This window comes from Dromiciops gliroides, chromosome 6 (genome assembly GCF_019393635.1).
Source record: "Dromiciops gliroides isolate mDroGli1 chromosome 6, mDroGli1.pri, whole genome shotgun sequence".
In the NCBI taxonomy this organism is placed as follows: Eukaryota; Metazoa; Chordata; class Mammalia; order Microbiotheria; family Microbiotheriidae; genus Dromiciops; species Dromiciops gliroides.
Genome location: NC_057866.1, coordinates 167,613,817 through 167,757,995, shown reverse-complemented (window position 1 = coordinate 167,757,995; position 144,179 = coordinate 167,613,817). Strand labels below are relative to the sequence as shown.

Sequence of the window (144,179 nt, the reverse complement as noted above, 5' to 3'; positions counted from 1 at the left end):
TTGATGTTCAAAGGATGTGTGAATAGGCAGTTCCCAAGGGGATAAAACTAAAGTGTCAATAGCCATATTAGAAAATACTTAAAACAGCTAAGAATGAGAGGGATGCAAATTAAAGCAGCCAAGAGAGTCTCCCTCATGCCCCCAAATTGGCAAAGTTGACACAAAAGGGAAAATGACAAATGTTGGAGGGGCTGTTGGAAGACAGTCACAGTAATTCACAGTGGAGCTGTGAATTGGTCCAGCCATTCTGCAAACCAATTTGAAACCATGTCCCCAAATTTGCCAAATTGTACATAATCTCTGGCACAGAAATACCAGTTCCTGAAGATATTAAAACAAAGGGAAAAGGACTAACATGGAAAAAAATTTTTAGTAGCTCTTTTTTGTGGTGGCAAAGAACTGAAAACTAAGGATTGTCCATCAACTGAGTAATTGATGAACAGTTTATGAAATAGGAATATAATGGAATAGTGCTGTGCTATAAGACATTGTGAGAGCAATCATTTTGGAAAAGTCTGGGAAGACTTGTATCAACTGATGGGGAGTGAAGTGAGCAAATCCAGGAGAACAATTTATGTAATATAATAATATTCTAAAGACAAACAACTTTGAAAGACTTGAGAGCTGATGAGCTCAGTTATCAACCAGGATTCCAGAAAACTGATGATAGAGTATGCTACCCACCTCCCAACAAAGAGATGTTGGACTCAGGGGTATAAAAGGACATGATCAATGAGGGGATTTGTTTTGCGTCCCTATGATGATTATTTGTAATAAAGGTTTTTCCTTTTTATTACTTTCTTGCTTTTCTTTCTCCCTCCCACCACTGTCAGGTGGGAGGGAGAGAAAAAAAAATTTTAATTGAAGAAAAAGAAATTAAAAAAAAAAAAGAGTTTGTAGGCCCAGTGCCCTCTGGTGGGTAGTGGAAATACTGCAACCTGAAACCTGAAATGTTCTAGACCTGCTTGGAGGAAACCACTTGGCTGATGACTTGAATATAATGCTATTTGGCAGACAAATTATGCCTTATTCTCACTTGCTAGTTAATTAATTAATAGCAAGAAATGCTGTTCTCTGTAGACTTGCAGAAAACAGGATGAGTTGTGTGTGCACACTGCCATTGCTTAGGCAGAACCTCACGTCATTTGGGACATCCACCAAGTACACATACAGCCTGCCCGGCTGTCACAGCAGTACATCGGTGAGGTGGGAAGCAAGACAACGCAAGGGAAGGTGTCCAGGGCACTGGCAAAGAGACTATGGAACTGCAAGAGGGAGCATTTGTAGTGGCTGGCACATGGTAAGTGATTAATAAGTTCTCTCCTTCCCTCCTTTCTCCTCTTCCCCTTCTCTCTGTCTCTCTGTCTCTGTCTCTTTGTCTCTCTGTGTCTCTTTGTCAGTCTCTGTGTCTCTGCCTCTGTGTCTCTTTCTGTGTCTCTCTCTGTGTGTGTGTCTCTCTCTCTTTGTGTCTGTCTCTGTGTCTCTCTTTCTCCATCTCTCTCTATCTTCTCCTCCCCCTGCCCCTCATTCCTGGATCAAACATGGCCAATGATAGCTTACTGATCAGTCTCCAAAATGGGACAGAGATTGGTTAGGGCTGGTCATGGACACTAAGATCCATTTCAACATTGACATTTTTTCATTCTTTACCTTCCTGGAGAGGGGCAGTCAGTGTATCATTGTAGATGAGATGCTGAGGCCTGGAGGCCCTGGGTTCAAGTCCCACCTCTGACGTATACTGGCAGCGTGCCCCTGTGCCAGACTCTTATCTCTCTGTTCTCTATGCAACTCTAAGACTTTTGAGTCACAGAAATGTTGCTGCCCCTGGTAGGAGGCTCCTATGCTGCTGACTCTCAGATTCAGTCATTGTTGTTACTCTTTTTTTCTTTTCTCAGATTACCTTGAATTTGCTTCTTTGTACCACCTGAAAAGCAGGCAAGCTTCTTGAGGAAGGAGACTTGCATTTTGTTTTTTTAATCGACTCTGAGGGAATGTACACATTTCGATCTTTTAGGAAGCATTTAATTCTATGTTGTTGTTATTGAGCCATTTTTCAGTTGTATCCGACACTTTGTGGCCCCATTTGGGATTCTCTTGGCAGAGATATGGGAGTGGTTTGCCATTTCCTTTTGCAGCTCATTTGACAGATGAGGAAACTGAGGCAAATGGGGTTAAGTGTCTTACCCAAGGTCACACAGTTAATAAGTGTCTGAGGCTGAGTTCGAACTCACAAAGAGGAGTCTGAGTCCGTGTGTGTGTGTGTGTGTGTGTGTGTGTGTGTGTGAATAAGATTCCTTCTGAATATTCGGAAGGAATTTCCTACCTGTTTCCCTCTCATCTTTTCTCTTCCCATCCCTTACTCTATTGCCCAAAGCGAGGGGCTTTGTGGTCTGCTCCCATTTGGTAGCAAGTGGGGCTGGAGGGCTCCTGAATTCTCTGAAGTTCCTCCTCATCACTAGGGACTCTGTTGGGGGCTCAAGTGAATTAAGGGGGAAGAATCTGGCGATAGCACCTCTAGGAGAAGAAAGTGGGCTGGCCTTTGGACCCATAGTGACTTGAGCAGTGGGAGTGTTGTGTGAAAGGGCTGTTTTTTCCTCAGTGCGTTTGTCTTTTTTTTTTTTTTGTGAGGCAATTGGGGTTAAGTGACTTGCCCAGGGTCACACAGCTAGTAAGTGTTAAGTGTCTGAGGCTGGATTTGAACTCAGGTCCTCCTGAATCCAGGGCTGGTGCTCTATCCACTGTGCCACCTAGCAGCCCCTGTGCTTTTGTCTTTTACTAGACACAGGTGGTCAGTCCATAAGCATTTATTAAGTGCCTACTATGTGCAAGGCTAAACTCTGGGAATACAAAGAAAGACAAACGACTATGTTTAACCTCAAGCAGCTCATAGTCTAATAGGGGAGACAATGTGCAAACAGCTATGTGCAAACAAGATGTGTAGTGGATAAATTGGAAATAATCAATAGAAAAAAGACACTAGAATGAAAGGAGAGCATGAAAGATTTCTTGTAAAAGACAGCTGGGACTTAAGGAAACCATGAAAGCAGGTGGTGGAGATAAAGAAGGTAAGAGTTCAAGGCATGGGAGGTAGGGCAGCAGTGAAAAACGCTCTGAGTCAGGAGGGGCAGCATCTTGTGTGAGGAAGAGCAAGGAGGCCAGTGTTTTGTTTGTTTTGTTTGTTTTTGCGGGGCAATGGGGTTAAGTGACTTGCCCAGGGCCACACAGCTAGTAAGTGTTAAGTGTCTGAGGCTGGATTTGAACTCAGGTCCTCCTGAATCCAGGGCCAGCGCTTTAACCACTGTGCCATCTAGCTGCCCCCTAGGAGGCCAGTGTTACTGGAATTGCTAAGTGGCATGGTAGGGAGTTAAGGTATAAGAAAACTGGAAAGGTAGGAAGAGGCTAGGTAGTAAAGCACTTTAAATCCAATTAGAATCTATATTTGATCCTGAGATGATAGGTAGTGAGTAGATTGGATATGAGAATGGGGACATGGCGGTCACATGGTCAGACCTCTGTAATGGTTAGTCATCATGACATGGATGAAGATCCAAAAAAGGAGACTGAGAAGGAGCTGTTAGATACACAGGACAAAGACCAGGATAAAGTAGGGTCATGGAAACCTAGAAAGAAGAGAATATCAAAGAGGAGAGTGGGATCAATAATGTCAAAGGCTGCAGAAAGGTATAGAAAGATGAGAATTGAAAAAAAGGGCATTAGATTTGGAAATTAAGAGATCACTAGTGACTTTGGAAACTGCAGTTTTGATGGAGCAATGAGACTGGATTGTAGAGAGTTAAGGAAAGAGTGAGAGGAAAGAAAGTAGAAAACATTGATTGTAGATGGTCTTCTTAAGGAATTTAGTCTAGAAAAGGAAGAGTGATATAGGACAACAGCCAGTAGGAATGGGTGTATCAAGGGAGGGTGTTTTGAGGATGGGGGAGACGTGGGCATGTTTTTAGAGTAGAGAAGCAGCCATAGGCAGAGAGAGCTTGAAAATGAGTAAGAGAAGTGACAGAAAATGTTATCCACATCCGGAGAAAGAACTGATGAAGTCTGGATGCAGATCAGATCATACTTTTTTCACTCTTTTTCTTTTGTAGTTTTCCCGTTTTGATTTCTTTCTTTCACAACATGACTAATATGGAAATACTTTACACAATTGTACATATATAACCTATACCAAATTGCTTACAGTTTTAGGGAGTTGGGGGGGAGGGAGAGGAAGGAGAAAATTTGGAACTCAAAAGTTTTAAAAAATTAATGTTAAAAATTGTCTTTATGGGGGCAGCTAGGTGGCGCAGTGGATAGAGCACCGACCCTGGAGTCAGGAGTACCTGAGTTCAAATCTGGCCTCAGACATTTAACACTTTCTAGCTGTGTGACCCTGGGCAAGTCACTTAACCCTCATTGCCCTGCCCCCTCCCCCCAAAAAAAGAAAAGAAAAAGAAAAAAACTGTCTTTACATGTAATTTGAAAAAATAAAATACTATTTAAAAAAAGAATACAAATGAGATAGTGGGGAAGATAAAGGGGGCAAACAGCTGGAGAAGGTGGGTTGCAATGGGGCCTTAGAATCGCAGTCTCAAAGATGGGGTCTACCCAAATGATTAAAAACAATGCCCTTTAGTGACCTCTGCCCCAGTAACCTGATCAACTCTAGACTTGCTCCTGATTTGCATCCTAGCACAAACCCATCAGGACCAGCAGGCCCCTACCACTTTATCCTGAAGATGTGGTGGATAAGGCTCCTCTTCTCTGCCCACTAGCTGTAAGAGTGGAGCTCCATGGCAGAATAACTATAGCATGGGCAGCCTAGCTCTGTGTCATTCAGAGGTGCTGCTCTGCTAAGGATTTCCCAGCAAAGTAAATCTGGAGAACGGCCACATCAAGATAAGCTGCCCTGGGAATTTCAGCATTGGGCTTTCCAGTCTCTGTGGCATAATTCCCCTGTGGGTGAGGCTGCAGCTGCAGGGTGTGGGAAGTCATTCACAAGTACCAGGGCTGTGCCCTGGGATATGCTGGTCTCTTTTTACAGCTAAATGGAGCCTATTGAATCAGGATGTGGCTATTCTCAATTGCTGTCCTTGGGGAATGTTTGGGTTAGTTGTTTGGTCTGAGTCTGGTATGAGGTTTGGGTTTCACGGTCTACCATACCCAATCACATGAAATGTAATTAATCAACATGCAGTCCCATCACCAAGACTTGGAAATATGGGGAGGCTGTCTTCTCCACAGAGCTCATATCTTGGAGAAACTTCCTCCCTAGGGCACCACTCTCCTGATGGGTAACTGCCTCACTAGGACCATTATTTCAGAGGAATATGCGTCTGCTTCACTCCTTCTTCTTTGGTCCTCTTTCTCCACAGCCTTCCTCACTACTTTAATACCAGTGTATACCCTTTCCTCTCTCCTCTTCCACTTCTGGAGCCATGAACTGGGATCAAGTCAGCTCTGCCACTGTTCCTGGGAGGAATGTGTCAATCTACCCTCTATTGCCCTGCACCCATTCACCTTACCTTCTTGGACCAAAGTGCCCCTGCTGGGCCGACAGCTGGCCATGAATCCCCCATTACAGTATAGATTCCTAGAAGGCAGGGATTGTCTTTGCTTTCCTGTTTGTTCCACCAATGTTTAACCCTGTACTTGGAACATACTAAGCGCTTAATAAATGCTTTTTTATCTAATTGGTTCAGTTTTCTGGGTGGGAAGAGGAAGATGTAGGTTCACAACAGAATGGAAATTTAATAAAGCACAGTGTAAGGGACTAGCAACTGGGTTAAAAAGGGGGTAGAATAAAGATAGGGAGGCCAGGTTAGTCATAGATTTCATGAGGGGGTGAGGGAGGAGAGGAGCAGAAAGGTTGGGTAGGCTTCATTTTCTTACTGGATGAATTTATAGAACAAAAACTTTTGGTCAAGAATGTTAAGCCCTACAGGTAGTATCTCCTATTAGGCCCAGGAGCTGGTGAAAGGAAGAGGTGCCCCAAAATTTTATTTATAAAGTTCATGTATGGGTATGTCACCTATGGTATCCCAGCTCCTTCCCTCTACCTACCCCTCCCAGTGCTAGATTAAAGTGGCTAGTGTCTATTCAAAAGACCAAAGAGAAGACCTCCTGTGGCCAAGTTTTAGTGATGTTAGGGAGGCAAACAGGTTTTTCCCTTTTCTTTCAGCCAGACATTGAGTAAGTAAAAGGGTGTGCCTGAATGTCTGAATCACTGTCAAGCTTCCTACAATCTTCCATGGGCTTTGCTCTTCTGCTTTCTTCTTCTTCTTCTTCTTCTTCTTCTTCTTCTTCTTCTTCTTCTTCTTCTGCAAGACAATCTGAGATAAGTGATATATCCAGGGTCATACAGATAGTGTGTGCCAAGTGTCTGAGGCCATATTTGAACACAGGTCTTCCTGATTCCAGGGTCAGTGCTCTATCCACTATACCACCTAGCTGCTCCTATTTTTGATGAAGATGAACTTCATAGACTGAGAGCTCCTTAATCATTTCTATCACCTTCCCCTCTGTCATCCTCCCCTCTGTTCCAAAATTTCTTTATATTTCTATTTGTTCTCCCTTCTTTCCTCCTCTCTAAGGCTAACTCCTCTTTCTGTACTCTTGCTCTAATTTTCTCACGTTCTTTACCAATAATTCCCATCTTTCCAGTATCTTCCGTTTTCCCATCTCCACTAGCTTCTTCCTATTTGCCTACAAACCTGCAGGGGTTTTTCCACCCCAAAGCAAGCACACAAACATGCAAAAACCCTTTCCTTCAGTCCTTCTGACCTGCTGAGGGTTTTCATTATCTTCTTCCTTTCCTTGCAAGACTGTATATCTATCTTACTACTTCTTTTTCCCATACAGATGTGAGGAGGCACAAAATATAGTACTAAAATTACAAGAAATATGAAGTTCTTTCTTTAAGATCAGCTAAGCCACAATTGAAGTATTTGACACCAGGGCCAGAAATGTCCCCTCCTTCCCCTGCCCCAGAAAAGGGTCACTGGCACCAGCAGGTCCTTGCTGGGGTTAGGGGTCAGTGAAAGGTACTTAGTCCCCAGACCTGGGCTATTTCCTAGAATAGTGAGCTAGAAGGGGGACCCTTTAGAAGAGCCAGACTGAAAACCTACTGAGATTGCCTTAGATTTCTGAGAAATGAGTCCCAGAAGTCTCACAACCAGTTCAAAGTTGGTGGTGCGCAAAATCACGAAGTATGCCATTTTTGACGCCCTATCAGCATCCTTCTTTTTCTCTTTAAAACATAAAATGGGGGCAGCTAGTTGGTGCAGTGGATTAACCACTAGCCTTGGATTCAGGAGGACCTGAGTTCAAATCTGGCCTCATACACTTGACACTTACTAGCTGTGTGACCTGGGCAAGTCACTTAACCCTCATTGTCCTGCCCCCCCCCAAAAAGCAAAAAACAAAACCTTAAAAGTTTTATTGATGATGTTTAATTATATAAATTTATGGATTAATCCTATTCAGTAAAACAAATAACATAGTGACTTCATCTGAAAGAGCATACACCATTTCATCTCTGTAGCAATGCTCTCTACCTCTCTATTTAACAAAAAATACAAAAATCTATTTTCTCTCCCTTCCACCCCTCCTCCATCCCATTGGAGAAAAAAAGAGGAAAAACATTCTTATAACAAATATGCAGTCAAAATGTGGAAATAAGTTTTACATGACTGTACATATATAACCAATATCAAATTACTTGGTATCTTAGGGAGGTGGAAGAGAAGGAGGAGAGAGAGAAAAATTTGGAACTCAAAATCTTACTAAAATGAATGGTGAAAACTATCTTTACATGTAATTGGAAAGAAATAAAATACTATTAAGAAAAAAAATGCAGTCAAGGAAGATCAAGTCCCTCATTGGTGGTATACAAAAGTATTTGTGTTTCATTCTGCACCCTAAATCTGTCACATATTTGTAATGCATGGTATGTTTCCTAACTGTCCCTCTGTAAAAATGAATGGTCATTGCAATGATCATAGTTCTTTCAGCTTTCAAAGTTTTTGTTTGTTTTTGGAGTATTGTTATTGTACATACTGCTCTCTTGGTTCTGCTCATTTCATTCTTTATCAGTTTATAATATAAAGTCCTCAACATGATTCATTTTTATAATATTGATGCTATCATATAAATTGTTCTTCTGATTCTGTTTATTTCACTCTGCATCAGTTCATAGAAGTCTTCCCATATCTTGAAGCAGTCTATTTCTTCCTTTCTCACAGCACAATGGAATGACATCACAGCCATATGATACAATGTATTTAGTTATTCCTCCATTGTTGGACATCCTTTTAGTTTCTGGTTGTTGTTGTTTTTTTTTTTTTAAACCAACACAAAGGAGCTGCTGGAAATACTTTTGTACAGAAAACACTTCATCCTCTTTCTTTGATCTTTATTGGGTATCAGGGTATCAGCAATGGGATAACTGGGCCAAAGGGTATGTTTACTGTTTGCTACCTTTTTTAAAAATACCAGAGTGTTTTACAGAATGATCATGTTCATTCATAGCTCCAACAACAAGACAGCCATGTGCTTGTTTTTCTGACATCCCTTCCAACATTTACCTTTTTCTTTACTACTCTTATGGGTATTGTAACGATTGGAATGACGCCACCTGCTGGAGACTTACTGTAGAAGAGTTCCACCCATGAAGTGAAGGTCTTTGAGGGCAAGACCAGGAGTCTTTTCTTTGGGCGTCAGGAAGTGACGCGGCTAGTGGGAGGAGGAAGGAAGAGACTGGCGCTCACTCTGGGGCTCTTTCCTCTGGACTCTGGTGGAGAAGGGAGCTAGAAATGTGCTCTCCCTTTAATAGATAGGAATCTAGGCCTTTCTCTCTCTCTTTACCAAATTCTTATTCTCCTTAATAAATGCTTAAAAGTCTAACTCTTGCTAAAGCTTATAATTTATTGGCGACCACTCATTGGATATTTGAGACAGACTAGCTAGAATTTTAACCCTTAACAGTATGAGGTAAAACCTCAGAATTACTTTAATCTCTACTTCTCTAATTAGTAATGATTGGGAGCATTTCTTCATGTGGCTAAATGACTTTTTCTTATCAATTTGAAATGGTTCCTTATTTATGTTAATGATAAGAACTTTACCAGACCCTATCCATATATTGTTCTGCTTCACATTCCTATAGGCTCTTACTCTCAGAAGACTGTCAAATCAAGTATTACTCATAGGGAATACTAGGAGTGGATAGAGCACTGGCTCTGAGGTCAGCAAGACCTGAGTTCAAATCTGACCTCGGACACAATAGCTGTGTGACTTGGGGAAAATCACTTAACCCTTAGCCTCAGTTCCTCATCTGTAAAATTAGTTGGAGAAGGAAAAGGCAAACCACTCCAGTATCTTTGCCAAGAAAACCCCAAATGGGCTCACAAAGAGTTGGACACAAACAACTGTACAACAATTAGTTGTGGTTCAATACCTCTCTGGGACCACTAGGTGGCTCAGTGGATAGAGAGCTGGGCCCAGGGTCAACAATAATCCAAATGTGGTCTCAGATATTAGCTATGTGACCTTGAGCCAGTAACCTCTATTTGCTTCAGTTTTCTCAACTGTAAAATGGGGATAATAATAATACTTACCTTCTAGGGTCATTATGAAGGTCCAATGAAATAATATATTTGTAAAGGACTTAGCACAGTGCCTGGTACATACCAGGTACTTAATGCTTCCTTGCTTCCTTCCTTCCTTTCTTCCTCCATCCCTCCATCTCTTCCTCCATCCCTACTTCCCTTCTTCCCTTCTACCCTTCTTCTTTCCTCTGTCCATCCTTTCCTCCCTCCTCCCATCCCTTCCTTCCTTCCTTCTTTCCTTCCTTCCTTCCTTCCTTCCTTCCTTCCTTCCTTCCTTCCTTCCTTCCTTCCTTCCTAGCATTTGTATTTTAATAAGGAATTTTGAAAACTAGAAAAACTTCAAGGCTTAAGGATATAAGTGTGAATCTTTTCACTGAGTCAAAACAGTTGTTAAAAGCTCAGTCCAGGTCAGCTAGGTGGCGTAGTGGATAAAGCACCAGCCCTGGATTCAGGAAGACCTGAATTCAAATCCGGCCTCAGACACTTGACACTTACCTAGCTGTGTGACCCTGGGCAAGTCACTTAACCCTCACTGCCCTGAAAAACAAAAGCTCAGTCCAACCATGGGTAGAGTGATACTGACAGAATTGGTCTAGCCTTCACTTATATGGCAGTTGTGGGGAGGAGGGGCATCCAGGTGAAGGGCACCAAGGTGATGGGACTGGGGGTGATAGCAGGACTAGTGGAGGACCACAACACTAGGTGTGGGGATGGTAGTTGTCAAAGGGAGGAAGTCATTCTTCCTCCTTCCCCCCATTGCGGCACCCTAGGGCAAAATCCCATTCACCTTTTCCTAGTTATACTCTGTCAAGATCCAAAGGAACTGAGTTATATTGGTAGAATGACAAATGGTAGGGTTAATTTGAAGGGGCAAGAGGCCTTGCTGACTGAAACATAAGATCAGGTTGTGGCCTCCTCATGAGGTAACCTTAGTGTCTCATGCTCAATTAAATAAAGATGTTCAAAAGGCAAACCAAGTTCACTCCAAATTGCTTCAAGGGGAATTAGTTAGATTCTATGAGTTACACAGGATTTTATGAGACTTTATAGGTGATAATTTAGCATTTGTTAATGAGCAATGAGTAGACTAATAAACCCCTGAGATAGCCTGTGTACAGATGAGATTTTCTAAGTCCTCATTCTGATTTTTCATTTCCAAGAAACTTAGAAACCAGAACTGGAGAGGCCATTGACCAGCCGCCATCTTGCAGAGACTTCTCTTCTTCTACACAGAAGTAGTAATGGTGGGTAGAGCATGAATGGGATATGGATGGAACTAGTCTATTGGCTAGCACCTCCTCCATTGTTATTTTGGTCTCCAAATTAATTACTGTCCTGTTGGCTTCAGTGCAGGGACAGCAGAGGGTTTAAGAAGCCATCAGGCATGGCAGGCATCCATCCCATCCATTCCTCCCCAACTCCCTGACAGCTCTGATTGAATATCCAGGTAGCTGTGGTGTATTGGGAAAGGACAACGGCTGCTCCTGAGGCACAATGGAACCATCCCAGACTGACCTCGAGAGGAACTGTTTCTACTCTTCTGATGGGGGCCCAGGCCAGCAAAGTAAAGCCCATGGGCCATTACATGGGCTAAGGGTTTTATGGTGGTACTGTGGAAAGAGTGCTCACAAGTATCCCCTATATCAAATTGCTTACCCTCTCAGAAGAGGAGGAGGGAGGAAGTAGGGAGGGAGGAAGAAAATCTGGAACTCAATATTTTTAAATTTGGGGGGCCAGGGCAATGAGGATAAACATTTATTTTTTAAAATTTGAGTTCCAGGGGCAGCTAGATGGTGCAGTGGTTAAAGCACCGGCCCTGGATTCAGGAGTACCTGAGTTCAAATCTGTACTCAGACACTTGACACTTACTAGCTGTGTGACCGTGGGCAAGTCACTTTACCCCCATTGCCTAAAAAAAAAAAAATTGAGTTCCAGGGGCTGCTAGGTGGCACAGTGGATAAAGGACCAGCCCTGGAGTCAGGAGTACCTGAGTTCAAATCCAGCTGAAGACACTTAACACTTACTAGCTGTATGACCCTGGGCAAGTCACTTAACCCCAATTGCCTCACTAAAAAAGAAAATAATAATAATAATAATAATAATAATAAAAATAAAAATAAATAATAAATAAATGTTTAAAATTGTCTTTCCATTAATTGGGAACAAACATTATTGTTTGTTTGAACAAACATTTTTTTTAAAAAGTGCTCAACTTTGAATCAGAAGACTTAACTTGTACACAGTGCAACTTTGAATGAAGTTGTTTAACCTTCCTGGGCCTCAGTTTTCTTACCTGTTAAAAAGGGGGTTGGGGGGGTGAATGGGGCTTGAACTTGGCACAGTGAAAAGAGGCACTAGAATCAGAGGTGGTTGTTATTGTTCAATCATTTTCCATCATGTCCTACTCTTTGTGACCCCAGCTGGAATTTTCATGACAAAGATACTGGAGTGGGTTTTCCATTTCCTTCTCCAGCTCATTTTATAGATGAAGAAACTGAGGCAAAGGGACTTAAGTGACTTGCCCAGAGTCACACAGGTAGTAAGTGTTTAAGGCAGGATTTGAACTCAGGAAGATGAACTCTACCCATTACACCATCTAGCCACCCACCTAAGTTCAAATCCCATAGCTGGGGCAGCTAGATGGAGCAGTGGATAGAGCCCCAGCCCTGGAGTCAGGAGGACCTGAGTTCAAATCCGGTCTCAGACACTCAACACTTACTAGCTGTGTGACCCTGGGCAAGTCACTCAACCCCAATTGCCTCCCCCCCTCCCCCCCCAAAAAATCTAGTTAGAAATCCCATAGCCATTTGTTACCGGGTCCTTGAACAACTACTTAATTTCCCATGGCCTCAGTTTTCTTATCTGTCAAATGGAGGGCCTGGATGTTCTTGATCTATACTCCTGTGATCCTAATGACCCTGTGATCTCCACAATCTTGCCGGGTTCTAAAATTCAGTGTTCCTTGGCAGAACACTCAGCATGTGGGAATCTCGGAGGGTATCTGGGATCCTCTAAAATGGAAAGCTTGGGTTGGGACAGAGGGATCTGTGGTTGTGAGATACTTACGGGAGCTGCTGGCAGCCATACAGAACTTATCCAGGTGCCTGTGCCAGTGGGGGTGGCCTCTGGCACTACCAGGCATCAGTTTGAAGGAAAAACTGCCAGGACCTGTAGAGAGTTTATCTCCATTAAGAGAGAGACAGGAGAGAACAAAGGCAGGAGGTGCTGAAAATCAGCCCGAGGCTGGGGTGAGGAGAAAGCATGCAGGTGTGGTAAGGAAGACAGACCATGGGAGCCACCCGCCCTGACCTGGCAACTTTCATGGAGCCTGTTCTAGCTAATCAGGGGACCTCGTTTCACTGAGACCTGGTGTGGAGAGGAACAGTTGGGGCTGAACCCCAGGCATCTTGGGCCTGGAGGCTTCATTCTGGAACTGAAGGATCTGGAGTCTGATTCATGGGTCCAGCCCTGGTTCGAAGCCAACTTTCTCTTGGTCCAACTTTTTCTTGGTAGATGACACTCCCCCCACTAATCCACCAGTCAGCACCTCACTATGGCACACACTGGCAACTGTTTTACCAACTACAACCTCAGAGAATTCCTTGGGGAACCGAGATTGTCCACAATCACACAGACTATGTGTGAGACAGGACTTGACCCTGACACCAGGGCTGCCTGTTTACTATGGTTAAATTCCCCAATGATCTTTATATTTGGCTTGGACATAACAGGTACTTCTACCGAAGTGAACCACTTCAGGCCCACGCGGACAGGGAAAGCAGGCCGCCTCTGGGGAAGACAGAAATCCTAGTTACAAGGAAGTTTGTCCTGTGGTTTTTTTAGCCTCTGCCAAAGTTGCAGAACCTATGCTCACTCTCCTGTTTGCAGGGTTATAGGCACATAAGATATCAGATTTAGAGTGTGGAGGAAGGAAAATCCTTCATTTAAAGATGAAGAAATAGAGGCTGGAAGAGTTTGAGTGACTTGTCCAGGATCACACAGCTAGTAAGTATCTCAGGTAGGATTTGAACCAGGGTCTTCTTCTTTATTACAAGTCCTGTTCCCTTTCCACTAGAGGAGAATAAGAATTTGGTAAAGAGAGAGAGAAAGGCCTACATTCTAGCTCCCCTCTTCCTCCTCCCACAAGCCAACTCACTTCCTGGTGCCACATGCTGGAGACTTACTGTAGAAGAGCTCCGCCCATGAGGTGAAGGTCTTTGAGGGCAAGACCACGCGTCTTTTCTTTGGCATCAGGAAGTGACATTGGCTTGTGGGAGGAAGAAGGGGGAGCCTGGCACTCTGACTTTGGCTCGGTTGTGTGGACTCTGGCAGAGAGCGGAGCTAGAAATGTGCTCTCCCTTTAATAGATAGATGAATGTAGGCCTTTCTCTCTTTACCAAATTCTTATTGTCCTTAATAAATGCTTAGAAGTCTCATTCTTGCTAAAGCTTATAATTTATTGGTGACCACTCATAGACTAGTGAGAATTTTAGCCCTTAACAGTAGGATGCTTCATATGCAACAAGAAGAAAATATTGTTCAGATGTCTTTCATACCTAAGCATGATTTGTGTTCTAGTTATAATTTTCATTGGCTGAAAACTAGGGAAGGAAAGAAGCAAGCATTTATTAAGGACCTATTATATTCCAGGCACTATGCTAAGTGCTTTATAAATATTATCACATTTGATCCTCACATCAATTGTAGGAGGTAGGTACTATTATTATACCCACTTAACAGTTGAGGAAATTAAGACAGACAGAAGTTAAGTGATTTACCCATGGCCACACAGCCACTTCATGTTTGAAGATGGATTTGAACTCAGGTCTTCCTGACTAGGTCCAGCATGTATCCACTTTACTACCTACCCAAGGCAGAGGAAAATGGAAAGAGTGCTGGATTTGGAGTCAGAAGACCTGGCTCCAAATTCTGGCTCTGCCCGTCATTACCCCCGTGACCATGAGTAAGTCAAGCAATTCCTAAAAGACCCTATTTCCTCATCTATAAAAATGAGCACCTTGGAATAGATGACCTCTGTGATCCCTTTGAGCTCTAAACATATGGTATAGTTTGAGGCATCAGAAGTTAAAAAAACAAAAACCAAACCCAACCTATCCAACCAATAGCGATTAAAAACCCTTTCTAGGGGCAGCTGGATGGCGCAGTGGATAGAGCACCGGCCCTGGAGTCAGGAGGACCTGAGTTCAAATCCAGCCTCAGACACTTAACATTTACTAGCTGTGTGACCCTGGGCAAGTCACTTAACCCCAACTGCCTCACTAAAAAAACAAAACAAACAAACAAACAAAAACCCTTTTCTAACCAAAACTGAATCAGTGAACCAAAGAATACACACAGGCACATTCTCCATTCACTGACACCAATTCAACCAGCTTAGCAATAAAAACAATCTTTTGCGCCTTTAATAAATAATAACAAGCGGGGGCAGCCTAGGTGGCACAGTGGATAAAGCACTGGCCCTGGGTTCAGGAGGACCTGAGTTCAAATCCAGCCTCAGACACTTGACATTTACTAGCTGTGTGACCCTGGGTAAATAATTAACCCTCATTGCCCCACAAAAAATAAGTATATAACAAAATGGCAAAACAAACAAACAAATAAATGAACAAATAAACAAGCAAGCTTATAAAGTCGAATGAATAAACAAACAAATAAATAAATGAGTGGATAAATAAATAAATAAATGGATGGATGGATGAGTAAATGAATGAATAAATAAATTATGACATGTTAATTTAGTGCCTTAAGGTTTATAAAGCTCTATAAATAGAAGGAGAAAGGAATAATGTCCCAGCCTCTCAGGGAATTCTGCTCACTTACAAGACATTATGGGAATCTCCCCAGCATGCTTTTTTTTGAGATTGACCAGTCCTGAATTTTTTTTTAATAACTAAGGGTGAAGTCTTCTCACATGGGCTGTTTCTCTTGTAGCTGCCTGTGTAAGCTGTGGCTGAGAAGAAAATTGAGTAAAATGATGCATGTTGAAAAACAGTTTGCCCAGGCTATCAAGTGGTGGAGAGATTGATCCAAGTGTGATGCCTCCACTTGGATCCTTGAGGAGGTTCATAAAGACAAGAAAAAGAAGAGGCTAAAAATATGGTTTAAACTATTTCATTAATTCAAACCCTCCATGATTTCAATAGGATCTGTACTCATTTCTCCCCATAGGAGACAATCTTCAAGATTTGATGTAGCCCTCAAATATTACCTGGTGGCTGAGCTTCTGGTGCTGAGTTCCTCTGAATTGAGCTAAATTAGGCCTTGGATGGCAGATACCTCATCCATCTCCAGGTTCCAGCTTGGGCAGACCTGGTGATGTTTGTATTCAGCACAGCATCAAAAAACTCAGGGTCACCTTGAGGGCCCTGATGAGGCATCAGAGGAGTCTAGTTGTAGAACCTGTTTGATTGTCACGGGAGAGGCAAAGCAACCTCTGGGGATGAGTCCTTCCACGTGGGCTAGAAGCCCAGGAAGTGTTCTGTTTTGTGATTTCTTCAAAATCTGATTTATTTAGCATTATGAAAACTAGAGAGATCTTGGGGGGCAGCTAGGTGGCACAGTGGATAAAGCACCAGCCCTGGATTCAGGAGGACCTGAGTTCAAATCTGGCCTCAGACACTTGATACTTACTAGCCATGTGACCCTGGGCAAGTCACTTAACCCTCATCGCCCCACAAAACAAAACAAAAAAAAAACATAGAGAGAGATCTTGACTGACTCAAGTGGTCCCTTGGAAAGAACTTGTCTTCCAGGAAAAGGCTGGGGAGGCAAGATACATAAAAGTACATATTTTCACATTATGCAAATGTGAAAAGTAGAAATATGCAAAAATGCTATTTTTCCACTTTCCCCCTCCCTCCCTTTCCCCCATCTGAATTGGGTGACTTCTGCACCTGGTGTATGGGGGAGGTGTGGGTGGTAGGGAGGACAAAGAACTGATTAAGAAACTGCTTTAGTGGGCAGAGAAAATAAAAGGAAGGAACTGGCCTTCTCTTAGTTCCCCATATGCCATGTTCCAGCTCTCATATCCCATCTCCATACCTTTGCACATGTTGTTAAAAATTCCTGGAATACACTTCCTGCTCCTCAGTTCTGTCTCTTAGGATCCTTCTCTTTGGTCAAGATTTAGCTCCAGGACTACCTTCTACACAGACTTCCCAAATTTCCCTAAATGCTAGTGCCCTCTCTCCCTAACTGCTTTGAATTTAACTACTTTGTTTTTTTTTTTTAATTTTGAAAATAATAGCTAGCATTTACATAGCACTTTAAGGTATGCATATGCTTCACATATGTTTTCTCATTCGATCCTCATAACAACTCTGGGAGGGAGGAATTATTGTTATCTCCATTTTACGGATGAGAAAACTGAAACATCTCATGGAAGAGGTTCTTCAATGTTTTGAGACTTGATATAATCAGTCAGTCAGTCAATAAACATTTGTTAAGCACCTATTACATGCCAGGCATTGTGCCAACCGCTGGGGATATAAAGAAAGTCAGAAGTGTCTGCCTGTTCTTTTTGTGGTGGCTAAGAATTGGGAATCAAAGGAATGCCCATCAATTGGGGAATGGCTAAACAAGCTGCAGTATATGATGGTGATGGAATATTATTGTGCTATAAGAAATGACAAGCAGGATGACTTCAGAAAGGGCTGGAAAGACTTGTATGAACTGATGCATAGTGAAGTGAGCAGAACCAAGAGAACATTGTGCACAGAAACAGCAATTTTGTTTGATTAAGAAGTGTGAATGACTTAACCATTCTCAGCAATACAATGACCCAAGACAATCCCTAAGGACTAATGATGAAGCATACTATCCACATCCAGAGAAAGAACTGATATTGATGGAACACAGACTGAAGCATGATATTTTTCACTTTCTTTTATTTTTTCTTGTACAAAATGACTAATATGGTAATGTTTTACATAATTGCACATGTATAACCTATATCTAATTGCTTACCGCCTCAGGGAGGGGGGAAGGAAGGAGGGATCAACTTTGGAACTCAAAACTTTAAATAAAAATGTTTATTTTTTTTAAAGTGCCTGACCTTGAGGAGTTCATAATCTAATGGAGAAGACAACATGCAAATAACAGACAAACCAGCTAGAGACAGGATAGGTAGGAAATAACCAATAGAGGGAAGGAACTAGAATGAAGAGGGATTGAGAAAGTCTTCTTGTAGGAAGTGGGATTTTAGCTAGGATTTGAAAGAAGCCAGGGAAGGTAGGAGGAAGGGATGAGGAAAAAGGGCATTCTGGGCATGGAGAACATCAGAGTCAGTGCAATGTTACTTTTTTTTTTTTAATGTATAAGGTATTTTATTTTTTCCGTTACATGTAAAGATAGTTCTCAACTTTTGTTTATACAAGCTTTACAATTTCAGATTTTTCTCCCTCCCTCCCCTCCCTCCCCCCTCCCCTAGACAGCAGGTAATCTGATATAGGTTATGTCTATATATCTCTATACATATAGATATAGATATAGATATATACACACATATATATATACACATAATAACATTAATCCTATTTCTGCATTAATCCTGTTACAAGAGAAAAAATCAGAGCAGTGATGCAAAACCTCAAAATAGAAAAAAAAAACAACAGCACCCAAAACAAAAGAAATAATATGGTTCAATCAGCATCTATACTCCACAGTTCTTTCTTTCTTTTTTTCTCTTGGATTTGGAGATCCTCTTCTATCATGAGTTCCCTGGAACTCTTCTGTACCATTGCATTGGTGAGAAGAATATAGTCCATCACAGTAGGTCAACACTCAATGTTGATGATACTGTGTACAATGTTCTTCTGGTTCTGCTCATCTCACTCATCATCAGCTCACGTAAGACCCTCCAGGTTTCTCTGAACTCTTCCTGCTCATCATTTCTTATAGCACAATAGTATTCCATTGTATTCATATACCACAACTTGTCCAGCCATTCCCCAATTGATGGGCACCCCCTCAACTTCCAATTCCTTGCTACCACGTAAAGAGCAGCTATAAATATTTTTGTACATGTGGGTCCCTTTCCCCCTTCCATGATTTCTTTGGGCAAAAGACCTAAAAGTGGAATTGCTGGGTCAAAGGGTATGCACAGCTTTATTGCCCTTTGGGAATAATTCCAAATTGCTCTCCAGAATGGTTGGATCAGCTCACAGCTCCACCAACAATGCATTAGTGTTCCAATTTTCCCACAGCCTCTCCAACATTTAGCAATGTTACTTTAAAACAGAAATATCCAGAGGACTTCACCATCTATAGCAGGGGTTCTTAACCTGGCAACCATTCCTAACCATCCATAAACCAAGGAGTATTTGTATAGTTTTCATGAATTTGGGGTGGTGGTGGTAATATTTCAATAACTTTATTTCAATAGAATTGGTTTTAATGTGGGGGAAATGGGGTAGGGGGTTTGGGATAGGGGTTAGGGGTTTGGGGTCCTTAGGAATTCCTCTTTAAAGAATTACACCCTCTTGCACACAAATCCAATAGAATAAGATAGTAGTTTATTTAGGGGCTGGGGAAGGGAAACCAAGAGAGAAATCCTTGGACTTCTCATGGGGAAAAAGGCATAGCACAGAGCATGGCTCTCAGATAACAATCTCTTCAAGCAGGAGACAGGAAGATACTTTTATAGAGATCTGATGGTGGTCCAATGAGGTGATCGTCTGACTGTGGAAAGTTCCCCTATTGAGGGAGGACCAACCCCCTCTGGTGGTGGCTGGGGGAGTTGGGTGAGGGGTGGCTGCAGATCTCTTAAGCCATCTCTCTACTCCTCAGGCCACAAAGGCAGCAGCCACACCTAATCTTATCTCCCCAGGGGTGAGGGAGACTAGAATGAAGGGTGGGGGTCCCAGAGCTAGCTCAGTCCTGATCAGGTTCCACTTATCCTTTGGATTAGTTTCTCAAGGAGAAGGTTCTTTGATGTACCCCAGAGAATTTCCGGGGTGCTATCACCCCATAACAGTTTCCTTGGATAAAGCACTGGCTCTGGATTCAGAAGGACCTGAGTTAAAATCTGGCCTCAGACACTTGACACTAGCTGTGTGACCCTGGACAAGTCACTTAACCCTCATTGCCCTGCCCCCCCCAAATTGATTTCCTTTCTAATACTATGCATTTTACTTTGTATATTTAAAACTATTATTCTGTAAAGGGATCCTTAGGCTTCACCAGACTACCAGAGGAGTCAATGACTCACAAAAAGGTTAGAAATCCTGACCTTTAGGGAATCTTTCTTCCATACAGAATTTGCATCAAGTATTTTCTATACAGTAGCAAAAACATTGTTGATATAGATGCACCTATTTCCCTATTTTATTCCCTGTTTAGTATAATAAACAGAAGGTCATTGAGCAAAGCTATTTCTGAGAGAAATGAGTATTTCTCTCTTGTATTAATAATTTATTGTATTGAGACCAAAGTTTTCCCCCTTTTCTACTTCCTCCTCCAAAAATCAACCTGTATGAGAAACATCTCTCAAAGACTTACCCACACTAAAGATCTAATCAAAGTCAGTAAAAGAAATGCTAAGTTTAGGCTAATGGGTGCATTCTTGCTCATTGTGTTTGCTCAGACAGGTCTGGGAAAATGAACATCCTCTCTTTTGTCAGACAAATGATAGGGAAATTGATAAGTCTCTTTAACCAAGACTTGGGTGATTCAAGTTAATATAGCTCAGTCCCTCATTGTAATATTCATTATCTCATTAATTGTTAGCCAATCAGAGTTTATTGCCACCCTCAGGAACATGAACTCTTCCAAGAACATACAAACTGTGAGCCCACTGCCATGAAAGGTCTGTGGTCTAAGAGAGATGACCAAATTACCTTTTCAGGACGACTGGAGATGGCCCCAGATGTTTAAGGTAATTGGGATTGAGTGACTTGCTCAGGGTCACACAGCTAGTAAATATCTGAGGTGAGATTTGAACTCAGGTCCTCCTGACTTCAAGGCCAGTGCTCTGTCCACCGAGCCACCTAGCTGCCCCCATGACCTTTTATTAATAATCATGCTAGCCTTATTAATAAAATGATTAAATTGTCAAGAAACTATGTCTCTCGAACTTTTTAAACACCACATCTCTATTGTTATAGCTGTCAAAGAGTCGGGTATGATCTCAAAATACGAATGAACCTTGTGGGAAGATTGTCTTTAAAGCACCATTTATTCTACCAAATAAAAATACATCATATCCACCAGTGAGCTAGGCACAGTGGGATCCTATATTCTCTGTACTTTTCCTTCAGTTGTGTAACTGCAAAGCTGTGATCCAAGGTAGAATATCACCTGCCTATTTCCTTTTCATATTTTCATCAAGGATTTCCTTAGTACACATTGACAAAGGGATGAATGAAGGGTGCTAGCATGTTGCATATTTTAGCACTTTCTATGTGCAAGACACTGTACCAGGTGCCGTAGGGGATGCACTGGTGAGTAAGATGTAGTTCCTGCCCTCAAGCTTACAATTAAAAAAAAGAAGTTTACAATTTTGTTGAGGGGTTAATACAAATTCATAAGTAACTCTAATACTGCATTTGATTGTGATAAGCCCCAAAGCAATTTGAGATAGTCTTAAAGTACCAGTAGAGAAAGATGCAAGGGGAGGGCATTTTGGGTAAAAGGAGCAACATGAGCAAATACCCAGAGATGAGGAAATTAAGAAGCATATTAGGTCAAATGTGGGAAGATCTTAAATGTTAGTATAAAGAGGATATTGGATCCATATACAGTGATTAAGATGTACTCTCATGGGATAAGGGAGTTTATCTCTTTTTTTTCTTTTGCTGAGGCAATTGGGGTTAAGTGACTTGCCCAGGGTCACACAGCTAGTAAATGTCAAGGGTCTGAGGTTGGATTTGAACTCAGATCCTCCTGAATCCAGGGCCGGTGCTCTATCCACTGCGCCACCTAGCTGCCCCCCCCATCTCATTTCTAAAGGTAGTAGAGAGTTTGTTCTCCTTTGTCTAGGAAAGTTAGGAAGCTATCCTAACTGTAACAAACACTTGCTGTAAGGAATTGGTTGTGATTTGGGGTTTCTGTTACCCCAAATCACAACCAATTCCTTACATTGCCCCAAATTTTCCTTGGCCCAAGTTATTCTAGGTTCAAAATTTCTTAACCTAGTGTCTATGAGCTAGTTTTAAAAAATTGATGACTGTTTTATTATAATTGGTTTTATTTATGGTGTCATTTCATGACATGCCACGTGGCAGTTAGTTCTTGCTGCCTTTTGCCAGTTCTGTGCCCCTTTCCCTAGCCCAGAACATCTTCAGCAGCCTTATGGTGAGTGGTCCATTCTGTCTATAAAAGTGCCCCATTTGCTGCAACATTTTATGACATCCTGCCATTTTTTTTCTGCTGGGAACTTCCTCTCAACTCTCTGGGTTGTCTCTTAGGGTCTGGGAAGAAGTCAGAAAAATGCAAAGCAATATTTTACCAATGAGGGAGGGTAATCAATAGGCAAATGTATAGCCTTAGAGGAGATTATTAGAAGGTTTTCGAGAAGGGAAGTAACCTTGTCTTTTAGGAAGATTAATTTGGCAGCATGTTTGGCCACCTTTTTTGGCTAATCACAGATCTAGGGCAACAATTTAACTAAAGACACAGTTTAAAAGCTTTCCTTTTTACTGAATGTACCTTTTCTCTCAACTAAGTCAGCATAAATCAGGTGACAACAGAGCAAAAAAAAAAAGGACATTTACTTAAAATAGAATGTTAGATAAATAACTAGGGGTGAAATCAGGAAGCAAGCATTCACACTGCCTTTTTCCAAGATTACCACTTCCCAAACCTCCAGTGACAAGAGACTGTGAGACCACAAGTTTTCACTCCCCATGACACTTTTTAGCAAAGTATTTCTGGCTAGATATTTATACAGTGCTTTGCAAATCTTAAAGTGATATTTAAATTTTACTACTATAACAGTTAGCTCAGAGAGCCAGTTGTATGGGATTCTTTCTCTTTACTGGTACAGACTAATTACTTAATGCCCTGTGCCTGTGTGAGCAATAGGGCAGAGGGTTGGAGAGGAGAGATCCGGGTGATTCTGGCTTCCAGCTTCAGGAGAGATGTATGTGATTCCAACCTCTCTTCAGGTCACTGAAAGGAGAGAAAGACTCCAGAAAGAAGCTAACATATAGAGGAACTGGTAATCTCTGTCATGTCCCTATTATCAGTTTGCTGTTCTAAAGACTTTGGGGAGATTCTCCTTGAGTGAAATATGGCGCTCTCTGTCTTTCTCTCTGTGTCTCTGCCTCTGTCTCTCTCTTGTTTCTCTGTCTCTGTCTCTCTCGATTGCTCACTCTTTCCTCCCTCTCTCTCGATCAGTTATCTTATTCCCAAAGATTGTCTCATATATTTTCCTATGTATACTTTCTCTGATTTCTGTCTTTCTATTGAATTGAATAAATAGGCTTCTTTGCTATGTGTATTCATTGTGTTTGGGTAGGAAGTGACTCAAACCTTGGATATATAGTTTGGGCCCTCCTTTCCCATTAAGGAATAGTGATGAGTGTAGCTGTACTCTTAAATGGCTTTCCCCTAGACTAACAATATTTAAGGGTGCAGATAGATATAATTCTATCCCATCCCCCAACCACCCACCCATTTCTCTTTGATGAAAGTAGAGTGGCCAGCTTTAGGCTTCAACTTCCTGTGTTCCAAGAATTAAAGTGTTCCTTGGAACAGAGTGGAAGGAGAAAATGCTAAAAATATCTATTCTTGCCTCCTTGTGGGCCACATCTAGACAGACTCTTGTGGGTAGACATAATCTACATGGGCAAAAACAAAAAAACATTCCTCTCTACCCCATCTTACCCACACCATCCCTCAAATAATTATTGCTGTTATTATTGTGCTATAAGAAATGACTAAAAGGATTATTTCAGAAAAAAACTGTAAAAAATTATATGAACTGATGCAGAGTGAAGTAAGCAGAACCAGGAGAACATTGCACATAGTGACAGTACTATTATACTATGAATAATGGTGAATGACTTAACTATTCTTAACAATACAATGATCCAAGATAATTCCAAAGGATTCATGATGAAAAATGTTTTCTACCTCCAGAGAAAGAACTGATGGTATCTGAATACAGACTAGACCATACTACTTTTCATTTTCTTTCCTTCTCTCCTTTTTTGTTTGAATTTTCTTGTACAAAATGACTAATTTTGAAATAAGTTTTACCTGATTATTCATGTATGACTTATGCCATATCGTTTACCATTTCAGGGAGGGGGGAAGGAAGGGAGGAAAGGAGAGAATTTGGAAAAACTTTTAAAAAGGAGTGTTAAAATTGTTTTTACTTGTAATTGGGGGGAAATAAAATATTTTTTTAAAAAATTATTGCTAAATAAAAAAAAATTGTTGCTGCTGTTATTGTCGTTAGAAGGCTTGTTAGAACCTGACTATCAAAGGAACATGAAGCCTCAATGTCTGAAAAGCAGTCTTTCCTTGTGACACTGATGTACTGCAGAGACTCTCTGTACCCTGGCAAAGTAGGGAAATCCCTCTTGCCACCCCTTCTATGGAGAGTATTGGCACAATTTAGGGTAGATAGAGCTTGCAACTTTCCTTCTCTTTCTCCATGGACATAGAGGGACAACCCTGAAGACACAATGATATTTTCTAGTGATATTATCATGATGCTTCCTTTGACCTGCTGTTTATAGGTCTTGAAGTCACCATGGGAAAAGTCTCCCAGCTTCCACTGGATGCTGCTCAGCCAGCCATAAGATCTCCACAGATTACTACTGTACGCTGGTCTCCTGTGGCTACTGCTCCATCAAATTCTACTGTTAGATCCTGCTTCCCTGGGTACTGCTCTCCTGGACTGGAAGGCTGATGTTTTTGACTCAGCTGATATCCTGGGTTATTTCTTCAAGGATAGAAGGGTTGCCGCCAAACTCTTTCAGCTTAGAAAGCTTAGTTTGTTCTTAGCACTTTTAGACGAGGCAGAAACTCTAGCTCTAATCTGCCTAGCACGAGATTCTCAGACCTAAGCACCAATCTCTTTAGAATAAAAAAGCAAGGGACTCCCAACACAGTCTTCTCTTTGGTCAGCTCTTGCTGCTCCAGTGATTTGGGTCCCTCTTTCATACATCTCACTCTAGCTCATTGTGGTCATTCCATATACTTCTCAATTTTAAGTTCTGAAGGATTCTATAGCCCCCTGGAAAAGTCTGTCCACATGTTTAATAACCTTCAGGTCATTCTCCCTTCTGTAAAACCTAAATCCTTTTGGTTAGGATTTAAGACTTCTAGGATTGTTGTAAAGGATAAAGGGGGATTACGCACTTGAAAGGACTCATAGGAAGCATTACCTAAATGCAAGGCAATGTGGTTAGTTCTTTTTTTCCAGTTCTCCATAAAGATGGAGAACAGCTGGTCACCACCCTATGTATGTGAACCCTTCATCTATTTGAAGACTGTTATTAAGTTGTCTCTCTTGCCTTCTTTTTTCAAGATTGAATAACCCTACTTTCTTTCACCTTTCCTCAAAGGTCTTATTGTCAAGCCCTTTAGTCATCTCTGTGTTTCTCCTCTGAACCCTTTCCAAATTTGCAGCACAGTCATTGGGTGAATGATGCTCCTTTTAAATGCTGATTCCCAGAATTGGAAATAGTAGCCTAAAAAGGATCCAGCCGGCAATGGGCCTTGGGAAGATTACTTCATTGTGCATTACAGTGTATATCACCATATATCCTAGTTTGCTAGTTCCTTTTTAAGAAAAAGCAATAGATTGTTGACTTAAGGCTGGGCCACTCTGAGACTTGAAAATCTCCCTCTCTCTCTCTCTCTCTCCTACCCTCCTCTCCTCTCTCTTTCTTCTTCTTCTTCTCCTTTCTTCCTTTCTTTCTTCCTTTCCTTGTTTCCTTCTTCCCTCCCTCCTTCCTCCTTTCTCCATTCCTCCCTCCTCTCTCCTCTTTCCCTCCCTCCCTTCCTTCTTCCCTTTTTTCCTTCTTATCATTTTAAAACATTTTTATGTTTTTAAATTTTGAGTTCCAAATTCTCTCCCTCCTACCTATTGAAAAGGCAAGTAGGGGCAGCTAGGTGGTGCAGTGGATAGAGCACCGGCCCTGGAGTCAGGAGGACCTGAGTTCAAATCCGGCCTCAGACATTTAATACTTACTAGCTGTGTGACCCTGGGCAAGTCACTTAACCCCAATTGCCTCGCTAAAAAAAAAAAGGCAAGTAAAATTATATCAATTATATATGTGAAGCCATGCAAAACATATTTCCATATTAGCCATATTGCAAAGAAAAGGGGCAAAAAAAATAAAGCAACAAAGTTTTACTTCAATTTACGCTTAAAGTTAATTAGTTCTCTCTTTGGAGATAGATAGCATTTTTTTCATCATGAGTCCTTTGGAATTGTCTTGGATCATTATATTGATTAGAATAGCCAAAGTCTCTCACAGCTGATCATCATTATATTGCTGTTAGTGTGCACAATGATCTCCTGGTTTATCTCACTTCACTTTGTATCAGTTCATATAGGTCTTACCTGTTTTTTTTTTTTCTGAAACTACCCTCTCTTCATTTTTATAGCACAATAATCCTTCACCACAACCACATGCCACAACTTGTTTAGCCATTCCCCAATTAATGAGCATCCCCTCAATTTCTAATTCTTTACAAGTGCAAAAAGAGCCACTATAATATCTTTGTGCATATAGGTCCTTTTCCTTTTTCTTTGATCTCTTTGGGATACAGCCGGTATTGCTGGGTAAAAGAGTGTACACAGTTTTATAGCCCTTTAGGCAAAGTTCCAAATTGTTCTACAGAATTATTGAACTAGTCCATAACTCTACCAATAGTTTATTAGTATACTTATTTTCCCTCAACCCTTCTAACATTTGAAATTTCTGATGGGTGTGAGTTGTTTTAATTTCCATTTCTATAATTAATAGTGATTTAGAGCATTTTTTCCTATGACGATAGATAGCTTTGAATCCTTTTTCTGAGAGCTGCCAATTCATATCCTTTGATCATTTATCAATTGGGGAATGGCTTTTATTTTGTTTATAAATTTGACTCAGTTTTCTATTTATTTGAGAAAGGAGGTCTTTATCAGAGAAATTTGCAATAATTTAAAAAATGTTATTTCCTTGTCTATGGTACCCTTTTTAATTTGGCTCTGGTCTTTTCATCAGGAATGCTTGAAAGCTATTTATTTCATTGAACATCCCTTTTTTTTTTGTGAGACAATTGGGGTTAAGTGACTTGCCCAGGGTCACACAGATAGTAAGTGTTAAGTGTCTGAGGCCAGATTTGAACTCAGGTCCTCCTGAATCCAGGGCCAGTGCACCACCTAGTTGCCCCTGAACATCCATTTTTTGATTGAAGGATTATGCTCAGTTTTTCTGGGTAGGTTATTCTTGGTTGTAATCCTAGCTCCTTCACCTTCTAGAATATCTCTTTCCAAGCTCCCTGATACTTTAATGTAGAAGCTGCTAAGTTTTGTGTTATCCTAACTTTGTCTCTACAATATTTGAATTGCTTCCTTCTGGCTGCTTGAAATATATTCTTCTTGAACCTGGAACTCTGGAATTTGGCTATAATATTCTTAGGAGTTTTAGTTTGGAATTTCTTTCAGGAGGTGATCAGTGGATTCTTTCAATTTCTACTTTACCCAATGGATCTAATATATTGGAGCAATTTTTCCTTATAATTTCTTGAAAAATGATATCGAGGCTCTTTTAAAATAAATTTATTTTATTTTTTTGTTGGGCAATGAGGGTTAAGTGAATTTCCCAAGATCACACAGCTAGTAAGTATCAAGTGTCTGAGGCTGGATTTGAACTCAGGTACTCCTGAATCCAGGGCCAGTGCTCTATCCACTGTGCCACCTAGCTGTCCTTCTATCTAGGCTCTTTTAAAAAAATAATAGCTTTTCAGTAGTCCAATCATTCTAAAATTATCTCTCCTTGATCTATTTTCTATGTCCATTGTTTTTCTTATGAGATATTTCATATTTTCTTCTATTTTATCTTCTTTTGACTTTGTTATATTGTTCCTTGATATCTCATGGAGTCATTAGCTTCCACTTTCCCAATTCTAGTGTTTAAGAAATTGGGGCAGCTAGGTGGCGCAGTGGATAAAGCATTGGCCCTGAATTCAGGAGGACCCGGGTTCAAAGCCAGCCTCAGACACTTAACACTTACTAGCTGTGTGACCCTGGGCAAGTCACTTGGCCCCCATTGCCTCTCAAAAAAAAAAAAGAAATTGCTTGTATCTTTCTTTCTTCAAACATAGTCACAGCTCCTCTTGTAGTTTTCTTTGCTTACTTCCCTTGATATACTAGCTTACATTTTCCCTTAATTATCATTCTGTTCATTTCTGAGGTCTCAGTGAGTACTTATGAAGCATTTACTTCTGGGAATACAAATATAATCTGGACAAATGATAGTTTCTCCTTTAGGAGCTTACATTTGAAGAAGAGGAAGACAACATAGAAAAGGAAGCTGAAAAGCTAGGGGTGTGTGAAAAGGGGTGTAGGGGGTGGACTGGAGGTTTGTGCACTGGGTGAGGGAAGGATGATAGAGAAAGTCTGGAGAGGAAAGAAGATATGGCTGAACTAGGAGTCCTCCTTAATGTGTAGGTTCTGAGAGGACCCACCCAATTGGAGGAAATAGTTACTACCAGTGAGAAAAGTACAGGAGTAAAGTGAATTTCCAGGGTGAAGAGGTTTCAGTAGCATGATATAGGAGATCTGGAAAGGAGGTAGCACATGAAATAAGTACCATTCTACAGAGATTTTTGTAAACCACTTGGATTTGTCCAAAAGAAGGGAAAGTCAGAAAACTAAACTACTATTTTCCAAAGAGGCTTCCTTTATCTCACAGTAAATTAAAGTAAATAATGAAATGCCACTTTTAAGTGGTGACTTTTAATATGTTAGAATTTTTTCCCATTAAACTTTTATATTCAAGGATAATCAGCTAAAAAGTATTTCTTTAATTTCCTTTATAGTATATACCTAGTGTTCTTTTCTACCTTTATAGTCTACTGGGGTGGAGGGTGTGGGGAAGGATATACAACATATAAATAGACATGTAGATCAGATCAGAAAAATATTATATTTTTGGGAGGAAGATAGTATTAACAAGTTGGAGGTGGAGTAAGTAAAGTTTCCATGTCTGACATGACACAAGCTGTACATTAAAGGAAGTGGTAGATGTTAATAGGCAGAGGTAAAAAGAGTATGCATTCTGGTCACATGGGAATACAAAAAGCTATGAGGTATGCAAAAGCATGGAGACTAGATTTGGAATACCAAGTTCAAGGCAGAGTAATTGGGCCAATTTGGCTGGAACAGAGATTATGCGAAGGGTAGCAATATGCAATAAGATTAGAAAAAAATGTTGTGGAGGACTTTACAAATACCAAGTGGAGAAATTTTCATTTTTATCTTTGAAGCACCATTGAAGCTTCTTAAGACTGTCAGAATTGTCTTTTAGGTAGCACAGGAATACATCTAAGTTATTATGTACTTTGAAGAGGTGATGATACTGATTTAAGCATAACCCAAAGTAGCTGCAACTAGACACATAAATAAAAGTTGTTGTTTTCTATTTCTGTTACTGTGAATGTGAAATTGTAGTGATGAACACATTAGGGTTTGTGGCAGAGCATGACTACTTATATGCACTTAAATAGGCATTGAAGAGAATAGTTTGTCTCAGTCACTATTTGCAATTGATTTACACTTTCCTTTTCCTAAATATATAAAAGTAGTCAGGTCTCCCAGAAGATCCCACAAAGGCAAAATCAGCATGTTCAAGACCCATAATAAAAACAATGAAGTTCCATGTTAGGGCATTCCCTTGATGCTTGTGTTCTCTCTTTTAAGAAAAACTTTGTCCTTTTACTTAGAGCTTGATCAGACATAGAAGACACCAAGGTGATCCACTTTATCCTGGGCCATCACCAGTTGTCTTGACTTTTGTCCTGCTACTGGATTTTGATGACTCTGGAAGAGAGAGTGAAGCTGATGACTTTATACAACTCTGCCTCACTTGAATCCATTTCACTTGCAAGTCAAGATATCACCTGTGCTGTCATTGGTCTTCTTTGAAAATGAAAGATGAACAACAACAACATTTCTTCCCCAAAGTGGAATGACCAAATAGGATTTTACTCAAATTCTAAAAATATTCTTGTTTGATTGTGGATAAGTGATGAAAGGTGGCCAAAGAACCATCTCCAAAGAGAAACTCCTCCCTCATTGGAGGTTTCCTGCATCAATTTTTTTGTTTGTTTATTATTTTACTATCATGAACTTGACAAATATCGATGAACATGAACATTTTCATATACAAAGAAAAAAAGAGAAAGGGAATTATACATAAAAGAACTTTTATATTTGTGACCTATTATCAAGAGCTTGGTTTTTTAAGTATATATTTAATGTAGTAATTTCAATACTGCCTTGTTTCTTTGTCCCTTTCTGAATTTATGCCTTCTATACATTTAAAATGAAGTTTCATTGAAACTTTTCTTTCTTTTTCTTTTTTTGTATCACTATCCTTCTATCTCCCCCATAATTCTCTCTACCTTTAAGAAAAGCACCACCACCTTCCTTGGAACAATAAGCATGTCAAGAAAAATAAATCTATACAGGGGCCATGTTTAGAAATATAGGTCTTGAGGCACAGTGGATAAAGCACCAGCCCTGGATTCAGGAGTACCTGAGTTCAAATCTGACCTCAGACACTTTACACTTACTAGCTGTGTGACCCTGGGTAAGTCACTTAACCCCCATTGCCCCACAGCAGCAAAAAGGAAAGAAAGAAATATAGGTCTTATTCTACACTTCTAGTCTATCCTGCCAAGAGGTGGGAAGCATATCTCATTATCAGTGTGATTGGTCACTGTACTGATCAGTTAGTTTTTCATGGTTTTTTCCCTTTACAATATTGCACTCACTTTATAAACTGTTCTCCTGTTTCTGCTCACTTCACTCTGCATCAGTTCATACAAGTCTTCCTTGGATAGCCTTCTCCTTCTACCAGCCAAGGGATCAATCAATCAATGTGAGAAAATAATGGGTTTGGGGGGGCCCAGAGGCCCCCCGACTTGAGGGCCTAACCAGGGAGCCTTGCCTGACCTCTTTTAAGGCCAGCTGAGTCAGTAGAATTGCAAAAGAAATGTAGATTGATCTTCCTGACTACCTAAAGGAAGTTAACTCACCTAGGCGACCCCGAGTCATATCACTCAATGGACTGGCCAATTAGCTTGGATCAATGTACAGTGACTCACCTCTACCTGAAAGAGGATAAAGATCCTTGAGGAGAGGGGGGTTGCTCTCTCTTTTGTGCTCTCTTCTCTCCCCTGCTCTTCTCCTTGTGCCTCTCCCCATCCTGGGATTTTATGCTGGGCCTGGGATGCTGGAGGAGGCAGTCACACAGTGTCCCCTCTCTGTCTTTTCTATCTAGGTATCTAGGACTTCTGAACTCAAATTCTGAGCAATGTGCTCTCTCTCTTTACTAACATTTAATATGCTTTAATAAATGCTTAATGCCAAAGACTTGTGCTATAGCCTCTAATTTCTAAATAACAATATATTAGAAACCCCAGCTAAGTTCCCTAAAACAGGACAGGGATAGGCACCCACATATATTTTCAAATGACACATCAACAAGCATTCCATTGTCTGCCAGTCCCTACACCTGACTTCTTCCTAACTGATTCAGGGGAATGGAGGGAGACTCCATTCAATTCTGCTCTCTTCTCCAATCTCACAGCCTGCTTTGGTCTGCCTGTCTGTCAGGAGAGAAATGTCACTCCATTGGTGCTCTCTCTCCCCTGGTCTCCTGGCCTGGCCTAGGCTTGGCCTGACTCAAGGGAAGGAGAAAAATGCCCCCCCTCCCACCCTGCATCCCACACTGGTCCCCTTACCTGGGCTGCTTAACACTCTCAGAGGTCATCCTGAAGGCATATCTCTAGGGTTGCTGATAGGGATAAGAACTAATTCTTCAGTCCCACCTGGTCATACCCTCCCCATTCCAGTGATCCAGCTGTCATTACTCTATCTCTGATTGCCCATCTCCTTATTCCCATCCCTCTTTACCCATCACATCCCCATCTTGACACATCCCATTCTAAAGCTACCCATTCCTTTTATTGTGTTTTCTAGAATGTTTCCTTTATGCAACTGCAATTTTTTTCTTTCCCTTGCCATCTTAACCCCTTTTTCATAGTCAGAGGAATCCCTTGATTCTTTCTTAGGCCATCAGCCCTGTACTAGCTATATTCCCCTTCCTTACTCGTTGTGATCCCTTAGTGACCAGATTAATTCCACATTATCTTCTTGAATCCCTTATCCCCTTTTCCTATCACTCATCTTGTCCTGTCAAGCTTCAGCCTTGGATGACTCCCATTATTCATTGCCATCATTCCTACACAGATGCTGCTGAATGAAGCTGGAAATCATGAAACCGTGCTGATTGGATCCACTCCAAATTTATACTCTCAACTGGACTTCACTGTAGCAAGGTAATGCTTTCACATCTCTCTAATTGACTCATGATCTTACCTATCACTGCAACTTCCTCAAACCTCTTTTCCCTCCTCAAACCTCTCATAGCTAACCTTCCCTTCACCTTCTCAGATGTGAGCCTCGCCTCATATTTCACTGGAAAATAAGGTTATTCACCTAGAACTCACTCTTCTTCCTCCTCATTCATATTATTTAGATGCCTTCCCTCCCTGTCTTCTCCTTCACCCCTGTCTCACATGAAGAAGTGACCCTTCTACACTCAAAGGGAGCCCCTTCCATCCTGTCTTCTCTGGAAACTTGTCTCCTGTCTATCATCCCCACTCTCTTACTTACCTTCATTCTTTCCCTGTCTACTGGCTGCTTCCCTACTCTCTATAAACATATTTGCAGTATTTGCACGGTGCACAAAATACTGCAAATATGTTTTCAGACAAAAAAAATCAAAGCTATCTTGTAGTCATATGAAAAATGCTCTACATCACTATTGATCAGAGAAATGAAAATTAAAACAACTCTGAGGTATCACTTCACACCTATCAGAGTGGAAAATATAACAAAAAAGGAAAATATTGAATATTGGAGGGAATGTGGGAAAACTGGGACACTAATCCACTGTTGGTGGAGTTATGAACTGATCCAACCCCTCTGGACAGTAATTTGTACCTATGTCCAAAAGGCTATAAAACTGTGCATACCCTTTAATCCAGCAATATCACTGCTAGGTATATATCCCAAAGATTCCCCCAAAAGAGAAAAAGACCTATTTGTACAAAAATATTTATGGCAGCTCTTTTTGTAGTGGCTAAGAATTGGAAATTAAAGGAAAGCCCATCAATTGGGGAATGGCTAGACAAACTGATATATGATGGTGATGGAATATTATTGTGATATGAGAAATGACAAGCAGGATGACTTCAGAAATGCCTGGAAAGACTTACATGAACTGATATATAGTGAAATGAGCAGAACCAAGAGAACATTGTACACAGAGACAGCAATATTATTTGATGAAGAACTGTGAATGACTTGACTATTCTCAACAATACAATGATCTAAGACAATCCCAAAGGACTATTAATGAAACATACTATCCACCTTCAAAGAAAGAACTGATATTGATGGAACAGACTAAAGCATGCTATTTTTCACTTTCTTTCATTTTTTCTCTTAATCAAGTTTTCTTGTACAAAATGACAAATATTGTAATGTTTTACATAATCATCCATGTGTAACCCATATGTGATTGTTTGCTGCCTCAGGGGGAGGGGAGGGAGGGAAAGAGTGATAAAACTGGAAACAAAAACTATAAATAAAAAAGTTTATTATAAAAAAAAGAATGACAAGCAGGATGATTTCAGAAAGGACTGAAAGACTTGTATGAACTGATGTATAGTGAAGTGAGTAGAACCAGAACATAGTGTACAGTGACAACACAGACACAGTTTGATGAAGAACTGTGAATGACTTAACTATTCTCAGCAATACAATGATCCAAGACAATCCCAAGGGACTAATGCTGAAGCATACTATCCACCTCCAGAGAAAGAACTATTATTGATTGAATGCAGACTGAAGCATGCTATTTTTCACTTTCTTTAATTGTTTTCTTTTATTAAGTTTTCTTTTTTCCCCTAGTACCCTTTATTTTTTCTCAGTAAATACTCCTTTGTTTAAATTTTTGAGTTCAACTTTTATCTCTCCTTCTCTCCCTCCCTTCCCTGAGGTAAGTAAGCAATCAATGTAGGTTATACATATGCAATTATGTAAAACTTTACCATAGTAGTAATTTTGTACAAGAAAACTTGATAAAAGAAAAAATGAAAGAAAGTGAAAAATAGCATGCTTCTGTCTGTGTTCAATCAATATCAGTTCTTTCTTTGGAGGTAGATAATGTGCTTCATCATTAGTTCTTTGGGATTATCTTATTCAAGTTTTTTATACAAAATGACTAATATGGTATGTTTTACATAATTACACATGTATAACCTATATCTGATTGCTTACTGCCTCAGGGAGGGGGATGGGGAGAAAAGAAGGGAGGGAGAGATAGAATTTGGAATTCGAAGCTTTAAATAAAAAAGTTTAGTTTTTACTGAGAATACAATATAAAAGAATGGAACAATCCCTACTCTCAAGGACTTTAGATGCCAACAGGGGAGACAATTCCATTTTATAGACTATATGAGAAATGTTCTGAGGTTGCATGAACAAGAGTTGTCAACTGATTGTCTATGTGGAGTTGAAAAGAGAATGAGAAGAATCTGGGGATAATTCTGAGGTCACTAAACTGGAAGAATAAGGACACTTGGAATAGGAGTAGGTTGGGGGAAAAGGGAAGACAATGAGTTCTGTTTTGAAAATGTTGGATTTGAGATATCTCCAGGATGTCCAGTTTGAAAAGGCCTTAGTGGGGGCAGCTAGGTGGTGCAGTAGATAGAGTACTGCCCCGGAGTCAGGAGTACCTGAGTTCAAATCCGGCCTCAGATGCTTAAACACTTACTATCTGGTGACCCTGGGCAAGTCACTTAACCCAATTGCCTCACCACAAAAAAAAAAAAAAACAAAACAAAAAAACACAAAAATAAGAAAGAAAGAAAAAGAAAAGGCCTTAGAAAAACCCTATAGAATTAGACAAATATCACAGCCTGTTGCTGGGACTAAGGATGACTTTCTTGGAATGGCTAACCAATGTTGAAAGCAACGGGGCCCATTCATTCAGCATTTTTTTGAGGAAAGTGAAGACTATATTAATTTAAGTGGAGACACTCAAGGAAGTGAGAGAGAGGGACAACAAGGAAAGGAGATTGGGACTATCCAATAAACCTTTCAAAGTGGAGCCAGGAGTGATACTTCCAAATTAGGGGAGCCCTTGAACTCTCAGAAAAGGGTTTGGAACTAATATCTTTAAAGTAAATCAGGACTGAGAAGGGACAAGGAAGCAATATTATTAGGGATATTGGCCAGGAGCCTTAGACTAAATGGCCTTCAGGGCAGGGAAGAAAGAAAAAGGTCCTGATGGTTTGGGATGGAGGTTATGAGGATCTGTCATAAAGCTCTATGCTTTAGGGTAGATGAAGCAAGTCCATCAACAGGATGGAGCTTACAGCTCACAGCTGCTCCTGGATTTTTATAGGGCTTTGCTCAGGTGGATCTGATTAGTTTCCTACCTTTGAGGTCATGGGCAGGGAGCCTCCAATCAGTTGGAAAATAAGTTTCTAGCTTAGAATGTTCCATATGTAGAAGTTTCCAGATATAAGGGAGCAGGGAAGGGACAAGAAGGGAACCGTTACTGGGAAGGAATATGATATGACTACAGAATAGTCTGTTGAAGAAAGATTAGGTCAGAAAAACTGGAGATTATTTTCGACTGCCAAGACAAGACAGAATTATCATTCCCCCTTTTATAGATGAGGACAGAGCCTTACAGGGGCTAAATTGTTAGCTCCGCCTGGATTGTAATAGCACCTACCTCCCAGGTGTGAGGAGCAAATGAGATAATATCTGTAAAGGGCTTAGCAAAGTCCCTGGTACATAGTAGGTGCTCTGTAAATATTGTTATTGTTATTGTTGTTGCTGTTATTGTCATCATTGCCATCATCATCATCATTGGCTACAATTTCTCTAGTCCTAGATTCTATGTCTCTCTTAATGTAGCCAAGATCACATGAACATTCTTGGTTGCCATATCAGACAATAGATATATACTGGATTTTCAGCCTCTTAAAATCCAGGGACATTTCTCAAATGAACTGCCATCAGGCTGTTCCTTTTTTTTACTTGATAAGTTATTTTTAAACCCAAGTGTAACCATTTCCTTTGACCTTATTTATCTTGCAAGATTTAGGTCCCAAATTCTAACCTGTGGGGACCCTTTAGATTCAGCTTCTATCACTCACCATGATATTCATTCCTCCTACTTTTGTGTTATTGGCAAAAGCTAGACTCCTCATAATCTCACTCAAAAATGTCCCATTTTTTGCAGGGCATAAGGGTTAAGTGACTTGCACAGGGGTCACACAGCTAGTAAGTGTCAGTGTCTGAGGCCGGATTTGAACTCAGGTTCTCCTGAATCCAGGGCTGGTGCTTTATCCACTGTGCTACCTAGCTGCCCCCAGAATGACTATTTTTGCAAAGACTAAAAAGAAGAAAAATTGCTTGAATTTTACAAGAAAGTCCAAACTTATCTCAAAAGACAAGAAAACTGAAAAAAATTCCAATACAAGGGGGTGGCTAGTGCACAGTGGGATAAAGCACCAACCCTGGATTCAGGAGTACCTGAGTTCAAATCCGCCTTCAGACACTTGACACTTACTAGCTGTGTGACCCTGAGCAACTCACTTAACCCCCTGCGTCTGTCTCCCCCACTCTCCTCTCTCTCCCTCTCTCCTTCCCTTTCTGTCTTTGTCTCTGTCTCTCTTTCTCTCTTCCTCTCTCTCAATCAGCTTCCATAAATTAGATGGTCACCTCTCTGAAGATGAGTCCCAGATTTACACATCCAGGCCTAGTCTCTCTCTTCAACTTTACTCCCACATCAGACACTGCCTATGGTAGCTATGGCTACACCCAAATGTCCCAGAGACATCTCAGACTCAATCAGAAATCATGAGATCATAGTTCAAAAGATGGGAGTTCCTCAAAGACCATTTCGTCCAAAATGCTCATTTTACAAATTATGAGATTGCTGGCTAAGCAGGGTGGAGCTAAGGAGAAAGGCCTAAATGTTTCCATCTTAAAAGGCAGCAAAAGCAGTTTAGAAGCTATCAGAATGCTTTCCCTGCTGTCCCTGGCTGTCATGGATCACAGGGCTGGGAGAACGCTGATGTATTCATCCTTCCGTCCTAGTCTCTGATGTGGTTTTTAGACTTCCTGGAACATGGCTTTGGTCACTTGGAACAGGCACTCGCCCAATTACTTGGTTTCCCATTACTGTTCTATTCTGCCATAGGTTGCCATTGCTTTGGCCACATCTTTAACCCTTTGTGACCTTGAGGCAATGTAACCCTCAGCCCATGACACTATTTATTCATCGCAAAACAAAAGTTAATTAGGAGGGGGTAGCTAGGTGGTGCAGTGGATAAAACCTCTGCCCTGGATTCAGGAAGACCTGAGTTCAAATCTGGCCTCAGACACTTGACACTAGCTGTGCGACCCTGGGCAAGTCACTTAACCCTCATTGCCCTTAAAAAAAAAGAAAGAAAACAAAAAACAAAAACAAAAAAAATTACTTAGGAAAAGTATGGCAAAATTAAGTAACCACAGACATATATAGCACAGACTACATAAAGACACCATCTCCTCCCTGAGGTTAATGGTGTCTTAGGAGGAGGAGAAAAGCAGATAGCTCAGTTTCCTTTTTATGCATTTCTCTCTCCCCTCACTTTTAGATTTTTATCATTTAAGTGCAATTTTTATCTGTTTTTTTTTTCAGTGAATGAGGATTTATTCATCTTCCTCCTCCCTCTCCCTCTGGAAAAGACAAAAAGAAAAGAAAAAGAAACCTCTTATAACATATAGAGTTAGTTAAGCAAAGCAAATTCTGTTGTGGCTATGGTTCTATTACATCCAACTCTTTGCGACCCCATGGACTTGTCCCATGGGATTTTCTTGGCAAGGATACTGTAGCGATTTGCCATTTCCTTCTCCAGTGTGTCCCCATTTTACTGATGAGGAACTGAAGCAAATAAGGGTTAAGTGACTTGACCAGGGTCACACAGCTAATAAGTGTCTGAGGCCAAATTTGAACTCAGCTCTTTCTGACTCTAGGCCTGGTGCTTTATCCATTGTACCACCTAGCTGCCTCCAATTCCAGTGTACATGTCCACAAATGTATGATTTATTCTGAGACTTCCACCACTTGGAACCCCTGACACTTGTCTAGCTGATCCTGACACAGTAGCAGTATCATTTAGGCAATAGGAAGAAGCAGCAAAGCCAGAGAATAGGGCCTTTATGGGGAGTGTCTCTTTTGATGTCTGCAGCTATTCTCTTCAGAGGGCCTCCCTTGCTTTGGCCCAAACCACTGTGGGGTTTTTTGTTTTTGTTTTTTAGAAAAAGAGTGGAGAGGATTTACACACTCACAGGATTGCAGCCTGGGCATTGCCACCCATCATTTTGAGAACAGTCATGATCATTCCTTATTGGACTTTCTTCTTGAAGATGAAAATAGCCTCTTCAAAAGCTCCCCACATTTCCTAAGCATTCTTCCTGTTGTGAGAAAGCCTGGGTAGGCAGCTTGAAACTTTGTGACCAGAATGCCATTAATCCTGAGGGCTTTCTCATTCTCTGGGGTTTTGGAGGAGGCCCTGACTTCTTCCCATGAGCAGATCAGGATTGAATCTGAGAACAGGGGGTCATTTCATGAAATTAATGGCTAGGGAAAGTGGAACAAACAGCCCAGAACAGCACTTCACCTAAAGCTCAGTCTCCCTGTGAGTTTCGCTGCAGCTGAGAGATCACAGAGGTGCTATAATTTTCTGATCAATAGTAGTCATTTTCTTCACTTTAAGATAAGCTTAATCACACTAAGGGCCTTCCAGTGCATGGGATGGGGGGGGGGAGAAGACTGGGGGGGGGGGTCAAAAGAAAATGACTTTGCTGCGTAGGATTTCCCAGCTGACTCAGTTCATTTTGTAGAGTTCTAATTGATTTATTGTTGCTGTGTCCTGAAGCATTTGATACCAGCGGTCATCATACACACTACCCATGGCTCATGGTTGGAATTGTCTGCCTAGTGCCCAGCTGTGCCGATAATGGAGAAACAGAAGGAATCCCAAATCCATGTTCTAGCCTTCTGGGTAAGAAACTTCACTGAGGGCAGAGGGGGTGTGAAACTTGGTTTTTCCATTTGAGAAAGTGGGAACATAGTGCTCATTTATTTGGAAAAATACAGAAAGATCATAAGATGTTTGGCTTTTTCCCTTGCATAAAAAGTTCTCCATTGTGGAAATGTAGAAAAGGATAGGAATAATTGGAAAATAAATACAAGGCTGATGGGTGTTTGAGCAAGAGGTCTAATATGTCTGTAAGCCCTCTGCTTGGGGAGGGCTTGCCGGATAGTTCTTGCATTAGATATCTTTTTTTCCAAATGGCCATTCTGTTATTTCTTGTCCATTTCTTTTTGCTGTTTTTTAAAAACTGCCACATGATGCCAATGAGTATTTTATCAGGGAACAGTGTTGGATTTGACTGTCAGATCAAAACATTAACATGCATGTTGTAAACCCATTAACAAACTGTTCATTCCGTGACTCACCAACCTGTTTCTTGGGGATGAGCTTTATGATAAACAGTGACTAATGCAGTAGTGAGCTAAGAAAAATGACTAGATGTGACTAGGACAGAAGAATAACAGACCAGGCTCTGATCTACACCAAGGAGAAGTCTGGAAAATGTTGGTTATCAACATATAATCTAGAATGAATTTAATGAACCTTTATTCATCACCTACTATTTGCTGGGCATTGTGTTAAGGGCTGGGATACAAAGAAAATTTACTTGCCCTTGGGTAGTTTATATTCTTGGGAGCGGGGTTAGGAGGAGAGGGAACCAATGTATACATAAGAAATTCAATACAAAATAAATGTGAAGTAATTTCAGGTGGAGGTTGGGGGAGTTTGGAGAGCCAGGACTGAGAAATCAGGGAGGACTCCTTATAAAAGGTGACACCTGAGCTGAACTTTGGGGGAAGGTCGGAATTCTAAGAGGTGGGTAGGAGGGAGAACACAGCTGGAGGGAAAATGTTATTTATGGGGAAGACTAAGTCAGTCACGTTGACAGATTTGTAGTTGGAATGTAAAGTAAAAAGGATTGAGGGTTAAGATGGTACATGTGAATTCCAGTCAGTCTTTTTCTTCTTTCTCTGTCTACCTGTCTTTCACAATAATCGTTTGTAAGCAAATGCATTGATAGATCTTAAAACTGAAGGATCTTTAGGAAGAATGAAGACACTGAACACTGTACTTTCATTTTCCCATCCCTTGCTTCTACCTCCTGCCCCAAACCCAAATAGGTTCCTATGGAATATAACTCCTATCTCAAAGCCCATTACTATGGGACTCTTTCCTTATTGGTAGAGATCGATGCCCCTCACCTGTGTGTGGGCAGGGCAGAGTTGGTGAGTCCCTTCCATATATTCTTTGAGTCCTTTTGGGGGCTTCTATCTTCCAGCTTTGAGAGAGAAGGTGGAGGATGCCAACGACACTTGGGTTGCTGAAGGAAGAAACTCTAGGAAGAAGCCAAGATGTGAAGAGCTCACAGCCTCCCTCACATCTGTCCTTATCCCCAGCTTGCTTCACTAGAGACCTTTGGGAAATTCGCTTTGCTCCCAATGGGAGGACTGTATTGTCTGGTATATATTCTCCTGTACATTCTTTTACTGGTTTCTGTTTTGCTATTGAATTGGATAAATTGGTTTCTTTGATATTTGTGTTCATTGTGGAACTGGTATTTGGTGGGAAAGGGTCAAGCCTTGGATAGAAATCTTCCTCCTTCCCCCTAAACTAATGAAACAGTGATCAGAAATTAGCTTGAACTTGAAACTCACATCCTCTAGATTGATAATATATAAGGCATCAGATAGATATAATTCTATTCAGAGAGCAGAAAGGCCAGCCTCTGACCTCATTTTACTTTGTTCAAGTAATTTTCCAGCCAGGTCTGACTCTTCATGACCCCATTTGGGATTTTCTTAGGAGAGATGCTGGAATGGTTTGCTAATTCCTTTCCTAGCCCATTTTACAGATGAAGAAATCAAGGCAAGCAGGATTAAATGACTTGCCCAGGCTCAAGCAGCTACTAAGTGTTTGAGGCCAGATTTGGACTCAGGAAGATGAGTGTTCCTGACTTCAGACTGGATACTCTACTGTGCCAGCTAGCTGTCCCCCCACATTTACTACTTAATTCCTATTAAAGTCTGCAAAGTCTCCTTTGGAGAAGAGTGAGGGAGAAGGGGCTAGAGAAGTCTCTTCTACCTCCCTTTGAGCCACACAATGACATACCCATGCTACATATGGGGGACAACCCTCGCCCCATAGGATAAATTGACTAGGGTTTACAAGCCAGTCCCATTTGAGGGTTGACAGGGTTTGAGAAATACACTCTCAGCTAGAATGGAAGAAAGCAGAACTCTGAATTCCTCCCCTTCCTTTCTCCCCATCGTCCCAATGGATTTTTTGTTTTGGGGGGTTTTTGTGAGACAATGAGGGTTAAATGACTTGCCCTGGGTCACACAGCTAGTAAGTGTCAAGTGTCTGAAGTCAGATTTGAACTCAGGTCCTCCTGAATTCAGAGCCAGTGCTTTATCCACTGTGCCACCCAGCTGCCCCCTCCCCAATGGATTTTTGAGGTATTGTTTTCCTCTCAGGGAAAAAAAATGTCAGTGTAAGTCACTAGGATCTCCTGTGTGATATACTCTCTTGAGAGGTACCCAAGAGTCACCAACTTACATGATCCTCATAAGATTATACAGAACTGGGAGGGACTTTAGAGTCTGTCTAGTCCAATCTCTTCATTTTACAGATGGAGAAACTGAGGCTGAGGGCTGTTAGTTGACTTGTCCAAGGTCACACAGGCTAATGTAGTGGATAGAGTAAAGGGCCTGGAGTCAAGGATACTCAACTTCCTGAGTTCCAATCTGACCTCAGACACTTACTAGCTGTATGACCCTGGGCAAGTTACTTCACCCTGTTTGCCTCAGTTTCCTTAACTGTAAAATGAGCTGGAGAAAGAAATGGAAAACCTTTTCAGTACCTCTGCCAAGAAAACCCCTCAAATAAGGTCACAAAACATCAGACACCACTAAAACGACTGAACAGCAACTCGCTTCACCGGAGATAAGCAACGTTGCAAATGCTTAACTTTGTTGGTTCAAGATGTTGCCTATGCCTTTGGTGAAGGGTGGGTGCAGGAATCCTAGGCCAACAGCCCTGGGGATGGTTGAGGTCAAGAAGGTAGCAAGGGCTCGGTTTAGGGTGCTCGGGCCTACCCTCTGTCACTCTGACCCTAAAGCCCAAGGAGAAGTGTAGAGTGTAGGGGAGAGCTAGGCTGCCCCAGTCCCTGCTGCGTGGATGGCAAGTCTGTATTTTGCAATCCTTTGCTGGTCTGACAGGCTCCTACAGAATTACATCACTTCCTAAAAACCCTCAAACACATCTCCTTCAGAAAGTGAGCACTGACAAAAAGCAGCAGGAAACAGGAAACGTTCAGGCTCCGGTGAGGTTGGAGCCCCGCGCAGCATCATGCCTGAGAGGGGCCGAAGTAACTTGAGGACTCCCGGCTTCCTGCTCATCTTCTCCCTGCTTCTTGGAAAGCACTGGGGTAAGTTCCCCAGTGCCCGTGAGTGCCGGCGTTTGCCAGGCGAGGCGGGCAAGCCGGGCGCCTGAGGCTGCAGAACTGGGGAGGGCGGGAGGGAGGGCGGACAACACCTAGCGCCAACCTGAGCCTCTCCTCTCGGTGGACACCGGAGGGAGGAGGCTAGGGCGGACTCGAGCCGCCTTGTCTTGGGGGCAGCCTCTTCCTCCTCCGCTGCCTTCTGCCGTCTGATCGTGTTCTTCCCTGGCAAGGGTAGCTGACCCTCCTGGCACACTTTCTACCCCTGAAATGGCCGGGCCCCTATAATTTACCCAGACTTAATGGGCACATTAGGAAGCCCGTAAACCCTGGTGAAACTCGGGGAAGGGAGTGGGGCAGCAGGCTGAAACAGACCGGGAGCAAGCTGGAGTTTAGAGTGAAGTGGGGTGAGACCCCACAGTGGAAAAGATGTGGTTTGGAAGATGCTGTCTGCGAAGTGAACCAAGGAAAAGACTGGAGCTTGTGTTGACTTATGGTGGGGGGGAGGTGATTTATGTGGGAAGAGGGGATGGGATCGCACTAAAGGAAGATGCTTTGTATTTGCTAGCCTTGGAACTTTTGAGAGGGGCCCAATTGCACGCACACACACACGCACACACACACCCTTAATGAATATTTGTTGGATTGGTTTTTATTTTTTAATAGTGGTAGGAATTGTATTTACATCGAAGAGTTTCTCACAAAAGTTACAATACATGGATAATTTAGGCTAGCATTTTCTCTCTCTCTGTCTCTCTGTGTCTCTCTCTCCTGTATTCTCTGTCTCTGTCTCTCCCTTTGCATTCTCTCTCTCCCTCTGAATTCTCTCTCTCTCTCTCTCTCTCTCTCTCTCTCTCTCTCTCTCTCTCTCTCCCCCCTGCATTCTTTCTCTTTCTCTCTTCCTCTCTGCAGTCTCTCTCTCACTCTCTACCTTTCTCTCTGTCTCTCTCCCCCTGTGCATTCTCTCTCTCACTTTCTCACTCTATCTCAGTCTCTCTGTGTCTCTGTCTCTGTCTTTTTCTCTGTCTGTCTCTCTCTGTGTCTCTGTTTCTCTCACACACAAATAGATATATAATATATACATATATGGATGTATTTGTGCATTATGTATATATGTGTGGTCCCTAAAAGTTTCCATCTACTATTTATGAATGTTTGTAAAAAACAAACAAACAAAAAAAGCTCTTTGTGGCTAAAAGGTTTTAGGAAGGCCTGATGATCACATTTCAACATTCCATTCAAGGAGCAGCAATTGATTGTGCTCTTGACGGTTACCATGGGAAGCAGGATTGATCACAATTGCCTTCCCTGCAGACTGTATTTGCTGCACCTGCCCTTGGGTAAATAAAAACAAATCTCTTCCTGGTTACTGACTGTGAATATTGCCATCATCTGACCCAGAGCAGTCTATGTGTGGAAAGAAGTGGTTTTATCCTGTAGGGATCCCAGGATTTTGCACTTGGAAGGTATGCTGGAGCTCCTGTAATGAGGCAGTTTTTTGTTTTGTTTTCTTTTGGTTTGGGGGTTTTTTGTGTTTCTTTTTTTTGGTGAGGCAATGGGGTTAAGTGACTTGCCCAGGGTCACACAGCTAGTAAGTATCAAATGTCTGAGGCTGGATTTGAACTCAGGTCCTCCTGACTCGAGAGCCAGCACTCTATATCCACTGTGCCACCTAGCTGCCCCCATGAGGCAGTTTGTTGCTGGGAAAGAGTGCTGGGTCTGGAGTCAGAGAATCTGAATTCACCTTCTGCTCTGCCAGTTACTAGCTGTGTGACCTTGTATAAATTGCTTAACTTCTCTGGCCTCATTTTACCCACCTGTAAAATAAAAGGGGTTGGCCGAGATGATCTCTGAGTTCCCTTGGAGCTCTAAATCTCTGACCTCATTCAAATTTCACATTTTACAGATGAAGGAACAGTGAGAGGAATTGATTTGTACAGGTAGGAAGAGTCTTGATTCTCCCTGGGCTCATGCCATGACCCACTCACCACATGTCTTATTTAGATACCCGGGGTCCTGAAGCACTGCCTTGAGGATTGTTATGGAAAATTCTAAATTATGACAGGTGGGGATGACTTATTAGTCCATTTGTAGAGATCCCTGTGTCTCTTCCTTCCATTGGCTGCCATGCTTTGGGGCATGTCCCACCTCATTAGCAACTCTACCAGAGGGTGGTCAAAGGAAGGAGAAGAAGTGGAACTTAGATCAGTCATCCCATTGGTTCCTCTATAGCAATGCTGTGAGTATAAAGGTTTGGTAAGGAGTTGAGGCTTGTAAGTAAAATGAGTTTAAGGGAATCATCTCTGCGTTTTATTCCTTGAATCAAAGAGTTGTGGAAGGGAAGTTACAAATTATCTTTTTAATTTTGCAGATGGGGAAAGTGATACCCCAAGGGATCTGGTGACTTGCCCAAGGTTACGGCTTAGTATGGGGTCTAGAGAGAGGTCCCCAGGGTCCAAAAGGCCAAGGTCTACCACTGCTTCTGGGGCCATCTCCAGTCATCCTGATGTACATCTTGCCACTGGACCCAGATGTCTCTGGAGAATAGAGTGAGGCTGGTGACTGCACAGCCCTGCCTCTCTTAAATCCAATTCACTTCAAATCATGACATAACCACCCTGATGTCATGGCCCTCTTCAAGAATGAAGGGCAAACAACGGTCTTTCTCTATATTCTCAGTAGTATTTGGACACAAAAGCTTCTACTAAGATTTCTCTTACTCATTGGCTTCCTGAACCAAGGACTGATGCCTTTCTGAATCAGATCTTCTTACAGAGAAGTAGGAAGTATAGAATGCTGGGCCTCATGGAGTGTGATACTTAGAATCAGGAAGTCTTGGGTTCAGATCCCACCTCTGACGCTTCCTAACTGTGTAACCATGGGCAATTCACCTAACTTCTCTCAGCCTCAGGCTACATTGATATCTCCCAAGTTATGGAGGGATATGACCTGCATCATATATTCTTTTTTTACTATTTATTTTTTCCAATTATGTGTAAAAATAATTGTTAACATTCATTTACAAATTATTCTGAGATCAAAATTCTCTCCCTCTTTTCCTCTCCTCCCCCTCCCTGAGATGGCAAGCAATTTGATATAGGCTATACATGTGCAGTCATGCAAAACATTTCCATATTAGTCATATTGTGAAAGAAAAAAAACAGACCAAAAAAAACCTCCCAAGAAAAATTAAGAAAGCAAAAAAAGTATGCTTTGATCTACATTCAGACTCCATCGGTTCATTCTCAGGAAGTGGATAGCATTTTTCATCATTAAGTCCTTTGGAACTGTCTTGGATTTCTGAGAATAGCTAAGTCAATCATGGTTGATCATTGTTAGAATATTGCTGTTACCATGTACAATGTTCTCCTGGTTCTGCTCACTTCACTTTGTGTCAGTTCATGTAATCAGGTTTTTCTGAAAGCATCCTGCTTGTCATTTCTTAGAGCACAATAATACTCCATCATAATCCTATACTATAATTTGTTAGCCATTCCCCAACTGATGGGCAGTTCTTTGCCAGCACAAAAAAGAGCTGCTACAAATATCTTTGTACATATAGGTATTTTCCCTTTTCATTTTAAAATTTTTTTAACTCTTTTTTTTTTTGCGGGGCAATGAAGGTTAAGTGATTTGCCCAGGGTCACACAGCTAGTAAGTGTCAAGTGTCTGAGGCTGGACTTGAACTCAGGTCCTCCTGAATCTAGGGCTGGTGCTTTATGCACTGTACCACCTAGCTGCCCTCTATTTTACCTTTTTATAAAACAACTCTTTGGGGTACAGACTGAGTAGTGTATTTCTGTGTCAAAGAATATGCACAGTCTTTATATCCCTTTGGGCATAGTTCCAAATTGCTCTCCAGAATGGTTGGATCAGTTCACAACTCCATCAACAATGCATTAGTGTCCCAGTTTTCTCACATGCCTTCCAACATTTGTCATTTTCCTTTATTGTTATATTAGCCACTCTGATAGGTATGAGGTGGTACCTCAGAGTTGTTTTAATCGGCATTTCTCCGATCATGAATGATTTAGAGCATTTTATCATATGAACATAGATAACTTGGATTTCCTCTTCTGAAAACTGCCTGTTCATATCCTCTGACTATTTATCAGCTAGGGAATGATTCTTATTTTTATAAATTTGACTCAGTTCTCTATGTATTTCAAAAATGAGGCCTTTATCAGAGAAACAATGAAAAATCCCACCCCACTCTCCCCTCCCCTAGTTTTTGTAGGATTTTGGTTTTTAATTCACTCTGCTATTTGCTTCTGTTTTATGGGTGAGCTCATCCCATTCACATTCACAGTTATGATTACTGTGTTTCCCTCCAGCCAATTTTCCCCTAATTTATTCTTCTCTCTCCTTTCACATTGTCCCTTCTCAAAAGTATTTTGCTTCTGACCCCTGCTTACCCAAATCTGCCCTCTCTTCTATCATTCCCCCTGCTTCACTTATCTCCTTCCCTGCCTACTTTCCTGTAAGACAGATTTCTATACTCAGCTGAATGTGTGTCATTACCTCTGAGCCAGTTCTGATGAGAGTAGGTTCAAACATTGCCCACCAGCCTCCATCTTTCCCTCCGCTGCCAAAGCTCTTTCATATCTCTTTCATATGGGATATTTTACCCCATCCTACCTCTCCCTTCCTCCTTCTCCCAGTGCATTCCTATTTCTTACCCCTTAATATTTTTTTAGGTATTATCCCATCATAGTCAACTCACACCCATGCCTTCTGCCTATGTGTACTCCTACTAACTGCCCTAATAATAATAAGATTCAATGGAGTTATGAGTATCATCGTCCCATGTAGTTAGATTTTTTATTCTTCTCTAGTCTTTTCATCAGAGATGCTTAAAAGTCCTCTGCTTCACTGAATGCCCATTCCCCCCCCCCAAGGATTATATTCAGCTTTGTTGGGCAGGTGACTCTTGGTTGTAATCCTAGCTCCTTTGCCTTCCAGAATATCATATTCCAAGCCCTCTGATCCTTTAATGAAGAAGCTGCTAAATCCTATGTAATCCTGACTGTGGCTCAATGATATTTGAATTGTTTCTGGCAGCTTCACCTGGGAGCTCTGGAATTTGGCTATAATATTCCTGGGAGTTTTAATTTTGGGATCTCTTTCAGGCAGTGATTGGTGAATTCTTTCAATTTTTAATTTACCCTCTAGGATGTAAATGCAGTTTTCCTTGATAATTTTCTGTAATATTATGTCTAGGCTCTTTTTTTTTTTGTCATAGCTTACAGGTAGTCCAATGATTCTTAAAATATTTCTCCTGGATCTATTTTCCAGGTCAATTGTTTTTCCATGAGATATTTAACACTTTGTTACTTTATCATCCTTTTGATTTTGTTTTACTGTTTCTTGCTATCTCATGGAGTCATTAACTTTCACTGGCCCAATTCTAATTAAGGAATTATTTTCTTTAGTGAGCTTTTGCAACTCCTTTTCCATTTGGCCAATTCTACTTTTTACAAAGTTCTTTTCTCCAGTGAATTTTTGTTCATCTCTTTCCATTTGTCCAATTCTCATTTTTAAGGTATTCGCTTCACTAGATTTTTATGCCTGTTTTACCATTTGGCCTATTTAGTAATTTTTTGTGCCACCTTTCCCAAGCTGTCAACTCTTCTTTCATGATTTTCTAGCATCACTCTAATTTCTTTTCCTAATTTTACATTTCTCCCTCTTATTTGAGTTTTAAAATCTTTTTTGAGTTCTACCCGTTCTTTTTGGACCCAAAACCAATTTGTGTTTTTCTTTGAGGCTTTGCAGGTATCCATTTTTATATTGTTGTCTTCAGCTGAGTTTGTGTTTTGATCTTACCTGACACTATATTAACTTTTTATGATCAAGGATTTTAGTTGTTGTTTGTTCAATTTTCCTGCCTATTTCTTTTCTTTTAACTCTATGCTAAAATTAGACTCTGTTCCCAGAAGAAGGAACTGTCCTAAGCTTCAGAGTTTTTTTGTACTGTTATTTTCAGAGCTAGTTCTGGGGGTTTGTAAGTTTTCAATTCTTTCAAGGTGGTATGATCTAAGGAGATGTGTGGTTACTGCTTTCCTTGCCTGTGTGCTGATCTGTAAGTGACCACAAGCACATTTTCTGTCCTGGAATTGTAAGCCAGGTCTGCACTTCTGCTAGTGCCCCTCCTTTCCTGGGGACTGAGACCTGGAATCTCTCATGGGCAATGCAAGAGAGTCTTGCACTCAGTGCCAGCAAAGGGTCCCCTATAATCTCCTTCTGGCAAATTATCCAACCCCCTGAATATCTGTGGGCTGAGAATTCCAGCAGCCACCATCACTGCCACTATAGATTCAGTCACCCCCATGGCCTGCTTCTGGCTTGCCAGGGTGCAGCCTGCATTAGACTGCACTTTGCTCTCACCCTAGTGAAACAGACCTTTCTGCCAACCTTCTAAGTGGTCTTGGGCTGGGGAATTGTTTCATTCCATCCAATGGTTGGTTCTGCCACTGCAGAATTCATTTCGAAGCATTATTTTAAAGTTATTTGGAGGGGAATTTAGGAGACCTCAGGCAACCCCCTGCTTTTACTCCCCCCATCTTGGCTTTGCCACTCATGCATTACCTATTTTTGACATATGGACTGTTTTGGATTACTGTCCTGGTCTCTGTAAATGAACCTCAAACCTTTATATTTGCCAGTACTTGATTTATTTTCTTGATCCTCTGAAACATTTAAGAGACACCCACTCTGCTTACTTAGATGGTCTTCTAACTGTAGGTTAATGTCAGAATCATCACCCTTTGGGACATGAGCCTGGTCACCAAAGGTCTTGTGAGTATTCTGAAAACTCTGGAGTTTTGCTGTCCCACTTCAGTTCATTTGACCCTTCTGGACCTGGATGCTGCCACCAGCCTCTAAACCAGGGTGTTCTTAATTTAGAGTCCATGGAATTGTTAAAATATGTTGTAATAACAAATCCTTTGTGATTCTGTGTATTTTCTTTTATGAATTTAAAAAATATTATTCAGAAAAGAGATCCATAGGCTTTACTGGGTTATGACCCAAATGAGGTTAAAAAGAGAGATTTATAAGCCAGTGTTTCTCTCTCAGTGACTTTTAGCTGGCTTTATTGCATCTGAGATAGAGCTGAATCTTTTTCTGCTACTTATTGGGAAATGGCAAATTCCACCCAAAGCTCCCAACTCTCCACTCACAAGCCATGAGTAGACTTTATAAATCTGACTGGGCATTAGTAGCTCAACAATTCAGGGATTTCCTCCTATAGGTGAACCACACCCTATCTCTCTGTTTTTCTCTTTCCTTCTTAAAGCCAGAGCCAGGCTAGACCTAGAGGGCCCATTCATTCTAGTGACAGAACTAGACAGAAACTCCCAAGGAGGAGCCAAGACCAGACTGGCCTCTCACGATGGGGAGTGTGGCTGCTGCTAGGCCCAGTCATGCTCCTATCTGTCAGTTCATGTCAGCTCCTGGCAACAGACCCTGGCTTAAAGAGAGCTCCCAGGTACCACCGACATTGCTGACATAGGAATATGATGGCCTTATTGGTAATACAAGGACTGGGGGGATGGCAATGTTGTGGTACTTGCTGGGTGAGAGTGCCACACAGCAATGGAGATTTACCAGGTTTAGAGGTGGAAGTCGAAGAATATAAAGCTAAGTTCCCTCCTTTGTAAAATATGGGGTTTGAGCTAGATAATCATTGAAGTCTTTTCCACTCCAAATCCTATAATTTTATGATGCTGAGAATAGAAGTAGGACACCACTCAAAGACAAACCCATCCCTTCAGGCCTTAGGTTCCTCCCATGTTAAGGTTAGATGTTGATTACTTATAAATAGATGTTGATTTACTTATAAATATTCTACATCTAGCATTTGCACAATGCTCACCCATAATGGGCATTTAATAAATGCGTTTTGTCTAATTCAGAGTTTTCTAATGAAAATTTAGAAATTTTGCCTCCCAGATTGTCATTGCATCTCTCTGTAACCTTCCCAATCTAAGCCCATTAACCTTTCCAGGCTTTCTAAACATTGTTTCCCTGCATTCTGGTGTTTTTGTTTTGTTTTGTTTTGTTTTGGGGGGCAGGGCAATGAGGGTTAAGTGACTTACCCAAGGTCACACGGCTAGGAAGTGTCAAGTGTCTGAGGCTGGATTTGAACTCAGGTCCTCCTGACTGGAGAGCCAGCACTCTATATCCACTATGCCACCTAGCTACCCCTCACTTATATTTATTACAGAGAAGATTCAAGTTCTAGGAGAGCATGATGAAGGGTGATGTAATATCCATGGCACCCTAGCCTTTCATGTGATTGTGGATATTTCCAGGTCATTTCCAGATCTGGCATGAGAGTATAGGAGAAAAAGCACAGCACTTGGAAACAGAATATCTGAGTCAGAGCCCTGTGTGATCTTGATAAGTCATTTTACTTCTTGGAACAACAATTCCACAAATGTTGAGTAAAGAGAGGCAAGTTCAGACTATAGGCACTATGACTCCTGGGCTCATGAGAGATAATACAGAAATCTAGCTATGACTCAATCCCTGCTCTTATGATATAGAGGGAGAATAAAGATGTCAATACAGATATAAAGGCAGTATGAGATAATGGAGAGAGAGCTGGTCCGGGAATCAGGAACATTTGCATTCAAGTGTATCAAGGCAGTGAACTTCTCATTGCCCCCCTCCCCAGAAACCCTCTAAGACTATAAGCTGTAGAACAAGTGTTGATCTTCATTAATAAAAGGGAATTTCTTTACACTGAGTTTCCCACACAACATGATAATTGCTCCTCTCAAAAGAAAAATGTAAGATAACCATGATATACAGTATTACATCATAAATCTATTAGAGAATTGCAAAGCAATGTAATTTGAGGGAATTTTCTTAGCCATAATTCCCCCCACAAAAAATAACAGCCTGCCCCTCCCCCCTAAAGAAAATGGTAGATAACTATGATATTCAGTATTATATGATAAATATATTGGAGAGTTGTAAAGCAATGTGCTGTGTAAGGTCTGAGGAGGGCAAGGCTGGTAGCCACCAAGAGGACTAAGGAAGCCTTTCTGGAAGAGGTATGTTCTATTTCAGTTGGACTTTAAAGGAGAGATAGGAATTCATAGACTGCTTCTAGTACGAGATCTGCTAATTAATCATTCTTTCAGCAAACTACTTGTTATCAGAAACTGGACTTTCTAGACATCTACCTCCTTAACTACGTGAGAATCAGAGCACTACCAACCTGCTGAGAAAGATATCGAAGGGAAGCTCCACCATGAGGAGAAAGCATGAGGTGACCTCTGGAGGTTTCAAAGGTCAGATTGGCATCAGGAAGTGATGCCTGCCACCTGTGGGTCGTGTCAATCAAAGCTACCAGCCAATTAGCTTGGAGGTGTGTGTGTGTGTGTGTGTGTGTGTGTGTGTGGGTGGGTGGGTGGGTGGGTGGACAGCCCTGTTTCCTGTTTCACAGAAGGCTTCTAGGAGAAGCCGGGGAGAAGCAGGGGTCTTTTGGTTCTGGACTTGGGTCTTGGTGGGAGGACAGATGCTGGCTCTTTTCAATAACTTCTTTTTTTGCGGGGCAATTGGGGTTAAGTCTGAGGTCATATTTCAACTTAGGTCCTCCTGAATCCAGGGCTGGTGCTTTATCCACTGCGCCACCTAGCTGCCCCTCAATAGCTTCTAATACACTTTAATAAATACTTAAAAGGCTAAACTCTTGCTAAAGCTTCTAATTTAAAGTGACCACTCATTAGATTTTAGACATCACCAATAGAATTTTGGACCTTACAACTAGAAAACTATTTTGATTGGAGGGTCACTTTCCATAGCCACCACATAAAAATAATCATGATTTAATTGTTCCTAAGTGCTTTAGGGGATTCCCTGGATGAGTTGGGCAGGAGGATTTGGTTATTGAAATGGATGTTTCAGCCCACCATCAGTCTACAGCAAGGGTTCTTTTTTTAAAAAATAAAAGTACTTTATTATTTTCCAGTTACATATAAGAATAGTTTTCAACATTTATTTGTTTGTTTGTTTTGTGGGGCAATGAGAGTTAAATGACTTGCCCAGGGTCACACAGCTAGTAAGTGTCAAGTGTCTGAGGTGGGATTTGAACTCAGGTTCTCCTGAATCCAGGGCCAGTGCTTTATCTACTGTGCCATCTAGCTGCCCCTAACATTTGTTTTCATAGGATTTTTAGTTCCAAATTTTTCTCCCACCTTCCCTTCCCTCCCTCCTCCCCAAGACAGAAAGAAATCTGATATAGGTTATATATGTGCAATCACATTAAACATATTTCTGCATTAGTCATATTGTGAAAGAAGAATCAGAGCATAAGAGAAAGACCTCAAAAAAGAAGGGAAAAAACAGCCTAAAAGTAAAAACAGTATGGTTCAATCTGCATTCATAATACACAGTTCTTTTTTTTTATGTTGAGAACTTTTTCTATCATGAAAGTCTTTGAAATTGTTTTGAATTGTTGCACTGCGGAAAAGAGCCAAGTCTATCACCATTGTTCATTACACAATGTTGCTGTTACTGTGTACAGTGTTCTCCTGGTTCTGCTCCTCTCATTCATAATCAGTTCATAGAAGTCCTTCCAGATTTCTCTGAACTCGTCCTGCTCATCATTTCTTACAGCACAATAGTATTCCATTACATTCATATACCACAACTTGTTTAGCCATTACCCTATTGATGGGCATTCCCTCGATTTCCAATTCTTTGCCACCACAAAGAGAGCTGCTATAAATATTTTTGTACATGTGGGTCCTTTTCCCTCTGCTATGATCTTTTTGTGGTACAGACCTAGCAATGGTACCACTAGGTCAAAGGATATGAACAGTCCAATAGCCCTTTGGGCATAGTTCTGAATTGCTCTCCAGAATGGTTGGATCAGTTCACGGCTCCACCAACAATGCATTAATGTTCCAATTTTTCCACAACTTCTCCAACATTTATTATTTTCCTTTTCTGTCACATTACCCACTCTGATAGATGTGAGGTAGTACCTCAGAGTTGTTTTCATTTTACAGCAAGGGTTCTTAACCTGGAATCCAGTGACTCCAAGGGGGAACATGAATTTGAGTGAGAAATATTCCATTTTTATTTTGAGTAACCTCTACCTAAAATTTAACATTTCTTTTAATTATGAATTTTTAAAGACCATTTTCCTGAGAAGGGGTCCATAGATTTCCCCAGATTGCAAAAGGGATTGGATATGACATACCCTAAAAGGTTAAGAAACCCTGATCTAGAGTTTTTTTGCTTCTAATAACACCTGCTTATCAACTGCAACCATCAATTTATTTTTGACATTCAAAGGAAGTTCAGTCACATGAAGAGCTGATATTTCAGTATCTCAGAACATTGTGCCTCAGTGCTTTGCATGTCTGTTTTTGTCTCTCAAAACATCCTGTGCAGTAGGAAGTACAAGTGTTATCGATCTCCCTCTAACAGTTAAGCCAATCTAGATGCCAAAGGGCTAACTGAATTGCCAAGTCCGAATCACTAGTATCTGAGCCAGCTAAAAGGCTGGAACTTCTGATGGCCCAAGTTCAATGGTCTTCCTACTGTAACCTCTGCCTCATGTTGCACTGTAATAGCTTGTATGGGAGGGAACAAGGAACGAGTAGAGAATAAAAGATAAAAGAATAATGTACCTTAAGTCCCCTGATCAAAATGATCAAATTTCAGATGCCTTTCGGGCTAACAAAAAGTACAACCAAGGAAAGCAATGAAAATTTAAATCTTAGATTTTTTTCCAAGGAAGCCACAAAATCTTTAATGGTAATTTTCTCATAGAAAAAATAGTAACGATAAATATTTAATATGTTTCTACAATGATTTTAAAATTTTTTTGTTTTTTTTTGTTCTGAATAGAATTTTATTTTCTAAAATATATATAAAAAACAAAATTTTAACATTAATTTTTTAAAAAAACTTTGTGTTCCAACTTCTCTTTCCCCCTTCATTCCTACCCCCCCCACCCACAAGAATTCAATCAATTCAAAATAAGTTATACATGAGTAGTCATGGAAAAATTCCCATATTAGCTGGTTGTGAGAGAAAACAGTCAAAAAAACCCAAAACTTCAGATTAAGGAATTGTCAAAGAAGAAATGAAAAAAAAATTTTTTAATGTGTTTCCATCTGTTTTCAGATACTATCAGTTCTTTCTCTGCAGATGGGCTGCAATCTTCATACGTCCCTCAGGGTTACATTGGATCATTGCCTTGGTGAAAACAACCATATGCTTCCCAGCAGATCATCCCCCACTATTGCTGTTATTTTGTATACAGTACATTTCACTCTGCTTCAACTCATGTAGGTCTCTCCAGGTTTTCCCGATAGCATCCTGTTCATCATAACCTCTACATAGTATCTTAAGCTTGACAGAGAATCTTCTTCACAAAAGCCCAGCAAAGTAGGTACCATACATTTTGCCATTATAATCAATCATCAAAACTATTTCCCTCCATCCCACTCCCTTCCCATGACATTTACTCTATCTTCTTTTTACCTGTTCCTCCTCAGAGGTGCCTTACTTCTGACTATCCTCTCCCTCTCTCTGCACTCCCTTTTTTCCACCCTTCCTTCCTTGTCCTTTTCCCTCTCCTATTTTCCTGCAGGGTTAAATAGATTGCTCCTCCCAATTGGGTATGAAAACTATTCCCTCCATGAGCCCACTCCAATGAGATCAGGGTCCCTGAGCTAATTCTGTGTTCTAATTTTTTTTTCCCTCCCTCTCTCCTCAACCCTCCCTATGAGATCAAGCAATTCAATATGTCATACTGGTCATACTGCATCACCCAGCTGCCCCTGAATTTCTTACTGAGATAGTTCTTATGATTTCAAAGTATTATCTTCCCATGTAGGAATGTAAACAGTTTGATCTTTTAATATCCCTCATGAAGTCTTTTTCCTGTTTACCTTTTTATGCTTTTCCAGGATCTTGTATTTGAAAGTCAAATTTTCTATTCAGTTCACGTCTTTTCATCACATGCAGAACATCTTCATCTTCCTTGAAAGCGTTTTGCTTTTTACTGCTCTCTCCCCCAATCTGCCCTTTCCTCCTTCCCTTCTCCCTACCCCCCCCTTTTCTCCCTCCCCCCCAGGGCAAAAGTATATTACTATACCTACTTGAGTATGTATGTTAGTCCTTCTTTGAGTCAATTCTGATGATATTAAGGTTCACTCACTCCCCAACTCCTTCCCCCTCTTCTACTCTCCTCCATAAGCTTCCTTCGTTTCCTTAATGTGAAATACCTTTCCCCAGACCATCTCTCCCCTTCTCCCTACCCCAGTTTATTCCTCCTACACCTCAACCCTATTTTAATGATGTCATCATGGATTAGCTAGATAGCACAGTGGACAAAGCACCAGCCCTGGACCCAGGAGGCCCCTCAAGCCCAAATCCAGCCCCAGACACAAGACACCTCTCCCCATCTGCCCTACAAAGAACAAAACATAAATGCTTTACAGATACCATCCTTTCATATTCAGTTCAACCCTGTCTTCTGTGAATTTCTTGTGAAGACTTTTTGTTTTGTTTTGTTTTTTGGTGAGGCAACCAGAACCAAGCAACGTGCCCAGGGTCACACAGTCATCAATTGTCAAGTCACACCTGAACCCAGGTTCTCCTGAGTCCAGGGCCAGTGCTCCATCCACTGCATCACCCAGCTGCCCCTGAATTTCTTACTGAGATAGTTCTTATGATTTCAAAGTATTATCTTCCCATGTAGGAATGTAAACAGTTTGATCTTTTAATATCCCTCATGAAGTCTTTTTCCTGTTTACCTTTTTATGCTTTTCCAGGATCTTGTATTTGAAAGTCAAATTTTCTATTCAGTTCAGGTCTTTTCATCACAAATGCTTGAAATACCTCTTTCTCATTGAAATCCCATTTTTGCTTCTGAAAAATTATATCAGTTTTGCCGGGTACGTGATTTTTGGCTGAAGTCCCAATTCCTTTGCCCTCTGGAATATCATATTCCATGCCCTTCAGTCCTTTAATGTAGAAGCTGCTAGATCTTGCTTTATCCTTATTGGAGCTCCACAGTATTTAAATTCCTTTTTTCTAGCTGCTTGCAGTATTTTCTCCTTGACCTGGGAGTTCTGGAATTTGGCTATAATATTTCTGGAGGTTTTCATTTTGGGATCTCTTTCAGGAGGTGATCGGTGGATTCTTTCAATTTCTATTTTAGCTTTTGCTTCTAGAATATCAGGGCAATTTTCCCTCACAATCTCTTGGAGGATGGTGTCTAAGCTCTTGTTTTGGTCATGGTTTTCAGGCAGTCCAATGATTTTCAAATTATCTCTCCTAGATTTATTTTCTAGGTCAGCTGTTTTTCCAAGGAGATATTTCACACTGCCCTCTATTTTTTCATTCAATTGGATTTGCTTTACTGTGTCTTGGTTTCTCATAAAGTCACTAGCTTCCATTTGTTCAATCCTAATTCTTAGGCAGTTATTTTCATCAGACAGTTTTTTTAATCTCCTTTTCCATTTGGCTTTTCAAACTGTTGACTTTTTTCTCATGACTCTCCTGCATCGCTCTCATTTCCCTTTCCATTCTTTCCTCCTTTTCTCTACATCTTCTTTCTATTTCTCCTACTTTCTCTTCAAAGTCCCTTTTGAGAGCTTCCATGGCCTGAGACCAGTTCATATTTTTCTTGGAAGCTTTGGATGTTGGAGCTTTGACCCTATTATTATCTTCTTCTTCTGAGGTTGTATTGTGGTCTACCTTACCCCCAAAGAAGTTTTCAATGGTTTTCTGCTTTCTCTGCCTGCTCATCCTGGCTTACTATTTCTTGTCTTTTAACTCCTTCTTTAAGTGTGGCGCTGCTTCCAGGACACACTGTTCAAGCTACAGCGTGGCCTGGGGGATGGTTGGGCTTCTTCTCAGCCTGCCTGGCCTTGCTTTCATTTGATTTTAAACTCTCCAGTGTGTGTGGGGGGGGGGGGGGGGCGGGAAGGGGAGGAGGCTGCTTCTGGGCTCCACTCCTGTTTTCAGCTTCAGAGGGTCCCAGGTGTTTTGGGTTGGGGGTGGGGGGCAGGTTTTAATCTCACCTGGCCTGTTCTCAGGTCCGGAGATAACTTCAGGCCTATTTACTAAGAAACCAACCAGCAAAGCTTTCTGTGGTGTGGTTCTCAGCTTCCAATGAGACTGCTCCCTTGCTCCCCTCCCCAACCTGGGTCTCCCGAAGCTCAGGATTTCTTCCTGGTTGCTCACTGGGGTAGGACAGTCGAATCCTTCCTCCCAATCCACTGGTTCCACTTACCCCCGCCCCAGGCCAGCTGTTCAGTCGGACCGGGCGCTCAGTTCCAGAAGACACCTGTGCTGCAGCCAATTCCGAGGCACTGGGGCAAATTCCTCTGGCGGGTGTCTGGTGTGTCGGCCCGATTGCAGGGTTAGGCTTTATTCGTGGCCCGGCACGGCCCCCTGAAATCTATCTATAGCTGGAGAAAACTCTCAGCCCGAATTTTTGTGTGTTTTTCTGCCCCAAGGGTTCTTTTATTGCTATTTTGAGGGTTATTGTATCAGGAGCCCTCTGAGCTTAATGTCTTTCCTCCACCATCTTGGCTCTAAAGATCTACAATGATTTTTTTAAAAGGAGGAACCTTCTGTATAAGGGCCCAGGATTGTATTTGCCATTAAAAAACAACAAATAGGGGGGCGGCTAGGTGGCACAATGGAAAAAGCACCGGCCCTTGATTCAGGAGTACCTGAGTTCAAATCCAGCCTCAGACACTTGACACTTACTAGCTGTGTGACCCTGGGCAAGTCACTTAACCCCCATTGCCCCGAAACCCCCCCAAACCCCCCCAAAACAACAACAAACAAGCAGTTTATGATAAGTAAATATAATGGAATACTATCATGCTATTGTTGTTGTTGTTTGTCCTTCATTCTTTTTTTTTTTTTTAGTGAGGCAATTGGGGTTAAGTGACTTGCCCAGGGTCACACAGCTAGTAAGTCTTAAATGTCTGAGGCCGGATTTGAACTCAGGTACTCCTGACTCCAGGGCTGGTACTCTATCCACTGCGCCACCTAGCTGCCCCCTGTCCTTCATTCTTGAAGAGGACCATGACATCGGGGTGATGCCATGACTTGCACTGAAATGGATTTAAGTGAGGGAGGGCTGTGCAAGGTCACCAACCTCATTCTTTCCTCTAGGGCCATCTGAGTCCAGTGGCAAGATATACATCAAAACAACTGGACATCCAGATGACTAGCGATGGCCCCAGATGTTTAAGGTGATTAGAGTTAAGTGACTTGCCCAAGGTCACACAGCTAGTAAGTGTCTGAGGTGAAATTTGAACTCAGGTCCTCCCAACTTCAGGGCCAGTGCTTTATCTACTATTCTACCTAGCTGTCCCTATTGTGCTGTAAGAAATGATGAAAGTAAAAAAAGAAAAAGAAAATTTAAAAAAGAAATGATGAAAGCGATGGTTTCAGAGCAACCTAGAAAGACTTGTATAAACTGATACAAGAGTGAAGGGAGCAGAACCAGGAGAACTATTTATGCAATGAGAATAGCATTGTAAAAACAAGCAATGACTAATCATGAGTCTGAGAGGGCCAATCCCAACCAGAGCCTGCTACCCACCTCCTGAAAGAGAGGTGATAGACTCAAGGCATATGGACAGTACAGTGGTTGTTACTGAGGTTTGGGGTTTTTTTTGTGATGGGGTAGGGGCAGGGGACATTGGGTTTTTGTTCATTAAAAAAAAAGAAATTTAATTTTTAAAAAGCTTAAATTTATTTTTGATGTTTTCTGGTATCCCTCCACTAACACTGTCTTCCAAAGCCCCACTGTGGTATGGCTGTGGCCCTAGGTTCTTCAAGGTTGTGCCAGAGGAGAGGAAGTTCTGTTGGGTCCTGTTGGGTCCCATCTAATCCGAAAAGGCCTCAAGCACAAGCCTGGATGTATGGACTATATGCTTGATATTCAAGGCCCAGCCCAACTAAGCATTAAGTTTCATCAACAGATAGGCTGCAGGTTGAGGAGTTTCTAGAAATCATTCGTAGTTTACCTATTGAGAGAGAATCTTTTCAGATTCTACTTTTTCCCCAAATTTGGTTTACATCTTGCCCAAAATTTACTAAAAATATATTATGCAAGCATGAATGGAAAGGGTAAAGAAGTGGGGGAAATTAACAAGATTTTTAAATTGGTGATAATTTGTTTAATTTTCAACTCATCAAAATTTGGAAGAAAAAAGAGACATCTAGCTGGGAGATTCCTCCCTTTTGGACTAAGTAGTACATTCATAACAGAAATAAGGTTGGTACAATAATAATAGTGACTGACACTTATAATGTGTTTTAAAGTTTGTAATATGTGTTAGATAAATGATATCAGTTCTTCACTGACACCCCTGTGAGGTAGATACATTTGATTTTTTTTAATTAAAATTTTTTCAATGAACAAAAATCAGAGGTGTTTTCTTCTTTCTCTCACCACACCAAACAAACAAAATCCCTGTAACAACCACAATATTGGCTATGCGCCTTCAATCTTTCACTCTTACACATGCTTTAATATGGGAAGCTAGGTAGCACAGTGGATAGAGTACTGGCCTTGGAATCAGGAGAACCTGAGTTCAAATCCTGTCTCAGACACTTGACACTAGCTGTGTGACCCTGGGCAAGTCACTTAGCCCCAATTTCCTTAAATATACAGGGCCATCTCCAGTCGTCTTAATATATATCTTGTCATTGGACCCAGATGGCTCTGGAGGAGAGAGTGAGGCTGGTGACCGTGCACAGCCCTGCCTCACTTAAATCCAATTCACTGGAAGTCATGACATCACTTCCTGATGTCTTAGTCGTCTTTGAGAATGAAGAACAAACAACAACATGCTTTAATAGTGATCAGACTCAGGGGCAGCTAAGTGGTGCAGTGGATAAAGCACCAGCCCTGGATTCAGGAGTACCTGAGTTCAAATCTGGCTTCAGACACTTAACACTTACTAGCTGTGTGACCCTGGGCAAGTCACTTAACCCTCATTGCCCTGCAAACAAAAAATAGTTATCAGACTCATGGCTGATCATTGTATTGAACAAAGTTCTTAAAGCCTTCAGGTGTTTGCTTTTACAATGTTGTTGTTATTATTTAAATTTCTATAACTCTTGGACAGATGAGGAAACAGATCCAGAGGTTAAATGACTTACCTAGGGTCACGCAATTATTAAGTGTGTAAGGATTTGAACTCCAATTTACCCAATCCCTAATTCAGGAAACTATACATTATATCCCACTGCCTGCCTACCATCATATAATCTAGTTACAACATTGCATTGTCTGTTGTTTTCCTGAGCCAGATCATCATCATTTTAACAGTGGAATGAAGCCAGAGATTTTTTTTTTTTAGTTTCATTTATGTTACAGTCAACTCATTCTTTTTCTTCTGGAGGGGTTTCAGTTTATTCCTTCCCTTCTCCTTTCCTTTAGGACGTTATCTGCAGGCACTGGCTTGTGTCAACAGTCATCAGTCACTTGTCTAGAATAGCATGTTTCCCCCTTTCACTTTAGAGAAATCCCTTGACTTTTTCTTCTTGGCTCTCCTTTCCTAAAATTGAGAAGAATCTCTCACCTGGGGAGAGCAGGAAAGTGTGTTTCACATCTGCCCGTAGCCCGTGGCTTTCAGTCGCTTTCTGTCTGCCTGTTTTAGGCAAGTATTGATTAGAAGAAATTCTGCTGAAGCTGGACCAGAGACCTTAATCTTGGTCCCAGCTTGGCCGCTAACTTTGTGACCTGGGGCACGTGCTTATTTTCACTTGTGAAGCCAGGAAAGGCAATTCCTCACCAGCATGTAAAGGTGGAAAATCCACGCGGTGGTAGGCACAGAAACCCCAAACAGGAGCTGACTAGGGATAGATCCATGTCTACTTAATTTGGGGAGCAGTTTTAAAAGCAGATATTTGTAATGGGAGGGAAGGGACAACTTAATATAGTTTAAATGGCTGGTATCATGGAGGATCAGGAAGTTAACGAGCTGTGTACAAGTCATTTCATTTCTCAGGACCTGTGTTATCTCATCTATGAAATGGAGATAGTAATAATGAAACTTCCTGAAGTCAAGGACCTTGAACCACATGATACTATTTGAGGTCCCTGGTTGTATTCTTCTTTTAGCAAGGAACCAGAGCACGTGTTGTCCACGAGAAGGAGCCAGGGGGCAGGCTCATCCCGCTATATGCTCCATGGGACAGCCCCTGTTACAGACAGAAGTTGGTAAAGGTTTTAAGAGAGGCCACAAAGAGTAGTGGAGGGGGGACAGACCTTGGAGTAAGGAAGACTTGACAAAGGCTGGTTCAGTGACTTAACCTCTCTAAGGCAGTAAGTTATTGAATAGTTTCAGTTCTGCCTGGGTAGAAGGAATTTCCCCATAGGGAGTTCTTTATATGTATGAAATCACAGATCTCAACCAAAAAAAGAGAATATTTTAAGACTTTTTACGCATTTCCATATTTGGTGGGAGGAGGAAGAATTGTTTAAAAGAGCCCAGAGGCTTAGATTAGGATGGTGCACTCACAGGTACCCCTGAAAGAGTGAATCCACATTTCCAAACAAAAACCCAGAGACAACCTTAACAACTAAAAGAGTGAATGACAGAGCTGGCAGAAACCTTAGGGACCGTGTGAGGTTTTTACAACTGCATTTTATAGAGGAAGAAGCTGAGTGAGGCCCAGAGAGGCTCCGTTATTTGGCTAAGGTCTTGTGGCTGTTTAGTTGGCAAGGCAGCGTCTGATTCCCAACCCAATCCCCCAGTTCCCAGGAGGATGCCCTGGCTAGACACATGCACCAGTCTTTTTATGAAATGTGTGTTCCGAGCCTCATTGGCCATTGTGAGCTTGGGTTCCTACATCTCTGCTGCTGTGCACAAACCTTCATCGCTCACTCTGAATTCAAAATGATGGCCTCTTAATGGGATACAAGAGTGACAGACCACAGTACAGAGCAGCTTCATCCAAAATCTCACAGCTAATTGTCCCTTCAGACTGCTCACCTGGTCCATCATCAGTCCCCACGGTGGAATGCAGAGAGTAAAACAGACCATCATTGGCCTTTCTGTCTGTGATTCCTCCAGCATCAGCCAGGATGCTCTCTGGTTGTGGCAAGGCTGATGATCATATCTAAAATATGTTCTCTGTTTAATTTCCTTATTAATACTTGTAGGGGTGAGTAATGCCTTCGTAGAGCTCCAAATATAGCTACTGGTATTGGGGGCGGTTAGAACACCTCTGTTATTAGAAAGTTGGCATTAGCCTTCCTCACAGCTGTGTGATCACCTCGATTTTTTCCTAGCATAATTCCTCAAATCAACATGAATAAAGTGAATTTAGGCTGAAGGGCTGGAGTACTTTCTAGGCTTGATATTAAGCCACAATAATTAATGATCATGTTTGATTGACTGGAAGATTAAAAACACCGGATTTCAGGGACATAAGGAAGAACCATTCCTTCTACTAGGAGAAAAACAACCCCACACAATGCCTGAAATTCCACCATTAGTGTGTCAAATGGTCCTTTATGCTTCTGAATTTTTTTTAAAATTCAAATATTCCCCCAGGATAGGAAATGGATGAAATAAACAAATGTTCATTGAGGCCTACCAGGTGCAAAGGACTATGCTATCTGCTGATCTGGCAGAAATACTAGGACCATATATTTATAGCTGCAAGGCCCTCCATTTTACATAAAGTAAAGCCAATCCCAGAAAATTTGAGTGACTTGCCCAAAGTCACACAGGCAGTAAGTGACAAAAGTGGGATTTGAACTCAGGTTTCTGACTTCAGAGCTAGCTCTTTTTCCACTCTGCCAACACTCCCTCTGGTACATAGGACAGGGTTTTGATTCTCATGTAATTTATAATTAGAGGAGCTAAGACATGACAACATATAACTATAATAATACATGAAAGGCTCCAGCAACTTGCTATGAGAATTCCAAGAAAGGAGAGATTACTTACAATAAGAAAGGAGGGAAGAGGATGGATCAGTGGAGGCTTCACAGAAAAGATGGCTTTTGTCCTAGGCCTTGAAGGATGAGCAGTAGACCCACAGAGATTAGGAAAAAGAGCAAGCATCGGGAGGAGCAAGTCTAAAGATGTGGAAATGGGCAAACAGAAGCAGTATAGTTTGACTGGATAGTAGCACAGGAAAGTGAGTAGTACAAGTTTTGGGCCCGGTTGTGGGAAGCCTTGAGGACTTGAGACCAGACTACTTACAGAATCTCAGAGGTGGAAGAAATTTTAAGGCCTTCCAACCCATTAGTCAGCCAACCCATGCCTGAACAAGAATCTCAGACCCATCATCTCCAACTTCCCCAAGTCTTTGCTTGAAGAGGGACCCCAGCCCCTCCTGAGGCAACTCATTTCAATTTGGGGCAGCTATGGTCTATAGGTGTTTTTTTCTTTTGGTAGAGCCTAAATCTGCCATTTTGAAACTTGTACTCATGGCTCCTGGGTATGGATTTCAGGCCTCTTCTAAATGAAAATCCAGGGGGGCAGCTAGGTGGCACAGTAGATAAAGCACCAGCCCTGGATTCAGGAGGACCTGAGTTCAAATCTGGCCTCAGACACTTGACACCCACTAGCTGTGTGACCCTGGGCAAGTCACTTAACCCTCATTGCCCCCCCGCAAAAAATATAGCACACTAAATGAAAATCCATTAGATATTTGAAGGCAGCTCTACAATCTTTTAGGAAGATTAATTTGACACTAGAATGAAAGATAGCCTGGAATGGCGATAGACTGCTGGCAGAAAGGACATTTCCTAAGCTATAGTCCAGGCAGACCTAAAGAGGGCCTGGTAATGATAACAACAACAGACCTTTACATAGCATTTTTTTTTTTAGTGAGGCAATTGGGGTTAAGTGACTTGCCCAGGGTCACACAGTTAGTAAGTGTTAAGTGTCTGAGGTCGGATTTGAACTCAGGTACTCCTGACTCCAAGGCCGGTGCTCTATCCACTGTGCCACCTAGCTGCCCCTACATAGCATTTAAAATATACAACATGTCCCCAAATTCCTAGCCCTGCTTTTATCTTTAATAGCTTATTATCTATAATAATATAATAGCTGTATTATCTCATTTGACCAAGTTATTGCCTTTCTTTGTATCTCCAGTGCCTGAAACATAGTAAGCACTTAATAAATGCTTATTGTTGACAGATGTGGCTCAGTAGAATGAGAGACAGTCTTTGAACCCAGGTATCTCCAAGTCCGGCTGGTGCTTGTGCCATATTACCTCACTAAGTTGAAACCTAAAATGTGGTGCTGGGGAGAGGCTGCTACGTTTGGAGGCCAGGATCTTAGTTGGACCCCGGGTCCTGTCATTTCCTGCCTGGGTGACCTTGCTTGAGTCCCTCTGAGCCTCAGTTCTCCCAGCTGTTCTCTCATCAGGAGACTGGATTAGATGCCCTCTGAGGTCATTTTCCTCTCTGAGTCTGTAATCTTACATTCTGAGCACCATATTGTAGAGAGGTTTAGGAAGCTGCTTTCCTCAGTGATGGGAGAGACAGAGCAGTCTTTCCTGTGATTTGTAGTTATTAGTATTATCTCCCTTTAATTAGCGGGACAGTCACTGGACCTGTTATAGAGACCTTCCAGGTATGGAAACTCCCTCCACCAAAGCTGGTCAACACTTTTCTCTGTACCTTGTCACTTTAGAGAGTTACCTAGAACACTGAAACATCAAGCAAGATGTCCATGGGAGGGCAGTTATATGGCTCAGTGCATAGAGTGTTAGGCCTGGGGTCAGGAAAACTCATTTTACTGACTTCAAATCTAGCCTCAGTTGTGTGACCCTGAACAAATCGCTTAATTCTGTTTACCTCAGTTTCCTTACCTGTAAAATAAGCTGGAGAAGGAAATGATGAACCTCTCTAATATCCTTGCCAAGAAAATCACAAATAGGGTCATGAAGAGTCGGACATGACTGAAACAAGCGAACATCACCAACACCCAGGGTCATACAGATAATGTGAGTTTGATATGAACCCCAGTCTCACTTGTTCTGAGGCTGGCTTTCAATCTAATATTCTATGCTGCCTGAAACTGGACTGTATTTATTGCAAATCATCCCCTCCCAAACCCTAGGAAAATGCAAGCTCTGGAGGCAGCTTTGGCTTTGGTATTTCCAGCACCAAGTACAGTACTTTTAACACAGCAGGAATGTAATCAATACTTACTACATAGCCTCGGCTCACAGGCACCCTGGGCACTGGGTGTTGAGCAGGGCAAAAGAGGGAAGAAAAGACTTGGGAGGGTGATGTCTTGCTTTGCCTAGGGCTGACCCTGTCTGTTACTCACTTCCTTTTTCCCACCACTTCTGCTTTGAGATCAAGTGGGCTATAGAGATAGAGTTTCACTGCTCTTGATTAAGATCAGATTTGCCTCTTGGCCTAGGAGAGAACTTTCTTCTCTCTGCCTTAGTCACTTGTTACGGTCAGCATCCATTTGCTTTGTAGCCTAACTCTTGGTATACACCCAGGAGTATGCTGGAGTCAGCTCCCAATGGGTTCAAGAAAGCTCATGTGGAAGCATGTCAGTGTAAACATTTACCCCATGGAAATCAGCAACGGCTACAAAACAGGGCTTAATTTATTGTTTTGTTGACTGTATAGACTTAAGAAAGTGATGGGAAAATGTTAATAATGCAGATTGAACTTAAAAGCATGTTCCCTGCATGGTGGTGGTGGTGGTGATAGTAGCAGTAGCAGTAGCAGTTGTTTTGGATAGCTGGTTGTTAAACATCTACCAGCACACCCTTGTCACATTCATCCACCAGAAACAACTGGGATGTGGCCTGAAAGAAATGCTAAGCAGTACGGACAGGTGCAAAGAGCAGCTGAGTTGAGGGCAGAAGATGCTCATCTTAATAAATAATTCTGGTCTTACTTAACTATAGTCCTCTTGAATTTTGTCTTTTTCAAAAAGGCAGGATTCTCAAACTCCTGTGTGTGACTCTGTGTGTGTGTGTGTGTGTGTGTGTGTGCGCGCGCGCGCGCACACTCATGCACGCCTGTGTACTCAGTCTTTCTTTCTGTGACTATCTTCACTTTGTTGGCTATTGCTGGAAAACAACTCCTGCAAGGCTTGAGAAGGTGTTTTTTGGGAGTGAAGGGTCTTAGCCTCCAACTACTTTTACTTCCTAATTTCTGGTTTCACCTGTATTCATCAAGAAGGTTCAAGGAGGGGGCAGCTAGGTGGCACAGTGGATAAAGCACCGGCCCTGGATTCAGGAGGGCCTGAGTTCAAATGTGGCCTCAGACACTTGATTGACACTTACTAGCTGGATGACCCTGCGCAAGTCATTTAACCCTCATTGCCCCGCAAAAAACTAAAACAAAACAAAACAAAAGAAGGTTCAGGGAACAAAAGGAGGGGGAGATGATCTTGCATGGCTTGATTTGGCAGTTGAGAGGGACAAAGGCTGAGTATCTATCTGGAACAGATTGGTAGTGGATTTCCATTTTTGATTACACGATAGGAAACCACCCAATCTCTGGCTTCATGGTACAGCAGAAGATTTGTTCAAAAAGGGAAAATAAACCCTATTCCTGTGTTGTTCCTACACCATGGTTCTTGAAAAATGGAAGGTAGGTGGTGTCTGGGCTGGGAGTAAGAAAGATCAGAGTTAAAATCCAGCCTCAGATACTTATTAGCTGTGTGATCTTGAGCAAGTGACTTAAGTTCTTTCTGCCTCAGTTTCCTCAATTGTAAAATGTGGATCATAATAGCACCTACCTCCCGGGGTTGTTGTGAGGATCAAATGAAATGATATTTGTAAAAAGAGCTTGGCACAGTGCCTGGCCCATAGTAAATGCTATATAAATGCCAGCCATAACGATGATGAAATTTGTGCCCCTTCTATCACTCTGAGGGTGTCTTAGAGGAACGGTCATTATTATTAGCCAGGATTTGAAATCAGCTTTACTGATTTAGAGGGAAGGACCTAACAGTCCTTCTGGTCAAACCCCTTTTGATGAATGAAGAAATTGAAAGCCATAGAAGGGAAGAGTCTCGTCCAACATCACACAGCTAGAAAGTGGCTGCGTAGGGATTTGAACCTGAATCCTTCTGTTCTAATGCCAGTCTGTCTTCCTTTTGATCGCTGGCTTAATGGCCCTCCTCTCTCACTTGCCAACCACTTAAAAGAGTTAAGAAAATCTTATCAGCTCATAAATACCTGAGACAATAGGAACTTCTTGACTGAAACCTGTTCAGCAAATGCATGTGAAGCCAGAGCTTAACATTATCCTTCAGAGATGGGATTTAGAGCTATGACTTTCATTAATGATTGTCTAGTCTAGCTCCCTCATTTTATTTTTAATTTAATTTTTATTGACATCCTTGGTTTTTACCTTTATTTCCTAATATATCCCTCTCTCTTCCCCTATCCAGAGAGTCATCCTTTATTATAACAAATAATAAAAAAAGGTGGGGGGAAGGAGTTCAGCAAATAATTTTCTACTTCTACAATCCCCTCCATCTCCCTGCAGAGGAGGAAATGGGGGGAGGGGGGGAGGGATGCTGGAGCCAGCTCATGTCTATTTTCAAAAGCTAATTGTTAAATGCTCCATGTGAGCATTGACACTTTGGAAATTGGCAGTTTGATGTATTGTTTTTTGGATTGTCTAGATTTAAGAAAGTAATGGAGAAGATAAAAATAATCCAGATTAGATTTAAAAGTGTGTTTTGTAGTTGATTTTTCCTCTTGGATATCTGGTTGTTAAACATTTACCAGCACATGCTTAGAAATGCGGTACATGTTCATATGTCCTCTCAGGGTCAACCTTGTTCATTATAATTACATTACGTTTAGTTTTTGTTTTTGTTCTCATTTTCAGTTCCACTGTTAAACTCAAGTGTCTATTACTATGTCTGTTGTTCAGTCATTTAAGTAATACTGGACTCATGGGGGTCAGCTAGGTGGCACAGTGGATAAAGCACTGGCCCTGGATTGAGGAGTACCTGAGTTCAAATCCAGCCGAAGACACTTGACACTTACTAGCTGTGTGACCCTGGGCAAGTCACTTAACCCTCATTGCCCTGCAAAAAAAAAAAAGTCTCGTGTTGAATTTATTGTAGACATTAAAAGTAATACTGGACTCTTCCTGAACCCATTTGGGGTTTTCTTGGCAAAGATACTGGAGTGGTTTACCATTTCCTTCTCTACCTCATTTTATAGATGAGGAAACAGGGTGAAGTGACTTGCCCAGGATCACAGAGCTAGGAAGTGTCTGAGGTTGGATTGGAATTCAAGAAGATGAGTCTTCCTGATTTCAGGTCCTGCATTCTATCCACTGTACCACCTAGCTGCCCAAGTCTATATTGTTATATCTATGGTTAAACCATATGTATGTTCTTTTCCTCATTCTCCTTCCTCCACATAGCCTGTTTATTTATTTTGTTCAGTCCCATTATTTGACCTGTGAGCAAACACAGAGGCAAAGAAAACAAGGCAGGAAGCAGCAGAGTCAGGATTCAAACTCAAGTCCTCTAGTTTGAAAGTCAGTCTGCTTCTTGGGGCAAGCAGGCTTCCTCTGGCTGGTGGTCAATCTCTGGGGACAACAACATCAGATCTTTTATCCTTTAGTCCTTGCAAACTGGTCATCTGCTCCCTAAGAAGAGACATTTATTAACTCATTTACTTCATTAAGAAGCCAAGTCACTTCCACTTCTGTGATAACACTCCAGACCACTCTTGTTCCTAAAGCCTCCTTCCAATGTTTCAGAAACCACCCGGAGGGGTTGGGGGCCAGAGGAAGCTTGGCTAGAATTTCCCCAGGATCATATCCAGATGTATTCAGTAGTTAGGGAGGGCATGTGTATCTGCATAAACATTTTTTGACAAACATCTATCCACACTGACTCCAGTGGATTTCACAGTTTATTCTCTTGTAATTGGGATGGAGACTAGGTGTAGGCTTTTAAGTGAGGTACGAGCCACAATTCTTGTCCCCTTTTCCACCAGAAATTGAGGGAATTAGGCCAACAAGTGGTTAATTGTGAGAATTGAAATGAATAACACTGACTTCATCTTTTGACTCAATTCTGAGCTCAGTTCCCTTTCTATTCAATTATGGATGTAGTTCAAATTCTGTCATATTTATTTTATATTATATATCTATTCTATAGATAGAAATCTATTTCCATAGATATACGAATATATTTATATCTGTAGAAATATATACATATATGTAATATATATTACATCTATGTGTGTGTAATGTGGACAGCTTGGGGGTATAGTGGATGGTGCACTAGGCCTGCGGTCAGAAAGACCAGAGTTCAAATTTGACCTCAGACATTTACTAGCTATGTGACCCTGGGCAAATCATTTAATATCTGTTTGCCTTAATCTACTGGAGAAGGAAATGGCAAAGCACTCCAGTATCTTTGCCAAGAAAATCCCACGGATGGTATTAAAATGATATAAGATGACATTGGAAGATGAGCCCTTCACATCAGAAGGAGCCGATATGCGATGGTCCATGGGGTCATGTAGAGTCGGACATGACAACAACAATATAGACTATAGATGACTCAGTGGATAGAGTGCTGAGCTTGGAGCCAGGAAGAACTGGGTTCAAATCTGACCTCAGACATTTACTAGCCATGTGACCTGGGCAAATCACTTAACCTTTGTTTGCTTTAATCGACTGGAGAAGGAAATGTTGAACTCCTCCGGTATCTTTGCCAAGCCATGGATAGCATTGGTGTGCCATGGTCCATGGAGTCACGAAGAGTCAGACATGCTTGAACAACATAGAGTAGATATTTCTATGTGTCTGTATTTGTATTTCCTTGTATTATTATATTGTATCATTCCTTTGTATTCCCAGTGTTTTGGTACAGTGCCTGGAATAATAGGCATTTTATAAATGTTTATTGACTGACTATATAAAATATAATAAAAATAAAATTATTATCACAATAATTTTTTTGGTGGGGCAATGAGGGTTAAGTGACTTGCCCAGGGTCACACAGCTAGTAAGTATCAAGTGTCTGAGGCTGGATTTGAACTCAGGTCCTCCTGAATTCAGGGCTGGTGCTTTATCCACTGTGCCAACTAGCTGCCCCTTATCCCAATATTTTAAAAACAATTTCATAGCTCCCACTCCCCACCTCAGGTTTAGTACTCCTCTTCTAGGGCCACCTGGTCAAATGGAGGTTCTGGGTTGAAACCCTTCTCTCCAGGATCCTTCTTCATTAAATCGTGGTAATTGAACAACACTTTGCTGCTTCTGTGGTTCATTTGGCTCACAGCCCACCTCTGGGGTAAAGAGCTTTGCAGAAGTAGATTGAAAATGTTACAGCCGGGGCTGAGGTTCTTACGGAGTGCCTGGGGCAATGCAGTTGCTGGGGGTGAGATTTTAGGACACTAACCCAAGGTGGGGCAGACAGATCTGAGGACTTGAAGAAGTTGGGTGATGAGAGCGTCCAGATTTCCTCTACCATTAAAAAAACCTACTTCTGACTCTACCATTCCCTCAAACTGCTGTCTTATCTCCCCTCTTGGGCAGCTAGATGGTGCAGTGAATAAAGCACCAGCCCTGGATTCAGGAGGACCTGAGTTCAAATCCGACCTCAGACACTTGACACTTACTGGCTGTGTGACCCTGGGCAAGTCACTAAACCCTCATTGCCCTGCAAAATAACATACGAATGAATGAATGAATATCTCCCCTCTCTTTTGTGGCCAAACTCACCTTTATACTCATTTCCTTCACTTTCTCAGCTCACATACTCTTCTCAATCCCTTGCATGCTAGTTTCTAAGCCAACTTATAACCATTCTCTCCAAAGCTACCAATGATATTTTAACCACTAATATTGCTCAGTCATGTCTTACTCTTCATGACCCCATGGACCATAGCACAGCAGGCCCTTCTATTCTCCACTACCTCTGAAAGTCTGTCCAAGTTCATGTTCACTCTTTCTGAGACACTATCTGTCCATCTCATGTTCTGCCATCCTTTTTACCTTCAATCTTTCCCAACATAAGGGTCTTTTCCAAAGAGTCTTGTCTCATTATGTGGCCAAAGTATTAAAGCTTTAGCTCAATATTTGACCTCCCATTGAGTAGCCTGAATTAATTTCTTTAAGTACTGACTGATTCGATCTTCTTGCTGTCCAAGGGATTCTCAAAAGTCTTCTCCAGCACCACAATTGGAAAGTGTCAATTCTGTAGCACTGAGTTTTCCTTATAGTCCAAGTCTCCCAGTCATACATTGCCACTGGAGAAACCATAGCTTCGACTATATGGACCTTTGTCGGCAACGTAATGTCTGCTTTTTAGCATGCTGTCCAAATTGGCCATAGCTTTCTTTCCAAGGAGCATCTTTTTGTTTCATGACTGTAGTCTCCATCTACAGTGATCTTTGAGCCCAAGAACATAAAAGCTGACACTGCTCCCATTTTTTTCTCCCTTTATTTGCCAGGAGGTGATGGGACCAGTTGTTAAGATTTTAGTTGTAGGGGAAGCTAGGTGGTGCAGTGGATAGAGCACCAGCTCTGGATTCAGGAGGACCTGAGTTCAAATCCGGCCTCAGACCCTTGATACTTACTAGCTGTGTGACCCTGGGCAAGTCACTTAACCCCAATTGCCTCACACACGCAAAAAAGGATCTTAGTTGTTTTTGATGTTAAGTTTCAAGCAGCTTTTACACTCTCCTCTTTCACCCTCATCAAGAGGCTTCTTCATTTCTCTGTACTTTCTGCCATTAGACTTAGCTACTAAATCCAGTGCCTTTTCCTTAGTCCTCCTCCTTCTTGACCTCTCCGCACTTTGTAATAATAGACCCTTCCCCTCTCCCAGATATCTTCTTCCTCTTGGGCTTCTCTGATACTGCTGTCTCTTGGTTCTCCTCCTACCTGTCTGACCACTCCTCAATATACTTTGCAAGCTAATCATTCATGTCCCACTCTCTAACCACAGGTGTCCTCCAGGTCTCTGTCTTGGCCCCCTTCTTTTTTGACATCCTCTCTTGGATTCTTTTAGCATTTCTTTCTAGATGACTCCCAGATCCCCTGAGGGGCAGTATCTGAGGCTAGATTGAATTCAAGTTTTCCCTGACTCCAGGCTCAGAACTCTAACCACTTTTCCATCCAGCTGGTCATCGATATCTCAAACTCAGCAAGTACAAAATAGAATTCATTCTCTTTCCTCCTAAACATGCCTTTTACTACTGAGGTGCCCTCCAGTGCTTCCAGTCACACAGTTTTGTAAACTCAAAATCATTCCCAACTCTTTTCTGTCCCTTGCCATCCTATATCCAATCAGTTGTCAAATCTTGTCAATTTTGCCTCTAGGGGCAGCTAGGTAGCACAGTGGAGAAAGCATTGGCCATGGATTCAGGAGTATCTGAGTTCAAATATGACCTCAGACGCTTGACACTTACTAGCTGTGTGACCCTGGGCAAGTCACTTAACACCAATTGCCTCACCAAAAAAAAAAAAATTGCCTCTACCCCATCTCTAGCATTCACCACCTTCTTTACACTGACACCCTAATTTAATCTCTCTTGTCTGGACTATTGAAGTAACTTCCTAATTGGAATCCCAGTTTCCAGTCTTTCCCTTCCTCAATCCCTCTTCCAAGCTGCCAAAATAATCTTCCAAAAGCACAAATCTGACCATGCTCAAGAGTCTTCAATGGTTCCTTCTGGCTTTTAGGATAAAATTCAAAGCATTTAAAGTCCTCCTTACCCTGACTCCAGCTTATTTTCCAAATACTTCATATTACCCCTAATCATAAACTACATTCCAGCTAAACTGTCCTATTTGCTATCTCCCAAACTCAATATTCCATCTCTTACCTCTGTACCTCTCACAGATTGTTTTCCATGCCTAAGATGCACTCCTTCCCCATCTTCACCTGTTAGAATTCCTAGTTTCTTTCAAAGCTGAGCTCCTGCAGCAAGTCTTTTCTTAACCCCTTATGTCAGTACTATCTTCTTCTTCAAATGATCTTATCTTTATTTGTTTAGATGTTATCACCCCACCCCCATCAAGAATGCAAGCTTCTCAAGGACAGGAACTATTTTTCATTCTGCATGTGTATTTCCAGCTTGTAGAATAGTACTTTGTACTTGGTTGTTGTTGTTTGTCCTTCGTTCTCTAAGAGGACCATGACATCAGGAGGTGATGTTATGACTTGCAGTGAACTGGCTTTAAGTGAGGCAGGGCTGTGCAAAGTCACCAGCCTCACCCTCTCCTCCGGAGGCAGCTGGGTCCAGAGACAAGATACATACATACATGTGTGTGTGTATATATATATACACACATACATACACATGTATGTATGCATGTATATACATATACATATATATACATGTGTGTATATGTATATTTTTTCTCATATATATATATATGAGAACTACTGGAGATGGCCCCAGATGTTTGAGACCATTAGGGTTAAGTGACTTGCCCAGGGTCACACAGCTAGTAAGTGTCAAGTGGATGAGGTGGGTCTTTCTGACTCCAGGGCCAGTGCTCTACCCATTGCTGCCTATTTTGTACATGCTAGATGTTTAATAAATGCTCAGATAATTGAATTAAAAATGAGAAAACTGAGGGCAAGAAAAGTTAATAACCTGCCCATCATCACATAGGGAGTAAGTGGCACAGTCAAGATTCGAACCTAAATCTTTGGCTCTTTCCATCAGACCATACAATTTCACTGAATTGAATGACTATAGGCTGCAGCAGTAGGAGAGAGAGGAGAAGCTCAGTGAGAATAGCAGTTTGTCCCGAATGTGTGGATTTCATGCCCTGGTCCTGGGAAATAAATATAAGCAGATTTCATTGCTGGCCATCAATCAATAAAGGAAGAACAGACCTATAAATAACAGCATTATTGCTCCTTAAAATACACCCAGTGCATCACAAAGGATTTTATGTGGAAATACATGAGACATGGCACAATGAAATTACCTTTAGTCAAAGTGACTTGTAAGCATGTCATGGAGTCATGAAATCACCTAGCTCCTTAGCCTGAGATCAGAGCTCTAGAAAAGACAAAGGTATTAGGCAAAACACATTCTTGTATTATAAAAAGGAGGGGACACCAGTGGGCTGCAAATGCAGATGTGTTATTGAATAAATCTGTGTTGAATATTCTTCTCTGTAGGGACAGATCACACAACTTCTTTCACCGTGAACATAGTAGGCACTTAATAAGTACTTTTTGAATTGAACCGAATTAGTAAATGGTTTTCAAGAGTTGCTGTAGTAGCAAAGGATTAGAAACAATATAGATGTCCATGGATTGAGGAATGGCTAATAGTACATGAATATAATGGAATATTACCATGCTATGAGACATGACAAATACATTGGATACAGAGAAGCATCAAAAGACTTATGCAGATTAATACAAATTGAAGTAGAACCAAGAGAATAATATACATAATGACCACAGAAATATAAATGGAAAGAACATACAATCAAAAATGAATGCTAAAAAATTACAAAGAATAACCTTGATCCCAAAGAAGAGATATAAGAAGACATCTCCTACTAATCCTTTGCAGAGGTGGTGGTAGTGTGGTCCATGGGTGTGCATACTGCCTATGTTGTCATATTTTTCAATGTACGCATCAGTTTTACTGATTATTTTCTTTCTCATTATCTTTAAAACTTTTTTGTTATAAGACATGGCTTTGGAGGTGAGGAGGAGACAGGGATAAATGTCGACAATGTAAAACCAAAATATATCAATACTTTAAAAAAAAGAGTTGCAATAGCTGAAAAATGTATCTACCTGAAGCCAACCTGTTGATCTATCTCTCCAAATTTAACTATGTTTGTATTTAGACAACAGACATATATTCTATCACTGAGCCTGGACGCAAAGTCTTTGTGTCTTGGTAGAACCTGTTAGAGCTTGGATTCAGTTCAGTCCACTGGCATAGGCTTTGAGAACCCAGGATTACCTCTAAACTAAGAAGAAAGATTGGAGGAGGACTTGGTTGGTAGAAGAATTTACTATGTGTGTGTGTGTGTGTGTACACACACACACACATATAAACAACATAACCAGATTCTCTTGGCAATTTTAACCCAAATCAGGGGGAAAAGAGAATGCAAAACCAACAATTCTGTGTCCAATTTGACAACAGATAAGAGGATTGATAGTTGTCGGATCTTAGAGATCATCTAAGCCAACTCTCATTTTCTAGATGAGAAAACTGAAAGCAAGAGAGGTTATGTGTTATAATAGGGAGTTTAGCTGCAGAGGCAGGATTTGATCACTTTAGAGATAGAGATATGAACTGATCTTCAGGAAGACAGGACATTTTCCACAGTCCAATCTGTGCCACATTCAAGTTGCTAGAACCTGTCTGGGTTTACCATCTATTGGACTTGGAGTTGCCAACCAGATTCCATTGTGGATATCATCCTTACCTGCTGCTCTCCACACGGGCTTCCTGGGGCCCAACATAGTTCCCAAGAAGACCATGCTTTCTGTAATAATAATAGCTAACATTTACATAGCACCTATTGTGTGCCAAGCACTGTGCTAAAACCTTTACAATTATTATTTTATTTGATTCTCACAATAACCCTGAGAAGTAGGTACCATTATTATCCTCATTTTACAGATGAGGAAACTGAGGCAAACTGAGTTTAACTGACATGTCCAGGGTCACACAGCTAGTTTATATCTGAAGTCAGATTTGAACTGTGTAACTGAATGAAATTTTCTCAGATTGGTTCCCATTGAATTTTGGAAAACAGTCTATCCCTGGTGGAAATGAAACCTTTCAGCTCTTCTTCAGTCTGCCACAAAGCTATGGAAAGATGAGGGACTCCTAGGTGAATAGAGCACTGGTTCTGGAGTCAGGAGGACCTGAGTTCAAATCCAATCTTAGACATTTATTAGTTGTGCGGCTGTACGCAAGTCACTTAGCCCTCTTTGCCTCAGTTTCCTCATCTGTAAAGGAGCTAGAGAGGGAAATGGCAAACCACTCCAGTATCTCTGCCAAGAAAACCACAAAAACAAACAAACAAAAAATGGAGTCACAGAGAGTTGGACACAAGTGAAACAACAACAATAACATGGAAAGATGAATCAACTGGCAAAAAGAGATTTTTCTATATGAGTAACAGCATTCCTCCCACCCCCAGCTGAATGCTGGTAAGCAGATCTACTCTGTCTCAAATGTTCATTTACATGGTCATTTAAAAACCAAATACCTAGATTCTGGGAAAGGGGTAGTTTTCCTGTATGTTTTCCGTAGTGAAAAGTTTCTAGATATTCTATTAAATTAACATACTATAACTGAAGCTGTTTCCTGGTTCCTATGAAGTCCCAAGGGAATTTCATGTGATATGCATCTTGTTTTCATTAAATACCTAGGGGGATAGCAGTCAGATAATCTCAGTCTAGCAGACAGAGTCCCACAAATTATGAGTCACTGGTTTCAGAGATGGAAATCAACACATACAGTTCAGTTTTAATTCATTCTCTATCATCAATTCCCAATCCTTTAGAACTTGGATCCCTTATAATTGTTTATTCAGTTTCACAATACATCCTTCCTGCTCCTCTTCTCCAAGTGTTGTATGACATATGCTAATGTCATCATAGAATTTAAATTGCTTGGTTTCAGAGAATTTCATGACACTCCTTGAAATAGATTCACAAAATCCCAGAGCTAGCAGGGACCTTGGAGGTCATGGAAATCTAACCCAGATCTAAACAGGAAATGATTAAAGACAGCCTGCAGTATTTCCAAACTAGGGCTGAGAATTGCTGTATTAAATCAACAAAGCTTCTCAATGTTCCTCATTTAAATGTGTCTAAAGTATCTGTTTTCTCTGTCTTTCTCTCTTTGCCTCTTTGTCTCTCTGCCTCCCCATCTCTATCTGTCTCTGTCTGTCCATCTTTCTGTGTGTGTGTGTGTGTGTGTGTGTGTCTGTCTCTCTGTCTTCCTCTGTCTGTCTCTGTCTCTGTCTGTCTTTCTCTATGTGTCTGTCTGTCTGTCTCTGTCCATCTCTGCCTCTGTCTGTCTCTGTCTCTATGTGTCTCTCTCTTTGTCTCTGTCTCTGTCTGTGTGTATGTTTGTCTGTCTCTGTCTGTCTCTGTCTCTGTCTGTCTGTGTGTATATCATACTCAGTTATGCTGTTAATGGTCCTTATATGTTAAATCAATTTTGAGTAGGGCAGACTAGTAATTTCATTGGCATAGGGAATTCCTTATGAAGAAACTCTCTCTACCAATGAAACTCAGCACCATAGAATTACAACTTAGAATCTTATAAAGTTATCTGGGGTATTCAGAAGTTCAGTTACTTGTCCAGGGTCACATGACAGTGTGTGTCAGGAGGGACTCGAACTCAGATCTCCCTGATTCCGAGACCAGCAGCTATCTATGATGCCATGCTGTCTCTCATGTTTTAAAACAATGTTAAATCAATATGCTAATAATCATCATAATAATCTTTCACCATTTAAAAATTGTCTAAGGTTTACAAAGCATTTTGTATATATAGCTTATTTGATACTCATAACAAGTTTGTGTTACAAACTGTTATGATTCATATAACATATCTGTATGTGTGTAAATATATATATATATATATATATATATTTGATAATAGTTCTCAGAACAAATGTGGAAGAGGGGAATACATGCAGTAATACAGAAGAAAATAGTTAGAAAGAAGATGAAGCCACCTGCTCCCAGGGAGTTGAGAAGCCAGAAGCTTGACTCATCTCAGCCATGATCCTTGGTGGTCCAGCTTGGATGCTACTGCTGCTGATGTAGCAATAGCAGGAAAGGCAAGCAGGAAAAAAATAGAATAATAAAAAACTGTAGAGTTGAGCCCAAAGCTTTTTAAAGGATTAACCAAGCTTGGGCATAAAAGACTAAGAATGCAGCTGGGCAAAGAGAAAAGCTAACAACTTTCTTGCTCCCTGTGCTTGTTAGTGCTCACTGCTCTATATGGGAGAATGAAGAGGTTTGGAATTGGAAAACTGGGGCATCCTGAACTTGAGAACCATTTGGTAGTTATGCTGTGAATGGCTTTTACATAAAGAACTAACCAGGGGCACCCTAAGTTAACATCAGGAAGCATAGAGATTGGTACCCAGAAACTGGGGTGAGGTGTGTAACTAGAGAGACCTAAACCCACCCACCCCCAGTCCAGGAAGTGGCATTTAAAGAAAAAATTAAGCTTTGGGGTATTAGGTAGCTAAAGTAAATGCCCTCTGGCCAGAGACTAATGACTTCTACAAGGATCGGACTCTTGTGACATTGATCAAATCAGTTAATGTCTATGGGAAGGGCTTGGATAGATAACTTCTATGGTCCCCTTCATTAAAAATCTATAATCAAAATGTTTTTCTCAAATAAATCAATCATTTCATTTAAAAACAAATGTCCTTTCATCCTTGAGAAGGCTGGAAACCACTGGCCATGTCATGTTGAACTAGAGGGAGCTCTCAGTGGAACGAACAAGTTGTGTCCCTGGGTGTGGACACAATCACTTAAAACTCATGAAAAATAACACACCAGCTGTGTCTGCATGCCAATGTGTGTGTGTGTGTGTGTTTCTACAGGTTTAAAAATAGATGGAGATTATTCTGGAGAAGAGCCAACCACCTTCGAAGAAACAACCACCCCGGCCCTGGTGCATGTGCCCTCTATCACAGATCAAGGAGAAGACAATGCCCCCACAGTGCAGGACGCCAAAGTTCCACGTATGACTCCCTCATCTGTGTCAGAGGGGGAGGGTGTGCTGAGCCCAGAGATTCTGCTAATGGTCGGGTTGCCCCTGGTGTTACTGCTCCTGTTGTCTCTGCTGGTGGTATTCCTAGTAAGAAACAATAAAAGAAGAAAATCCAAGCCAGGTGAGTGTTTAGGGTGTGTTTCCACAGTGGACAATTGCTTCAAGTGTCAAGAATATATTGTTTGTAATCATTTAATAATAACGATGTTGTTTTTGTTTTGTTTTGTTCTTACATGCAGTGCCTTCAAATCAGGGATCTCAAAGTGCTTTACAGTCATGTGAGTAGTATTACAACAGCTATTTGCATTTGGGGAGGTGGGAGGAATAACATGTATGAAGGTTTAAATCCAAATACAGAGTGTATCCAATTCAAACCAGCATTTACTAAAAACCTACTAAATGAAATGCATTCATTCTAGGCAAGGGAGATGCAATAAGACAGACACAGAACAATCCCTACAGTCAAGGTTCTTTATGGGAGGAGAGAGAAGTTGGAAAGGGAACATAGTATAGACAATGGTAAATAAAAGGCAATTTTGGGAGGGAGAAAATATTAACCAGGGGTGGGAACTAGGCAGTTGATGTTCAGGATTTTTGGTCATGCATGACACTTTGTGCCCCATTTGGTGTTTTCTTATACTTTTCTTTGGGGGGGGGCAGGGCAATGAGGGTTAAGTGACTGGCCCAGGGTCACACAGCTAGTAAGTGTCCAGTGTCTGAGGCCGGATTTGAACTCAGGTCCTCCTGAATCCATGGCCAATGCTTTATGCACTGCACCACCTAGCTGCCCCTATTTGGTGTTTTCTTGACAAAGATGCTAGAGTGGTTTGCCATTTCCTTCTCCACCTCATTTTACAGATAAGGAAACTGAGGAAAACAGGGTGAAGCGACCTGCCCAGAGAGCTAGTAAGTGTCTGAGGCTGGACTTGAACTCAGGAAGATCAGTGTTCCTGACTCCAGGCCTAACACTCTATCAAGCTGCCCTAGGGGTTTGGAAATACTAGTCATAGGTACAGCACCTAAGGACTCCCTAATGTTTCCCTCTGCAGTCTGCTCCCAGGTCCACAGCACTCAAGGGCATAATTATCCATTTCATTTCATAACCAATGAGCTCCCGCTTCTATTGAATCTCCCTGACCCAGCCAGAATTACACATCAGAGTAAACAAAGTACATTTACTTCAACAAAATCCAAGGCAGATAATACGTAATGTTAGATCTCAAGCCAGAGGATCTGGGTTTGAATTCTTCCTCAGGTATATCTGTATGACGTTGGCCTCTGCTCCTCGTCAATAAATAAATGAGGAGGCTGGACTAAATGACCCGTAAGGTTTCTTCCCTCCAGAGATCCAGGATCCTTTGAATCAATCCTCATGCCCTCTCAGGGCCGATTTCCCAAGGGACTGGAGGCTCTGACTCCCCCACACCTCCAGACACTCTCACATTAGCACAAAAGGAGGGAAATGGGCAATTGTTTGATGCAGAGATGAATGTCTGCCGGAAGCTCTGCTGACTATCCACTCTTTAGTCTCGGCTTCTCAGCGTGGCACTGAAGACTAAAGCAGACGGAAGGTTTCTGAGACTTGCCAGCTAGACAAACACTGAGACCTTGAAACCTTGAAGGCGGAACATCTGAGCATGGTGACTTCGGAGTGTTGCATAGAGTCTTGTTGCTTCTTCCAGGAACTGCAAGGGGTGGGGTTGGGGTGGGGAGAGCCTTCTTTATGTTATGGGGGAAATAGGGTGGGGGGTTGGGATAGGGATAGGGGTAAGGGTTTGAAAGAATTACACCCTCTTGCACAGAAATCCAATAGAAAAAGATAATAGTTTATTTAGGGGCTGGGGAAGGGAAACTCATGGGGAGAAGGCATAGCGCAGAGGTGTGGCTCTGAGATACCAATCTCCTCGAGCAGGAGACAGGCAGATAGAGGTCCAATGAGGTGATCCTCTGACTGTGGAAAGTTCCCCAATTGGGGGAGGACCATCCCCCACTGGTGGTGGCTGGGGGAAGTTGGGGGGGGGGGTGGCTCTGGATCTCTCAAGCCATTTCTCTGCTCCTCTTGCCACAAAGGCATCAGCCACACCCAATCCCATCTCCCTGAAAGGTGGGGAAGACTGGTTAGGTGTGTCTGTCCTTTGGTTTAGTTTCTCAAGGAGGTTCTTTGATGAACCCCAGAGAACTGGGGTATGCTAGCCCTATAATATATGTACAAATGCAATTTTCTTCTCTCTTTCTCTGTCTTAGAGAGGAGCAGGATTCTGGTAAGACTCGAATGTCAGAATCAGAAATGGGAGGGCAGAAATTAGAATGGAGACATAATTAAGAGGGTTTGGTTTTTTTCATCTAGGGCAAAACCATTTTGGAGGAGGGGTTGGAGAAACAGCACAAAGGATATTCTGTATTAAGGTGTGATTAACCCAAGAGAGAGAGTAACCTGCTTCTCATCCCCAGGGCGGGTAAGAGGAAAAGGTGTGGCAGCCTAGGGTGGCAATATTGTCTAGCCAAGTACAATGAGTCGTGGGAATTGCCCATAATGCAGGGCAGACGTATGCCCTCCTGGTGGTTAGAACCCTGGTTAAAAGTACCCTTCTGGGGCAGCTAAGCGGTCCAGTGGATAGAGCACTGGCCCTGGATTCAGAAGGACCTGAGTTCAAATCTGACCTCAGACACTTGATACTTACTAGCTGTGTGACTCTGGGCAAGTCACTTAACCCCAGTTGCCTCACCAAAAAAAAAACAACAACAGTACCCTTCTCCCTATGTTATCCTTCTGGACCAGAAGTGAAAAGACCAGTTAGGATTAGTCTAGACAAGAAGAAAGAATGCTTTGAATTAGAGTAGGTGCAGTGCAAATGAAGAAAAGAAGTTACACTTTAAAAAAAAAAAAAGATTTTGCCATAGAAGAAACAGGACTTTGTAACTTGCATCATGTACGTATCACCAGTGATATGCTGAAGCCAGCTCAGACCAGCTCAGACGAGAGCGGATTGTTAAATTTTCCATATTAGAATTTATACTCTATTTTTATTTTTATTTTTGTGGGGCAGTGAGGGTTAAGTGACTTGCCCAGGGTAAGTGTCAAGTGTCTGAGGTCAGATTTGAACCCAGGTCCTCCTGAATCTACTGCACCACCTACCTGCCCCCAGAATTTACATTCTAGAAATCAGAAAATACTGTGTATTTGGGGCTTGATTTATCATTCTTTTATTGCCTGGATTTAAGAAAAGTGACAAAGAAAAGGTCAATCATGTAAATCAAAATTAAAAGCATGTGTCATGCCTAAAATTTTTTGAGGGGGAATAGCTGGTTGCTAAACACTTACCATCACTTCCCTGCCTATCAATAAATTAAACTTTCCTTGAATCTATGTAAGATTTCCATGATAACTTTTTTTTTTGGCAGGGCAAAGGGGGTTAAGTGACTTGCCCAGGGTCACACAGCTAGTAAGTGTCTGAGGCTGGGTTTGAACTCAGGTCCTCCTGAATCCAAGGCTGGTGCCTTATCCACTGCACCACCTAGCTGCCCCTGAATCTATGTAAGATTTTTAGCCAGTGCCGTCTCTTTAGGTAATTATTTTAATAAATTTATTATCACTGTATATTCTGAGAAGGGCTGCTAGGTGGTGCAGTAGATGGAGTCGCTGGACCTGGAGGCTGGAAGACTCCTCTTCCTGAGTTCAAATCTGAATTTAGACACTTACCAGATGTGTGACCCTGGGCAAGTCACTTAACCCTGTTTGCCTCAGTTTTCTCATCTGTAAAATGAGCTGGAGAGGAAAATAGCAGAACCATTTCAGTATCTTTGCCAAGAAAACCCCAAATGGGGTCATGAAAAGTCAGACGCAGCAGAACAATACAATACTCTGAGAAGATTTGAGTAGCCCCTTGGTTTTGCACACCATGATTTGGGGAACATGCCCACACCTGACAAACTTTTCATGTTTTTTTTTTTGGCGGGGGTGGGGCAATGAGGGTTAAGTGACTTGACCAGGGTCACACACTGTGACACCTAGCTGCTCCCCAACTTTTCATGACTTTACAAACTTCAGTCACATCTCCTTTCTAGAACAAAAGGCCTTTTTTTAAAAAGCATGTCATCATACAAAGTTCTTCCAATTTCCTTGATTGTTTTAGTTTACTTTCTTAGGAATGTCTGTAGTTTAAAGCACTTTACCCCTTCAATTTAGAGGTGGAAAGTATTGAAATTCAGCAAACAGTAAGCACTCAACAAGCCACTGTGAAAGGTTAGGAATCTTAGAGATTATCTAATCCAACCCTTTTTTAGAGAAGGGACAACTGAGGCCCAAAGAAAAGGAGCAATTTGCTGTAGGCTGCACCAGTTAAAGGCAAGGCTACAATGAGAATTCTGGTCTTCTGACTTCTGAACTACTGTTCTTTCTGCTACATCATGCTCCTTTTAACCTCTCAGTCTCAGACTAACATTCAATAATTCAGGTACAAGAGTACTGTAGCCTTATATAACAGTAAGGTTATATTTTCATTCATTCATTTAACAAATAACAATAAACATAACTCTAAGATTAACACAGTCCTTTCCTCACAACACTTCTATGTAGTAAGTAGTGCACTATTAAGGTGCATTTTACAGATGAAAAAACTGAAGTTGATGAAGAAAGAGAAATTCGGTGACTTTCCAAAGTTCACGTGGCTAGAAATATTAATTGAACCCACTCTGTGCATAGCACTGCTCTTGAGCCACTGCGGGTATATATGTATAAGATCTGGTTTTCTTTCCCCTGCCTTCTTGATGAGACCTGCTAAGCCATGTGACTGGCTGGCTAGCCAGTCAGACAGAGTGATTCTTCCTGACCGTTAGTGACCAATTGTGCCTTAATGGCTGGGTGACTTTTGCATGTTGAAAGGGACTTTCTAGTTCCTGACCCAAATTATCACAAGAATATAATGCACCATAGCAGACCTTTGGGTGGGTGGGGGGGCGGATTCTGGGCAGGTAGGGTCTTTTGGCTCCTCTCATATCCTACTACATGGACAGTTGCCTGTTCTGCTTGAGCACAGTGCCAATCTAATCTGCAATGCTGGCTAGTTCTGGTGGGTGATCAGCTCACTGCACAAAAGCTGACCCTGTTCTCTCTCCACCTGCCCTGACATTCTATTTGTTTGGGTCATGTTTACCATCTGGTGGAAAAGGGGAGTTTCATAACCTATAAACTTGGTGGGAAACAAAGATTTTGAATTTAGGGATGAGACAACTTAATGTGCTTTTGCTCATTCATTTTTAGTCTTGAAGACTCTTCGTGACCCCATTTTGGGGTTTTCCTGGTAAAGATACTTTCCTTCTCCAGCTTATTTTACAGATGAGGAAACTGAGGCACACCAGACTAAATGACTTGCCCAGGGTCACCCAGCTAGTAACAGGCCAGATTTGAATTCAGGAAGATGAGTCTTTCTGACTTCAGGTCCAGCATTCTATACACTGTGCCACCTAGCTGGTAGTTTAAAAAAGAAGTCCCAGTTTTACATTTTAGTCCTGTTTGTTGGATGCCAGCTCTTGACTACTCTTTTATATTAGACCATTCAATCCAGCTCAAATTTATAAAGAACCTACAGAAATATTGTGCTAGACCCTGGAGGTACAAAGACACAATGAATAACAGTATCTGCCCTCAAGAAATCTACATTCTACTAAGGGACACACAAGGTGAATAAGAAAGTATGTACAGGTTAATTGGAGGAGACTAAAGAAGGAACTAAGGGCTATGAGATTGAGGAGATGTCCTGTAGGAAAGGACACATTTGTGGAGCCTTAAAGGAAGCTAGGGACTCTGGGAGGCATAGGCTGAGAAGGAAGTATGTTCCAATCATGAGGTAACAGCCTATGCAAAGGCATGGAGGGAGGAAATAGCAAGTAAGCTAGTTTGGCTGGAAGGTAGGGTGCTTGAAAGGGAGAAACTTGAAAGACACCAGGAAATGTAGGTAAAGAGTCACATTGTGAAAGGCTCTAAGTGCAAAGCTGAGAACTTTGTATTTTATTCTAAAGGCATTAGGTACCTGGTAGCACATAGGTGTTGTTTTTTTTTTTTTCAAACCATGAAAGAAAATCCCCCTCCAACGAATCTTTATTTTATTAAATATTTCCTAATTACATGTACATTTTTATTCATTTAATTTTTTTTCATTGCAAATTCTCTCCCACCCTTCCCTACTCCTTGAGAAGGCAAGCCATTTGCTATCAATGATACATGTGAAGTCATACAAAAACATGTTTCCACATTGGCTATATTAGGAAAGAAAACAAGAGATCCCCTCCCAATAAAGAAAGTAAAAAATATATACTTCAATTTGCTTTCAAGTTCATCAGATCTCTGGAGATGGGTAGGATTTGTCCTTTGGATTCATCTTGGATCATTGTCTTGATCAGAGCAGCTAAACTTGTCACAATTAATCACCCTTAGAATATTGCTGTTATTGTATACAATGTTCTTTCTCCTGGTTCACTTTGCATTGGTTCATAGAAGTCTTCCCAGGGTTTTCTGAAACCATCCTGCTCATTCTTTCTTTCTTTCTTTCTTTCTTTCTTTTTAAAAAAAATCCTTTATTTATTTTGTTTAATATTTCCCACTTACACACACAATTTTTTTTTTTTTTGCGGGGCAATGGGGGTTAAGTGACTTACGCAGGGTCACACAGCTAGTAAGTGTCAAGTGTCTGAGGCAGGATTTGAACTCAGGTACTCCTGAATCCAGGGCCGGTGCTTTATCCACTGTGCCACCTAGCTGCCCCCCCCCAACACACACAAAATTTTTGACAATCAGTTTTTAAATTTTTGAATGCCAAATTCTCTCCCTCCCTCCCTCCCTCCCTCCTGCTCTTCTCCTCTCTCTGAGAAGGCAAGCACTTTGATTTTATTATACATGTGAAGTCATTCCAGACATTTCCATATTAACCATGTTGTAAAAGAAAACACAAACAAAACAATAAAAGTAAAGAAAGTTTAAAAGTATGCCTCAGGGGCAGCTAGGTGGTGCAGTGGATAAAGCACTATCCCTGTATTCAGGAAGACCTGAGTTCAAATCTGACCTCAGACACTTAACACTTACTAGCTGTGTGACCCTGGGCAAGTCACTTAACCCCAATTGCTTCACTTTAAAGAAAAAAAAAGCAAATTCATGGACCTTGACTAAAAACCCCTGGATTCCATGATCATTTAATCTTATCCCAGCTCTAAATTCCAAGTAGGGGTCAAATAATGATGTCCAGAATCACTGAAGTGAGAGGTCAGATCAGGTATGGCTGCAGAGACAACTATGAACCATCAGAACCAGTCGTATTGACCTAAAGGAAAGAAAAAAAGGGAATAGGAAGAGATGTGTAAAGAGAGGTAGATCCAGGAGATTGGTCTTGTTACCAGGACATCCAGGGCAAGGTTACAGAGCAAGGATGGGCATTCTACATCAGCCTTTCTGTCCTGATTTAATGTTTATTGTAGCCACTTCACATGGGTTTCATTCAGAGCACATCATTAATGAGTTTTCAAATTTACTCATCATTGGTGTGCAGAGCCAGCTCCTAGGTCCCACAGAGCCTGTGAGAGGATAGGGCATAGAAAGATAAACCAACATCCTCATCATGAAGTCACAGATGATGCTTCGTGCCCTATGGGAGGTGTCCGAGGGTTATCATGCAGGGATGTAGATTGTGAAAAAGGGGGTCTTCGTGACTCTGAGGGTACCTACCGGTCCCAAAGATGGTTCCCTCTAAAGATGAGCTTTCTCTTGAAGGGGATATCCAAAAAGAAGGAGGGTTTAGGACTATCTTTAAAGCAGTATAGTAACATACTGAATGGAAGGACAGCTAGGTGGTACAATGGATAGAGAACTGGGTCTAGAGTCAGGAAGACCTGAGTTCAAAGCTGGACCCACCGTTTACTAGCTGTGTGATCCTGGGTAAGTTCCTTAACCTCTGTCTGCCTCAGTTTCCTTGACTGTAAAATGGAGATAATAATAGCACCTGCTTCGGATAAAATGTGAGGATAATTGTAAAGTGTTTAGCATAGTGCTTGCTGTTTTAAAAATGCTAGCTTTTATTAAATTTAGGTGGTGTAGATAGGGTAGTGGACTGAGTGAGGAAGATCCAAGTTTGACTCCAGCTTCAGACACTTGGTAGCTGTGTAACTCTGGGCAAGTCATTTCACTTCTCTGAACCTCAGTTTCTACATCTGTAAGATGAGGATAATGCACCCATCTCCCAGGGCTGTTGTGAGCATCAAATGAGATAACATGAGTAAAGCAATTTGTAGATCTCCAGATAGTACTAGAGTGATTGGAAACCCAACGCTACTCTTTTCATAAAAAAATTAGAAACAAGGGTGGGGGAGGGGAGTGTCCTCTTATTGGCAGTTGAAGGAGGGATGTTCCAGGTATCCCATTAACCAAATTGTGGCACTGGAATATAATGATGAATATTATTGTGCCATAAGAAATGACAAAATGCCCTATAAGAGCAGAACCAGGAGGACGATTTACACAATGACAACATTGTAGAGAAGAGCAACTTTGAAAGACTTAAGAATTCCAGTCAGTGCTAATAACCATAATCCAGAAGATTGAAGATGAAACTTAGCTCTTCCCTAAAAGGGGATGAACCATAAGTGAAGAGAGATACATTCTGGGGCATGGCCAATGGGGAAATTTGTTTTGCTGGACTCTGAACATTTATTATGAGGGTATTATTTTGGGGGAGGTATTTTTGTTGTTCAATTGGGGGGCTAATAGAAAAAATGGATTATAAATGCAAGTAAAAATAAGTAAATTTAAAAAAGAAAAACAATACAGAAGTGCTATTTGTTATTGTTATCATCATCACTGTTATTATTATTATTATTATAGTTTGCACAGCTATTATTTAAGAGTTACCCCCAGGAAAAATACACCTCTGTCATATCAAGATTAGTTCCCTAAGAATGCAGCACCTGCAGGAAGCTGGGACAGCCATACTTTGCTGAAAAAGGAAATTCCCTGCCACTATTTGAGAGCACTCAAGCTTCGATGCCACAAAACAGAAAACTGGATACCAGATTTCCCTGGATTAGAGATGCCATTAGAACCTGCCAGCCCACAGGAAATTATAACAACAGCTCCTGACTGCCAGAAACACAGTTCCAGGTGCCTGCTGGCTGTTTTCCCTCACTCGGGACCAGCATTTGTCTGCAGGCAATGGACAAATAGCGGCCTACAATTGCTAGGGATCACCAATATTTGGCTCTATTGCAATAAATCCCACAGCTTGGTGTTTTTGCAGCTGAATAGTTCTCAGATGATAAAAAGCTAATTGTGTTCCTAGGCTGTCTGAAATCCCTCAATCGATAAGCATTTTAAGTGCCTACTACGTGCCAGGCACTGTTAAGTGCTGAGGATACAACCACCAAGAATGGAATTCTCAACGAAATTATATTGCAATGGTGGGTAGCAGTGTCTCTTGTGGGCTGCTGGAGCCTACTTCCACAAAGCCCAACCTTCCAAGCTGCTGTGTTGGAGGTGCCCCAGTTATGCTTACGGGATCTGGGAAAACGGTACCTTCCTCCAAGCAGCATCTACTATATACCAGGCACTGTCCTAGGTGCTGGGAATGCCAAGACAAGATTTTGAACCTGATCTGCTTTATAATAATTCTGCAAACCAGTGTGTTGCCTGAAGCCCACTCTAGAAAATAGGATGTCAACTCCTTGGCCAGAGCAATGGTCTTTTTTCATCTTTGTAGCCCTGGTGCTTAACACAGTGCTTGGCCCATTTTAGACACTTAATAAATACTGTAGCATTGGAGAGAAGAGAGCTAGCTTTAGGGGTCAGGAAGACTCAGACACACGCATCCTTAGTGACTCTGGGCAAGTCACTTAAATCTTGCAGTGTCTCCCGGAAGCTCTCTAGAACTACGGATTAAAGGGAAAGTGTTGATTTGCATGGTTAGAGGAAGTGCCTCAGCAGGAGTTCCTTATAAGGAAATTACAAGGCTGGTTAAGAAAAAAAGATGGGAACAGGAGGAAATTGGCCTTTAAGACTGTTGCTGGGCAGAAGAGGACGAACTGATAAGATAAGGACCACAGATGCGCGAGCCAAGAACTTTTCTGGGCCATCATGAAGAAACCAAAGCTGGGCGTAAGTCATCAGGGAAGGTGTTCTGCCTTCAGGTACTCCATGATTTACTCTGGCTTTGAGGGAGCAGAAACCCTTCGACTTCTCCTCAGGACTGGAATCAGGAATGTGGACGAGAGCTAGACTAAAGCCATATGGAAACCGACACTCATCTTAGGCTGTTGAGCTGGTGCATCACTCGGAACGGGTGCAAGGGAAGTGCCGGGAGAAGCCTCTTCTTTAGCAGACTCATGATGTGACCGGGAACAACTTTTCTGGGTGTCTGCAAAATGTGGGGCTCGCACTTGATAGCCTCCTAAGTCTCCCCCTGCTCTGATGAACCGCTCTTATTTAGCTAGGCTGTTCTCTGACCCCCTAGCCCTCACACCCTCCATAGCTCCGCGCTGAATTTCTACCCATGTTTCAATGGAAAAATCTCCGGATTTGCAGGCAGAGGACCTGGATTTTAATTACAGCTCAGATAGAGCAAGTATCAGTATGACTGTGGACAAGTCATTTAACCACGCTGGACCTTGAAAATTACCTAAACCAAAACAGCATGCATACACATACACATCATCAAATCAGATGTGAGAGCAAACCTCTCCCCAGTTATAGGATGCTTTTTTTCCTCAGATGAACTAGTTTTCTTCAAGTCCCAAATTAAAAGTTCACCTTCTACAGGAAGCATTTCCTAAAACCCTCTTAATTCTAGGGCCTTCCCTCTGTTAATTGTTTACGATTCATCCTCAATATAGTTTGCTTTGTATATATTTGTTTTAGTGTTGTTTCTCCCTCCCCCCACCCCAGCATTTGCATGTAAGCTCCTTGGGGCAGCTAGGTGTCTAAGTGGATAAAGCACCGGCCTTGGATTCAGGAGGACCTGAGCTCAAATCCGGCCTCAGACACTTGACGCTTACTAGTTGTGTGACCTTGGGCAAGTCACTTAGCCCTCATTGCCCCTCAAAAAAAAAGAGAGAAATAAAAAAGAATGTAAGCTCCTTGAGGGCAGGGACTGTCTTTTGCCCTTCTTTGTATCCCCAGTATCTAGCACATAGTAGGCATGTAACTGCTGCCTGTTCATTTCCACCTCCAATTTGTGTTTTTGAAGTTGATTTTTTTGCAACCAGATATAAGACTTTATAGATGGATAGAGCACCAGCCCTAGATTCAGGAGGACCTGAGTTCAAATCCGGCCTCAGACATAACACTTACTAGCTGTGTGACCCTGGGCAAGTCACTTAACCCCCATTGCCCTAAAAAAAAAAAAAAAGACTTTACAGACCTAGAAGTAAAGTCTTACTAAAGCTGAACCTCGGGGGCCATCCAGTCCCACCCCCTCAGCTTTATAGGTGAGGAAGCTGAGGCCAGGGGGGTTGTGATTTGATAGGCAGGAAGTGTCTGAGCTGAGATTTGAAACCAGTCTTCTGACTCCAGAGACAGTCTCCTGATTCTTAATAAGGACAACCTGTGTCAAACTCAAATAGAAACTGGGTGTTACTAAATCGTATATAAGGATCCATGCAGTGCCATATTGACTTAGAAAATCACATATTCATGTTATCTATGTTCCCCCTTTTTCACAAATGAGAAAACTGAGACTCAGAGAGATTATTCAAAGGTCTTCAGGTGAAGCTCAACTGCTTATCAGGGGTATTGTGAGGTCATCCTTCCACACACACACACCCCTCCCCCCCCCTCCCCCAACCATGAGTTGAATTTAGGCATCCTCTGAATTCCCTTATAATCAGCCCAATTGTTAAATTTTCAGTGCAAATCTTTACATCTTAGAAATGGCAATCAGGGGGCAGCTAGGTGGTGCAGTGGATAAAGCACTGGATTCAGGATTCAGGAGGACCGGAGTTCAAATCCAGCCTCAAACACTTGACACTTACTAGCTGTGTGACCTTGGGCAAGTCACTTAACCCTCATTGCCCCGAAAAAAAAAAAAGAAGAAGAAATGGCAATCATTACAAATCAGGGCTTGATTTATTGTTTTGTTGATTGACAATTTAAGAAAGTGTTCATATTATTCACATTAAATGGAAAAGTCTGAGTGCATACACCCCTCCCTCTCCCCAGTCTGATTGTTAAATATGTAACAACATGCCCTAGCTTTTAATTCTAAAATTATGTGATTTTAAGACCTCCTTGTCTTAGTAATGAGACTAGGTTGAAGAGTAAGTCTGAAAGGGATGAGGGCACCCTTGAACTAAACTGTCTCTGAAGTAGCTAGGCCCCAAAGGCTCCTGTTTTAGTACTTTGTCTTACAATAGCATGTGAGTTTCTTGAGGGTAGCGACTTTCATATTTATTATTATATCCCCAGCACCTAGAATACTGCAATGAACAGAATAGGGGCTTCATAAGTCCTTGCTGAATCAAAATAAAATGCATTCATTTGGCTTAGAGGTTAATTACTTATCACTTGTTTACAAAAAAAAATTAGTCATGTCCTTTGTTGTCACATTGCAATCATTTTCAAATATACCTCCTCCCTGTGAACCTTCCCTTGTAATAAAGAAAAAAAAAAGTTAAGCAAAACCAACTAATACATTGGCTAAGTATGAGAGTGCATGTAACATTCCAAACCCAGTCAACCACTTCTGTAATGAGAGGAGGAAGGTACATTTCTTCTACAGGGTTAAGATTGGTTATTATAGTTACAAGATATTCAGTTTTGTTTATTGTTCCTCTTTTTAAAAAATCATTTGAGTTGATTTTCTTATTCTTTATGTAGAAGAGTCTGATTTTTTGAAAGAGGAGAGTTCTTAGAAGGGGAAAATACAGTGATAAATAGTTATGAGAATATTTATTTTATCTTTATTTTATTTCAGATGAACTAGGCAGTGAAAACGTCAAAAGGTAAACCTTTTCAAGTTCTTAAATCAGCTCAGTTATTGGCAAGAACAACTCTGGAGATCCTTAGGATTCTCTTGTTTTCAAGCCTTTCTTTTCTCCTGATTCTCCTTGGGAAGGAGGGGAAGTTCCCTTCTCCTGGGGAGGGATTTCTGTGTGCCTTTTAGCACCGTAACCCAAAAGACAGTCCCTAAGTGGCGAGCAAGAAGAAATGCATTTCCGCCCCTCTAAACCAAATTCACAGTAAGTGATCTAGCAACTTGGAAGAATCTCATCGGTTTGATTATTCTTGTCAAATGAACAAACTCTTTATATCTGCTAGGCAAGAAGGAGAAGCAAAACTCAAAGTGTGGGTGATATCTCCCATTCCTGTTGGTTTTTTCTTATCTATTTCTTTTGTTTTTGTTTTTGTTTGTTTGTTTGGGGGGGTTTGGGTGAGGCAATTGGGGTTAAGTGACTTGCCCAGGGTCACACAGCTAGTAAGTGTTAAGTGTCTGAGACTGGATTTGAACTCAGGTCCTCCTGAATCCAGGGCCGGTGTTCTATCCACTGCACCACTTAGCTGCCGCTCTTATCTATTTTGTATATTATTATGTAGTTTTGTTCTTACGGAACAATCTCCCCCTTGCAATTAATTTTCCTTCTAAAACAAAGGAATAGTGGCAACCAAAAATAGACAGAGGCAGAAATATAACCCTCACAAAATAATAGCTGGCATCGATAGAGAGGTTTTTTTTGTTTGTTTTTTGTTTTGGTGAGGCAATTGGGGTTAAGTGACTTGCCTAGGGTCACACAGCTAGTAAGTGTTAAGTGTCTGAGGTCATATTTGAACTCAGGTCCTCCTGACTTCAGGGCCAGTGCTCTATCCACTGCGCCACCTAGCTGCCCCGATAGAGAGTTTTAAGGTTTGTTAATTTCTTTATGTACATTATTTCATTTGAGCCTCACACCAACCCTGTGAAGTAGGTGCTATTATTACTCCCATTTTACAGATGAAGAAATGGAGGCTGAGGAAAGTTAAAGGACTTGTCCAAGGTTACACATCCAATCTAAGGAAGGATTAGAACTCAAATCTTCCAGACCTCAAGTCCAACTCCTATCCACCATGCTCTTCCCCCTCCAGAGAGAAGCCTTTCTGGACAAAGCCCAGCCTCCTGCTCCAAGTTCAACCAATTATTATATGATTGGGCAATTTGCTTGCCTCTTGTCCAATGAAATGCCTGTATTACCAAGGATGGGCGTGGCAGTATGACCTAGTGGTGTTCTTAGAATCAGAAAGACCCAGGTTAAAGTACCACCTCGAAGCATGTTAGTCACTTGTCCTCTGAGTGGCCCAGGAAACTCTAAGACTCTTGGTTGTACTTGAGTTGCTAAGCTGTATCTGTGGGGAATATTTCCATAGTGATAAAATCAGAGGTCTAGACCAAGCAACAAGGAAATGCTGGGGCATTTCTTTTCTTTTTTATATCTATAATAACCACACAGTTTCACCCCGATTTTGTTCTATGGTCAATTATGAAATCTGACAATTGGTTGCAATGATTTCTGAAATGAAAAAGTTCCATTTTTTTTTCAGAGAAGAGAAAAAGATAGAAGAGGGTAGAGGATTGAAGATGGTTTCTTGACCTCAGAGGATTTTTTTTTTTCCAGAAAGGCTTTGATGAAAAGGGAAGTGAGACTTGGCAGGGCTCAAAATGCGATGTTCCCTTCCTGAAAACAGTCTTCTGGTTGATATGTCAGTGATCATTGCATTTTCGACCTTTAGACTGGCTTTTGGACCACCCTGTGGTTTTCTCCGGATAGCTCACATGTTGATTCTCTCTCTCTTTCTCTCTCCTTTCTCTCTCTCTTCTCTCTCTGTCTCTCTCTCTCTGTCTCTCTCTCTCTCTGTCTCTCTCTGTCTCTGTCTCTCTCCTTTCTCTGTCTGTCTCTCTCTTCTCTCTGTCTCTCTCTCTATCTCCCTCTGCCTCTGTCTCTCTGTCTCTGTCTGTCTCTCTGTCTCATGCACTGACAGACTGATGTTTCCTTTATTCTTAGCTCTGAGTTAAGGTTAACATCACTGAATCACGCAGAGTCCCTAGGCTAGCCCTAAACATCAGATGCCAACGCATAAAATTCTACAGTACCAAAGAAGTGGAGATTCCTAGAGTAAAACTTAGCCTACCAGAACCTTATTTGTTCTTCTAACCTACCTTTTATTTCCTCTCTCCAGCCCTATCTTTGAAGAAGATACTCCCTCTGTCATGGAAATAGAAATGGAAGAGCTGGACAAATGGATGAACAGCATAAACAGAAATGGTACCGATGACTCCTTGTTATATTTTGTAAGGAGACTAGGAGGTTTCCCCAGATCTACAAAGATGAGTTCCCCTAAAGATAACTGAGTTTTTTCAGTAGCAGTCTTTTAACCCAGGAGAGGATTTTCTGCTTAGGAGCTGAAGCATGGTAGCAGTTGGACAAAAATAAGTGTAAGACAGTAATCATAATAGCCAATACATTTATTGTTCTCCAATTCTTTAAAAGAAGCAGTTATGTGGTAGTTGAGATCTCTAATCCCATTTTAAAGCAGATCCCTAATTTCCTTAAGTTTCTGTAAGAGAAGCAACTTGGCACAGTAGATAGAGAGCCATCCTTGGAACCAGGAAGCCTTGAGTTCAAGTCCAGCTTTTCTGACACATGCTAGTCTATGTGACTCATGAGTGTTCTAGGTAACTCTTTAAGACTGTAAATTGCAGAGAAGGTGCTAGCCTACACTGAAGAGGGACTTTACTCCTCTGGGAGTTCATTATACCAAAGAATTAATGAGCTCTCTCTATCTCTATATGTTTCTATTGCATTTTGTCTTCTGTGCAAGTCACTTGACTACCATTTTGATCACAGCAGAAAGCCATTTTCCACTCATTTTATATACTGAAATCCCCAAATCATGAATCTTGGAGCCAGGCTGGGGATCCTGTATGGTCACTGATGTAGTTTGTGACCAAGGCAATATGGAACTCCAGTATATTTAGGTAGGAGGAGGGGAAGAGAAGGTGATTTGTTTAAAAACACCGGGTTGATGCTGGGAGAAGCTTTTCATTGAGAGCACTTTAAAGAGTCTTGCCAAAGCTGTGCTTGTGACTTGTAGAGTTCCCCCCAAGAAGTCCAAACAGGTCACCCAAAGGGCAGGGTTACACTCTCCTGTGCTTATTCTGAAGTCCCTGAAATGGAATGACATTGAGTGATGATGACCTAAATGTCTTTCACCCTTTCTCAGCTGAAAGTGAATGTCTACCCACAGTCAAAGAAGAAGAGAAGGAGTCAAACCACAGCCCAAGGTAATTGCAGATAATGAAGGTGCTGCCTTCACCTGACTGTATATGAGGACAGGTGGAAAGGAAAGGAAGGAAAAGCTGCACAGAATATGTAGGGCAATGTGATTCAGTGAGAAGAGCATTGGCTCTGGAGTTAGAGGTCTTGGACTCAGATCTGGCATGTGCAACCTGTATGGCCGGGGTTGGGGGGCAAGTCATTTTCCTTTTATGGCCTCAGTTCCTTATCTGTAAAATGAGGGGTTTGGACTACTCACTTCTGAGGTCATTTCCATCTCTCGATCTATCCAAATGGCCACTTGTAAATTTTTTTAAAAATCAGTATTTTGAGGGCAGCTAGGTGGTGGGGACAGCTAGGTGGTGCAGCGGATAAAGCACCAGCCCTAGATTCAGGAAGATTCGAGTTCAAATCCGGCCTCAGGCATTTGACACTTACTAGCTGTGAGACCCTGGGCAAGTCACTTAACCCCCATTGCCCCGCTCCCCCCCCCAAAAAGATGTAAAGGATCAGATGCCTTCTTGCTGGTCCTAGCCCTTGAACAAACAAATCAGTATTTATACTTCCCAGACCTAAGTAGACACTTAACTGTTCGGCTCCAGTTTTATTTCAGTCGCCCTAATTATGCTAAACTGTAGTTTATGTGTATCAGAGAAGCGGATGTTTTACTGAGAAAACAGATGGCAGAAACAGTCTCCAAAGAGGGTGAATATAAACAACAGTGAGGAAAAAAATGAAGCTTTACATTTAATAATTTTTTTAAAAGCCAACACCTGGACAAACTATCTTAGGAAGAGACGGGGGCATTACAAAAGAGTTCTTATTTCTACCACTAGGTGGCTCTGCTTACTTGAGAATCTTGTGGCCACCCACGGTGGGGTTATTGCTGAGAGTCTCATTGAGTGCCTGCCTGTGGTATAGAAAATACTTAGAGCTAGGAATTTTTAAAGCTGGTTTGTCGATGGGGATTGTCTGGTCAGGGTACTGACCAGAGATGGGACGCTTGGAAGAATTAATTAGAGAAGGTGATCCAGAGGGCTGTGGAATTGAGACCGGACAAGAAGATGGTGCTGAGGCCACAAGTGGTTTTTGGTTTTTGTTTTTGAATGAAACATTAAATCAAGGAACTTAAAGTGCTTTTCTTGAGCATCATACTTGCCTTTTCTTGAAATAGAAAGATCCACACACATTCCAATCCTTCTTATTAGGGCAAATTTCACTTTCCCAACCACAGCCCATGTTTAATTATAGTCACTTTGGGTCATCTCTTCTTGCATTCAGCTTGTCCATGCCCACATGTAAAGAACCCAAGCTTTCCCAGCTGAGGCCCTGGCAATAGGCTTAGTTTGGGGTTTAGAGAGTTAGCTTACCTTGGCCTTGAAATATCATAGTAGCATTGCCTTAGATAGGGAAAATACCTTGCAAATCATCTTTAGTCAAACACCGTCATTTTCTGAATTAGGAAACCGAGACCCAGAAAGTAATGACTAAGGTCACACAGGTAGTAAATGACAGAGCTCTGACAAATCCAGATTTTCTGTAGCCAAACTTGACACTGATGACTCTACATCTTTCAGACTACATGCTAATGAACAGTTGCAGGATCCCAGCCCAGAAGCATGGGAAATGCAGTATTCTGGTCGTATTGATGATTAAGGGGGCCAGAAAGTCAGTATTTAGAGCCTTTGAATGCGGCTGTTTTGCTCCACCCCCTGGAGGGGAGCTCCAGGGAAGGCCTCCCTAATCAAACCTGTTCCTGGGAAGGTGGGAGGGGGGGGAGGGACCTCATATCATCATTTCTTTGTAATGATGTGGGTCTAAGTCAATGGATCACTCCCTCTGGGTATTGCTTTTTAAAGATTATCTCTTAATTGTGGAATGGAAAGTTTGCTAAAGGCGAAAGTTTGCTAGTGAGCTATAGAGAAAGTATTTGTGGGAAAGAGACTGAGGGTTTCCCTGCCCCAAGAATCATTTCATGACATAGAGTGACCCTAGACTGAACAAGGCAGGCTCCCCAAATAGATGATTTCATCCTTGAACTAATCAGTGATGCCTAGTGCTGAAAAGAACAGCCCCTCCCCTTGCCAAAATTCCACGATGACTGAGAAGACGCATTTCATCAGACTAGATTTTGATCTTATATAACTATAAAATAAAAGCCTACTATAATCAGTAGGACTAGGAAGAAAATGTCATCTTCTGAAATTATAAGAGGGAAACATTCCTCACTTGAACTCGACCTCTCGCGGCCTCTGTCTCTTCATCTCTAAAAAGCAGGGGTCAGATTGATATGATTTCTAAGAACATTTCAAGCTCCTATTCCTGTGACTTGTTAATCCTGAGACTCCAGTTCCAAAGCATGTCACATAGGAAGGAAAGACAATGCTATTGAGAAGTCTTGCTTTTGCTCTTAATGATGAAGTGCCGAAACGTCTTTCCAAATTTCCATTTCTTGGAGGAGTCATTGACTTCAATGCAGAGGTCCAGGTTATTACCTTACCTGTACAGAGTTATCTATGCTCAGAGTGGGGGCTTCCTTATACATGATCTAATCATCAACCGTTTGGGGATGTTCCTCTGGAAGATCTAATGTGCTGATGGGAAGTTCAATTCAATTGAATTCAACAAAAATGTATCAATTCACTATTTTGTGCAAGGGACTGTGCTAGGATGCTAGTCGATGGCAATACAAAGACCAAAACGACAAAACAAAGCAAAACAAAACAAAAAACCCTGGAAAGAAAAGAAACAGTGTTTCTTTCAAGGAGAATTCAACACTTAGTCAAGTAAATGCAAAGCATAAATAAACCCAATCAAAAAGGTATTTATTAAGCACCAATTATATACAAGGAGCCTAGTATGGTAACTACAGAGTTGGTCTGGAAGACCTGGGTTCAGGTCCACCTTTACCATACACAGGCTGTGTGACCCTGGTCCAGTTACTTTTCTGTGTCTCCAAGCAACTCCCCAAGACTATTAAATTACAAGAGAATTAGATCTGATTTGGGGGAAGAAGTTCCTTCCCGTGAAATCTTATATAATGAAATCACAGAGCCAGTCCAAATGAACATGCACAGAGACACTGGGATAGGTGCTGAGCATGTAAAGACAAAATGGATATTAGCTCCTGCCTGCAAATTATTTAAATGCTATCTTGGCCTTGAGTTTGTTGAGTTTCGTTGTTTGGTTTTTTTAAAATAAGATTTAGAAATGAGTACAAAATCTAATGTGATCCTGTTTCTATGTTGGGAATGAAAAGATGACTATTTTGAGAGTTGCTCTTTGTTGAACAGAAAGTGATAAACTGGTTGGACAACCTTAAAACAGTGGTATCAAACTCAAATAAAAACTGAGTGTTACTAAACCATATATATGTGTCCATGTGTGTATACATATATATACATATAGAGAGAGATACATATATATGGATCCATGCAGTATCATATTGACTTAGAAAACCACATCTTCACATTATCTACATTCCACTGTGTTTTTATTTATTTGATTAGATATTTCCCAAATACATTTTTTAATTAAATTTATTTTTTAGTGAGGCAATTGGGGTTAAGTGACTTGCCCAGGGTCACACAGCTAGTAAGTGTTAAGTGTCTGAGGCCGGATTTGAACTCAAGTACTCCTGACTCTAGGGCCGGTGCTCTATCCACTGTGCCACCTAGCTGCCCCCTCCCAAATACATTTTAATCTGGTTCTGTTTTGGCCTTGGGAGTGGAAGACTTCATGTTGAACATTTCTGCCTTAAAACATTGAAGCCAAAGTTTACTGGAAGTAGCCTTCTACCTCACTCTCCACTCCAGTGGTCAGAGTACCAATAGAAAGACAATTCCATGTGGTGGGAAGGGCACAAAGCTCAGAGTCAGAAGACCTTGTAGGCAAACCTGCAATGTCATTGGACAAATCTCTCGAACCCTCTGGTCCCATTTTCTCATCTGCAAAGTGAGAGGGTTGTCCAGTTCTAAATCCCATGAACTGATTGTTGTAGTTGGGGACAGCTAGGCGGTGCCGTGGATAGAGTACTGAGTCTGGAGTTGGGAAGACTCATCTCTTCCTGAGTTCAAATCTGGCCTCAGACACTTCCTAGCTGTGTGACCTTGGGCAAGTCACTTAACCCCATTTGCCTCAGTTCCTCATCTATAAAATGAGCTGGAGAAGGAAATGGCAAACCACTTTAGTATCTTTGCCAAGAAAACCCCAGGTGGGGTCATGAAGAGTCAGACAAGACCAAACAACCAGAATCTTTATAGAACAATCATTCCAAACCCTGGCTTTATAGGATCCCAGATATCTCCAATCTACTGCTTTCCAATCTAACAAGCATATATTAAGCCCTTTTTATGTACAGGATACTGCATAGGAGAATGTCAATGTGCTCATAATTCTCAAAAGAAAATTCATCCTTTATTTTCTTTCCTTTAGAATATATGCCACAAAATACAATTAAAACATTCTTGCAAAAATCCATTTTAAAAGAATATATGCCATAAAACCCCTTTTAGAAGGAAAGGGGAAGCATTCCCCCAAATCAGACAATCTAGTGCTAGAATTGCCCAAAACTTGCCATTCAACAGTGTGAGGAAATAGAGTTTATCCTGAATCCTGAGCTGAAGGGTTCAGTGAGAATATCTCAAGAGAAAAAAAGGCTGAGAGTAAAGCTAGCTTGTTCAAATCCAAATGTCACTGTTAATTAGCTGAAGAAAAAGAATACCATTTTTCACTGGAGGTATGTCAAAATCTCTGATCATCAGAGAATGTCAGAGCTAGAAAAGACCTTTGAGATCAGCTCATCTAGTCCAAAAATCCTTAACATTTCTTGTATCCTGGACCCTTTTTTGGCTATTTAGCGAAGCCTATAGACCCCTTCTCAGAATGTTTTTAAATAATTGAAGGAAATGCTAAATTTCAGTTGGTGGTTAGTGAAAATAAGGATGCCATTTTCCCCGCATCCAAGGTCACAACATCTTCTGATATATCTCCACCTAACTCAGGTTAAGAACCCCTGATCTAGTCCAACCCCTTCATTTATAGATGGGGATACTGAACTTTGAAATGTAGAAATCTCTTGTTGAAGTCTAAGGAGCCATAAATAGCATTGAACCTATGTCTCATTCCAAATTCAGCGCTCTTTCCACTTGAGACCCTGCTTTCTCCCATATGTTTTAGGGAACATTGTTCTCAGGCATTATAATATTCTTTTTAATTGGTTATCCATCCTAGGTTACTTGTCAACACAGTCCAGATTCAGTATATAATTGACAACTTACCACTGTGTGCCAAATATAGCTACTCTGGCCTCCCAGTAATGGAAGGTCAGAACTGAATCAAGTTAGAAAAAACCATCCTGGGGAAATTAACATGTTCCCTAAAAGCTAAATCTGAGGAATGGAGGAAGTAGCCAATCAGTTGGATTTCATTTGCACAAGTGTTCCTGAAGTTGAGAGATTCGAATACAAGGAGAAAATGGAGCATCTGTCCAGGTACCAGCTGCCTGGCAAAGTCCAAATTTAACAGGCTAGTTCAGCATCAGATACTCTTGAGAAGAGCTATTAGGATCAATTCGGGTTCTGAAAATTGTAAGCCCCCTTCATAACACCTCCTCCTGCACATTCCATTTGAACTTAAAGGTCAGTGCCCTTTCCTTGGATTTACAAGGATTAATCTCATAAGAGTTTTTCTTTTTGCTTCTCTTAGCATATTTGAAAATGAATATGAATAGACAGAGTCTGACTGCCCCCAAAAGCTTTCAGACTTTATGTTGTTGGCCCAGGCTAAACCAAGCTTGTGGGGTATTAAGGGAAGCTCTGTCTCTGCTCCCTACCCCTAAGGATATGTCACAAAATAGCAGCCATCCTGGGAACTGAGGAATGTGCTTGTTCTCCTGGGGTAAGATAGTCCAAAACTATGCCTATAAGCTCTCCCAAGTTACCTATGTATCACCGCCGAATGTGGTTCAATTTCAAAATACTTGCCACCCCTCCCCACCCTTGTAATTATTTTTTTTGCAAAGTTGTTAGCTTCCCTATGGGTTTTATTTTTTTGCTTCTGCTTTTCTGAGACAGTTGATAAGGTGGAAAACATTCTATACTGGTAGTTACAAGACCTGGGTTCAAATCCTGACTATTTTCTATGTGACATCCCCTAATGGGTCCAGTTTTGCCCTCTGTAAAATCAATAGGTTGTAGTATACCGCCTCTGAGGTTCCTTCTAGCTCGAAATCTATGAGCTGTTTTTATTGACATTATTTCCCCTAGGTGGTTTCACTACAGGTGAAAGGCAGTACCGAAGTTAAGAAGGATTAGCTTTTTATTGGAGGTCATGAACTGGTTTTGTTGCAGTAGTTTTCCCCCCAAAGGTAAGAGTATGGATTGGCAGATTTCTTCTTCAAGCTGTCTCCCTCCTATCTTTCCATACCCTTAATGAATTCACAGCATGGTACACTGGATAGAGACTGCTGGACTGGAATCCAGGAAGATCAGACTTCATGTCCTTCCTTATGACGCTTACTAATTGTGTGATCTGAGAAAATCTAGGCTTCACTTTTCTCATCTGTAAAATGGGGATAATAGTATCTGTAGCACTACCTTACATGGTTGTTATGAGAATCAATCAAGTAGCATTAATGAGAGCCTATTATACTCCGGGCTCAGTGCTGAGAACTGAACGATCATGCATGTAAAAACATTGCATGATCAAAGGGATCACATGTGCAAATCACTTTAAGGTCTACATGTCAATGTGAGCTATTCTTGAATTCCAGAATTCTTCCCAGATGCTAGGTTAACTGAACTCTTCAGAAAAGCAGTGAGAATAGCAGTTAGAATTAGAACTGTAGTGGAAAATCTGCTTCCTTTCTCTCCTGCTAAAAGGAAAAAGATCAACCACTTGTGGAAGTTACCCCCCTGAGCACAGTATAGATCTCCATTTCAACATTTTGAACAGTTCTTAATCTAGTCTAACCTATATTTGCATGTATCCAGTGTAGATCACAAATCTTACCAAAGAACTATTACCAATGTCTGTCTATCTCTCTGCTGTCTGGAAGTTATCTGAACTTCTGTTGCACAAAGAGAGAGATTCTGGGCATTATAGGACATTGATGATTTTTAGCTAAGATATGGTCCTTGTTCTTAAGGCTTTTACAATCTAGCCAATAGGCATTTATTAACCACTTACTGTGTGCCTAAGCATTGGGGAGACAAAGAAAGGAAAAATCACTCCCCTTTCTTTAAGGAGCTTACTTTCTAAGGGGAGAGACAATAAGCAAACAACTATGTAAAAAATAATATAGATAAGCTGGCAGACAGACAAACAGATGGATGGATGGACGGACGGATAGGTAGTCAGGTAGAAAGAAAGATAGCTAGACAGACAGACAAGCAGGCAGACAGATTGATAATGCATGTGTGTGTGTGTGACAAATTGGAGATAATTTCAGAGGAAAAGAAGACACTAGCAAGGGGACGAACAGGATAAGCTTCTTGCAGAAGATAGGTTTTTAGCTAAGTCTTGAAGGAAGCCAAGAGAGGGAGATATGGAAGGAGTGCATGGGGAACAACAGCATCAGAATGTAAAGTATTCTCTAGGAAGAACATCACGGAGGCCAACATCACTGGATCAAAGAGTATGTGAAGGAAGCTAGGTGGTGCAGTGGATAGAGCACCGCCCTGGAGTCAGGAGGACCTGAGTTCAAATTCGGCCTCAGACACTTGACACTTACGAGCTGTGTGACCCTGGGCAAGTCACTTAACCCATTGGAAGGGGTCAGGCTGTGAGGTGCTTTAAGAGCCGAATAGAAAATTTTTTATTTGATGATGGAGGTAAGAGGGAGCCACTGAAGCTTATTGAGTAGGGAAGTGACATAGACTTAGCCCTTTAGGGAGATCAATTTGGGAGCTGAATGGAAGATAACCTTGAATTGTAGAAAGAGTTGAAGCAGAGAAACTGGTTAGAAGATCATTTCAATAGTCTGGGTGAGAGGTGATATGTATAGCAGTTGTGCCTGAGGAAAGAACAGGATGTATGTGAGGTGTTGCAAAGGCAGAAATGGCTGTGCTTAGCGACTGACTGGCCATGTGCAGTGAGGGAGAGTGAGGAGTCAAGGATGACACACAGGCTGCGAATTATAATAGTAAGACACCAAAGTGCATTAAAGAGGTACAAAGCACAGTGCATCAAACCCACTTCTTATTTCTGTTTTAAGTAGAAAGGGCGTGTAGCTGTGCATAGGATCATACACTGAAAGCTGGAGGGAACTTCAAAGGTCACCTGGTCTGACCCCCTCATTGTACAGATGAGGAAATGGAGATGCAGAAAGAGGAAATTGCTTGCTCAGGCTTACATAGCCAGATATAAAGCCAAGGTCTGAACTGAGATACTCTGACTATAAATCCATCGGCCTTACCACAGTACCCCCATGTTCATCAACTTTTGTCAAGCTCTGTCCCTAGAGTCAGGAAGACCTGAATTCAAGTCAGCCTCGAATCTTAACTAGCTGTATGACCCTGGGCAAGTCACTTAACCCTGTTTCCCTCAGTTCCTTGTCTGTAAAATGAGTTGGAGAAGGAAATAGCAAACCACTCCTGTATCTTTGTCAAGAAAACCCCAAATGGGGTCATGACGAGTCAGACACAACCGAAATCACTGAACAACAAAGTGGATCAGGAAGTATAGGCAAGTTCTTATCTGAGATAATGAAAAGTGCTTTACAGACCATAAAGCTATATACAAAACTTTATAAATGTCACCTATGGTTATTACTCTTATTCCCTATCACTGAATTACAGAATTCCATTCACTTACTGTACCGATGTACAGAGGCAGCTAGGTGGAGCAGTGGATAAAGCTCAGCCCTTGGAGTCTGGAAAACCTGAGTTCAATTCCTGCCTCAGATACTTACTAGCTGTTATGACCTTGGATAGGTCACTTAACCTCTGTTTGCCTCAGTTTCATCAATTATAAAATAATAGCACCTACCTCACAGGAATGTTGGAGCAGTTAGGTGACACAGCAGATAGAGTGCCTGAGATAAACTCATCTTCCTGAGTTCAAATCCATTCTCAGACACTAGCTGTGTGACACTGGGCAAGTCACTTAATCCTGTTTGCCTCAGTTTCTTCATCTATACAATGAGTTGGAGAAGGAAATGGCAAACCACTCCAATATCTTTGCCAAGAAAACTGTTATGTCGAGTCAGACATGACTCAAAAATGACTGCACAACAACACAGGGATGTTGGACCAAATGAGCTAATATAAGGAAGGCACTTTGCAAAGCTTAAAGTGCGATGTAAATGTGGGCTGCTAGTTTCTACTGTACTGAGCACCAGGAATACAAATTTGAGAGAGAATCCGTCTGGTCCCGTCCATGCGTCATCACAGTTTTTGGAAGGATGACTTTTTTTCCTATATGACTTGCCGTTTTCTGCCACTCTTTGCTTCATGTTTCCAAACTCAAGAGCAGTATTAAAATGGATGATTTCCCTGCTTCTTGGATAACTCAAGCAGCGGTTATACAAGATCTGCCTAATTTCTTCCTCTCCCATCTCTCCATTCTCTTTTTTCCCCTGCTAAAACAGAATTTGGACTATGTCTACATTGTACCAAAAAAAAAAGTTGAAAACCAGCTGGTTATTTGGACTGCAAGATGGCAAACACAAATGGTTGGGTTGCTTTTCTTCTACTGAATTCACTGAATTAGCTGAATCTATTGGTACCTGGAATGAGAAAAAAAGTTCATTTTAGTGCTAGAGTTGAATACATTATTTTCTTCTTTTTCTACCATGTATATAAGGCCTTTTTTTGCCATGTTCTGGAAGGACTAGTTCTGTACAGTTACCATCAGATCATAGAATGTTAGAACCAAAATGAACCTTTGAGATCATATATAACAACCATCTCACTTTACAGATGAGGGCACTGAGGCCCAGGAAAGGGAAGTAACTTACCCAATAATAATAGCTGACCTTTTCAAAACTCTTAAATTGTTTCATAAACATTATTGGCCTGGACCCTTGAAAGCCTCCTGTGAGGTAGACGTTACAGTCCCATTTCACAGATGATGAAACTGAGGCTCAGAAAGAGTAAAGTGATTCATCCATGTCCCATAATATCACATGGTTGGATTGGAATTCGTGTCTCCATGGTTCTGAGTTCAGCACTCTCCTCATTCATTATATCATACGGATTCCTTTACTTGATCTTGTTAGCAGCAGGCAGAGTTAGGACTAAGCAAGAGTCTATTTTACAGATTTCTTTGTCTATCTCCTTGGTCAATAGTCAGTTCCTGACTTATGTACTTCGGTCCTTTTCCTATATGGAGTCACAGAGGTGAGGACAGACTGGGAAAGGATTCCCAGAGGAGGCTGCACTTGGGTTGGACTTTGGAGAACAAGTGGGATTTGATCAGGAGGAGGTAAAAGTGGGAATGCACTCTGGGATGGTGTCAGGAAAGGTATGGAAACAGAAAAGGGCAGGGAATAAAAATAGGAGTACTGGTGGGGCAGCTAGGTGGCGCAGTGGATAAAGCACCGGCCCTGGAGTCAGGATGACCTGAGTTCAAATCAGATCTCAGACACTTGACACTTACTAGCTGTGTGACTCTGGGTGAGTCACTTAACCCCAATTGCCTCAAAAAATATATATAGGAGTACTGGGAGGTACAGTTTGACAGTGAAATTAGAATCAGATCTTGGAGGGCCTCGAATGACAGGATAAGAAGTTTGCATTGTAGGTGATAGAGAGAGACTGAAAGTGGAGAGACTTCCATTAGGAGACTCCTGTGATAGTGCAGGCAGAGGCTGTATGAAGTGATAAGACAAGCATGCAATTAAGGGACTCGGCGTGCAGTATAGTCTATACCACAAATGCATCAAGGATCGTGAGGTATCTAGGTGGTGAAGTGGATGGAGACCTGGACCTGGAGTCAGGAATACCTGAGTTTAAATACTTCCTCATACATTTACTTACTTGTTACCCTGGGCAAGGCACTTAACCTCTGTTTACCTCAGTTTCCTCATCTATAAAATGTAGATAACAATAGCACCTAACCTCTTAGAAGAGTGAGGCTCAAATGAGATAACAGTTGTATAATAATATTTGCACAGCACCTGTTGCATGGTAGGTGCTTGATAAATGCTTGTTTTCTCTATGTGATTCCATTAATGTGGTAGGCTCACCATGTAGTAACCCCTTCTCCCAAAGCACATCTAAAGGGAAGACTATTAATGAATGCCTCTACAAAGAGGAGAACAATCTATAAATAAACAGTTGCCTAAAGAATCTTCCTGAATCAAAAGTCTGTCCATATCACTCCCTGCTCAAGAATCTTTCATAGTTCCCCATTGCTTCTCTCCAATTACATGTTTTTGTTGTTGTTGTTTTCTGAGGCATTTGTGGTTAAGTGACTTTCCCAGGGTCACACAGCCAGTAAGTGTTACGTGTCTGAGGCTGGATTTGAACTCAGGTCCTCCTGAATCCAGGGCTGGTGCTTTATCCACTGCGCCACCTAGCTGCCTGTTCCCCATTGCTTCTAAGTAAAAACACAAAGTCCTAAGTTTGGAACACAATCTACCTTCTAACACCTTCTCCCCACTATTCCCCTTCCCTCTCCATTCCAGGCAAATTGTCCTGTTTTCTTTTTTCAAAATTTTGCATTCTATGTACTACCTGGGTCTGTGCCTTTGCACATGCCGTCCCCTATGCCTTTCCAAACCTAGCTCTAGCCTCCCTTCCCAAATTTATTTCATTTTGCTTCCATTCATGCATTCTATGTTTGATGTACTTGCTGTTTCCTGAACTCAGCATGTTATCTACAATCTTTATGCCTTTGTAAAGGCAGTCCCCCATGGCTAGAATGCAGTCCCTTCTCACCTCTGTGTCTTAGAATCTCAGTTTCCTTTAAGGCTCAGCTAATGCGCTATAATGTCCCTAAAGGAATACCGTCCTGATGCCTGAACTATTAGTGCTTTCTCAAACCTCCTCGAAACATCTTTACTGTGTGTGTTTATTCTTCTGTTTAACTGTTGCACCCCTCAGGAGAATGTAAACTTCTTCAAGGCACTTAGTAAATTCCTGTTAAATTGAATCAGTGAGAGAGAACTCATATAACTTATCTGAGCCTGAACTGCAACCTAGGGGAAGTAATGGAATTAGCTATAAGGCTTGGATACATTCTTCTATCATCCATTATTAGTCCCATTCTAGCCACATGCTTTTTTTTTTTTTTTTTTTTGGTGAGGCAATGAGGGTTAAGTGACTTGCCCAGGGTCATGCAGCTAGTAAGTGTTAAGTGTCTGAGGCTGGATTTGAACTCAGGTCCTCCTGAATCCAGGGCCGGTGCTCTATCCACTGTGCCACCTAGCTGCCCCACATGCTTTCTTACTAACAGTGGCCACACTAACTTACTTGAATCCAAGCTCTGCTACTTCCTAACAATGTCAACCTAGGGAAGCCATTTTTCCTCTATAGGCTTGTTATTTTATCTGGAATAATGGTCCTGGAAAACTGATAATGAAACAATCTTCCCCCTTGTGTAAGGGGATATGATGGGAGGGGGTGGATTTTGCATATGGTGTCCAGTGTTGGTTGCTTTTGCTTAAATGTTTTTTTCTATCTTTTTCTTTTTCCTTTTGTGTGTATGTGGGGGAGGAGGGAGAGGAGGGGGGGCCAATGAGGGTTAAGTGGCTTGCCCAGGGTCACACAGCTAGTGAGTGTCAAGTTTTCTTTTCTTTTTCACAAGGGAAGGTTAGAGTCAGGGATAAGAGGGGCCCATGTGTTTGTGTACATATACATATACATACAAACACACACACATATATATACATACATACATATATATATATATATATATATATAGAGAGAGAGAGAGAGAGAGAGAGAGAGTCAGGAATACACACACACACACACACACACAAACACAAACACAAACACAAACACACACAGCCCCTCTTATTCCTAACTCTAAACTTCCCCTGTTAAAAAACAAAAAAACATTTAAGCAACAGCAACCTTTCCTGGACACCATATGCAATATCCTGTACCCCCCATCATATATATATGTACACACAATATAGACATGTATGTCACACCTACGTGTGTGTATATACATATGTGTATACATATGTGAATGCATATGTTGCATATATACATACTATGGAGGAGAGAGAGGGGAAGGGAGGGAGGGAGGGAGGGAGGGAGGGAGAGAGAGAGAGAGAGAGAGAGAGAGAGAGAGAGAGAGAGAGAGAGAGAGAGAGAGAGAGGATGTAAAATAAAAGGCATTAACAGAATGGTTTTCTTAAGTGAAAAAAAAAAGAAAAAATGGCATTAGATTGGACGATCCTTAAGGTTCCTTCCAGTTCTGACATTGGGTTAGTGACTCTGCTCATTCTAAAATTTCAGTATATTCTCTTGGATTGAAGTGTTTCCCATTCTTAATTGTACATGTTACACACACTTTGAAAAAGTATTTTCGAAAGCCAGTGCCCAGACTTTTGGCTAATACCCCACAATAGTGCTGGGGGTGGACGGGGAAACAGAGCAGTTTGGAAATGCTCCCCCAAGTTTGCCTTGGGTCAGCCCCATATCAGTTTGCTTTGGCGCTGTGAATGGGAGGCTCCAGAGGTTGCCAAATCGGAGGCTGGCTGGTGCTTATTTGACCAGTTCACTCAGGTGATAAACAGCAATCCAGAAACCAAGGAACACACCTAAGTAAATAGAAGGCGAGGAGTGTGAGAAAGTGCCTCCAGGCTCAGCTTTGGAGGCAGCCAGCAATCTTATATTTTTGATTCATCAATAGTTTTGTACCCCCACCCCCATCACTCTCCTGGTGAAAGGTGCCTTTGAGAATTAGCAAACACTAGAAATGTCCTTTTCTCCCAGAATTAAAAAACCTCTGTCCCCAAATTGGGACTATCTATGAGTTAGTGATACCTTTCACTTTGGCCTACTCTCATTGGCTTGGAGAAACAAGCATAGTGAGCTGTAGTCATCCTATTCCTTACTGCTCTAAACCCAATGGATTCTTGGGAGTGGAGGCTGGCCCACATTTTGCCAACACTTGTTTCCATTTGTATTGCCAAAACATTGTGAAGCCCAGGCATTTAGACACTTGGTTTTAGAAAAAATGTTGTGAATGCCTTGGCTATGTGAACATCTACTACTTATTTTCCTATTATGATTGTAAAAAGTCAGGTAGAAAGCAAGGTTGAAGAAAAACTGTTCAATTAATCAGTTGATTGGCGGCATTTATCAAGTACTTCCTGGGTGTTAGACATTGTGCTAAGCTTTAGGGATGCAAAGAAAAAACAACAACACAAAACCCAGTCTCCAACCTCAAAGAGCTTGGTTGCGGGGCAATGAGGGTTAAGTGACTTGCCCAGGATCACATAGCTAGTAAGTGTTAAGTGTCTGAGGTCGGATTTGAACTCAGGTCCTCCCGAATCCAGGGCCGGTACTCTATCCCCTGCCACACCTAGCTTCCCCAAAGAGCTTATATTTTAATGGGGGACACACACACATAAATATTTGTATACAAGAGTATATGCAGTGGGTACCAGGCAACTCTGCAGGGAAAGCCACTGGCAGCCAGGGGGAACCTGGGAAAGGTTCTAGAGCCCCCTCTCTGGCAAGTGTGACCTTGGGAAGTAACTTCACCTTTCTGGGCTTCATTAGTAAAATAAAGGGGGCTGACCTTCCTAGCCTTCAAGTTCGCTTCCCGCTCCAATTCTATGATTCCCTGATCCTAGATCTTTTCCTGGCATAGTCTTTTCTATCTGGTGCTCCCTAAACCCAAGCTTTCTTCTTAAAGACACTCCATCTCCTGGTGCCCTCTCCAAAGATGGAATCTTATGTCACCGGACACACGAAGAAGAGATGACCTGTTCCTTCACCCTCCCCATCCCATTTGTCACACCAGAGAGCCTCCTGCTACCATCATTACGGAGCAACCACCTCTCCCCCTTTAAGGTTCATTCCATCCTGTCCAGATTCTCCTCATCCTTGTCATCCATAACCCTTCTGGCTCATTAAGTTCAGTACCAAGTTTACCGACTTGTCCATCCCAATACCTTCCCACTTTGTGTTTTTTTTTGTTTTTGTTTTTGTTTTTTTTGTTTTTTGTTTTTGTTTTTGTTTTTGCGGGGCAATGGGGGTTAAGTGACTTGCCCAGGGTCACACAGCTAGTAAGTGTCAAGTGTCTGAGGCCGGATTTGAACTCAGGTATTCCTGACTCCAGGGCCGGTGCTTTACCACTGCACCACCTAGCCACCCCCTGCCTTCCCACTTTGAATAACCTGACCTCTCTTCTTGTAGTATACCTCAAGCATATGTGGGAATGATCAGAGCCTCCCGCCCCTGTGTTTGCTTTCCTCTCTCCCCTTCCACCCTAAGTTCAATTTGCTTTAGGTGCCAGAATTTCTGTCAATAACTATAATTAGTGGCACTAGTTTCACAGTTGGAGCTAAGCTATCTCAAAACCTCCTCAAGCCGGTACGACCCCACTGCAGAAAGACTGCTGAAAGAGGAATTCGAAAAAGGAAAGCAATTTTAAAGTAAAAGAACACAACGGACATATCAGTCAACAGCACCACAATGGAAGAGGGGAAAGATGCTCCTTCATGTCTGCTCCCATTGGGAGGGAGATTCAGAGCTGGAGGGGTTCTATGTGACAGGCAATAGCCACCTTTAAATCATTTGTGGATATGCTCAAAACAGGTTATTGAAAACATGCCAGGAACTCCAGTGCTGAAGGGAAAACAACACATGGAATTTTTTTAAAGGACAATTTGGCATATATTCATAACGAATTGGGCTAGATTTAATTAAAATTGAAAAAAAAAATCCTAAACTCCATCTGGATGTCTCGGCATTAAAGCTAGAGAAGGAGGTGGGCTGGAGGAAGGGAAGTGGTCACCTTTTGGTTCTGTTACAGATTTCCTCCTTGGCTGGCAAAAAGAAAAGCCAAAGAAACCTTTGCTTCTGGGTCCCTTTTGGAGATAAGTCCCTAGTTCAAGTCCCTGTTCTGCCACTTGTAACTTAGGTGATCATGGGCAAACCATTTCTCTCTGAGCCTGTTTCCTCAACTATAAAACAGAGATAAAAAAAAATGCTAGCCCTCCCAATAAGATCAGATCTATGAAACCCTTTTGTATGTGGTAAAACCATTCAGAAATGTATTGTAAGGGGCAGTTAGTTGGCACAGTGTATAGAGCACCAGCCCTGGATTCAGGAGGACCTGAATTCAAATCCAACCTCAGACACTTGACACTTCCTAGCTGCGTGACCCTGGGCAAGTCACTTAACCCCAATTGCCTCACCAAAAAAAAAAAAAAAAGAGAAAGAAATGTATTGTAAGGCAATCCTTTTACATCTTCCTAATTGATTCATTATCTCACTCACCACAAAGGCTGTACCAAATCTTTCCTCTATGATAAACCTATACAACCTACTTGCAGTTCCCAAACATGACTCTTCAGCTCCCTAGTCCATACTTTTTAAAAATGACTGTCCAGGGCAGCTAGGTGGCACAGTGGATAGAGTACCGGCCCTGGAGTCAGGAGTAGCTGAGTTCAAATCTGGCCTCAGACACTTAACACTTACTAGCTGTGTGACCCTGGGCAAGTCACTTAACCCCAATTGCCTCACTAAAAAAAAAAAATGACTGTCCTCCATATTTAGAATGGATTCCCTCCTCACAGCCACTTCCTGGCTTCATTAGCTTCCACCAAGACTCAGATCAAATACCACCCTCTGTAGAAGATCTATCTCAGTCATCCCCCAGAGACTAATGCCTTTCCCTTCTGGGGTTGCCTTCCATCTACTCTGCATATATGTTAAATGTCCATAGCTAATTATTTGTTCTCTCTCCAATCAGAATTGTGAGTTCTTAGAAAGCAGAGACCATGTTTTTGCTTTGTGTTTTTGTATTTGTATTGTGACAGGTAAAACTCAATGTGTGTGGTCACCCTACCTGTCCCTTGTGCGGGGAAAGCCAACTAGGACAACGGTTTAACAGTTTAGGTATTAAACATTTATTAAAATATATTAGAGGTTAACAAAGAGAGAGAGCAAGTGTCTCTGAAAGAATAGGAAAACCTAGCTCCCCCCAGGAGCGATTAAAGCTCCACCTCTCATGAGGTTCCAACCAGCAACTCCCAAAACCAACTGACAAAACCAACTGCCTTACACACTGCTTCAAGCTAATTGGTTGAGGGTGGTCACATGTTCACTCAGCAGGGGGCCCCTCATGCTCACTCATTAGGAGACACCGGATAATATTCTCATAGTATCTCTAGTACTTAGCACAGTGCCTGGAACACAGTGAACACTTAACAAATGCTTGTTGACTGACTGATGGTTAATTGAATTTGGTGGTGTCAGTAAGTGGTGTTATTGGTGTCAATAAGAATTGTAATCCTAAATGACATTTTAAAAATAATGTATTGACATTCCTCTAGCTTCCTCCATTGCACAAGGATCAAATCTGGCTCACCTACTCTGCTGCTTTGTTTTTACAGTGATGCTGAATCCTGAAGGTGAACAGTGCCCATGTTTTTCCAAGAGGAACAGCCCACAAGGGAGTCTGCAAAGCCTGCCAACAGAGGATGAAGTGGATAAGAATTTAATTAATTTCAAATAACTATAGACACAGGAACCTTTCCCTTTTCCTTGCTGCGCCCACTCTTCATAATGCTGATGACATCACCTGGACCTGGAGGGATGTACAAAGACAGACATGCTGGAAATGATCTCTGCCTTCAGGCCACAGATCCCCAGTCTCCTGAAGCTGGACCCTGCAGTCTGTGGACATTCTTTCCTCTTCCTCAAGCTTCCATTGACTGTGGCATGTGACTCTACCTCACTGTACTCACCTGTGGAAATTTTTGCTACCTTTCTTAGTTCTTCATGACCTGCAATCCATTCTTTGGTTCTCTTTACATATTGATGAGTTCCTTTGGGCAACTTCATTGCCTCACTTGTTTTGCAGGTGTCTATAGACCGTATAAGTCTGATGGTAGATAAGGCTTCAATCAATAGGTCAATTGTGTCATGGAAGTGACTGGCTCCAGTCAAAGTCAGGGTTTTAATTTAAGACACAATCTCAGTGAGGACTGATAAATCTGTCCATATTTCACAGATAACCCAGAACCCTAATGAAGTGCTGGGTGACTTGTATCCTATCATCACCAGATCTAGCCAAGTTCCCTTAAACAGTCCTTAGAAATTCAGGAAGGGGCTTATAATTTTAACACTTCTTTTCATACTGAGCTTTCCCTTGAAGCAGAAATCACCTTCAACTTTGGTCAGCTATTTCCACTAACTCAGGCATGTTCTTGGGGCACTGCTCACTCTTGGTGTTTGTATTGGTGAGGAGGGGGGAGGGGGAAGAGGAGTAGGAAAAAATGCACGGACTTATCCCTTATAACAAGCAAAAAGGATAAAATGCTGAGGGCTAATTTCATTACTTACTTGAGAAAGAAAGAAAGAGGAAGGAAGGAAGAGAAAGGAAAGAAGGAGGGAAGGAAAGAAGAATTGATCCTCCCTTTAATCCTTAACCAAAAACCACATTCTAACCTTGACCCTCAAGGCAGTCATATAACCTGCCACTCTCCTAGGAAACGTGACAAATTATTTGAGGCAAGTCATGATGAATGATAGTTTTATGTATTTTGCCATCCATGTACCTCCTGAGGGGCTAGTGGGCTGGTGAAACATTCTTGTGGGCTGCTGGAGTTCTAGGGCTTGTTTATAAGGCTGCCTTAAGGTATAGTAAGGCAGCTGCCCCCTTTTCATTGCCCACACAAGTACCTGCATTCCTAACTATGCTGAGAACTTGAAGGCAGAGTTCCAACTCCATGGTGTCTTATCTGTTTGCATGCCAGGAGGTTAATAATCCTTTTCTCTCTCTACTCAACAGGGGATACATTTCTAGTGTAATTGTTTTCCCTTCTCTTGAAGCCAAATCCCTAAGTCCAGGTCTGTATTTTTTTTCTTTCTGACTGCTCAACCAGGTCCAATTTATTCAGTCTGCTATTAAAGAGGATCTTATGGACAACAGCTGCAAAAGCATTCAAAAACCCTGTCTTGGATTTTTGAAGAAAAAGCTTTTGTAAAAAAAAAAAAAGGTAAGAGTGGAAACCCCTAGGGATAGAATCTAGGCCTATGATTTCACTGCCACAGAAGACTCATAGATGAGGAACCCTCCATTAATACAGGAGTGCACCTTCTCCACCACTCACAGTTTTCTAGAATTGCCTAGATTGCTGAGAAGTTAAGTGATTTGCCTTGGGTCACACTGTCAATACTGAAAGATCATCACTTGTTCTAAAAATGACCAGGAGCATATGGGATCATTTCAGACTTGGAGGAAAACCAAGTCTGGGTGCTCTCCCAACTCCTTCTGACAAATCCTCTTTCTACTTGGTCCATTTGCCATGTTCTCAAATCACTGGTGGCCTCAGTCTCCCCTCCTGTTCTAAAACACACAGCCAACTTTCGGTTTTCCCCAATCCTCGGACTCTTTCAATCTCTCTATAGACAGAGATTCCAGGATATCAGTTCATTGCCATAAGGTTCTAAATGGGACATACTGACTGTGATTGGATTTAGGAACCAATGCCTGACTTAAATCCAATTTAAGAAGAGAATTAGAGGCACAAAAGCTACTCAGAAATAGGGACCAAAAGAATAGCATCTGAGATTTCCATTTGGCTTTGAAAGTCATGGGATTATAGATCTGGAGAAAGAAGGGATTTAAGAAGCCATCTCACCCGGCCTCTTCTTACTACCATTGAGGAAACTGAAGCACAGGAGGTGACTTGCCCAAGGTCACACAGGTAATAGTCATCTGAGGTGGGATTTGGACCTGTTCTCCAGAAGCAGGTCTCTTTCTGCAATTTCATTCAATAGCATTTTCCCTTCCCCCTTTCACTTAGTGATTCTTACATTTCCCTTTCTTTACATTCTAGAATGGAAAGCATAGTTCTATGATCAGACTACCTACTATTTAATAAGCCAAGCAGATTCTCTGGAGGCCACATCATTTAGTGGAGCTCCCAGCTGGAGGGAAATTCTAGAGATGGGGTTGGGGGAGATCAGCATTGACAGAAAATGACTAGAATTAGCAGATGGTTAACACTTCTCATTTTTCCCCCAGAGGAAAAAACCTCTGGGTCACTAGTTGTTCTCAATTGTGTCTGACTCTGTGACCTCATTTTTTAAAAACATTTTTTTTTGGTGGGGCAATGAGGGTTAAGTGACTTGCCCGGGGTCACACAGCTAGTAAATGTCAAATGTCTGAGGTTGGATTTGAACTCGGGTCTCCTGAATCCAAGGCCGGTGCTTTATCCACTGTGCTGTTTGGCTGCCCCGACCCCATTTTTTTTTTTTTTTTTTTGGCAAAGATACTGTTTCCTTCTCCAACTCATTTTACAGGTTAAGTGATTTGCCCGGGGTCACATGGCTATTAAGTGTCTAAGGTCAGATTTGAACTCAGGAAGATGAGTTTTCCTGATTCCAAGCTCAGTTATCTATCCACTGTCCCTGGGTGACTAGGCACGTGTTCAAATTCTTTGTTTAGTAGATCAACCTGTTACAATGCTCAAGAAGCCATCTGCTCCAGACCTCTTGCCTCTAGGGAGAATTCTGAAATCATCCAAGACAAGAGGTATTTTTAAAGAACTCTTGGGATAGATTTTTCTAACCTCCATGGGAAATGCAGTGTTTAATTGGCTTTGTGATAAGAAAGTTCATGTCTAGGTTAAACCAAACCTCATCTTGCTGCAATGTAAGAATCTGTCTGTTTCACAGATTTAGAACTGGCAGTAGGGGGAGAGCCCTTAGAGACCATCCATTCCAACTCCTTCACTACAGATGAGGAAACTGAAGCACAGAGAGATAAAGTGATTTATCCAGGGTGACATAGCCAGTAAGTCTTTGAAGCACAATTTGAATTCAGGTCTTCTTGGCTCCAAGTCTAGCACTCTAACCATTTTATCACCTTGGTGCCTCTGTACCTATAAGAAGAACTACTGGATAGTCTTTCTTAAGTCCTTGAGGGCAGTTATTAAATTAGCCCTTCTTCTTTTCACTAGGCTAAAAAACTCCACTTTCTTTAGTCTTTTCCAGATGCAATGTCTTTGCTTAAAATATGCTTGTAGTAGCTCTTTAATGTTTGCATATTACCTTTACAACTATTCTATTGTTTAATTCACACAACAACCCTGAAGGTTGGTTCCTTTATTATTCCCATTTTTACAGATGAAGAAATTTGAGAAAGGCCAAGTGACTTACCCAGGGTTACACTGCTAGTAAGTATCTAAGACAGGATTTAAACTTAGCTCTTCTTGACTCTATCTCTATCTCCAATGCCACCTAACTGCCTAATCACTTTCTGGCTCTCATGTTACTTAAATCAATATATTTCATAAGTGTCAGTATGCAGTCATCAATCCTTCTGCACCTTAGTAGAATGCATGGGTTGCTGTGGCCAAAAATATTTACTACTTGGTGGTCATCTCTGGTGGTAATCTCCTCTGAACTTCTGAGCTGGTCCTCAGAGGGCAGATACACAGTCTGTTGCTGGATCTGTGCTCAAAGACCTTTTCAGTTTGGTAGGACATGCCATAGTTTGCCCATAGCCAACCTACACTTTGAGAACTCAGGGTCACCTCCATGATACTATGAAGCATTAAAGGAGTTCTGTTGTGGAGGCTTTCAGCTTCTGAACAGCAGACTTAGCAAAGTACAAAACAAAGGGATTGTCTCTTGGTACCTGGCAGGAAGACATTGACAAGCTGTAGAGTGAATAAGGAACGGTGATCAAGCCATATCAGAAGGGGCTTAATAATATGGAGATCTTTAGCTTGGAGAAGATAAGAACATGGATAAACTATAGGGGATTTAGAACAGTTAGGATGGGGAAAGAGCTTTGAGTTCACATGATAGAAAGGAGTGTTCACCTCTGATGCTTTCTACCTGTGTGGCCTTGGACCAGTCATTTAATATTCTTGTGACTTAGCTTCCTTAGCTGCAAAATGAAGGGGTTGGACTAGATGGTCCCCAAGGTCCCTAGGGTCAGCTAGGGGTGCAGTGAATAGATCACTAGACCTGAAGTTGTGAGGACCTGAATTCAAATCTGACCTCAGACACTTACTAGCTGTGTGACCCTGGACAAGTCAGTTAGCCCCAATTGCCTTAAACATCTGGGCCATCTTCAGTTGTCCTGATATATCTTGTCACTGCACACAGATGGCTGGGGAGGGGAGAGTGAGGCTGATGACCTTGCACAGCCCTCCCTCACTTCAATCCAATTCATTGCAAATCCTGACAAAATCATAGAAATTGAAGGACAAACAACCCCGATGTCCCTTCTAACTCCAAATTAGAAAGAAGGTCCTTATCTGGGATTTATGGACCTCTAAGGGATCCTATGGATAGATTTCAATGGGTCCATGAACTTGGATGAGAAATCATTATACATTTATTTTTAATATAACTGGTCTCCTTTGCAATCTTATACATTTTGTCATGCATCTAAAACCATTTGGGGAAGGGGTCTCTAGGCTTCCCCAGACTATCAAAAGGGTTCAGGACACAAAATAGGGGAAGAAATCTTGCTCTAGATCTATGAACTAGGAATATTTAGCCTAAAGGAGAGAAGATTTAAGGAAGACAATGATTGTGTTTGAAGGGTTGGGAGGAAAGTGTGGCCTTTTTCTCTTTGGCTCCAGAGGTTAGAACTAGGAGCAAAGAGTTAATGGAACTGCAAGTAAAAACTCCTTAACCGTTAGAATGACTAAAGAGTGGGATGGGTTGCCTTGGGATGCAACAGGTCCCCCTTCACTAGAAGCCAAGAAGGAAAGGCTGAATGACCACCTATTGGGGACATTGGAGAGGCATTGGTTGGACTGGCTGGTCTCTGGGATCCCTTCTAACAAGGCCATCTTGTTATTCTGTTATTCATTTTAAAGTTTTAATTCAGGGAAGGGGGAGATGCATTTGCATTTGATAATAAATTAAATTCTCTCAGGGATATTTCTCACTTCCAGAAGATGCCAACACAGGTCCTCGTGCTTGCTTTGTAGAAGGAAGTCCAAGGCAGCTTTGATGTTAGGGACATTTCTTCATGGTCCTCAATCAACCAGTATGTTCCACATGGGGTAAGAATGGGCAAGAGGAAGGCATATAGTCCTTTCCTAGCTCATCATTTGATTTCTCCCATGAGGCCTGGGAGGAAAGGACATTTCCCTTTTCTAAGTGATGCATTCCACAAAAGAGCCAAAGACACGAAACAGAACCTTTGTTTGGGTCCCTTTATCCCAATGCTCTTGTAAGAAGTCAACATTTCCAACCCACAGGGCCTAAGGAAACATTGTGATCTTGAATTTCTGTGGAAGTACAAAAATTAAGGGTACTGTAGGAAGTTTAATTGATAAGTGGAGAGTATGATTTATAAACAAAAGAGGAGAATATGCTTCCTTAGACACAAGTACACTGGATTATTTATAAAAGCTCTCAGATCTCTAGTTTTTAAAATATTTTTTATTTCCTTAAGTAATCTACTGGGTCTGCACATAAAGCAGCCTGTTTTCTATGGCACGCCTGCATATAATGTGCTTCATTTTCCTATTGAGAAAACCACTTAAGGAGAGGCCTTGTGTTGTCAACTGAGGTGAAATTGCTGGAACTGCAACATTGGGAACAGATGTGAAAATTCAGCATGTTTTATAAATACCAGCCTGCGGAAAGACCGGGAATCACATAATCCTGGAATGGAAAAAACAAAAAAACAAAAAAACTTGGTATAATAGGAATAATTTTTTTTTTGTATCTTCCTCAGTGGCTAGCACAGAACCTTGCATAAAATAGAATTTGTTTGCCAAATCTTCAATCCTGTTTAAAATCAGATGAAGGATGATCTTAAGGGGATGAGACTTTCGGTACTCTTTACCCTTACAAAAAGTGGAAAATCCTATACATTAACTCAGTGAGCCAATCAAACATGAAATCAATCATCTGGAGGAAAAGGTTAAAATTCCACCATTATGATAATTCAGTCTACTTCAACCTCACATTGGGCATGCCATTCAACATTACTACTGATTACTATCTTGAAAACTATTGACAATTTTCAGCACTGATTGGACGATATGGGACTTCTTCCCTCATATCATGTATGTATGTGTATGTGCATAATTGCATGCACATGTGTATGTACACAATTGTGCATCTTTTTTCATTTTCATCTTGTTTTCCAGCTTCCCAACTGTATGCCAGATTGCCTTATGTTATAAAACAGGCTAACCTCAGCTGTTTATTTGATTAGAAGTAGCTGAGCACCAGTAGGTTAGGACTTGCCAGTTGCAAATCAGGGAGGGATTCTTGGCCCTCTCCAGTCAGATGAAAGCACTTTGAAGGCATGGACCATTGCTCGTTTCTGCCAGTGAGGTGCCTTGTACATAGTAGATACTTAATAGATTCTTGCTGAATTGAGTTTTACATCTGAGATTGAGAAGCAACGCTGAATATGGAGGAAGGGACCGCTGGTGCTCCACTTTCTTTGTTGTTACTCAATGAAGCTCTTTAGAATGGACAGCCAGCAAGGCCACTTCTTAAACTTCAGAGACGGGTTAACAGATGCTTACATCCCAAAGAGAAGACAGAGTTTTGACTTTACAATTACATTCAGGTGATATATAAACACAGCTAGAGAAGCAATGCCCAGGAGACATAAGAAAAATGGTCTAAAGAGATGGGCTAGACTGGAGAGCAAATGGAATTTGGCAAACTTATCACTGTCATTATGATGTTACCTGTCCTAAGAAATATGTCTCTGTGTGTGTTTTTAATTGGACGATGGCATTGTAATTGTCTGAAGAAACTTTATTTTTCAAGTTTGTAATAAAAAATAGAAAAGCCTTTTGGAGTTAAGCCATTTTTTTTTTGTTTTAACCAGCTCCTACCTCAGTTTCCACACTATCCAGTGCCAAGCAGTATAGCTCCTTACGGTCCATCATGAATGTTTCCGGAGGTCATGACAGACTAGGAAATAACAAGTAACAGGGTAGAGGCTTGGTCACAGGCCCTTCAGAAGTAGCGGGTATCCCTTTCACTAGAGGTCTGAGAAAAAAGGTTGGGTAGCCACTTGTAGAGAGGACTCTTTTTATCATAAAAATGTTTTATTATTTTCCACTTACATGTAAAGATAATTTTCAACCTTTGCTTTCATAGGATTTTTAGTTCCAAATTTTTCTTCCACCCTCCCTTCCCTCCCCCCTCCCCAAGATGGAAAGCAATCTAGAGAGGACTCTTGATCAGGTACACATTGAACTGGGTGGCCTCTAAGATGCTTTCAGAATGTCTGGAACTGGAGTTAAGTTTGTGGAGGCAAAGAGGAGATAGGAAGGGGTTGGCAGTAAAGCTGACTTGAGTTACTTGTCTAGTCTAAAAGCATGGAGTTTGAAATATGAGAATCCAGGTTCAAATTCTGTCTCTCCCCCTTATTAGTTGTATATGAATTTGTCGACTCATTGCCTCTTTGTGGGACTGGTTCATCAGCTTTGGAATGAGTGGGCTGGACTATATGATCTAAGCAGGACTTTGATGAACTACAGACTATCCAGGGTAGGGCAACTAAAATGGTGAAGGGCTTTGGCTCCATGCCATGTGAGAAGCTTTCAAAGGTGATGTTGGAGTAGAGAAGACTGAGGGGGAACCTGGGAGGCATTGTGAAGTATTTCAAGGGCTATCATGTGGTATCCCAGATGTCCCACTTGTTCTGTTTGACCACAGATTTGGCAACTAGAAAATGACTGGAAGCTGCAAAGAGGAAAATTTAGGCTTGATGAAGGGAAAACTGATGCAATGAAAACACCAGAAATGTGGGAGGAGTAACCTCAGGAGGTGATGCCTTCCCTCCTGTTAGAGGGTTTCAAACAAGGAGGCTGGGTGACCTCTGGCAGGGGGATGTTGTCCTGGAGATTCTTTCTTAGATACAGATTAGATTAGAAGACCATTGAGGTCCCATCTAACTATGAAATTCGGAGACTCTGAACTCTAATGTTTCTTCTAATAGAGCCTATGATCCTTTGATTCCTAATATCATTGTCCTCCCCACCAAGACTGACCCAAGAATGTCTGCTGGAGGGAAACTATTAGTAGAGAGATGTTACTGTTTGGTGACCTCATCTGGGGTTTCTTTGGCAAAGATACTGGAGTGGTTGGTTTGTTATTTCCTTCTCTGGCCCATTTTACAGATGAGGAAATTGAGGCAAACAGGGTTAAGTGACTTGCCCCAGGTCACACAGGTGGGAAGTGTCTGAAGCCAGATTTGAACTCACAAAGATGAGTCTTCCTGACTCCAGGCCCTCTACTGTGCCATCTAGCTGCCCAGAGAGTAACTTGCGTCGATTCAGAAGTCAGAGGATTACAAGCGAAATGAACCAGCAAGATCGTTATACTCGGCACAGGGGCTCTGTCTGATCTCAGGCTCTGGGTTATTCTCTCTTCTACTCCCGAGGGAGTGCCAAGAGAAGAGATATATCAGCATGCTGGTCGAAAAGTCAGCTTCTGGGATCTTGTAAAATGATGACATAACACTGGAGACTAGGAAGAATTAGTTACCATCTAATCCTTGACTGTGTCTCCCTCAGCAAATTTTCTAAAGCTATAACACCATCCTCAGAGACAGGCAGGAAGGGCTTATAGAGGAAGGAAGCACAACCACAAATTGAAGTAACAGGACCCACCCTGCTGGGTGGACCCTTTAAGATATAGATTGGTCAACCCAGAGAGAAGCAGCTGAGTCACACCCCGAACCTCTTTAGTTTAAAGGACACAGATTCCAGCAATGAAACCAAAACTCCAGGCAGCTCAGCCCCTGATTGGCTCAAACCTGGCCTTGGCTACTCTGTCCCCTGTGGTTTACTTTGTCCATTTGGTCACACTCACCTCCTTTGTTCTATCTTCTGCTTGTGATCTCACCTCAGCTGGCCTGCTGGGACTCAGCCAAGTACTCTAGCCCCAAGGCCACTTGTATTTTCCCGATTTTGACACCTGTTCATGGGATCATGGGATCCTACAATTGAAGCCAGAAGGGATCTTGGAGGTTATCAGGTCTACCCCCTTCACTTTATCGATATGGAAACTGTGGCTAAGCGATGTCAGATGGCTCAAGGGCACATGGGAAGGGTCAGTAGGCTTTTCCTCGTCTCCCCGGACATTCCTTATCTCTCACACCCATTGTTTGATTACCCATTAGCTCCAACCCTGCTTAGCTGTGATGCCTCATCTCTCCCTTAGTTCTGGCTCCATTCTATGGATTCCTCCTTCCAACTCCAGTTTATTATTTGTATTTTTCATTTTTTTTTTCACTTCCAAATTCTTTCCCTCCCTCCAGCCCTCCCTCACTCTTTGACAAGGCAAGAAATACGATACCCATTGTACTCCAACCCTGGTTTAGATAACTGACTGAACCAGTCCCTAGTCCTGGCTCCACCTGCAGCTACTGATCCTAATTCCTTTGACTCACTCTTGACTCAATCAATTACATATTTGTCAAGCACCTACTATGCGGCAAACGGAGTGCTAGGGCCTGGGGGTATAAAGACAAAACTCAGGTAATGGGTGGATTGGCCAGTGAGGGCTCAAGCCTCAGAGCAGGATCAGATCTGCCCTTCCTGAGGGATTATACAGGGCATGTACAGCTATCCCCTGCCTGATCTCCATCCATGCGGAATTTGGGAAGTTTGTTTCCTCCCTTGGGTGATCAAGGGGCTAGTACTATGGTCCTCTCATTACACAAAGAAACAAGCCTTCCCTAAGCTTTTACTTGGGGGAGGTGGATACAATATATACTTGGATAACTCAATACAAGGTATATAGAAACATTGCTGTAGGCTGAACTAAACAGCACAAGATAGAAACTTCTCCAGAGCTAGAGGCAAGAGAGGCTGGGCCTAGGCTGAGACTTCTGGAAGAAGGAAGAGAAATGAGCATAAGAATTAACAGACCTTACTTGAGAGACATTGTAAATTCCTCAAGGGCTGGGCTGCTTCATCTCTCTATCCCCAGTGCCTAGTGCACTGTCCGGCACATAGTAGGCTTGTTGATTGATCTGTAGGGCTGGCTCAGGCAGCCCGGAGAAAGGAAGAATGTTCCAATAAAGAATGTGTTTGAGGGCAGCTAGGTGGCACAGTGGATAGAGCACTGGCCCTGGATTCAGGAGGACCTGAGTTCAAATGCAGCCTCAGACACTTGACACTTACTAGCTGTATGACCCTGGGCAAGTCACTTAACCCTCATTGCCTGGCCATTAAAAAAAAAAAAAGAACGTGTTTGCACTTAGCAAAGCAGCTTCATTGGTATCAAGCTCAGCAGCTACCTTAGATTGTCATCTTTATAGTAGCTATTCAGGAAGGACTTTTGCCAGTGGCAAATGATAGACTTTTTTTTTTTTTTGGTGAGTCAATGAGGGTTAAGTGACTTGCCCAAGGTCACACAGCTAGTAAGTGTCAAGTGTCTGAGGTCAGATTTGAACTCAGGTCCTCCTGAATCCAGGGCCGGTGCTTTATCTACTGTGTTACCTAGCTTCCCCCATGATTGACTTTTTAGATAGAATGAATGTGCCTTTCTGTTCATGCATTTCCCCTGCCCCAGTCTACTACACTTTCCTCTATATAACCCAGCTTCTCCTCTCCTTTGAAACAAATAAGATCTTCCACTGCCGCTGTTGCCACCACCACCTCCAGTCTGCACAAACACAATCCCTGCACATTTTCTCTTCCTTACATCTATGCATCCTTTCAACCCTTGATACTGTACCCATATCCACAGGATAAAAGTTTCAAATAAGTCAGCAGGGCCTTTTGGAGATGGGCTATGGCAATATCCTAATTTTTAGGCCTAATGTAATTTCTGCAGCCACATCTAATAAAACAATTTTGTTAGGCTGAGCACGCTTCCAATGCACTGCTATGACTACCAAGTGTTAGGGAGGCAATTTTCTCAAGTTTTGGTGATTTCTTACAGCCTCAGCCTTGGTTCAATGGAAAGAACGCTGGATTTAAAGCCAGAGAACCTCACTTCAAATCCTGGCTTTACCATCTATACTACCTGTGTGACCTTGGGCAAGTCTCCTAACTTTCTTGGTCTCAGTTTTCTTCAACTGTACAATGAAGGGGTTGGACTCAATGACTTCTGAGGTTTCCTTCATCTCTAAATCTATGTGCAACACATATAGCTGATTTACTATCACACATGTTAACTTTTGTTGTTATTCAGTCATTTTCAGTTGTGTCTGACTCTTCATGACTGCATTTGGGGTTTTCTTGGCAAAAATATTGGAGTGGTTTGCCATCTCTTCCTCCAGCTCATTTTACAGATGAGAAGATTGAGACATATAGGCTTAAGTGACTTGCCCAGGGTCACAAAGCTATTAAGTGTCTGAGGCCAGATTTGAACTCAGGGAGATGAGACTTCCTGACTCCAGGTCTAGTACTCTATGTATTATGTCACCTCCCTGCCCTCTTGTGCTAACAAGTAGGATGGGAATACATTATACATGTGTTTGCTATGTATAGTGCATCTGCTGTAAATGGAAATGAACTTCTCAATACAGTCAATCAAATGTTATTAATGAATATATGTGAATAATGCCCTCCTTTAAAAACAAATCACTAAGGGCAGCTAGGTGGCACAGTGGATAAAGCACCGGCCCTGGATTCAGGAGTACCGGAGTTCAAATCCGGCCTCAGACACTTGACAGTTACTAGCTGTGTGACCCTAGGGAAGTCACTTAACCCCCATTGCTCCGCAAACAAAACAAAACAAAACAAAACAAATCACTAAGGTGAGCCTTAGAGGTGCTGATCAGCTTCCTTCATACCAAACTGACAATAATGTTCTCTCTCTGACTAACCAGAATCCATTTGTGTCCCTCTCCCTCAATCAACAAAATCACTCAAGCAGATGGGCTGCCTAAGTCTCAAGTGCCCAAGGAGCCAATTCTAGTCAGAACCCAGGAGTAGGTGGATGCTAGGTGCTCTAGTTGGTTTCTTATAGTTCTAGCTATGGGTATTCCTAAGTTACTTAACCCTTAATTTGTTTGTTTGCTCTATTTACTGTGCCACCTAGCTGCCCTATTGCTTGGAAACCCTTCCTTAAATAGTTCCCTCTTAGATTCTGCCCAGGTAGCTCAAGATCATCAAGTGATTCTTCCTTGAGCAGTTTGAATGAGCTGCTTCCTAGACCTAACTCCAGCTTCTCTAATGTTGGGTCTCCTGCTTTTCTTTTCTAATATGGACATGCGACATAGCTTCTATTCAAGCTCAGACCTTCTTACTCCAAATTCAGTGCTCTTTCTTCTATAGCATCTTACCCTAAAATGATACCTTTCCTCCATGCGTATTAATCTTTTTTTAAAAAAATAGTATTTTTTTCCAATTACATGTAAAGATAGTTTTCAACATTCATTTTTTTAAGATTTTGAGTTCCAAACTTTTCTCCCTCCCCCTTCTCCAAGACAGCAAGCCATCTGATATAGGTTATATATTACAATCATGTTAAATATATTTCCATATTAGTCATGTCATGAGACAAGAATCAGGACAAAAGGGGAAAACCACAAGAAAGAAAAAACAAAAAACCAACAAAAAAGTGAAACTAATATGCTTCGATCTGCATTCACACTCCATTTTTCTGGATATGGAGAGCATTTTCCATCATAAGTCTTTTGGAATTGTCTTGGACTTGAGAAGTGCTAAGTCTTTCACAGTTGAGCATCACACAATGTTGCTATTACTGTGTACAATGTTCTCCTGGTTCTGCTTACTTCACTCAGTATCAGTTCATGTAAGTCTTTCCAGGTTTTTCTGAAATCTGCCTGCCTATCATTTCTTACAGCTCAATAGTATTCCATGACATTCACACACCATAACTTAATCCATTCCCCAACTGATGGCCATCCCTTCAATTTCCAATTCTTTGCTGCCACAAAAATAGCAGTTATAAAAATTTTTGTATATGTAGGTCCTTTCCCTTTTTTAATGATCTCTTTGGGATACAGGCCTAGTAATGGTATTGCTGGGTCAAAGGGTATGCACAGTCATATTAATCTTCTGATCACCATATTTACTTTGAGTTTTGAAGACTTTTTTTTGACTCTTTCAAAATGTGAGGAGCCCAAAAAAGGAATAATAACAGCTAACATTTATGTATGATTGGCCCAGAGCAAGATGGTGGAGGCAGGAAGGCTTCCCTGAGAAAGAGAATAAGGTCCTGTTAGAAAAGATAAGATGGCTCTAACACAATGACATATTTTTTCTACTTCACGATTCTATTGAGACTGATTCTGTGCCAGTAGCTGTTGGTATAACTCCAGTATAACCAGGCAATGATTTATCTATTTACCTCTCTATTTACTAAAGGACATTCAGGGTTATTCTTTTTTTTTTTTTTTTTTTGCGGGGCAATGGGGGTTAAGTGACTTGCCCAGGGTCACACAGCTAGTTAAGTGTCAAGTGTCTGAGGCCGGATTTGAACTCAGGTACTCCTGAATCCAGGGCCGGTGCTTTATCCACTGCGCCACCTAGCCGCCCCCCAGGGTTATTCTTGAAATAGCATTAACCAATTTGCCTTTGATTCTCACAAAGGATGTGTAAAGAGTTGGGGGCTGTTGAATTTTCATGCCAGAAGAAAAATGTTAAAAATACTTGCCTCGGGGGCAGCTAGGTGGTGCAGTGGATAGAGCACCGGCCCTGGAATCAGGAGGACCTGAGTTCAAATCCATCCTCAGACACTTAACACTTACTAGCTGTGTGACCCTGGGCAAGTCACTTAACCCCAATTGCCTCACTAAAAAAAATACTTGCCTCTTCTTAGTAATGAGGTAATAGACTGCAGGTGCAAAATGTTGCATACACTGTGAACTAATAGGAGTACCATTTAGTTTATGTAGGCTGAAATGGTTTTCTTTTAAGGAGGCCAACCTCAGGATTTGGTTGGGCCAAAGGACATGGGGAAGTGAAAGTCCAATCTATATAGAGATAGTTGGTGTTCCTAAAGTCTGGTGGAATTCCTATTGTCTTGCAGAATGTCATTTTGATCCAGAATTGCTGCCCTGGTGAATGAAGAGCTAGAAAGAAGCAGCATCCTTTTCTTTTCAACAAAATTATTTAAGTTCTTTATAAGTTTTCTGATAGCAGTTTATGATCCATGAGAATTTCATTACATTTCAGTCCTGAACATGGATCATGGAACTCTCCTGAGTCCAATACCTGACCCAGAGCAAACACTTGGTTGCAGTCACTGTGATGAATTGTTTTTTGTTTTGTTTTTTGTTTTTGTTGAGGGGCAATGGGGGTTAAGTGACTTGCCCAGGGTCACACAGCTGGTAAGTGTCAAGTGTCTGAGGCCGAATTTGAACTCAGGTCCTCCTGAATCCAGGGCTGGTGCTTTATCCACCACACCACCTAGCCACCCCCTCAAATTGTTTTGTTGTACAATTTTTCTTTGTTTTAAAAGGTTGAGGTAGGGGGTCATTTAATGGAAAATAGTAGTGGTGGTATAAAAACAAAAGACATCTAGAACACATGTTTTAAGGGGCTGAAGTTAGCTCAAAAGAAAAATTAGCTATAGCCAATATAGACCTGAATTTTCATACTCAATCCTCTTTTTCTGTTCTCCTACGTATATACCAAGGCCCGTTCTATTGGATCTTTGTCAAATTCGGTGGGGAAAAATCAATTTGAAAACTAAAAGGGGGGGCATCTAGGTGGTGCAGTGGATAAAACACTGGCCCTAGATTCAGGAGGACCTGAGTTCAAATCTGGCCTCAGACACTTGACATGTACTAGCTGTGTGACCCTGGGCAAGTCACTTATCCTTCATTGCCCTGCAAAAACAAAAACAAACAAACAAAAAAACCCTAAAAGGGGTTGGAGTTCTTAGGCCACTTGTGGATATAGCTAATAAATGCTGGAGTCAGAATTTCACTCTATCTTTTCCTTTGAAACAGGTTTTTCTGTATAGATATACATAAGTATATATTGAACAAGACGTCCATGCACAGATGTGTATGAGGGATGTGGTCTGATGTTGGCACTCTATTAATTCAAGTTTTATGTTGAGATGAAAAGAGGTAAGTCAGTCAACTCAATAAGCATTTATTGAGTGCTTACTATGTGCCAGGCACTGTGCTATGTGCTGGGACTACAAACATAAACAGAAAAAGAGAGTTAAGAGTCTGATAGGGGAAAACAACACAAAAGGCAACAGAAAAGGGAGGGATAGGTGGGGAAATACTTGCTGAAAGGATGGTAGAAAAATTCCAGAGAGTCCTGAGCACATGGCTCACCTAGAAGTGCTCCTTAAAACAAAGGTTCTGAGAGGAACCTGCCAATCAGAGGAAGAGGCCACGGGAGGAGTGCACTTCCTGTGTAAGAAATAAAATGTTAGAATGAATTTCCGGGGCAGCTAGGTGGCGCAGTGGATAGAGCACTGGCCCTGGAGTCAGGAGTACCTGAGTTTAAATTTGGCCTCAGACACTTAACACTTACTAGCTGTGTGACCCTGGGCAAGTCACTTAACCCCAATTGCCTCACTAAAAAAAAAAAAAAAAGAATGAGTTTCCAGGATGAAGAGGTTTCTTTTTGCAAGTATCATAGAGAAAGTCTAGATCCCAGAGTAAATGCAGCTTGGAGTGGAATGCAGGTACTCTTAAGTCATAGAACAGTTAACAAAGGGAGAGCTTTACTTAGGTGTAAAATAGCAAAGATGTGCAACAGGGCTATAGCGGCAGTAGCATCAATAGAGCAGCCTGAACAGCAGGACGGAATGTGGTTCTTCACTTGGTCTTCAGACATCCACCAAATTGGAAGGTTGGGACTCTACACCTATGTTGATAGACCCCATGTTAACCCAAATATGAAGAGGCACATTAAACCTTGCCCCACTCAGAGTCAATCAACTATTGGTTTTATCGCCATCTTCTAAGTCATGTTGGGAAAGGGGGAATGAGGGACCCCTGATCAATATGGTCCTGTCACAATTCACATAAGGTGAACATTACATTTAGCCCATTCCCCAGGGGAAGGGGAAGGAGAAGAGCCAATTTTGACACCAGAGGGATAAGCCCCCTGAGGGGAAGGACCAACGGTAATGTTAGCCCCAGGGTATGCTGGTACCTCCAGGCATATAAGCCCCATGCTCCCCTATGAATCTATGCTAAATACACACTAACCTGCCATCCTCTTTCTCCCTCATGTTCTCCAACACTTCCTCACACACTCTTCCATAGTGCTTAAAAGTTAATCATTTAAACCCATGTATTAGAAATCCTTGGTAGAACTTAAAAGATGAGATTATGGCTAGATTTGTGGTCTCTTTCCTGCTCTTTATCTTTAAAAAAAACCACACCCAATTATAGAAATTTAATATAAGTGCCTAAGGCACAAAAGCATTAAATTACTGATTTAAACATGCAGAAGTCAGTAAACACTATTCTCATAAAAATATTAATTCACCCTCATTGAGCAACTACTGGATATCGTGTTCTGCCTGGCACTGCACTCTTCTTGACTGTTGTATAATATGGAGATAAATAACACATTACTGTAATGAAAACTGCAGCCTCTGTGGATAGGAAACAGGATGCACTTTTCTTTCTTTTTGAAAGCCTGGACAACTTTTAAAGAGCCACGACTTGCCCATAACCTTTTTTTCCTATCAAGCAATTTTTTAAAAATTGAGAAAGATGTGGAATAACATTTCCCTTTTCATCGATGACTAGAGCTTTGAGGCTTCAAGGGATCTTCCAACCCTATCTCTGGACAAATGAAAAATGATGCCCAGTGAAAGGAAGTGAGTTGCTCAAGGTGTTCCAGTGAGTTGGGAGTAAAGCTTGGATCTGATTCCATTGTTAGTGTCCAGCGACTACAGAAAGTTACTGATTTTTTTTAAAACTTACTGATTATAAAAATCCTTGTGCATTTCAAGAGGTGCTCTATGGTATAGTAGAAGGAGACTGGAGATGCCCAGGAGACCTAGGTCATAGTGCCAACTCTGTTTCTAGGGAAGAGGTCTAAGATTGTGTGATATTAGATCACTATCTTGCTAGACCTCAGTTTTCGTGGGGGGGGGGGCGGTTCTTGGGAGAGAAGGGAATCAATAGAAGCACAGAATCAGGCATCCATTTTCAGGCACGACCGATTTGTTAATTTATTTTATTTGTCTATCCTGATTTGTTAAAGGGAGGATTTCTATTTAAGGCAGTGGAGTCAGTGGGTGAATTAGTAGGGAGAGAGAGGGGGTGGAGCAAGAGAAGGGAGGAGCAAGAGAAAAAGACAGAGTGGGATAGAGTAGGGAGGGAGAGGGGGAAGGGAGGAGAAAGAGAGAGGGCAGAGAGGAGAAAGGGGGAAGGGAGGGAGATTAATTAAAACTTTTTTTTAAATCAAAGAAAACAAAATTCAGCAGGGGATACAAACAGTTCAGTTTTGTTAATACTATTTTAAATTTAATTGACAGTTTAAAAAACCCATATAACTGAAGTTCACCATTTCTTATATCATGCTTTTCTGTTCTTTTTGTATATTCAAATAAATTATGATTAAGTTCACAAATGTTAATGATTATAAAGTTCACAATCAAAAATGAAGCAAATCTGGCTGTGTGACCCTGGGCAAGTCACTTAACCCCAATTGCCTCACCAAAAAAAAAAAATGAAACAAATGCCTACTTGTTTTGGTTAACCATATATTGCTTTGTTAAAAGAGGTTTCTCAGGTCAGGGAGCAGAGGGAGATATTAGGAAATGTCAGAGATACCAACAAAAATCATAGATAAACTTTTTTTTTTAAAGCTCACATTTGTTTGCATACATTATCCCATTCGATTCTCACAGTCACCCTTTGAGGTTGAGGCTATAATTATTATACTCACTTTATAGCTAAGGATACAGGCTCAGAGAGACCAGCCTTAGGATCACAGATTTAGGGCTGGCTGGGACTTCTCAGTCATCCTAATCCAACCCCCTCCTTCTTATAGATGAACAAATTGAGGCTCAGAGAGGTTTGCCCCATGTGACACAACTAGTAAGAATGAGATACAGGGGGAAGCTAGGTGGCACAGTGGATAAAGTACCAGACCTGGATTCAGGACCTGAGTTCAAATCCGACCTCAGACACTTGACACTTACTAGCTGTGTGACCCTGGGCAAGTCACTTAACCCTCATTGCCCCATCCCCTCCCCAAAATGAATGAGAAACAGAATTTGAATCCAGGTCTTCCAAATTCTAAGCCCAGCGGCCTATCCACTGCTCCACATGGCTCTATCAGGAAGGCTGGGCTGGCTGGACCTTTTCAGGCCTGAGATTTTTATTTAGTCTCTGCCAAATTCATAAGCAACCAATTATCAGTACCCTTTCTCATAGGTGCTCAATATCCACCTCCCTGAAAATAAGAAGCTTGAAAAATAAAACACTTAGCTGGCCAGAATTGGGTTATTCATTGAGCTCTCCTTTTCCTGAGTTTCTAGTTTCATTTGCTTCCTGTATGACACCTTCCTCCCTGCCCCCCCTCCATTGGACACTTTGTGGTGTTTTCTGTTTCCTGTGTTTTTGTTTCTCCCCTAAAGTGGCAAAGAATGAGTTTTATCCCTTTGGCTTTTCTTCCACAGCTCTAGCTTAGTCATTGGAGCACATTTTAGGCTTGACAAATGCTTGTTAGGCTGTTGAAATGAGTGAGTCCAGATTACAATTGGGGACCTGTCCTTTGATCAGGTCTCTTATAACTGCCTCTAGGGATCGTGTCTTCTGAAGATCAGTTGAAGGAACTAGGGATGCTTTTCCTTGAGAAGATTTGGCCGGGGGGGGGGGCGCCTCGATAGCTTTCTTTATAAGTATATATAGGAATGGTATTTTATTTGTTTACTTAGCACAGCCAGAAACATTGGATGAATGCTGTAAATAGGCAGATTTAGACTTAATGTAAGGGAAAAGCTACTGAGCAGTTAGCATCATAGGTTTGGGGCTGGAATGAAGTGTAGGTAACACCCAATTCAGTGCTTTCATTTTCAGGTGATGAAACAGAAGCTCAGAGTCACATAGGCCCAGAGTCAGGATTTGAACTCAGGTCCTCTGAATCCAAATCCAGTGTGTTCATTCTACTGCACCACCCCAAAACTAGAATAAGTTACCAAGGAGATACGAGAGTCTTCCTCCCTGGAGGTCTTCAAGCAGAAGTTCGAGGGTCACTTTGGGGACAGAAGGGATTCTTGTTCAGGATTCCACAACTGCGGAACCCTTTTCTGACTTGGAAATTCTTTAATTCCACACGCAGCCCTTTGACATACTTTTCTTGGTCCTGTTTTCTCTGCAAAGGTGGAGTATTTGGAAAGATGGCTACACTGGCTCCCCCTCTCAGCCAGCCAACTTGGGGACACTCCATGTATGGTTGTCATGGAACCAGTTCCTGTAGACATCTGAAAGTTCATTGTTGAATTTTCAGTTTGAGCTTTTACACCTCAGAAATCAGCAATTGCTATAAATCAGGGGTTTGATCTATTCTTTTGTTGATTATCTAGACTTAAGAAAGTGATTGAGAAAATGTAAATAATGCAGATGAAGCTTAAGAGTATTTGTCCGTCACTAGGGGTGGCTCTCTGAGAGGAAGAAATAGAGGAATACTTGAGATAACTATGGTGGTGTAAGAAAGAGAAAATAACAAAAAAGACTTATTTGAAAAGAAATACATGTTCATACTGTTTTTTTGGTCGGGGGCAGCTGACCAGCTTAACTAGTTAAACTAGGTCTCATCTAGTTAAACCAGTTCTTAACTAATCAAACTAATTCTTAACCAGTTAAACATTTATCAGTACACCATTGGTCTAAACTCATTCCTCAATGGTTAGTTCATTCCATACTCTCATCCTATCATAATGATTTTGACCCTCTGGTTTCTGATATTCAGCCTCTTTTCACCAACCCCAAATGACTACTCCCTTAATTCTGTGCACTGGAAACCTCCCCTTTCAATCCTGCCCCACTCCTTTCATTAAATGGTTGGAATGCTTGCACTGTAATTAACCAAGTTCCTTTCATCACAAACTCTTCCTTTCTCATCTCTTCTGGACCTGACTCCTTCCTGATGGTGATGGTTCCATCACTATCCTTTTTCTCCTACCCCACCACTCACTGGTCATGGTGGAAGAGTCAAAATATTCCTTGTTCTCCATTGCCACTTCCAGACTTCACTAAGCAAGTCCTCCTTTGAAGTTCATGCACTCCAAATGTATCACCTAATCCAGATACTCCCAGGACACCTTGCTTTCTTACTGTTATGGGGGAAATAGATGGGGGTTTGGGGCAGGGGTAAGGGTTAGGGGTTTTTAGGAATTCCTCTTTAAAGAATTACACCCTCTTGCACACAAATCCAATAGAATAAGATAATAGTTTATTTAGGGGCTAGGGAAGGGAAACCAAGAGAGAAATCCTTGGACTTCTTCTCATGGGGAGAAAGCATAGCACAGAGGCCTGGCTCTGAGATACCTATCTCCTCGAGCAGGAGACAGGCAGATACTTTTATAGAGGACTGGTTGGGGTGATAATCTGACTGTGGAAGGTTCCCTTATTGGGGGAGGACCATCCTCCACTGGTGGTGGCTGGGGGAGTTGGGTGAGGGGTGGCTTCAGATCTCTCAAGCCATCTCTCTCCTCCTGCTGCCACAAAGGCAACAGCCACACTTAATCTTATCTCCCCAGGGGTGGGGGATCCTGGAACAAAGGGTGGTGGTCCTGGAGCTAGCTCAGTCCCAATCTGGTGCCACTTATCTCTTTAGGTGTGTCTGTCCTTTGGTTTAGTTTCTCAAGGAGAAGGTTCTTTGATGTACCCCAGAGAATTTCTGGGGTACCCAGGGCCATTCAAATGAGGTAACCAGGTCCATAACATTACTTAATGAGGTCAGTGCCTCATTGGGGTCACAGCCTTTCTCATACCAGGGAGCATCCATGTGTGTATTGATATTCCCTCCAACAACAAAACTTTCCATTTCCTCCATCCACTCACTTCCCATGACCTACTCTTCTGCTCCACTTGTATCATACACAGAGATTTCCATATCCCTGATTTAATTGCCCACAACTGTTCCACATTTATGTTCATGACTACTGCAATTCCTTTATCTGATCATAAGCTTTTATCATTCCATCTTTTTTTATGCCTCATGATGGCTCAGAGTGAGTGTAAATAGCAATTATTTCTGCTCTGGCCAGGAATTCTGAGGGTCCTCCCCTCCCAGACTGATTCTTTTATGAAGGCATACTAAGTCATCTTTTGCCTCATTCTTACCTAGCTTTTAATGACTGAATGGGTGTTGCCTCAGACAAACTGATACCTGGGAAAGACCCTACCTTAAAGAGCCAAGATCACCCACTGCATCCCAAGTCATCTCCATTTATTGACCTATATCTTGCCACTGGACTCTGATGACTCTGGGGGAGAGAACTCTGCTTCACTTAAATCTAATTCACTTGCAAGTCAAGACATGACCTTCCAGATGTCATTGGTCCTCTTTGAGAATGAAGGATGAACAACAATTTCTTTTTTAAAAATAGCATTATTTATTTATTTGTTTGTTTGTCTGTTTATTCATTTATTTTTTCGGGGCAATGAGGGTTAAATGACTTGCCCAGGGTCACACAGCTAATAAGTGCCAAGTGTCTGAGGCCAGATTTGAACTCAGGTCCTCCTGAATCTAGGGCTGGTTCTCTATCCACTGCACCACCTAGCTGTCCCCCACAACAATTTCTTATGATCCTTAACTCTGTCCTTCATCCTCACTGTAAGCCCCATTTCCTCCACCCCTGAGTTCTTTCCCAGCCCATATACTAGTTACACTCCTCATCTTACTAGCTTGGAGAACCAACTCAACTCTGTTCTATCCTCTATTTGCTATTCCCTACCTTCTGTGTCCTGGTACTGATCATAGTTTGCTAAAGCCCAGTCCTGAAATACTAAAACCATCCATTTCCACTACTATTTATGAGCTGATGAATAACTGGAGGAAATAAAGCAGTTCTGGTTGGGTCTATTATACATTTATGTTAGATAATCTCAATGGAGCCCTCATTGCATTTAGGCAAACATTCTGTTCTTCCCTAATTATTTTGCTATGCCATTCTTCCTGGTGAATATTCCAAACCTCAAGCCTCCCATTGCATCCCTCTGCCCACCCTGAAGATCCCAGCTAAAGACACCTCCCCAACCTCTTACTTTACTAAAACAAACCTCTGTGATGTTGGATAAATCATGACCTCAGTTTAAGGGACCCTCAGTTTCCTTATCTGTCAAAATGAGAAGGTAGAATTCAAGGACTCATAATCTAATGAATGAATGACACAATGAAAAGGGCATTGGACCTGAAGTCATATGATGTGCCTTTGGATTTCACCTCTGCCACTTCCTTTCACTGTGACCTTAGGCAAACCACTCTGCCCATCAGTTTCCTTGTCATTTGAAGGGGGACATCCAGTAGGATGAAATTTCAGCTTTCCATCTGTGATCAACCAGGAGCCTCACAGCAGTGAAGGGATAAGGGTGTGCTGGTAAATGTTTAATATGCAACTCAGGGGAAAAAAGTATGTGCCACATGCTTTCAAATTTAACCTGCACTATGCACTTCCTCTCTGTCACTTTACTAAGTCTAAGCAATCAATAAAACCATAAATTAAGCCCCAATTTGTAGTATTTACTGATTTTCAAGGTGTAAATGCACCTGCTGAAAACCAAGCAATCTGGCTCCTGGAAGCCAGCTCCCTTTTGATACTAGCTAGCTCTAGCATACCCTGGATGGGATTCCAATCCAGATCCAGCATCTATCCACTATGCCACACTGTTTCTCATATGAAAATGATGTAGAGGGGGTGGAGGGCAGAGAAACCTTTATAAAGCCTTTTATCTCTAGTTTCTGTGAGCTTAAAGATAGGATCTCAGCATTGCCCAGAAATGGGAGAGATAGGGATGGTCCAGTCCTTCCCATTGGAATGTCCTTATCTTTTGTTTACAAAGACAGGCCAGGGGTAATGCCTACTTGTTGACATTTGAGTGAAAAACCACAGATAGCATCTGGAGTTAGAAACTCTGGTTTTCTATTCCCAGCCTTGCAACTGAGACCTGTGTGCTCAGGCAGCTCCCTTGTTTAACCTTCCTCCCAACCTGACTTCCTCACTGGTATCAGCTTTTGAGAGTGCCCAGAGAGGTAACCAACTAAATATTTGAAAAGAAACTCTGTGAAATGAGACAAAATGCAAGCCATTCTGAGCCAAAGGGTGAAAAATCAGACTGGAGTCCTGGAACAGATGAGATCTTGGTAGGCACAGGAAATAGACAGGGAATTGTCATCATGGTTAGATCCAAGAGGGAGCGTCAATAATTAGACCTGCATCACAAACGTAGCAGGAGTAATTAAAATCTTCCCATTCCCCCAACCCCCAGTCCCTTACAGGAATATGTCCTAGGCTGTCTTCCTTAGAGAATTCTGCCTCCCACCTCCCACCCTACCCCCAATCAGTGTGCATTGTTGATTCTTCAGGCAATCCATTTAAAATTGCAAAATGCCTCATGTGTCTAAAGTTTGTCCCAAGAGCATGAGAGGAGATGATGGCTTAGACTCCTTGTATTGATGCATCACTGCCTGGGTAGGAAACAAACGCACATCCATCCATATGGGGTTCAGGGGGAGGGGACGATCCAGCCAAGAAGAGGCTTGACTGGCACTTTAGAAATCAATTTCTGCCACTGGTTTGTTCCTCTAATTTCTTCCCTTTATTCGCCCCTCCTCCAGGGCTATTCTAAGCAGACTCTTGCCATTCAAATTGTGAGACAGCTTCCTTCCTTCTACCCTTGTTTAGGGATTCTTCTCTGAGGACATTGAGCTGTGCTCAGTACAGCGGGAGAAATGAGGACAGCTTTAAAGAGAAACACATAAAAAATAAATGAGCCGTACATAGAAATGAATATTATTACCAAAAGAACCCTCTGCCAACGTCTCATCTCCATGTATATATTAACTCAGCTGCTGAGCTTAGGAGCAACGTAGAATTAAACCAATGGATCATTTTTTTTAGGAGTTACTCAGTTGATTTACTATTAACTTCACACAATCCATTGAGAAACGAGCAGTCCTCATCACTATAATGATGACGAGGCTTCTCCCCATGTTTTTTATGTTGCAGTTTCTCAGATTAAGCCCAACCTCTTCTGTCTGTGGGGTTCTTTCTTAGGGTTCTCCAAAATAACCCAGATACTCAGGTGGGGACACTCCTCACACAACCAGCTTTAAGAGGAGAACATTTTTTTCCAATGCTGAAAATAAGCATTTGGCAAATTAAAATGTCAACAAAGTTGGACTCTTTGGGATCTATTTCAGGGACACTGGAATATTTCTTTTTTCCTGGTGCAGAATCATATTTTTTCCTTATGAGGTCTGCTAATATTTCTAGTACACAGAACAAAGAAAGTGCTTGTTTCTCATCTATGTCTGTTAAAGTCTTCTTACTCCAAGATCCAATTCATGCACTGCCTTCACCATCAAGTCTGCCCAGATCCACCCCAAGCTTAAAATGGTTTCTGTCTCTTCAATTTTTCCTAGAATATTTCCTGGCTCAGGGTGGCAGAAACCTTTCCTTTACCTTTATCATATTCTACTTTGCAGAGTACTTTTTCTTTGTACACATCATAATCCCCCAGTGGAATGTAAATTCCCTGAAAGTAAGGATGGTCTCCTTTTCCTCTGAGTTTCCAATGCTCAGTGCAGTGCCTTTCACTTAATAACTAGTTAATAAATATTTGTTGGATTGAATGGAGCACAAAATACCTGAAATTTACTAATATGGTAGCTGAAATATGTAAACATCTGTTCCTAGGTTGGGTTGTTGTTGTTGTTGGTTTTTCGTTTTGTTTGTTTTTCAAAGTAAAGGGGAGGGGACAGCTAGGTGGTGCAGTGCATAAAGAACCGGCCCTGGATTCAGGAGGACCTGAGTTCAAATCCAATATCAGACACTTGACTGGGTGATACTGGGCAAGTCACTTAACCCCCATTGGCCCGGCAAAAAAACCCAAAACCAAACCAAACCAAACCAAACCAAAACAAAGTGAAGGGGAAATGTCTTAGGGGCATGAATACCAACCATGCAGTTCACTCTGAGAACTGCATTCCCAGGGGCCAGTACTTGGACTTAGCAGCTAAAGACCCTATCTTCCGAATGAACTCTGGCTGGACAGGTGTACTTCCTGTGTGCACTATTTGAGAGCCGGTGAGATCTCTCCCAGGGGACAAGAAATGGACTGGAGTCCAGGGCCACAGAGATCAAGAGGGAGAAAAGAAAATGGGGCTGTGTCTAGAGAATACTAGAGCTAGGACCCACTTCCTTGTCAAAACAGCAGCAGATTTTCTCTCTTCAGAACCCAAGAGCAAGAAACAAGGCTCTCTTTAGCAATCTACCCTTCTCATGCCCAGACACAGCTTTTTCAATACACCAAGACTGCTGTCTTGTGGCCCTGTGCTGAGACTCAGCCTTTCGCAGACATGGAAGCCTTAGTGTTGATCCAGTTGACACGCCTCTACCATCTTATCCATCCCCTAATCTTAAGCACTGTTAGGAAGCCAGCTCAAGAGAAAGGAAGTGAGCCTTTGGAGATGCCCCTGTGTGCCTCTTCTTCTTGTTTGCCCTTCATTCTCAAAGAGGACCATGACATCAGAAGGTGATGTCATGACTTGCAGTGAATTGGATTTAAGTGAGGGAGGGCTGTGCAAGGTCACCAACTTCACTCTTTCCTACAGAGTCATCTGGGTCCAGTGGCAAGATACATCAGGATGACTGAAGATGGCCTTGGATATTTGAGGCAATCATGGTTAAGTGACTTGTCCAGGGTTACAACAGCTAGTAAGTGTCAAGTGTCTGAGACTGGATTTGAACTCACATCCTCCTGACTCCAGGGTCAGTGCTCTATCCACTGTGTCATCTAGCTGCCCTCTATATATTCTAACATCTGTATGAATTAACCATATATGAATAAAGCTGATGTATCATTCTTGTTGGAATGTTGTTTATGTTGAATTATGTTGAAGATATCAAAGAGGGGAAATAGATGAAGACTAGAGTAACAGCCTCTGTCCCTGAAGGGATGAGATATGGATGGTGAGAATTCTAGCTTCTTGATTTCATTCCCTATTATTTATTTCTCATTCTGTTCAAGTAAATGTTCTTTGCTTTAACTATGATGTCACATGTTTTATTATGGCTTTTGTCTGAGAGATTTAGTGGAAACCAGGATTCATGAGCTATGGGCTGAGATAGACAGTTACCCCTTGAGTAGCCTAGACCTGGGAGTAACCAGCAAGGGGCCAGCTTGGAGGGGGTCCCAGAAGATGCACACTTGCCCTCTTGTTGGTTCTCAAGGATTGTTCTCTACTTCGTGTCTGACAATTTGTAACAGGGGAGGTCCTTTTCTCTCTTTCCTACGAGACGAGACGAGTCTGGAGAGCAGCAAGACAAATTTTTGTGTGGGGCTTGTAGAATCCTGCATTCGTCTCATTGTTTTCTACTCCCACTGTCCAGGCTACAAGATGATCTGTCCCCTGCGATTCTGAGAACAATATGCAGAGAACAGTGCCAGGAAGACCCATTATGGTCAGTGATGCTCTCACCATCTGGAATGGTTACAGTTGTCAAGCTCTGAGATGACTCACCGGGCTTTGGGGATCATTTCTCTAATGTCAGCTCTCTAATCAGGAGGGATGAAGCTGTTGCTAAGTGCTGTGGCTTGAGGAGAATACCCTGCCAGATGAAAAAAATACAGGCATTTTAAAGCCCAAAGAAATGCTTTTCTCATAAAAAAAAGTTGCTTCATTTAATACAGTGCTTGGCATATAGTAAGTACTTAATTAATGGTTTTTCATTCATTCATTCAAATTTGATTCCAACTCTAGTAATAGAAATACTAATACTAGTACTAGTACTAGTACTAGCTAGTGTTTATATAGTGCTTTAAGGTTTATGAATATCTAATGTTATTCTCACAACAACCCTGTCGGGGTAATGCTGTTTTTGTGGGGGGCAATGAGGGTTAAGTGACTCACCCAGGGTCACACAGCTAGTAAGTATCAAGTGTCTGCGGCTAGACTGGAACTCAGATCCTCCTGAATCCAGGGCCAGTGCCTTATCCACTTCACCACCTAGATGCCTCTGGGGGATGCTATTTTAAATCTGCACTTTACAGATGAGGAAACTGAGGCAGACAGAGGTTAAGTGACTTGCCCAGGGTCACACAACCAAGGAGTATATGAGGCCATATTTGACTCATCTTGATTTCAACAGGAGCACCCTATCTACCATGCCATCTAGCTCATGGAGGAGCTGGAAGAGCACCATCTTTGGGAGTCAGAAGAACCAGATCTTGTCTCTGTCACTCCTCTCTGGGCCATTCTAAAATATGTGAATGTGTGGCTTGAACCAAAAGATCTCAAAGATTCCTTCCAGCTCTGGAACTTTTGATCCAAGGTTTCTCTTAGTACCTCAGGGTAGAGAAGCAAACTGCAAGCCCCCTACTACCCATAACAGTTCTAAAATGCTGTCCTCAGTATATATAGCCCTTGGAGTTGTTTGCTGGGACAGTGGGTTTGAAATGAGCTATCACTGCACTGGCCCTGGAGTCAGGAGGACCTGAGTTCAAATCTGACCTCAGACTAGTTGTGTCACACTGGGGAAGTCACTTAACCCCAACTGCCTCCAAAAAGGAAGAAAGGAAGGAAGGAAGGAAGGAAGAAAGAAAGAAAGAAAGCAAAGAGCCATCAGTACTCTCCCCAGGTCCCCAGTCATAACTGGAGATAGTATTGATGCACCCTATATGTTTGTTTGGGGGTGTTGATCAGTGGGAGTGAAGAAGGAGGAGGGGGAGGGACGGCCATCATCCAGATCTTGGATTATGGGAAGGTGCCTCCCTTTACTGTGATGCATCCCCAAGCAAACTCTAACTTCCTCACCTCAGGGATAGGCTCACCCTAGCCCCTGTTAGAGATGGGAGAGTCTATAAAGCAGGGGGCTTTTAACTTGGGGTTCATGAAATTGGTGTTTTGTTTTATTATTTTAATAACCATAGTTCAGTGTAATTGATATCCTTTGTATTTTGATAATCATAGTTCAGTGTAATTGATATCCTATGCATTTAATTTTATGTATATTAGACATTTTAATAGTATTCATTTTTAATGTATTTGTGAATATATTTATTATTTATGATATATGTATGATATTTTATTAATGCCATGCATTGATTTATTTAACTTCTTCATAATTCTGAGAAGGGGTCCGCAGTCTTTATCAGATTGCCAAAGGGATTCATGGCACATAAGAGTTTACAAGCCCCTGCCCTAGAGGTCATGCTGTCCAACTATCTTGTTGTACAGACAGGGAAACTGAGGCTCAGAGATGGTAAGTGACCTGTCTAAAGTTGCACAAGCAGTAAGTGGCTGAATGGGATTCTCAGACTAGTTCCTCTGATTCCACATCCAATGAATGCTCTTTTTCCCATTCCATGGTGTGTCCTTGAATTTATTGGCTATGTCCCATTAGGGATGATGGGCTTCTATTAAAACTTTGGCCCATCTCCCCTACTTGGGCTTAGGAAGAGGAGGGCAGCCCAGAGCTCATGAAAGGAGGGTGGGTGACATATTTTCTCTGGGCAGTTAATCACCTGGCATTGGCCCAGCAGAGAGACATTCCAACCTCACCCCTTACTTACTGCCTGGTTATCCTCCTTCCTCACTGTGAAATTCACATGCACCAAGTATTTCATTGAAATCATGAGTCAGAACACTGAAAGAGGCCTTGGAGATCTCTATTGTATAAATGAAGAAACTGAGGCACAGAGAAATGATGTGACTAACCCAGGGTCACCCTGAGAATAAAGGCAAATGTGAGAATCTGAACTTGGATCCTCTGGCTTGAAATTCCAGGTTCTTTTCACTCCTCACCCTAGTTCACTTATGTTCCTTCCCTACTCCACGGCCACCTCTTTTTGTTTCATTTCATTTTGTTTGTTTCTTCCATAGAATCACAGATTTTCAGAGTGGAAAGAGACCTCAAAGGCCCTGTAGCCCACCTGCTACCTGACTGAGACGTTTAACATAAAGGTCTTTTGTTTGAAGACATCCCAAAAGGAGGAATCCAGGACCACAGGAGATAATCTGTTCTTTCTTTCTTTCTTTCTTTCTTTCTTTCTTTCTTTCTTTCTTTCTTTCTTTCTTTCTTTCTTTCTTTCTTTCTTTCTTTCTTTCTTTCTTTCTTTCTTCCTTCCTTCCTTCCTTCCTTCCTTCCTTCCTTCCTTCCTTCCTTCCTTCCTTCCTTCCTTCCTTCCTTCCTTTCTTTCTTTCTTTCTTTCTTTCTTTCTTTCTTTCTCTCTCTCTCTCTCTCACTTTTTGCAGGGCAATGAGGGTTAAGTGACTTGCCCAGGGTCACACAGCTAGTGTCAAGTGTCTGAGGCTGGATTTGAACTCAGGTCCTCCTGAATCCAGGGCCAGTGCTTTATCCACTGAGCCACCTAGCTGTCCCCAATCTATTCTCTTTTGATCTATGGCTTTTTCATTAAATCTAGCTTCTCTCTGTTTCCTTACAACTTCTACCTATGGCCCTCTTTCCCAACTTTCCTAGCCTCTCTCTCTTCCTCTTCCTGCTGTGGCACTGCTTTTAGAGTCTTGTCTGAACATCTCATGTACATACATACACATTGTCTCTTCCTTTAGGGTGTAAGCTCCCTGAGGGTAGGGGCTGTTTGGGGCTTTTCTTTTGTATTCAGTACCTAGCATGATGCCTGGAACATATTGGAAACTTAAAAAATGCTTGCTGATCGACTATGTGAAGTGGAGTTCAAGCCCTTGCCACCTCTAGATACAAAAGCCTTAAACCAGTCTAACATGTCAGGGTAGACGGCGATTGACCAGTTATTCAATTAGAAAGCTTGTTCAACAGACACGTATGAAACTAATAAGAACAGTATTTAGCTGAGGAAATGAATGGGTAGAACATCTGGATTTCTCAAGGGTTGGGATGGGAAACAGGCACACACTTCCTTGTTTCTGCTTTCATTTACATTTATTCATTGTTAAGTCATTGCCACAGGAAGCAGCCCTGGTCGCTACTGTTTTTACAATGTTTGCCAATTAAGCGAAGAAACTGAGCAAAAGGGAAAAGCTGTCCCATACCCCGCCCCCCCCAAAAAAACTCCAAAGGCATTGACCAGAAGAGAGACCACGCGGCTTATTAGGAGGGGCTCTACTCCACATGACTTGGTTTCCCCATGTTTATATGGCCAAAAATCCCTTAAGGCTTTGTTTGGTGGCCCCCGACTTCAGATACGGTCATTTCTCTATGGGATGGTGTCTACAGTTAACTGGCTCCAAGGGAATGACATTTTAATGAAAGACTTTTCAGATGACTTCAAAAAAAGAAAAAAAAAGGTGGGCTGACCATGACCATATGGGGAGAATGGAGGACAAGTAATGGACAGCATTATTCCCTCACATCTATTCTGTGTTCCAGACAGACAGACGTAGGTGATGTTCTCCACACAAAACATCCCATCTCTCACTACCATGTGTTTGCATAAACTGTTCCCCATTTTCTCAGGACTCTGGTACACTCTCC

The 144,179-nt window shown here is 41.7% G+C and overlaps 1 protein-coding gene across 1 annotated transcript; it reads left to right on the top strand.

Annotated features, from left to right (window-relative positions):
• Positions 1-42,323: 42,323 nt before the first annotated feature.
• On the top strand, positions 42,324-113,141 carry TMEM154 (transmembrane protein 154). Its single transcript, XM_043969773.1, has 7 exons — positions 42,324-42,450; positions 79,037-79,327; positions 79,446-79,484; positions 92,151-92,178; positions 94,385-94,470; positions 95,429-95,489; positions 113,006-113,141. Exons 1-7 carry the CDS (start codon positions 42,372-42,374, stop codon positions 113,019-113,021), a joined length of 600 nt encoding a protein of 199 aa, XP_043825708.1. The 5' UTR covers positions 42,324-42,371; the 3' UTR covers positions 113,022-113,141.
• The last annotated feature ends 31,038 nt before the right edge of the window (positions 113,142-144,179 follow it).

Coding starts and splice junctions, on each gene's coding strand:
- TMEM154 (XM_043969773.1), top strand. CDS start 42,372: ATGCCTGAGAGGGGCCGAAGTAACTTGAGGACTCCCGGCTTCCTGCTC. Junction 42,451..79,036: donor GCTTCTTGGAAAGCACTGGG/GTAAGTTCCCCA, acceptor GTGTTTCTACAG/GTTTAAAAATAGATGGAGAT. Junction 79,328..79,445: donor AAGAAGAAAATCCAAGCCAG/GTGAGTGTTTAG, acceptor TCTTACATGCAG/TGCCTTCAAATCAGGGATCT.